This window comes from Miscanthus floridulus, chromosome 19, assembly GCF_019320115.1.
Source record: "Miscanthus floridulus cultivar M001 chromosome 19, ASM1932011v1, whole genome shotgun sequence".
Taxonomy (NCBI): domain Eukaryota; kingdom Viridiplantae; phylum Streptophyta; class Magnoliopsida; order Poales; family Poaceae; genus Miscanthus; species Miscanthus floridulus.
Genome location: NC_089598.1, coordinates 92,977,679 through 93,119,156, shown reverse-complemented (window position 1 = coordinate 93,119,156; position 141,478 = coordinate 92,977,679). Strand labels below are relative to the sequence as shown.

General features: G+C 43.6%; 11 protein-coding genes and 2 non-coding genes across 19 annotated transcripts; 8 read left to right on the top strand and 5 right to left on the bottom strand.

The window, feature by feature from the left end:
• The first annotated feature begins 38,223 nt into the window (after positions 1-38,223).
• Positions 38,224-38,362, top strand: LOC136530134 (small nucleolar RNA Z247). Its single transcript, XR_010777629.1, has one exon. It is a non-coding gene; the product is annotated as a small nucleolar RNA Z247 (small nucleolar RNA).
• Positions 38,363-38,416: 54 nt separating this feature from the next.
• LOC136530132 (small nucleolar RNA Z247) lies at positions 38,417-38,555 on the bottom strand. Its single transcript, XR_010777627.1, has one exon. It is a non-coding gene; the product is annotated as a small nucleolar RNA Z247 (small nucleolar RNA).
• Positions 38,556-40,873: 2,318 nt separating this feature from the next.
• Positions 40,874-41,521, top strand: LOC136528863 (probable histone H2A.5). Its single transcript, XM_066521864.1, has one exon. The coding sequence runs from the start codon at positions 40,874-40,876 to the stop codon at positions 41,288-41,290; it is 417 nt and encodes a 138-aa protein (XP_066377961.1). The 3' UTR covers positions 41,291-41,521.
• A 20,575-nt stretch (positions 41,522-62,096) lies between these two features.
• Positions 62,097-63,457, top strand: LOC136525259 (putative F-box protein At4g17565). The gene has a single exon (XM_066518261.1). It carries the CDS (start codon positions 62,129-62,131, stop codon positions 63,449-63,451), a length of 1,323 nt encoding a protein of 440 aa, XP_066374358.1. The 5' UTR covers positions 62,097-62,128; the 3' UTR covers positions 63,452-63,457.
• Positions 63,458-68,442: 4,985 nt separating this feature from the next.
• On the bottom strand, positions 68,443-79,427 carry LOC136526375 (mitogen-activated protein kinase kinase 3-like). The gene is made up of 8 exons (XM_066519063.1): positions 79,216-79,427; positions 70,999-71,217; positions 70,789-70,870; positions 70,377-70,444; positions 70,081-70,248; positions 69,027-69,140; positions 68,683-68,775; positions 68,443-68,478 (listed from the first exon to the last, which is right to left on the bottom strand). Exons 1-8 carry the CDS (start codon positions 79,324-79,326, stop codon positions 68,443-68,445), a joined length of 891 nt encoding a protein of 296 aa, XP_066375160.1. The 5' UTR covers positions 79,327-79,427.
• On the top strand, positions 74,976-78,240 carry LOC136529067 (uncharacterized). Of its 2 annotated transcripts, none has more exons than XM_066522120.1 (5): positions 74,976-75,489; positions 75,584-75,715; positions 76,291-76,401; positions 76,887-77,067; positions 77,465-78,240. In XM_066522120.1, exons 1-3 carry the CDS (start codon positions 75,318-75,320, stop codon positions 76,296-76,298), a joined length of 312 nt encoding a protein of 103 aa, XP_066378217.1. In that variant the 5' UTR covers positions 74,976-75,317; the 3' UTR covers positions 76,299-76,401; positions 76,887-77,067; positions 77,465-78,240. The 2 variants fall into 2 exon arrangements, with proteins under 2 accessions (XP_066378217.1, XP_066378216.1); XM_066522119.1 differs by having other exon boundaries at positions 76,036-76,401.
• Positions 79,428-89,697: 10,270 nt separating the features above from the next.
• On the top strand, positions 89,698-92,117 carry LOC136529425 (uncharacterized). The gene is made up of 2 exons (XM_066522498.1): positions 89,698-90,075; positions 91,745-92,117. Exons 1-2 carry the CDS (start codon positions 89,886-89,888, stop codon positions 91,864-91,866), a joined length of 312 nt encoding a protein of 103 aa, XP_066378595.1. The 5' UTR covers positions 89,698-89,885; the 3' UTR covers positions 91,867-92,117.
• Positions 92,118-93,751: 1,634 nt separating this feature from the next.
• On the bottom strand, positions 93,752-96,684 carry LOC136528845 (4-hydroxy-tetrahydrodipicolinate synthase, chloroplastic-like). The gene is made up of 3 exons (XM_066521842.1): positions 96,241-96,684; positions 95,698-95,778; positions 93,752-94,867 (listed from the first exon to the last, which is right to left on the bottom strand). The coding sequence occupies exons 1-3, from the start codon at positions 96,381-96,383 to the stop codon at positions 93,940-93,942; spliced, it is 1,152 nt and encodes a 383-aa protein (XP_066377939.1). The 5' UTR covers positions 96,384-96,684; the 3' UTR covers positions 93,752-93,939.
• Positions 96,685-97,864: 1,180 nt separating this feature from the next.
• LOC136528594 (glutaredoxin-C8-like) lies at positions 97,865-100,547 on the bottom strand. Its single transcript, XM_066521557.1, has 4 exons — positions 100,297-100,547; positions 99,270-99,349; positions 98,159-98,257; positions 97,865-98,056 (listed from the first exon to the last, which is right to left on the bottom strand). Exons 1-4 carry the CDS (start codon positions 100,449-100,451, stop codon positions 97,986-97,988), a joined length of 405 nt encoding a protein of 134 aa, XP_066377654.1. The 5' UTR covers positions 100,452-100,547; the 3' UTR covers positions 97,865-97,985.
• Positions 100,548-101,909: 1,362 nt separating this feature from the next.
• Positions 101,910-104,123, bottom strand: LOC136529697 (protein trichome birefringence-like 5). Its single transcript, XM_066522770.1, has 5 exons — positions 103,410-104,123; positions 103,138-103,330; positions 102,820-103,013; positions 102,553-102,711; positions 101,910-102,478 (listed from the first exon to the last, which is right to left on the bottom strand). The coding sequence occupies exons 1-5, from the start codon at positions 104,072-104,074 to the stop codon at positions 102,142-102,144; spliced, it is 1,548 nt and encodes a 515-aa protein (XP_066378867.1). The 5' UTR covers positions 104,075-104,123; the 3' UTR covers positions 101,910-102,141.
• A 5,028-nt stretch (positions 104,124-109,151) lies between these two features.
• Positions 109,152-122,087, top strand: LOC136529535 (villin-3-like). Of its 4 annotated transcripts, XR_010777349.1 has the most exons (25): positions 109,516-109,665; positions 110,941-111,062; positions 111,399-111,498; positions 111,853-111,921; positions 112,013-112,255; positions 112,342-112,519; positions 112,610-112,742; positions 112,857-113,019; positions 113,638-113,785; positions 113,951-114,051; positions 115,176-115,331; positions 115,768-115,836; positions 115,922-115,990; positions 116,099-116,236; positions 116,366-116,494; positions 117,139-117,286; positions 117,423-117,433; positions 117,514-117,654; positions 117,756-117,881; positions 117,972-118,037; positions 118,777-119,098; positions 119,184-119,413; positions 119,489-119,671; positions 121,637-121,826; positions 121,952-122,087. XR_010777349.1 is itself a non-coding variant. In XM_066522614.1 (23 exons), exons 2-23 carry the CDS (start codon positions 111,007-111,009, stop codon positions 119,600-119,602), a joined length of 2,910 nt encoding a protein of 969 aa, XP_066378711.1. In that variant the 5' UTR covers positions 109,152-109,481; positions 110,941-111,006; the 3' UTR covers positions 119,603-119,926. The 4 variants fall into 4 exon arrangements, 2 of the variants coding, with proteins under 2 accessions (XP_066378711.1, XP_066378710.1); XR_010777348.1 differs by lacking the exons at positions 121,637-121,826; positions 121,952-122,087 and adding an exon at positions 119,882-119,926; XM_066522614.1 differs by lacking the exons at positions 109,516-109,665; positions 121,637-121,826; positions 121,952-122,087 and adding an exon at positions 109,152-109,481 and having other exon boundaries at positions 119,489-119,926.
• Positions 122,088-122,277: 190 nt separating this feature from the next.
• On the top strand, positions 122,278-129,380 carry LOC136529536 (nuclear intron maturase 3, mitochondrial-like). 3 transcript variants are annotated; one of them, XM_066522616.1, is made up of 3 exons: positions 122,278-124,743; positions 128,016-128,445; positions 128,908-129,380. In XM_066522616.1, exon 1 carries the CDS (start codon positions 122,279-122,281, stop codon positions 124,505-124,507), a length of 2,229 nt encoding a protein of 742 aa, XP_066378713.1. In that variant the 5' UTR covers position 122,278; the 3' UTR covers positions 124,508-124,743; positions 128,016-128,445; positions 128,908-129,380. The 3 variants fall into 3 exon arrangements, with proteins under 3 accessions (XP_066378713.1, XP_066378714.1, XP_066378712.1); XM_066522617.1 differs by lacking the exon at positions 128,908-129,380 and having other exon boundaries at positions 122,278-124,564; positions 124,686-124,743; positions 128,016-128,767; XM_066522615.1 differs by lacking the exon at positions 128,908-129,380 and having other exon boundaries at positions 128,016-128,767.
• A 1,441-nt stretch (positions 129,381-130,821) lies between these two features.
• Positions 130,822-132,328, top strand: LOC136529350 (uncharacterized). The gene is made up of 2 exons (XM_066522424.1): positions 130,822-131,142; positions 131,814-132,328. The coding sequence occupies exons 1-2, from the start codon at positions 131,055-131,057 to the stop codon at positions 132,032-132,034; spliced, it is 309 nt and encodes a 102-aa protein (XP_066378521.1). The 5' UTR covers positions 130,822-131,054; the 3' UTR covers positions 132,035-132,328.
• The last annotated feature ends 9,150 nt before the right edge of the window (positions 132,329-141,478 follow it).

Below are 141,478 nucleotides of genomic sequence, written 5' to 3'. Positions count from 1 at the left end.
TCTCAAAAGGCCATTAATCCAACTGATCTAGCTAAACTACAGAATGATGTGGTTCAATGTCTCGTCAGCTTTGAGTTGGTGTTCCCTTCTTCCTTCTTTGATATCATGACACACCTCCTAGTTCACCTAGTCAAGGAGATTTTCATTCTCGGTCCTGTGTTCCTACACAACATGTTCCCCTTAGAGAGATTCATGGGAGTCCTGAAGAAATATGTTCACAACCGTGCTCGCCCAGAAGGAAGCATCGCCAAGGGCTATGGAACAAAAAAGGTCATTGAGTTCTATGTTGACTTTATTCCCGACCTTGACTTGATTGGTGTTCCTGAATCGAGACATGAGGGGAGACTAAGCAGAAAGGGGACACTAGGGAGGAAAACATATATTGGTATGGAGGATGATTATTTCAATAAGGCGCACTACACAGTTCTACAGAACTCCTCTTTGGTAGATCCATATATTGAGACACACAAGGATCTCTTATGATCCGAGTTTCTAGGGAAGACTGAAGCTTGGATTACCCGTAAGCACATGGAAACTTTCGGCGGTTGGTTGCGAAAAAAATGTCAAGGTGATGAGAGCATCCATGAGCAACTGTATTTATTGGCTATGCAACCATCATGGCATATCGTCACATACAAAGGGTACAAGATAAATGAGAACATATTCTACACAGTAGCCCAAGATAAAAGGAGTACCAACTAAAACAGTGGTGTCCGCATAGATGCCACGGACCTGAATGAGAATAAGCAAACATATTATGGCCGCATAGATAAAATATGGGAACTAGAATATGCACCTACTTTGAAGATCCCATTGTTCAAGTAACAATGGGTCAAGGTGACCGGAGGCGGGGTAACAGTAGACAACGAGTATGGAATGACAACAGTAGACCTTAGTAATATTGGGTACAAAGACGAACCATTCGTCCTTGCCAAGGATGTGAATCAGGTGTTCTATGTCAACGATATGTCTACCAAACCAAAAAAAGGGAAAAACGATAATGACTCAACCAAAGAGCCAAAGCGCCACATAGTTCTTTCAGAGAAAAGTGTCATCATGGGAATTGAGGACTAGTCGGACATGTCAGAAGATTATGAAAATGACCGAATTCCGCCCTTCAAAGTGAACAAAGACCCTAGCATCTTGGTAAATAATGAGGACACTCCATGGTTACAGCGCGAACATAACCAAGGGACATACGTAAAGAAGAAGTTCACTGCTGTGCCCACTTGATGATATAGTGATTTAATGTAGTGTGTGTTTGAGATATTATGTAATAATTGTGAATTCAGATGTTTATTATGTCGTGTTTCAAATTAAATCAATGTTTGATTTGGTGGGATTTCTCTCTTGAAAAGTTAAATTAGGATATTGAGTGATAAAAAATTAAAATATTAACGTTAAAATGATGTGAAAACAAATTTCCTATCCAAAACCAATAGTTTTAATAATTTTAATTAAACACTACATTTTTGCATTAACGAAATAATAAATATTAGTTACATTATGTTTTATAATTATAACAAAAAATAAAAAAGTTAGGCTATAGATTTTTCCTATGTGCCATAAAGAAAAAGAAAATCCATATTTTTAACAAAATAATTTTATGCCTTTTATTTAATTTACTATGTATTTAACAAGACTATTGCATTTCTATTAAAAAATTTACTCAAAACATGCAGGAAACGAAACTGCAGCTCACCTTTACTCCCGGGTGGGAAGCCCACCCGGGAGTAAAGGTGGGCTGCAGTTTCGTGGCCCGCCAAAAAAAAACCTTTGCTCCCGGTGCGTGTTACCACCTGGGAGTAAAGGTATACCTTGTTACCAACCGGCACGCACCGGGAGTAAAGGACCTTTACTCCCGGCTGGTGGCTGGCACCGGGAGTAAATCTCCCTAGTATATAAGCGCCAGTGCCTGGCGCAGATCGATCCCCTCCTCTTCTTCCTCGTCGAACAACCACCCTTTCTCTCTTCTTCCTCGCGCCGCCACCGGTCGCCACCCCACCTCGTGCCAACGACCTCGTGTGGCCCTCCACCGCGCGCGCCCGCGCGACCCCATCGATCTGCCTCCGCATTCATGAGGTGAGTTCTCTCGGCTTTCTCTCTCCTCCAGCGCGCGCCGCTGCTCGGGTCCCATGCTGATCCCCGCGTCGATGATCTGCTCCTCCTGGCCCACCCAGGTGTTGTAGAACGCCTCCATGTCGTCAGAGTAGTACATGCCACCGATGGGAGGGGGAGGACTTGGGCTCGTGCCTGACGGCCCTCAGTTGTGGGCGTCCGGCAGCATACCGCCCCTATCAGCCTCACCGAGTTCACGCTTGCCTCCGACCGGGATTTCAACAATGGCAGCCTGGTGGATGTCTTCAACAATTGATTGGTTTTATTTGCAGTGTTCCGCCCAATGATGTTTTTTCACGACGTTCATGGTGCTCGGTTGTTCATGGTAGTGGTGGTGGCGATGCTGGCGAGCTCACACACCATGGTTGTTGTTGGAATTGATCGAGAGCCTCAGCCTTTTCCAGTTGTCGATCGTTACAGAATGCATCATCGTCTCATCGATACCTACCCAGCTGGAAGTTTCGTCAGTAGCTACTTCGCCATTCTTGTGGCAGGCAGAGTCCATGGATGCAATAGGCATTGTCGCAGATCGAGAGGCGGCCGCCGGATTGGCTTTGGCTTTTTTCTCCTGCTGCGTTGAATCTTTGACAAATCATTGCTTGCGATTATTGAGCCATCCATCCATGTATACATAGCACATCATTGCCGTTGTCACTCGCTGGAGTAACAAGTCTAGGTACGTGTGGCAGTCAAGACATGAACTATCGCGGTAGGCGCTTTTCATTAGTTTTGGCATTAGCATCGCTTTATCCGCGTAGAAGCCAGCAAAGTCGCCGAAAGCGTAAAGCTCAGATGAGGCCTGCCTAGTTTGATCACGCACGTTCGTCCGCAGTTGCTTCACTTGCGACCTTGATCGTGACATGGCAGCGTTGCATTACCAACTCGCTTTGTCGCTTTGCTTCTTCGAGTCACCGGGTTTAGACGTGAGCACAAGGAAACACAAGAAACCTGCTGCTTCGATCGTATACGGCGGAGCACCGCCGCCCTCGTTCACCCTAGGGTTTAGGGTTTATACGGCGGAGTACCGCCGCCCTCGTTCGCCCTAGGGTTTAGGGTTTATACGGCGGAGCACCGCCGCCCTCGTTCACCCATGTGTACAAACATATATACGGCGGAGCAGAGCACTGCCACTCTTGTCACACCGCCCTCTCTCGTGGCCTAGTCGATCAACATTCGTATTATCGTTATCGTTAATGCTAAACAATCACACTAGGGCGAATTGCGTCGGTGACTAGGGCGAACCGCGTTGTTGATGTCACCGACGTGGTTCGCCCTAGTCATCGACGCAATTCACCCTCGGCCATTTATGTATAGCCCTAATTCGCCCTAGTACCGACGCAGTTCGCCCTAGTGTGGCGAATTGCGTCCGTGACCGAGGGGCAAGATTTAATAATGCATATTGTTCATAGATTTTACGCATGTAAGCAAAGATTTGACTGTACTATATATTGGTTTTGTTTTTTGAAGCTAGATGGCCGACCCGAGAAACATGGATGAGGAGGAGTTGATGATGAATTTGATCAACACTAGGCACTCAAGTTGCCGGCGATGATGGTGCTAAAAATAACGTGCAAGAGGATGCAGATGACGGGAGTCAGTACTTAGCTCTTGAACAAAATGAGCAACAACATATTGGCCAAGTATATATTTTTATTATTAGCTATATATATTATCATATGTCTTATGTGTGCTCATGACATTAAAAATAATGTTTATGTTTTGTAGCCCTCTGGATCGACATCAACAACTACAACGAAGAGTAAAAATGTTCGAGGTCCCAAAAAGCCATTGGAGGGCCGCTTCATCATCTCGGAGTTAAATGTGGATACAGGCGAACCGGGGGGGGCCAAATAAAACGAAATTCGTGCACCACTGTGGTTACCTTATACGGGACCGGCTCCCGATCAGTACCCGCGAATGGAAGAAGAAGACCAATGCTCCTCATATCAGTTTTGTCTCCGATCATGACAAGACGTTAATTTGGAATGATGTCTTGGAACATTTCACGCTCCAAACAGATGGTTATGATGATATAATAGATGGTGATGAATTGAAGGAGCGAGTTAGGGATTGGGCAATGAAGAAGATGGCCACCCAGTTTCAGACTTGGAAGAAACACCTATACACGACGTATGTCAAGAAGAACATAGCACCAGATTTCACTGTCCCAGGCTCGATCTCAAAGCAGAGGCCCTATTGGGATGAGTTTGTACAGTATAAGACGTCGGAAGAGGGTGTGAGTCAGGGTGATAAAGAACCAACGTAATGCCCAACAGAAGACATACCACCATAACTTGGGATTAGGTGGCTACCCGACTACCATTAAGAAGTGGAACAAAATGGAAGCAGACCTTCTTGCCAAGGGCATCACACCAGAATCACTCGAGTGGGGAGAGCGTGCAAAGAATTGGTTTTTCGCTCATGGGGGAACACTGGACCAGGAGACAGGGAAGTGCATTTATGGCGCAAGACTGCAAGAAGCAGCAGAAAGATTGTTTTATGCTCAGAGAGCTACTGCTAGTGGTGCGTTTAGGCCCAACAGAGGGAAGGATGAATTGACATACGCCATCGGGACTATTGAACATGGTGGCTGAACTAGAGGCAAAGGAAGTGTCTCGTGGGAGCATGGATTCTCTCAGGACAGACCTTCCTATAGAAGCCGCCAGAGAAAGAAGGAAGAAGAGGCACAATGGCTCTAGATGTTGGAGGAAGCGGTGCGTGAAGCACAGGAGAGGGAAAAAACCTTGAAGCGAGAATGCAGGAGGAAATTAGAAGGCAAGTGCAAATAGCAGTAAGTGCAAGCAAGCAGGCATCAGAGCCAGGAATCAACATTAGCCAATCTGTTCAGTTGAAAAGCAGCTGCGCTTCCACGGAGATACCAAATCAAGGGGACATAGGACTGCGCTTCCCTGTGGATGACGTCACTGAACCTTGTACATCGTATGAGCTACACATTCCGAAGGGGAATTCCACAATCAAGGTGGCTATCGGTCTTGTTAATCCTATTGACCGAACCAAGACACCAAGGATTCATAGGAATATAATCCAAGAAAGATATGCTACCATCTCGGTAGATAAAGCTAAAAAAGGTTTTATTGGTTTGCCTCTTGACATTCCTGGAGGTGATGGCGAGAAGACTCTAGGAGAAGCAGAGAAGACATTCATTCTATGGCGCAAGCGCTACATCATCATTCCCGGGATGTCGCCTCCACCTCCTAAACTACATCACCATAGGTGCGGATGAAAAGACTACATCATTAATTTATATTGGCTTAAATAATTAACAATCTGCTCATAATAATATGTCATTTCTTTTTTTGTAGCAGATCCTCCCCCAACCTAAGTCCAATTGTTCAATCGCCAGATCATCATAGTGCTCTGTACGATGACAATGTGTTGGAAGGCGAGGCTGCATCCACACCATCTCCAAGGAGGTCTCCAACGCCGCAGCCGCCACCTCCAAGGAGGTCTCCAACGCTGCTACCACCACCTCCAAGGAGGTCTCCAACGCCTCCCCCGCCCCCGCCTACCAAGAAGCCAAATACTAGCAAGAGGCCAGCCCCGCAAACGAAGAACCAGCCCCCGCCGGCAAAGAAAGCCACCGTAAAACCAAGGGCTATTCCCAAAATAATATCTGAAGAGAAGAAAGAAGTAACTGAAGCATATAAAAAAAGATATGTCCAGATTCTATGACAAACTTAAAAAGGATCAAGAAGCAAGGAGTAACCCGAAGAAACCATACTTCTTCGTAGCTCTAGATATTCTAAGAAAAAAAGTGGCTTCTTACCAGCAACAATAGCAGGAATCTCATAAGCCGTCCAAAGCAACGTTAACAGACTATGACCGCACTCTCACCAAGTCAATTGAGGCGGCACAGAAAAAGAAGCGGGCAGGGAAAGGAGTTGCACAACTCGGACAACAATCGCATCAATTAGTCCCCCCGCTAGTTGTTGGTAATGAATATGGTTCGAATTTAGGATTAATGCATCAGACAAACATACCTCCGGATGTCGATTTGGATCACCTTGGTGAATTTATTGAAGAGACTGGTCTCGACCTTTACCATATGTTTGGTGATGGAAACATTGAGAGTGCGGCGGAGGTTGATATTTGGAAGAAAAAATTTGTACTAGGCCAGAGTCTATACAACCCTCAAGCCTTAGGTGATCTGGGGACGCAAATGTACCTGCTAAATAAGTGGTACATGCAGGCGTCTACCGGTGGATACTTCTGTGTTGGTGTCAGAATTAGAGACGAACATTGGTTCCATGGTGATGATGTTATGTATGTTGACTTTGCAGAATTTCATCAACTATGCCACCTGACCTCTCTGGACAAAGTTATCATTAGCTGCTATTGCCTGTAAGTAATAATTCTTTCGATCTATTATTAAACTCATCATATGTGTGTATATGCATATAAATTATCCTAACAAGTACTATATATATGCAGATTTACAATGACAGAGTGCAGAAAGAAAGGCTGCAATGAAATTGGTTTTGTTGATCCCCATATAGTATTCAAAGACCTAGTTACTCCAAAGCCTAATTGGAAGTCTGAGTCAGAGAGTAACCTCATGAACTTCTTAGTGAACCAACACCACAAGAAGGATATACTCTTTCCCTACAACTTCAAGTGAGTGTTAATAATGTCGATCATCCTTAATGGCTCATATGTTGATTCTAGTTAATTAATGAGTGTTATGCGTTATATCCTATAAACACATGCAACAATCACTGGATATTGATGGACATCGATCTGGTGAAAAGTCACTTGATAATCTATGACTCGATGAGAAAACCACAACAAGATTACCAAGATATGATAGATATTATCCAGAGGTAATTTCGGTATCTCTAGCAACTATATATACACACAAACATGATGATTAACTATATCTGATGACGTGGCAAATTTTTTATTGGGCAGTGTTTGGAAAACCTTTATTGAGAAGCAACACATGGGAAAATGCAAAGCGCCACTGAATGTAATCCCTTTGAAAGTAAGTCCCCTAAATCACATCATCTTTATTAATTAAACATATAGGTTTCACCGGATCACCAGATTGGATGATAAATCTTTTTCTTGTAAAGTGGTGTCTGAGACAGAAACAGGAGAACAACTACTGTGGTTACTATGTTTGCAAGTTTATCAAGGAGGTCTCCCAAAAAACACCTACAGAGAGACTCAAAGTACGTTAAAAATACACTATATATTCATTTAATTATTATTATTGATTGTGTTACTATGTCTTTATATATATATATATATATATGTACATATATTAATTTATTTTCCTTTAATTCAAACCTGTAGGCTCGATGGTTGGAGGAAAAGGTCATACGACGAGACCAGATCAAAGTAATTTAAGAGTCTATAGCCGGATTTTTTAATGACCAGGTCATCGATTCCAAGGGCGAGTTCTACTTCGACCCAACACTGCCATGGAAGCCAAGCTAGAGGATAAGAGGAAAATTGTTATATCACAACAACTGTAAAATATAAATATGCATGCATGCATGTAAATATATATATATGATGCATGCATGTATATATATATATATATATATATATATATATATATATATATATATATATATATATATATATATATATATATATATATATAGTTCTATGCTTGAATTGTGTCATTTAATACGTTCATTGTGCTTGAACCGAAACATACTAATACGACTTCGAAACCTATTTTGAAAAGAAAACAAAAAAATGAAAAGAAAAAAAAAACCTTTTGTCCCGGTTGGTATTACCAACCGGGACTAAAGGGTGCCGGCCTCGTGGCATGTCATGAGACACTTTTAGTCCCGGTTGGTGTTACCCACCAGGACTAAAGGTCCCGGATGCTTGTTCCCGGGTGGGGAACCGGGACTAGAGGGGGTTCCCCACCGGAAGTAAAGGCCGTCTCTGTACCAGTGAACACTACCCAGGATAACAAAATGACAGGAGGATCTTATAGTGATAAGATATTGGTAAGATTTTCAAGTTCCTTTGGACAGGTCAGATAATGCATTGATGCCCACAGTCCTTGTGATTTTCAAGGAAAAGAATGTAAGATTGCTTGAACGCAGGAACTGCAGCACAATTTTGAGTTTAGAATATTACATTGATTCCAGAGCAACGGATTAACACACTTTAAAAAACTGTTGTCAAATGAAACTCATCTTGATGACTGAATTGTATTTTGTTCTATGCATTCAAATATTTCTATGCACAATTCGACAAACTCTTGAACATGTCGTCAATCTAATCTAACAATCATAATTTGTGCAAAACTAAATTGATGATCAATAGTGGAGCTATATCAAGAAACTCATATGTAAGCCCAAACAACCATATAAAACATAGCTACCCCAATGGTAAATTCTTCAAGAGGGAACGCTGATATCTGTTCTTGTAAGTTGTAAGTGACCCACCCACCCAAAACTACACACGGTCAGGAGAAACATACTTTAATAAAAGGAGGAAATAATGCTTTATGCTTATTACAATACCGCACAAAGTAAATCAAATTGAGACATGTCAGTTTCATTTCATTTTTCGAGTCACCATCAGTTGAGCCACATTTCTGTTTTAGTGGGTCAACACTCAATATAGAATACAAAAAAGGGAATTCATAGGTTGCCAACATTTTAAAATCTAGAATAGCATGATTTTTTTCAAAGTCATCGTGTAGCGTTAAACATATCACAATCTTTAGGATTCAAAAAATTGCAAACACTTACATTTAAAGATCTGAGCTTCCATTGCATCTGTTGGTACAAGCACTGAAAAAAGAAATAATTTCACCCTTAGACACCGAGTAAAAGTAACATAAAGAAGCTAGTAACAGGTTTGATTTTTAAAGACTAATGTAAGATTTAGCATACTACAGCAACCATACGAACTGAGCAAGCAACTAAGGGTTAGGGGAAAATGAGAAGAAAGAAAAGAGTAGCAGACAAACTAACAAAAAACACCGAAACAATTTTAATAGAGTTCCGAGGTACCTCCATCCTGCGAGCGACAACATCGGGGCCAGGGCGGGGCATCGCCATCGCTGCCGAAACTATCAATAATTAATTATTGTTTCCGGTGCAAATTACATATATGAAACTCTATGCATTTTTTCAGTGAAAACTACAGCCGCCATCACATTTGGAGAACTGAATCACCAATGATGATAAGCATAACAGGTTGAAATGTTTGGTTGAAGACAAAACTGGTAGTTGAAAACTAATATGCTGTACTGAATGCGCATGCATTCTAGGTATCAGAGACATGTGCTGCTTGTTGTATATCGCTGTGGCATATTTTCTCTAATGCATGGATACTCTGCAATAGCAGTAAGTTAATACAGGATTGTATGTCCACAATTTAATATGTGCATTTAAGCAGATTGAGATGGAAGAGGCGCAGCCTCGACCCTCGCCGCGGCGCCTCAGAGCCACGGACGGGTCGCCGTCGCCTCGCCGGTCGGATGGACGAAGCCGGCAGGCCAGCGTCGGCCCTCGATCGGCCTCTGCTTGGACCTCGCCTCCGCCGTCCGGCCTCCACCAGCGAATCATTGCTTCGACCTCGCCTCCACCAGCGAATCGTTGCTTGGACCTCGCTTGTGCCGTCCGGCTGCCTCCACTCGGACCTCCACTACGTAAAAAAACGTTTTTTCTAGCAACAGGAACAATTTTTTTAGGCGGCCGATGATAAAGCTGCCCCTACAAATGGTTGTCAAATGAGCCGTCCTTACAAATGAATTTATAGGAGCGACCGGTGTTATCAGCCGCCCCTACAAATAGCCCGATTTGTAGGGTATCCAGCCGCCCATACAAATTAATTTGTAGGGGCGACTCAATATCCAGCCACTCCTACAAATTGATTTGTAGGGGCGGCTCAATAATGAAGTGCCTCTACAAATAGACGCCAAATATTAAAAAGTAAGTACTAAAATTCAAATTTTGTAAATGACCTCGGATGAAGAAACAATCAAAATGAAAGTTGTAGATCACGAAAAGTTATGAAACTTTGTAGTTGACAACTTTTTCAGTTGAGATCATTTACTACTTAAAAATACTATTTAAAATTATTGTTCCCGTTTTGTCCTCTAATTCAGAGCCAATTCTTAAAACTGGTCTAGTTTTCGCATACGAACTCCGATTTCGACGTTCCATATATCAAAACCGATCAAAAAAAAATTTTCGGATCCGTCCATCCCTGCTTTTGCGGGGTCAGAGAATTTTAAATTGGTCAAAAAGTAGTCACAAGATCATCTTTTCGTGGTCACAAGCTTTTTGTCAATTTTAAGCACGTGTTCTGAAATTTTCACATGCCGCGTCTTTTACTTGTTTGAGCTCATATTTTCTGTGATTACTTCTTTTGTGCTCCTAAGTGAAGGAAAAATATCAAAAAAAAGAAAAAGAAAAAGTCAAAATTTCCAAAAAAAACAACAGCCCAAAAAATAGAAAAAAAGAGAGGGACAAAAGAGGAACAATATCTAGAGAAGCACATAGAGAAGGTCAAACGTTATTTTGTAACACTAATTGATTTCAGATGAAAAAATCATGAACATAGAAGTTGCAGAACTTATCAAGATCTACAAGTTTTATTTTGGTCATTTCTTCATCCGATAAAGTGGTAATAACATTGTTCAAAAAATTTACATATCTCTCTTATAGTTTTGTAAACAATAAGAGGGATATGTAACATTTGTGAACAATGTTACTACCACTATGTTGGATGAATAAATGATCAAAATAGAAGTTGTAGATCTCGGAAAGTTATGAAACTCTATAGCTGACAACTTTTTAATTTGAAATCATCTTGTCAAGGAAAATTACGTTTGAATTTCTAAAATTTGAAATTTAAATTTTGTAAATGATCTCGGATGGAGAAACAACCAAAATAAAAGTTATAGATCTCGATAAGTTATGAAACTTTGTAGTTGACAACTTTTTGATTTGAAATCATCTTGTCAAGAAAAACTATGTTTGAATTTCCAAAAAATTAAAATTTGAATTTTTTAAACGACCTCGGATGGACAAACAGTAAAAATGAAAGTTGTAGATCTTGAAAAGTTATGAAACTTTGTACTTGATAACTTTCTCATTTGAAACCATCTTATCATGGAAAACTACGTTCGAATTTTTATTATTTGAAATTTAAATTTTATAAGTGACCTCGGATGGAGAAACTAACAAAATGAAAGTTGTAGATCTCGAAAAGTTATAAAACTTTGTAGTTGACAACTTTTTCATTTGAATTAGTTTAGGGCCTCAAATAATCAATTTATGCTCAGTTTTGTATAATACATGGGGAATCAAAATGGATTGTGGACACAAGTGAATGTGAGGTGTAGTGGTAGAGGAGATGGCGCGCGAGAGAGGTCGCCGGTTCGAATCCCGGCCAACGCAAATTGTGAAAAAATGCTGCAACTTATTTTTTTGCCCCGGCCAACGCAAAGTGTGCAAAAATCGTGAAAAAATGCTGCAACCTATTTTTTTTTGCCCCTTTTTTCGTGGTTTCTGGAAATTGATTTGTAGGGGCGGCTCAATATCCAGCCGCCCCTACAAATCGGATTTGTATCGGCGGCTGATAACACCAGCCGTCCCTACACATCGATTTGTAGGGGCGGCTGATAACACCAGCCGCCCCTACAAATCGATTTGTAGAAACGACCTGAGAACTACCCCTATAAATCAGTAATTTTTAACCACCTTTTTATAGGAGCGGCTGACAAAAACCGCCCAAAATTACCAGCCGTCCCTATAAACTTTTTTTTTCTACGTAGTGCTCGCCTCCCGCCGTCCGGCTGTCTCCGCTTGGACCTCGCCTCCACTTGGACCGTCTGGCCTGCCGGCCTCCGCTGCGAATACAGAGGCTGAGCGACGCGGCGGTTATGGGCCGGTCTCGCTTCCTCACGCTTTCTGCCTCCGCCCTCCGGTCTCTGCCTTCGCCCAGACAAGCCGCGGGCAGTGCAACCAGCGGAACGACGTGACGGTTCGCAACGGAGGAATGGAAGGGAGGGTGGGTACGTGGGCGGGTATGTTCGTCGTTCGTCTCGCCTCTACGCTGCGCCTCCGAGCGGTCCGCGGGTACAGCGGCGGGTATGCTTCGGCGCGCATAAGAAAAAACGGATCGGAGGGGAGATCAGCAACAGGAAAGCGTGTTTCGTCACATAAGTATCGTCCTTCCTGTCTTTGGGTCCGACTGTCAGGTCTATATATCAAACGTTGGATGCAAAATCAAAACACATCCAACGGGAGGAGATCTAAGGTGGGTAGGAAGTTTTCGGGTAACAAGTATTTTCTAATTTCTTGGCTCCTTTTATAGTATAATAATAGTATAGATATAGATTTGTACAGCCAGTATCCATAAACTCGTGCTCCTTCACGTACGGGGCTCAATAGTCATTGTATATGTGACGGTAAGTTCTATTGGGTCATTGGACTAGTCATTAATTAGATCTGTGTCTTTATTGACAAAGACTTCGTACCGCGCCACCCTCAACGCACCATACACTAGTAGAGAATAGACCTTTAATCCTCGACCAAAATAGGCTCTAGTTCCGGCATTTTTTACGCTCAGGACTAGAGAGACATTTAGTCACGGTTGGTGGATCCAACCGGGACTAAAGATCCCTGCCCAACGGCTACTGCGCCAGACAAAGGTGGCAGGGACCTTTAGTCCTGGTTGAAGCCACCAATCGGGACTAAAGGTAGACTTTTACTCCCGGTTGGTGACTCCAACCGGGAGTAAAGGTCTACTCCCGGGCCGTGGCTGCGCCGGAGGTTGGAAAGTTACCTTTAGTCCCGGTTGGAACCACCAACCGGGACTAAAGGTCCCCCTTTATATCCCGACCATCTCCTTCTTTCTCCCCGAGCCCGAGGAGGCCCGAGCTCAGCACATTTTGAAGCTCACTGCACTAGTGTTCTTGCTTCCTCCCTCCATTGTTCCTCCATTCATTCTTCGATTCCTCCGTCGATTTCTTCGATTCCTCCGTCGATTCTTCAGTTGTAAATGTTACCAATCTCATACTCTCATTTTTCATCATTGGCTTATCTCATATTGTTCACTATGTATATATTGTTTTTATGGTGTGTTTTTTTATTTGTAAACAATTTGAGCTCAAAATAACTTATAGTTTGCATATTTGGATGAAGAAAGGTTAAAGTAGGTATTTAAAATTAGTATTCACTTTTTATTTCTAGCATGCATAGCACACTTCATTGTTTAGAGATATAGATAATTTTATAGTTTTTTAATTTTATTTGTTTATAAAATGAGAAATTTATAGTGTATTAAAAAATGAGTATAGAGAGTAGATGGCAACTGCTTCCGGGTCCTCGGCCTCTCATGGGTTTCCAAAGCGACTTAGGTCGGGCCTCCTTCTCATTCCATGCGGCAAGTGTCATGATGAGATGAAGATTGTGATGGAGTACCGAGTGAAGAAGGAGGGTCCCAGCAATGGTCGTATCTTCTACAAGTGTCCGAATCGTAATGTGAGTTATTTTATCGTATTTTATGATTACGATTAGTTTGTACCTATTTTCATGATGATTGTGATTAAAGTTCTAATTTTTTATTTTAATTTCAGTGGGATGGCAGTGGACGATGTTCAGACTTTTACTGGGAGGAAGAGTATGTTGAACTCGTGCAAAAATATCTTTCACAACAGGCAGATACGGCGGCTAATGAGGCAGTGATCCAGCCGAAGAAGCGCAAAGATGTTGCACAATCGGGAGATCTGTCTGTTTTAGTTGAGATTGGTCACGAAATCCTTGTGCTCCTGAAATGTATTTTAGCTTTAGTTCTTTTAGTGGTAGTTGGGATTGTCTACATTATAGCGATGCTTTCATAAATTTATACCTTTTGTGGTGGCACGCATGTTGTATAAATAATTAATTATGATCTAGGTTTTAATATGGTATTTATGTCATGTAATGCAGATGAGCCGGCATTGGATGTACAATGCTGATCGCCACTCCCAAGAGTTCATTGACGGCGTGCATTCTTTGTTACGTGCGGCCGAGGCAAACAAACGCGACGGTTTCATGTGCTGCCCATGTGCCATATGTAAGAATACGGTGGAATATCCTTGCTCAAGGACTCTTCATTCACACTTGTTCAAGTCGAGTTTCATGCCAAACTATATTTGTTGGACGAAGCACGGAGAAACCGGCGTTGTAATGGAAGAAGGTGAAGAAGAACAATGGGACGACAATGATATTATTCCCGATGGTGCGTGCTTCAATGATACTGCAATGGGAGAAGCTGAAGAAGAGGTAGCCTGCAGAAGATGAGCCTGCTGATGATCTTTGTTAGGTCATTCGTGACGCATAAAGAGAATGTGAAAGTGAAAAGGAGAAGATCAAGTTCGAGCGGATGCTAGAAGATCACAAGAAATTGATGTACCCAACTTGTGATGTAGGGCAGAAAAAGTTGGGAACCACACTAGAATTGCTGCAATAGAAGGCAAAGAATGGTGTATCTGACAAGAGATTTGGAGAGTTACTAAAAATCCAAAAGAAGATGCTTCCGAAGGACAATGAATTGCCCGCTACCTACGAAGCAAAACAAGTTGTCTGTCCTATAGGGCTAGAAATCGAGAAGATACATGCTTGTCCTAATGACTGCATCCTCTACCATGGCAAAGAGTATGAGAAATTGGATGCATGCCCGGTATGCCATGCATCGCGGTATAAGATTAGGCGAGATGACCCTGGTGATGTTGAGGGCGAACGTCCGCGGATGAAAATCCCTACCAAGGTTATGTGGTATGCTCCTATAATACCACGCTTGAAACGTCTGTTCAGAAACAAAGAACATGCAAAATTGTTGCGATGGCACAAAGAAGACCGTAAGGTAGACAATATGTTGAGACACCCTGCTGATGGGTCCCAATGGAGAGCAATCGACAGAGAATTCCCAGAGTTTGCAAATGACACAAGAAACTTAAGGTTTGCTTTAAGTACAGATGGTATCAATCCTTTTGGAGAGCAGAACAATAGTCATAGCACTTGGCCTGTTACTCTAAGTATCTACAACCTTCCTCCTTGGTTATGCATGAAGCGGAAGTTCATTATGATGCCTATGCTCATCCAAGGCTCGAAGCAACCTAGCAATGACATCGATATGTACCTGAGACCACTTATTGATGAACTTCTCATTTTGTGGAATAAAGAAGGTGTACGTGTGTGGGATGAGTACAAACAGGAACACTTTGATCTGTGAGCATTGTTGTTCGTAACAATCAATGATTGGCCTGCTCTAAGTAATCTTTCAGGACAGTCAAACAAGGGATATAATGCATGCACACACTGCTTCGGTGATATTAGAGGTGTATTCTTGAAGAAATGTCGAAAGGTCATGTACCTTGGCCATCGTCGATTTCTTCCTACAAATCACCCCGTAAGAAAGAAAGGCAAGCATTTTAAAGGGAAGGCAGACCACCTGACCAAGCCTCGCAACCGAACCGGTGAGGATGTACTCGATATGGTTAATGATGTGAAAGTCATCTTTGGAAAAGGACATGGCAGCCAACCTGTTCCGAACGACGCTAACGGTCACGCACCCATGTGAAAGAAGAAGTCCATATTTTGGGAGCTACCCTATTGGCAAGTCCTAGAGGTCCATAGCTCGATCGACGTGATGCACTTGATGAAGAATCTTTGTGTGAACCTGCTAGGCTTCATGGGTGTGTATGGAAAGCCTAAGGACATATTTGAAGCACGATAGGACCTGCGTTGTTTGAGAGAAAGAGACAACCTGCATCCAGAGAAGACAGATGATGGACGCCATTACTTACGTCCTGCCAGCTACACTCTAAGCAAAGAGGAGAAGGAAATCATATTTGAATGCTTAAACAACATCAAGGTACCATCTGGATTCTCCTCGAATATAAAGGGTATTATAAATGTGCTAGAGAAGAAATTCTGTAACTTAAAGTCCCATGACTGTCATGTTCTCATGACGCAATTACTTCTAGTTGCATTAAGAGGAATTCTACCTCCAAATGTACGTCTAGCCACAGTGAAGCTATGTGCATTCCTCAATGCAATTTCTCAGAAGGCAATTGATCCAACTGATCTAGCTAAACTATAGAATGATGTGGTTCAATGTCTCGTCAGCTTTGAGTTGGTGTTCCCTCCTTCCTTCTTTGATATCATGACACACCTCCTAGTTCACCTAGTCAAGGAGATTTTCATTCTCGATCCTGTGTTCCTACACAACATGTTCCCCTTAGAGAGATTCATGGGAGTCCTGAAGAAATATGTTCACAACCGTGCTCGCCTAGAAGGAAGCATCGCCAAGGGCTATGGAACAGAAGAGGTCATTGAGTTCTGTGTTGACTTTATTCCCGACCTTGACTCGATTGGTGTTCCTGAATCGAGACATGAGGGGAGACTAAGCGGAAAGGGGACACTAGGGAGGAAAACATATATTGGTACGGAGGATGATTATTTCAATAAAGCAGCACTACACAGTTCTACAGAACTCCTCTTTGGTAGATCCGTATATTGAGACACACAAGGATCTCTTACGATCCGAGTTTCCAGGGAAGACTGAAGCTTGGATTACGCGTAAGCACATGGAAACTTTTGGCGGTTGGTTGCGAAAAAAATGTCAAGGTGATGAGAGCATCCATGAGCAACTGTATTTATTGGCTATGCAACCATCATGGCATATCATCACATACAAAGGGTACGAGATAAATGGGAACATATTCTACACAGTAGCCCAAGATAAAAGGAGTACCAACCAAAACAGTGGTGTCCGCATAGATGCCACAGACCCGAATGGGAATAAGCAGACATATTATAGGCCGCATAGATGAAATATGGGAACTAGAATATGCACCTACTTTGAAGATCCCATTGTTCAAGTGCCAATAGGGTCAAGGTGACCGGAGGCGGGGTAACAGTAGACAACGAGTATGGAATGACAACAGTAGACCTTAGTAATATTGGGTACAAAGACGAACCATTCGTCCTTGCCAAGGATGTGAATCAGGTGTTCTATGTCAATGATATGTCTACCAAACCAAAAAGAGGGAAAAACGATAATGACTCAACCAAAGAGCCAAAGCGCCACATAGTTCTTTCAGGGAAAAGAGGCATCGTGGGAATTGAGGACAAGTCGGACATGTCAGAAGATTATGAAAAGGATGACCGAATTCCGCCCTTCAAAGTGAACAAAGACCCTAGCATCTTGGTAAATGATGAGAACACTCCATGGTTACGATGCGATCATAACCAAGGGACATACGTAAAGAAGAAGTTGACTGTTGTGCCCACTTGATGATATAGTGATTTAATGTAGTGTGTGTTTGAGATGTTATGTAATAATTGTGAATTCAGATGTTTATTATGTCATGTTTCAAATAAAATCAATGTTTCATTTGGTGGGATTTCTCTCTCGAAAAGTTAAATTAGGATATTGAGTGATGAAAAATTGAAATGTTAACGTTAAAATGATGTGAAAACAAATTTCCTGTCCAAAACCAATAGTTTTAATAATTTTAATTAAACACTATATTTTTGCATTAATGAAATAATAAATATTAGTTACATTATGTTTTATAATTATAACAAAAAATAAAAAAAGTTAGGTTATAGATTTTTCCTATGTGCAATAAAGAAAAAGAAAATCCATATTTTTAACAAAATAATTTTATGCCTTTTATTTAATTTACTATGTATTTAACAAGACTATTGCATTTTATTAAAAAAATTTGCTCAAAACATGCGAGAAACGAAACTGCAGCCCACCTTTACTCCCGGGTGGGCAGGTGTGTTGCAGTTTCGTGGCCCGCCAACAAAAAACCTTTGCTCCCGGTGCGTGTTACCTTTACTCCCGGTTGGTCACACGCACCGGGAGCAAAGGACCTTTACTCCCGGCTGGTGGCTGGCACCGGGAGTAAATCTCCCTGGTATATAAGTGCCAATGCCTGGCGTAGATCGATCCCCTCGTCTTCTTCCTCGTCGAACAGCCGCCCTTTCTCTCTTCTTCCTCGCGCCGCCGCCGGTCGCCACCCCACCTCGAACACCGATGCTACCGCACACCGGTCGCCACCCCGCCCGATGCCGATCGCCCAGCCCCCGCGCATTAGCCCGCCGCCGTGACACCGGAGCCCGCGCCTCGCCTCGTGCAGCCGCCGACGACCTCGCACCGACGACCTCATGCGGCCCTCCACCACGCGCGCATTCGTGAGGTGAGCTCTCTCGGCTTTCTCTCTCCTCCAGCACGCGCCATCAAAACGACACGACGCAAGGAAAGGTGTCGGCCACCCATTCGGCTGAACGCCGCAGGGGCACACGACATGACGCGGCGACTGGTGCGTGCGCTGGTGTGTACCTATGCTGCTCAGGGCTTGGCTAGGCTAGGCACGAGGGGTTTTCAAGGTCTCCAGTCGACAAGGTTTGGCCTTGCGGCCACGCACGTGAGTGCCGTGGTCGTGTGCTCACTACGAGTGTGCGCACTGCGCACGTACGCGTGACGACGTGCAGCGCTCGGACACCAATCGAGTGTAGGCGAGAGAGGCGGGCGCGCATCATGGTGCGCAGCGCCACGGCGCCAGTGGCGTGCAGGAGCATATCTCCAGCTGTCAGGCATGTGTGTACATGGTGGTGCAGCAGTGAGCGCGCCATAGCGAGCTGGATTGTGAGGATCAGTGTCAAAGGGCCGGAGGAGGAGAAGAAATAGGAAGGGAGAGATATATAGAGCTGGCCACTCTGTGCCGGCGCCGCTCCGGCCGTGAGTCCACCTGTAAGGCCTCGGCTTTTGGCTTCGAGATATGCTCCTATGTAGCAGGATTCGACCGATATGATCTTTGTGTGTAGCAGGATTCAATATGTACTGTGCGCTAGGTGCCGCTATTGAATAATAACTCGAAAATGGTTTCCGATTATGGCTATCTACACATCACATGAACCTAACGGGTAACATGGCTATCTTGAGGCGAGCGCGGCTGCGGTGGCATCTTTGTGAGGCTATCCAATTCGTAGTTGGTTGGTGCCGCGTGGCCTAGGGTTTAGGGTTTATACAGCGGAGCACCGCCGCCCTCGTTTGCCCTAGGGTTTAGGGTTTATACGGTGGAGCACTGCCGCCCTCGTTCGCCCTAGGGTTTAGGGTTTATACGGCGGAGCACTGCCGCCCTCGTTCACCCATGTGTACAAACATATATACGGTGGAGCGGAGCACCACCACTCTCGTCACACCGCCCTCTCTCACGGCCTAGTCGATCAACATTCGTATTATCGTTATCGTTAACGCTAAACAATCACACTAGGGCGAATTACGTCGGTGACTAGGGCGAACCGCGTTGTTGATGTCACCGACGTGGTTCGCCCTAGTCACCGATGCAATTTGCCCTCGGCCGTTTATGTATAGCCCTAATTCGCCCTAGTACCGACGCAGTTCACCCTAGTGTGGCGAATTGCGTCCGTGACCGAGGGGCAAGATTTAATAATGCATATTGTTCGTAGATTTTACGCATGTAAGCAAAGATTTGACGTACTATATATTGGTTTTGTTTTTTGAAGCTAGATGGCCGACCTGAGAAACATGGATGAGGAGGAGTTGATGATGAATTTGATCAACAATGGCACTCAAGTTGCCGGCGATGATGGTGCTAAAAATAACGTGCAAGAGGATGCAGATGACGGGAGTCAGTACTTTAGCTCTTGAACAAAATGAGCAACAACATATTGGCCAAGTATATATTTTTTATTATTAGCTATATATATTATCATATGTCTTATGTGTGCTCATGACATTAAAAATAATGTTTATGTTTTGTAGCCCTCTGGATCGACATCAACCAACTACAACGAAGAGTAAAAATGTTCGAGGTCCCAAAAAGCCATTGGAGGGCCGCTTCATCATCTCATGAGTTCAATGTGGATACAGGCGAACCGGGGGGGCCAAATAAAATGAAATTCGTGCACCACTGTGGTTACCTTGTACGGGACCGGCTCCCGATCAGTACCCGCGAATGGAAGAAGAAGACCAATGCTCCTCATATCAGTTTTGTCTCCGATCGTGACAAGACGTTAATTTGGAATGATGTCTTGGAACATTTCACGCTCCAAACAGATGGTTATGATGATATAATAGATGGTGATGAATTGAAGGAGCGAGTTAGGGATTGGGCAATGAAGAAGATGGCCATCCAGTTTCAGACTTGGAAGAAACACCTATACACGACGTATGTCAAGAAGAACATAGCACCAGATTTCACTGTCCTAGGCCCGATCTCAAAGCAGAGGCCCTATTGGGATGAGTTTGTATAGTACAAGATGTCGGAAGAGGGTGTGAGTCGGGTGATAAAGAACCAACGTAATGCCCAACAGAAGACATACCACCATAACTTGGGATCAGGTGGCTACCTGACTGCCATTAAGAAGTGGAACAAAATGGAAGCAGACCTTCTTGCCAAGGGTATCACACCAGAATCACTCGAGTGGGGAGAGCGTGCAAAGAATTGGTTTTTCGCTCATGGGGGAACACTGGACCAGGAGACAGGGAAGTGCGTTTATGGCACAAGACTGCAAGAAGCAGCAGAAAGATTGTTTTATGCTCAGAGAGCTACTGCTAGTGGTGCGTTCAGGCCCTAACAGAGAGAAGGATGAACTGACATACGCCATCGAGACTATTGAACACGGTGGCTGAACTAGAGGCAAAGGAAGTGTCTCGCGGGAGCATGGATTCCCTCAGGACAGACCTTCCTACAGAAGCCGCTAGAGAAAGAAGGAAGAAGAGGCATAGCGGCTCTAGAGGTTGGAGGAAGCGGTGCGTGAAGCACATGAGCGGGAAAAAAACCTTGAAGCGAGAATGCAGGAGGAAATCAGAAGGCAAGTGCAAATAGCAGTGAGTGCAAGCAAGCAGGCATCAGAGCCAGGTAATCAACATTAGCCAATCTATTTAGTTGAAAAGCAGCTACGCTTCCACGGAGATACCAAATCAAGGGGACACAGGACTGCGCTTCCCTGTGGATGACATCACTGAACCTTGTACATCGTGTGAGCTACACATTCCGAAGGGGAATTCCACAATCAAGGTGGCTAGCGGTCTTGTTAATCCTATCGACCGAACTAAGACACCAAGGATTCATGGGAATATAATCCAAGAAGGATATGGTACCATCTCAGTAGATAAAGCTGAAAAAGGTTTTAGTGATTTGCCTCTTGACATTCTTGGAGGTGATGGCGAGAAGACTCTAGGAGAAGCAGAGAAGACATTCATTCTATGGCGCAAGCGCTACATCATCATTCCTGGGATGTCACCTCCACCTCCTCCTGAACTACCTCACCATAGGTGCCGATGAAAACACTACATCATTAATTTATATTGGCTTAAATAATTAATAATCTGCTCATAATAATATGTCATTCCTTTTTTTGTAGCAGATCCTCCCCCAACCTAAGTCCAATTGTTCAATCGCCAGATCATCATAGTGCTCTATACGATGATAATGTGTTGGAAGGCGAGGCTGCATCCACACCATCTCCAAGGAGGTCTCCAACGCCGCAGCCGCCACCTCCAAGGAGGTCTCCAACGCCGCTGCCACCACCTCCAAGGAGGTCTCCAACGCCTCCCCCTGCCCCCGCCTACCAAGAAGCCAAGTACTAGCAAGAGGCCAGCCCCGCAAACGAAGAACCAGCTCCCACCGGCAAAGAAAACCACCGTGAAACCAAGGGCTATTCCCAAAATAATATCTGAAGAGAAGGAAGAAGTAACCGATGCGTATAAAAAAGATATGTCCAGATTCTATGACAAACTTAAAAAGGATCAAGAAGCAAGGAGTAACCCGGAGAAATCGTACTTCTTCGTAGCTCCAGATATTCTAAGAAAAAATGTGGCTTCTTACCAGCAACAACAGCGGGAATCTCGTAAGTCGTCCAAAGCAACGTTAACGGACTATGACCGCACTCTCACCAAGTCAATTGAGGCGGCACAGAAAAAGAAGCGGGCAGGGAAATGAGTTGCACAACTCGGACAACAATCGCACCAATCAGTCCCCCCGCTAGTTGTTGGTAATGAATATGGTTCGAATTTAGGATTAATGCATCAGACAAACATACCTCCAGGATGTCGATTTGGATCACCTTGGTGAATTTATTAAGAGACTGGTCTCGACCTTTACCATATGTTTGGTGATGGAAACATTGAGAGTGCGGCGGAGGTTGATATTTGGAAGAAAAAATTTGTACTAGGCCAGAGTCTATACAACCCTCAAGCCTTAGGTGATCTGGGGACGCAAATGTACCTGCTAAATAAGTGGTACATGCAGGCGTCTACTGGTGGATACTTCTGCGTTGGTGTCAGAATTAGAGATGAACATTGGTTCCGTGGCGATGATGTTATGTATGTTGACTTTGCAGAATTTCATCAACTATGCCACCTGACCTCTCTGGACAAAGTTATCATTAGCTGCTATTGTCTATAAGTAATAATTCTTTCGATCTATTATTAAACTCATCATATGTGTGTATATGCATATAAATTATCCTAACAAGTACTATATATATGCAGATTTACAATGACAGAGTGCAGAAAGAAAGACTATAATGAAATTGGTTTTGTTGATCCCCATATAGTATTCAAAGACCCAGTTACTCCAAAGCCTAATTGGAAGTCTGAGTCAGAGAGTAACCTCATGAACTTCTTAGTGAACCAATGCCACGAGAAGGATATACTCTTTCCCTACAACTTCAAGTGAGTGTTAATAATGTCGATCATCTTTAATGGCTCATATGTTGATTCTAGTTAATTAATGAGTGTTATGCGTTATATCCTATAAACACATGCAGCAATCACTGGATATTGATGGACATCGATCTGGTGAAAAGTCACTTGATAATCTATGACTCGATGAGAAAACCACAACAAGACTACCAAGATATGATAGATATTATCCAGAGGTAATTTTAGTATCTCTAGCAACTATATATACACACAAACATGATGATTAACTATATCTGATGACGTGGCAAATTTTTTATTGGGCAGTATTTGAAAAACCTTTATTGAGAAGCAACACATGGGAAAATGCAAAGCGCCACTGAATGTAATCCCTTTGAAAATAAGTCCCCTAAATCGCATCATCTTTATTAATTAAACATATAGCTTTCACCGGATCACCAGATTGGATGACAAATCTTTTTCTCGTAAAGTAGTGTCTAAGGCAGGAACAGGAGAACAACTACTGTGGTTACTATGTTTGCAAGTTTATCAAGGAGGTCTCCCAAAGAACTCCTACAGAGAGACTCAAAGTACGTTAAAAATACACTATATATTCATTTAATTATTATTATTGATTGTGTTACTATGTCTTTATATATATATATATATACATATATTAATTTATTTTCCTTTAATTCAAACCTGTAGGCCTCGATGGTGGGAGGAAAAGGTCATACGACAAGGCCAGATCAAAGCAATTCAAGAGTCTATAGCCGATTTTTTTAATGACCAGGTCATCGATTCCAAGGACGAGTTCTACTTCGACCCAACACTGCCATGGAAGCCAAGCTAGAGGATGAGAGGAAAATTGTTATATCACAACAACTGTAAAATACACATGCATGCATGCATGTATATATATATATATATATATATATATATATATATATATATAGTTCTATGCTTGAATTGTGTCATTTAATACGTTCATTGTGCTTGAACCGAAACAAACTAATACGACTTCGAAAACCTATTTTGAAAAGAAAACAAAAAATGAAAAGAAAAGAAAAAAGAAAAAAAAACCTTTAGTCCCGGTTGGTATTACCAACCGGGACTAAAGAGTGCCGGCCTCGTGGCATGTCAGGAGGCATCTTTAGTCCCGGTTGGTGTTACCCACCGGGACTAAAGGTCCCCTTTAGTCCCGGTTCCTGACCCGGGACTAAAGGACCCCCCCCCTTTAGTCCCGGATGCTTGCTCCCGGGTGGGGAACCGGAACTAGAGGGGGTTCCCCACTGGGAGTAAAGGTTGTCTCTGTACCAGTGACGGCCACCTCCCCTATCTCCCTCTCCGTGCCTGCGCTTGTCTTCCATCTCACGCATCTTCCTCAACTCCGGCGTCAGGTTCCGATTGGCGGCGGTGGGTTCAGCGCCGACAAGGTGTGTCCTTCTCCTCCTCCTCCCGCATTCAAGCACTCCCGAGTTAGGGTTTTGGCAGGCCCCTCTCTTCTTCCTACCTCTGGTGGGCTTAGAAGAGAAGGGGTTCGGGGGAGGCAGGGCGGCCAGATGGTGGGAGGGCGGCTTTAGGGTCCTGGCGGTGGTGGAGGCGGTCGGGCCAGGTAGGGGCGAGGGCGTCCATGGCCATGGCAGCGGCGGGAGAGGGAGGGGAAGAAGGAGGTCGCCGCAGGCGATAAGGTCTTGCTAGAGCTCCGTGGCCCCGCAGCGGGGCAGTTGGCGGATCAGTGGAGCTTCGGGCGCATCCGGCGTCGGTGGCCATGACGATGCTGCCTCAGGCGGATCCGGCGTCGGCAGCCATATGCGTCGCCGGCGAGGAGGAATAAGCGCAAGGCGGCCGTGTTGCTGGCCATAAATTAGGCATGTCCATCTTTATTCGGTCGATTTTGCAAGATTTCAATAGTTTTTGCAAGTTTGCATACATCCTAAAAGCCAAGGATCACATGTAGGTTTGTTACACATGTGCCTTCTTAAGCTAGCCACCTGGCCAACGTAAATTTCGGCCTCATCAACGAAAAAAGTATGAATTGCAAAAATATGAATCTAAAAAAGCCAAAACGAGTATTCCGCTTCTTTCCATACAAAGGGCCCAGGAGAAGAGATGACTTTTGTCCATTTGCTTTCTTGCTCACTTCCTCGCCTAAACTTCTCACCCTTGTTTGGGATAGAATCCCGACGACACCCTCCGTGGTTTTTTATTGAAGTCAGCAGAGGAGCTCCGACCTATTTTTTATATACATGGAAAAATATTTCAAATTATAAGGCCCTAGGCTTAAAGGGCTTTACCTAATGAATCAGTAGGGAAAACTCCTTGAACAAAATCTTCCATGGAGCTAAAGATATTGTACCTCCGCCAAAGATGATAGCATTTCGATGCTTCAGATGATCCAGCAGGCTACAGTAAGAAAATACAAGGCCCGAAAGCTCTCCTTGCTGAAGTGATCATCTCATAAGGCTACACTCTGCGGTGTAATATCTCAGTATCTTTATAATAGGAATCCTGCACAAAGAGCGGGCATCTGAAAAGGCCACGTCACCCGTTAACACGCTAGCCGTCCGATCTAACCGACCCGTGATATAGTCCGTTTGGTTTGAATCAATTCGGGCCTCTGCCCAAATCTGAAAACTTGTGAAACTTCTTGGGCTCAACCCGTTAAGCGAGTGGCAGCGCAGCAGCCACCAGCGAGGTGGCGTGGCCCGCGAGGGCGAGCCTAGCGCATCGTAGCACAAGTGTGCATGGTCCCAGGGGCAGCGGGCGTGGCCACCACCGCGGACGACAAGCTCGGGCGCGCCTAAGCCGACGAGGCGGCGCGGTGAACCGAGCACGACACAGGACGGCGTGGGCGTGGACCACCGACGAGGCGGTTCCGGCGAGCCGAGCGCAGCGTGTCACAGGTGTAGCTCTCCAGCGTCCTCGTCGATCCCTGCGAGTGTGCAAAAGCAACGAGGAGGTTCCTGTTACTGGTTCCATATTCTTGCTCCCCTTATCTGCTTACAGGCTTACTGCAGCCTGTAGTGAATCTGTGGTGTTCGATGAACCGTGCATGTGGCAGTTTCATTCCATTTTATTTGTAATACTGCGTTCATCACCAATAGGTGAAGTTGCTGCTAAAATGATAACAGATAAAATGCTCAGTTCTCAAGTTTGTGCAAATGCCCTTTTAATTCCACTGAACCTAAATTTCAAGTGGACACTATTTGCACTCTCCTGTGCAGATGAGAGCATGTCGCTTTGGACAATAAGCAATGGATTGGACAGCTAAGGAGCACTACTTATAGTTTCCCTATCATGATTTTTTTAATACGATAAGTCCTAGTACTCTGCTGAAACTTTATAATAATTTTTGAGCATCTAAACGATCTCTAATGAAAAAACTTAAAACTAGAAAGTTGTAGATCTCATCTATAGCTGCAAATTTTGTATAAAAGTCATCTCCGTCCAAGGTCGTATGAAAAAGATGTGTTTTTCCTAAGGTGGAGCCTTGCTGCTGACATGTGGGTCCCATCTGTTAGATCCATGACAAGTAGGAAAGTGGGTCAACTAAATGCCCGTTGGGTCCTGGATAAGACCCGTCACAACCTCAGGGAGCCGAAATGCGTTTTGAAACTTTGGAGATCTAGATGACAACTCCGGACAACTTTGATGGCCGTTGGTGAATTTTTTCTCTTTGGAGAAACTAAAATTTTCCACAATTCAAGACACAAATAGCCTTGAGGTTGGAGCAGGTGGTCAAAATGACATATGTGTTTAGTGTCTTTTTTTGGGTTTAGTTTAGTCACAACAACTTTGCCGCAGGCTTCAAAAGTGTGATTATCATTTTTCCAAGAACAGGAGAAGGACAGAACAATTTTCATGATCACCATACCCACCCCCGTCTTTGAAAGCCATAGCTTATAAGTTGAGTAATATCCTACGCAAATGTTGCAATAGTTGAGTCAATCTATCCCAATAATTCCTTCTTGCACAGTAGAGCCCTTAGCCATATATGATGAACTGCACGGAGCCTACAAGCTAGCCATGAGCAAAGTGACCGATGATGACAAAATCATTTGTTGGTTTTGTTTTACGAAATCGGCTGGTACTAATGTCAATGAAATAGAAAAATATAAATTAGGTAGCCACAACTCTACGAAGCACTCCAGATGTTAGAGCACTTGTAGAAAGTGTGGATGTGTTTTCCTTAGCGAGGGCGAGCTAGGCACCCATGACCGATTCATGCATACATAGGTATGTGTGACGTGTCGACTCATGTAACCGTTCTGATCCTATCTTTTAAATCGCTTCATGCAGTAACACATTTTATTTTCTCTACATCATTTGGAACTACGAGGAAGTGTTGGACTGCTGCTTAGTTGCATTAAATAATCACCACTATAGTTTTACAGCTTTAGTTTTTTTAGAAAAATATGTGATATGTGTCTTTCGCGGCCTCAACCCATAGGGTGTTAGCTAGTTGGCCTAAGATGATTGAGCTTCGGTCCTCAGCTCTAGCATGTGGTGTGTCTGTTTGTTTGGTCTCTAGCCTGGCCGGCTAGTTTCGTGTTGTGAGGTCAGTTGTCATTGTCTTAGCTTCTTTAAGAAGACCATCATGTATTTTACAAGTTATGGTAATATTTTTAATGAGTTTTGGAGGTCAATAGATCTAGTTTTGCATTTTCTTGAACTCTGCCAAAACTGGAAAATCATATTTTCGAAACCATAGGGCCTGGTTTCGTTAGAAACCAAAGATTTGGTTCTTTGAATGCGGCTGGAGTCATTTTTGTTGTTTTTCATTTGAAGTTGTTGAGACACTTTTTTTAAAAAATTGATATAAAAACGCATTTGATTTGCTGCTCAAACATTTTTTGAACATCTTAACGACCTCAAATGACCAAAATCAAATAAAGGAATTCTTATATCTTAATGAGAGCTACAATTTTCATATACAAAGGATCATTATCCGACATCACACAAGAAAGATATGACTTTTCTAACATGACAAGCCTTGGTACGCGATTAATATGTTGCCCAAATTTTATATTATCTTTTGAGCATCTTAACGATCTCGAATGACAAAACTGAAAACTTGGAATTTCTAGATCTCAGTGTTAGCTACAACTTCCGTAAACAAAGTATCTTTATCCGACACCATACAAGAAATATATAATTTTTCTAATACGATAACTCCTAGTACACGATAAGTACTATGGTGAAACTTTATAATAATTTTTGAGCATCTAAACAATCTCCAATGAAAAACTCAAAGCTAGAAAGTTGTAGATCTCATCTATAGCTGCAAATTTTGTATAAAAAACATCTCTGTCCGAGGTCGTATGAAAAAGATCGTTTTTCCTAAGGTGGAGCCTTGCTGCTGACATGTGGGTCCCATCTGTTAGATCCATGACAAGTAGGAAAGTGGGTCAACTAAATGCCCGTTGGGTGCTGGATGAGACCCGTCACAACCTCAGGGAGCCAAAATGCGTTTTGAAACTTTGGAGACCTAGATGACAACTCCGGACAACTTTGACAGCCGTTGGTGAATTTTTTCTCTTTAGAGAAACTAAAATTTTCCACAATTCAAGACACAAATAGCCTTGGGATTGGAGCAGGTTGTCAAAATGACATGTGTTTAGAGTCTTTTTTTGGGTTTAGTTTAGTCACAACAACTTTACCGCAGGCTTCAAAAGTGTGATTATCCTTTTTCCAAGAACAGGAGAAGGACAGAACAATTTTCATGATCACCATACCCACCCTCGTCTTCGAAAGCCATAGCTTATAAGTTGAGTAATATCCTACACAAATGTTGCACTAGTTGAGTCAGTCTATCCCTATAATTCCTTCTTGCACAGTAGAGCCCTTAGCCATGTATGATGAACTGCACGGCGCCTACAAGTTAGCCATGAGCAAAGTTACCGATGATGACAAAATCATTTGTTGGTTTTGTTTTATGAAATCGGCTGGTACTAATGTCAATGAAATAGAAAAATATAAATTAAGTAGCCACAACTCTACGAAGCACTCCAGATGCCAGAGCACTTGTAGAAAGTGTGGATGTGTTTTCCTTAGCGAGGGCGAGCTAGGCACCCATGACCGATTCATGCACACATAGGTATGTGTGACGTGTCGACTCATGTAACAGTTCTGATCCTATCTTTTAAATCGCTTCATGCAGTAACACATTTTATTTTGTCTCTTATCTACAGGTGGTACATCGTTTGGAACTACGAGGAAGTGTTGGACTGCTGCTTAGTTGCATTAAATAATCACCACTCTAGTTTTACAGCTTTAGTTTTTTTAGAAAAATATGTGAAATGTGGCTTTCGCGGCCTCAACCCATAGGATGTTAGCTAGTTGGCCTAAGATGATTGAGCTTCGGTCCTCAGCTCTAGCATGTGGTGTGTCTGTTTGTTTGGTCTCTAGCCTGGCTGGCTAGTTTCGTGTTGTGAGGTCAGTTGTCATTGTCTTAGCTTCTTTAAGAAGACCATCATGTATTTTACAAGTTATGGTAATATTTTTAATGAGTTTTGGAGGTCCATAGATCTAGTTTTGCATTTTCTTGAACTCTGCCAAAACTGGAAAATCATATTTTCGAAACCATAGGGCCTAGTTTCCGTTAGAAACCAAAGATTTGGTTCTTTGAATGCGGCTGGAGTCATTTTTGTTGTTTTTCATTTGAAGTTGTTGAGATACTTTTAAAAAAATTGATATAAAAACACATTTGATTTGCTGCTCAAACATTTTTTGAGCATCTTAACGACCTCAAATGACCAAAATCAAATAAAGCAATTCTTAAATCTTATTGAGAGCTACAATTTTCTTATACAAAGTACCATTATCCGACACCACACAAGAAAGATATGACTTTTCTAACACGATAAGCCTTGGTACGCGATTAATATGTTGCCCAAATTTTATATTATCTTTTGAGCATCTTAACGATCTCGAATGACAAAACTGAAAACTAGGAATTTCTAGATCTCAGTGTTAGCTACAACTTCCGTACACAAAGTATCTTGATCCAACACCATACAAGAAATATATGATTTTTCTTATACGATAAGTCCTAGTACACGATAAGTACTCTGCTGAAACTTTATAATAGTTTTTGAGCATCTAAACGATCTCTAATGAAAAAACTCAAAGCTAGAAAGTTGTAGATCTCATCTATAGCTGCAAATTTTGTATAAAAGTCATCTCCGTCCAAGGTCGTATGAAAAAGATGTGTTTTTCCTAAGGTGGAGCCTTGCTGCTGACATGTGGGTCCCATCTGTTAGATCCATGACAAGTAGGAAAGTGGGTCAACTAAATGCCCATTGGGTCCTGGATGAGACCCGTCACAACCTCAGGGAGCCAAAATGCGTTTTGAAACTTTGGAGACCTAGATGACAACTCTGGACAACTTTGACGGCCGTTGGTGAATTTTTTCTCTTTAGAGAAACTAAAATTTTCCACAATTCAAGACACAAATAGCCTTGAGATTGGAGCAGGTGGTCGAAATGACATATGTGTTTAGTGTCTTTTTTTGTTTAGTTTAGTCACAACAACTTTGCCGCAGGCTTCAAAAGTGTGATTATCATTTTTCCAAGAACAGGAGAACGACAAAACAATTTTCATGATCACCATACCCACCCTCGTCTTCAAAAGCCATAGCTTATAAGTTGAGTAATATCCTACGCAAATGTTGCACTAGTTGAGTCAGTCTATCCCTATAATTCCTTCTTGCACAGTAGAGCCCTAAGCCATGTATGATGAACTGCACGGCCCCTACAAGCTAGCCATGAGCAAAGTGACCGATGATGACAAAATCATTTGTTGGTTTTGTTTTATGAAATCGGCTAGTACTAATGTCAATGAAATAGAAAAAGATAAATTAAGTAGCCACAACTCTACGAAGCACTCCAGATGTCAGAGCACTTGTAGAAAGTGTGGATGTGTTTTCCTTAGCGAGGGCGAGCTAGGCACCCATGACCGATTCATGCACACATAGGTATGTGTGACGTGTCGACTCATGTAACAGTTCTAATCCTATCTTTTAAATCGCTTCATGCAGTAAAACATTTTATTTTGTCTCTTATCTACAGGTGGTACATCGTTTGGAAGTGTTGGACTGCTGCTTAGTTGCATTAAATAATCACCACTCTAGTTTTACAGCTTTATTTTTTTAGAAGAAGATGTGAAATGTGTCTTTCGCGGCCTCAACCCATATGGTGTTAGCTAGTTGGCCTAAGCGGATTGAGCTTCGGTCCTCAGTTCTAGCATGTGGTGTGTCTGTTTGTTTGGTCTCTAGCCTGGCCGGCTATTTTCGTGTTGTGACGCCAGTTGTCATTGTCTTAGCTTCTTTAAGAAGACCATCATGTATTTTACAAGTTATGGTAATATTTTTAATGAGTTTTGGAGGTCAATAGATCTAGTTTTGCATTTTCTTAACTCTGCCAAAACTGGAAAATCATATTTTCGAAACCATAGAGCCCGGTTTCCGTTAGAAACCAAAGATTTGGTTCTTTGAATGCGGCTGGAGTCATTTTTGTTGTTTTTCATTTGAAGTTGTTGAGATACTTTTAAAAAAAAATTGATATAAAAACACATTTGATTTGCTGCTCAAACATTTTTTGGGCATCTTAACAACCTCAGATGACCAAAATCAAATAAAGCAATTCTTATATCTTAATGAGAGCTACAATTTTCATATACAAAATATCATTGTCTGACACCACACAAGAAAGATATGACTTTTCTAACACGACAAGCCTTGGTACGCGATTAATATGTTGCCCAAATTTTATATTATCTTTTGAGCATCTTAACGATCTCGAATGACAAAACAGAAAACTAGGAATTTCTAGATCTCAGTGTTAGCTACAACTTCCATACACAAAGTATCTTTATCCGACACCATACAAGAAATATATGATTTTTCTAATACGATAAGTCCTAGTACACGATAAGTACTCTGCTGAAACTTTATAATAATTTTTGAGCATCTAAACGATCTCTAATGAAAAAACTCAAAGCTAGAAAGTTGTAGATCTCATCTATAGCTGCAAATTTTGTATAAAAGCCATCTCCGTCCGAGGTCGTATGAAAAAGGTGTGTTTTTCCTAAGGTGGAGCCTTGCTGCTAGCATGTGGGTCCCATCTGTTAGATCCATGACAAGTAGGAAAGTGGGTCAACTAAATGCCCATGGGTCCTGGATGAGACCCGTCACAACCCCCGGGAGCCAAAATGCATTTTGAAACTTTGGAGACCTAGATGACAACTCCGGACAACTTTGACGGTCGTTGGTGAATTTTTTTCTCTTTAGAGAAACTAAAATTTTCCACAATTCAAGACACAAATAGCCTTGAGATTGGAGCAGGTGGTAAAAATGACATATGTGTTTAGTGTCTTTTTTTTGGTTTAGTTTAGTCACAACAACTTTGCCGCAGGCTTCAAAAGTGTGATTATCATTTATCCAAGAACAGGAGAAGGACAGAACAATTTTCATGATCACCATACCCACCCTCGTCTTCGAAAGCCATAGCTAATAAGTTGAGTAATATCCTATGCAAATGTTGCACTAGTTGAGTCAGTCTATCCCTATAATTCCTTCTTGCACAGTAGAGCCCTTAGCCATGTATGATGAACTGTACGGCGCCTACATGCTAGCCATGAGCAAAGTGACCGATGATGACAAAATCATTTGTTGGTTTTGTTTTATGAAATCAGCTGGTACTAATGTCAATGAAATAGAAAAATATAAATTAAGTAGCCACAACTCTACAGAGCACTCCAGATGCCAGAGCACTTGTAGAAAGTGTGGATGTGTTTTCCTTAGCGAGGGCGAGCTAGGCACCCATGACCGATTCATGCACACATAGGTATGTGTGATGTGTCGACTCATGTAACCGTTCTGATCCTATCTTTTAAATCGCTTCACGGCAGTAACACATTTTATTTTGTCTCTTATCTACAGGTGGTACATCGTTTGGAACTACGAGGAAGTGTTGGACTGCTGCTTAGTTGCATTAAATAATCACCACTCTAGTTTTACAGCTTTAGTTTTTTTAGAAAAATATGTGAAATGTGTCTTTCACGGCCTCAACCCATAGGGTGTTAGCTAGTTGGCCTAAGCGGATTGAGCTTCGGTCCTCAGTTCTAGCATGTGGTGTGTCTGTTTGTTTGGTCTCTAGCCTGGCCGGCTAGTTTCGTGTTGTGAGGTCAGTTGTCATTGTCTTAGCTTCTTTAAGAAGACCATCATGTATTTTACAAGTTATGGTAATATTTTTAATGAGTTTTGGAGGTCAATAGATCTAGTTTTGCATTTTCTTGAACTCTGCCAAAACTGGAAAATCATATTTTCGAAACCATAGGGCCTGGTTTCCGTTAGAAACCAAAGATTTGGTTCTTTGAATGCGGCTGGAGTCATTTTTGTTGTTTTTCATTTGAAGTTGCTGAGATACATTTTAAAAAAATTGATATAAAAACACATTTGATTTGCTGCTCAAACATTTTTTGAGCATCTTAACGACCTCAAATGACCAAAATCAAATAAAGCAATTCTTATATCTTAATGAGAGCTACAATTTTCATATACAAAGTATCATTATCCGACACCACACAAGAAAGATATGACTTTTCTAACATGACAAGCCTTGGTACGCGATTAATATGTTGCCCAAATTTTATATTATCTTTTGAGCATCTTAACGATCTCGAATGTCAAAACTGAAAACTAGGAATTTCTAGATCTCAGTGTTAGCTACAACTTCCGTACACAAAGTATCTTTTTCCGACACCATACAAGAAATATAAGATTTTTCTAATACGATAAGTCCTAGTACACAATAAGTACTCTGCTGAAACTTTATAATAATTTTTGAGCATCTAAACGATCTCTAATAAAAAAACTCAAAGCTAAAAAGTTGTAGATCTCATCTATAGCTGCAAATTTTGTATAAAAGTCATCTCCGTCTGAGGTCGTATGAAAAAGATGCGTTTTTCCTAAGGTGGAGCCTTGCTGCTGACATGTGGGTCCCATCTGTTAGATCCATGACAAGTAGGAAAGTGGGTCAACTAAATGCCCGTTGGGTCCTGGATGAGACCCGTCACAACCTCAGGGAGCCAAAATGCGTTTTGAAACTTTGGAGACCTAGATGACAACTCTGGACAACTTTGACGGCCGTTGGTGAATTTTTTCTCTTTAGAGAAACTAAAATTTTCCACAATTCAAGACACAAATAGCCTTGAGATTGGAGCAGGTGGTCGAAATGACATATGTGTTTAGTGTCTTTTTTGTTTAGTTTAGTCACAACAACTTTGCCGCAGGCTTCAAAAGTGTGATTATCATTTTTCCAAGAACAGGAGAAGGACAGAACAATTTTCATGATCACCATACCCACCCTCGTCTTCAAAAGCCATAGCTTATAAGTTGAGTAATATCCTACGCAAATGTTGCACTAGTTGAGTCAGTCTATCCCTATAATTCCTTCTTGCACAGTAGAGCCCTTAGCCATGTATGATGAACTGCACGACACTTACAAGCTAGCCATGAGCAAAGTGACCGATGATGACAAAATCACTTGTTGGTTTTGTTTTATGAAATCGGCTGGTACTAATGTCAATGAAATAGAAAAATATAAATTAAGTAGCCACAACTCTACGAAGCACTCCAGATGCCAGTGCACGTGTAGGAGGAACAGGCGTGACCAAGGAGCCGCTGCCGACCACCCATAACGTAGAGCGCGGAGCCCGTAGCACGTGTAGGGAGGAGCCGGAGACAGGGCCATCTCTGGAGGCGTTCGAGCATCAACGCGACTGTTCGGGGGTTCGAAAAATCGTTTGGAGAGTAAACATGGAGAAAATAGTTCAGAAAAACTTTATGGCGATATATGGAGATTATAGAATATTTAGGAAAATATTAAAGCGTGACTTAGCTTTAGACAGAAAGTCTGATCGGCGACATATGACGCTATCTGGTCGGCGTTGACGGCGAGCACCTGGCGGGCGGTGAGTTGTTGGTGAAGACGACCTCGGAGGTGGTTCCGAGATCGTATCTGCTGTCGCGGGGGTTGGTGTAGCCAGCGATGAATCGTCGTCGTAGACCGGCATGGATCTCCACGAGATTGACGACGAGAACGCGCTGTTGATTTGAGGTCCATCTAGCTCGCCATGGATCAAGCGCACACCCCACCTGGCGCGCCAACTGTCGACAGAATATCGTCGGCAGTCCACCGAGGGGCATCCGACGATGGTAGATTTGTCGGTGGGGATGCGCGTAATCAGGAACCAGATGGTGACACAAGGCGCAGAGACAGCGATTTAGACAGGTTCGGGCCGTCTGATCGACGTAATACCCTATGTCCCGTGTCTTTGGTGTATTGTATTGAGATGTAGTAGATAGATCCTGATGTATCTTGTCCGCTAGGGGACCCCTACCTCTTCTTATATACTCTGGAGGAGGTAGGGTTACAAGGTAAGTATCCTATTTGGTACTATACAATAGCTTGCGGTGCACGCCGAGCAGCGCCATGCACACCTTGATCTTGTGGGCTGGGCCATCTCTGATGGTGCGACCCATGTCTTGGGGGCCATACCCCCACAGTTTTGTTTTATGAAATCGGCTGGTACTAATGTCAATGAAATAGAAAAATATAAATTAAGTAGCCACAACTCTACGAAGCACTCCAGATGCCAGAGCACTTGTAGAAAGTGTGGATGTGTTTTCCTTAGCGAGGGCGAGCTAGGCACCCATGACCGATTCATGCACACATAGGTATGTGTGACGTGTCGACTCATGTAACAGTTCTGATCCTATCTTTTAAATCGCTTCATGCAGTAACACGTTTTAGTTTGTCTCTTATCTACAGGTGGTACATCGTTTGGAACTATGAGGATGTGTTGGACTGCTGCTTAGTTTCATTAAATAATACAACTTTAGTTTTTTTAGCAAAAGTTGTGAAATGTGCCTTTCGCGGCCTCAACCCATAAGGTGTTAGCTTGTTGGCCCAAGTGGATTGAGCTTTGGTCCTCAGTTCTAGCATGTGGTGTGTTTGTTTGTTTGGTCTCTAGCCTGGCCGGCTAGTTTCGAGTTGTGAGGTCAGTTGTCATTGTCTTAGCTTGTTTAAGAAGACCATCATGTATTTTAAAAGTTATGATAACATTTTTAACGAGTTTTGGAGGTCAACAAATCTAGTTTTGCATTTTCTTGAACTCTGCCAAAATTGGAAATCGTATTTTCGAAACCAGAGGGTCTGGTTTCCGTTAGAAACCAAAGATTTGGTTCTTGAAATGCGGTTGGAGTCATTTCTGTTGTTTTTCATTTGAAGTCCTTTAGATATTTTTTTTAAAAAATGATAAAAACGCGTTTGATTTGCTGCTCAAATATTTTTGAGCATCTTAACGACCCCAAATGACCAAAATCAAGGAATTCTTAGATCTTAACGAGAGCTACAATTTTCGTATACAAAGTATCATTATCTAACACCATACAAGAAAGATATGATTTTTCTAACACAACCAGCCTTGTTACGTGATTAATATGTTACTCAAACTTTATGTTACCTTTTGAGCATCTTAACGATCTCAAATCACAAAACTGAAAACTAGGAATTTGTAGATCTCATCGAGAGCTACAACTTCCGTACACAAAGTATCTTTATCCGACACCATACAAGAAATATATAATTTTTCTAATATGATAAGTCCTAGTACGTGATAAATACTCTGCTGAAACTTTATAATAATTTTTTACAATCTTAACGATCTCAAATGAAAAAACTCAAAGCTAGAACGTTGTAGATCTCATCTAGAGCTTCAAATTTTGTATAAAAGTCATCTCTATCCGAGGTCGTATGAAAAAGATGTGTTTTTCCTAAGCTGGAGCCTTGCTACTGATACGTAGGTCGTCTGTTAGATCCATGCCACGTAGGAAAGTGGGTCAACTAAATGCCCGTTGGGTCACAGATGGGATCCGTTACAACTTCAGGGAGCTAAAAATGCATTTTGAAACTTTGGAGACCTAGATGACAACTCTGGACAACTTTGACGGCCGCTGGTGAATTTTTTCTCTTTGGAAAAATTTAAATTTCCCACAGTTCAAGATACAAATAGCTTTGAGGTTGGAGCAGGTGGTCAAAATTGCATATGTGTTTAGTGTCTTATTTTGGTTTAGTTTGGTCACAACAACTTTGCCGCAGGCTTCAAAAGTGTGATTGATTACATTTTTCGAAGAACAGGAGAAGGACAGAACAATTTTCATGATCACTATACCCACCTTCGTCTTCGAAAGCCATAGTTTTATAAGTTGAGTAATATCCTACGCAAATGTTGCACCAGTTGAATCAGCCTAGTTCCCTATAATTCCTTCTTGCACAGTAGAGCCTTTAGCCTTGTATGATGAACTGCACGACGCCTACAAGCTAGCCATGAGCAAAGTGACCGATGATGACAAAATCATTTGTTGGTTTTGTTTTATGAAATCGGCTGGTACTAATGTCAATGAAATAGAAAAAGATAAATTAAGTAGCCACAACTCTACCAAGCACTCCAGATGTCAGAGCACTTGTAGAAAGTGTGGATGCGTTTTCCTTAGCGAGGGTGAGCTAGGCACCCATGACCGATTCATGACGTGTCTACTCATATATTAGTTCTGATCCTCTTTTAACTCGCTTCATGTTGTAACATGTTATCGTATATGTAAACAAGCAAGTTATATTCGCCGTGATAGACTTGTACCAGTTAAAGATATGTTGTTGTGATTGTATTCTATAGTTTCCATGTAAATAGGATCTAGCTTTCCTAACCGGTTAAGCAAATCACGGTGAATCTTGTAAACCACGGCAGGGGTGTTTCCTGCTCTATATATTAACATGTAGGCGTGCACGGGAATGGTGCGACGCTTCCATCATGGTCTTCTCACATGGTACCAGAGCCTCCCCTCTAAAAAAACAGAGAGAGCGAGCGATCCCATCCACACCGAAGCCATGGCGAGCTCTTCGAGCAATCTCGCCGTAAATGCCATCGGACATCCTGTGACTGAACGGCTCACTAAGACAAACTATCCGCTATGGAAGATTCAAGTGCTTCCTACGATTCGTGGTGCCCAATTGATTGGGTACATCGACGGCTTGATCCAAGCTCCGGCCGCTGAGATCGACGACGAGAAGGAGAAGAAGAAAGTCCCTAATCCTGCGCATGTGCAGTGGTTGATACAAGATCAACAAGTCTTCAGCTACCTCTATTTCAATGCAAAATAGGCCTGTTACAAGACTACAACGACGTATTCGGCAACCAAAAATTAGAACAGACGGCACCATCAGGTATGGCTATTTTACTAGCACTGGTGAACCTCAGAGTCTAGAAGAAGCCTTGGGTAATACGAACTAGAGGGATGCTATGGAAGATGAATATCGCACACTTGTAAAGATGAAGGCACTCGGCGACGAGATGGCTTTTGTGGGCAAACTGATTGATGATGAAGAGCTTGTGGGGTATATACTCACAGGTCTTGACATGGAGTATAGCTCGATTGTGTCTGCAGTTCTTGCTCAGGTCGAACTAATCTCAGTCAACGAGCTGTACGCGTAACTGCTCAGTTTTGAGCAGCGCGTGGATTTCGCCGAGGAGTTTGACCCTCCTTGCCAGAAATCCACGCGCTGCTCAAAACTGAGCAGTTGCGCGTACAGCTCGTTGACCGAGATCGGTTTGACTCGAGCAAGAACTGCAGACACAATCGAGCTATACTCCATGTCAAGACCTGTGAGTATATACTCCACAAGCTCGTCATCATCAATCGGTTTGCCGGCAGAAGCCATCTCGTCGCCAAGTGCCTTCATCTTTCCCACATACTCAGCAATCGTCATGTTGCCTTTCTGAGTCGTGGCTAACGCAATCCGGGTATTGACAATCCGAGCACGCGTCTGGGAGGCATACATGTCCTCCAGTGCCTTCCATAGTTGTGCAGCATAGGTGCATGTCGCGACCTGGGTCCGCCCCTGGTGGACGTGGACATGGCGCGTACCAAGGGCGTGGTGATGGACGAAGCAACAATGGAGGTCATGGACGCGGACGTGGCCACGGCAACAACACATCCTCTGGTAATAATGATAAGCCTTTATGATGAAAGTTACACGCCCGATCCAAGACTTGTTAATGCTGCTACATCATCATATACTGTGGATACAAATTGGTATGCAGATACAGGGGCCACAGATCATATCACAGGCGAGTTGGAGAAACTAACAACTCATAACATATATACAGGAGGTGATCAGATTCATACAACCAGCGGTACAGGTATGGACATTAGTCATGTTGGTCATTCTATTGTTCACACCCCTTATCGCAATCTTCACTTAAATAATATTCTTCATGTTCCAAAGGCCAAGAAAAATTTAGTTTCCGTTCATCGTTTCACTACCGACAATCATGCCTTTATGTAATTTCATCCTGATTTCTTTCTTGTCAAGGATCAGGACACGAAGAAAACCCTTCTTCAAGGCAGATGTAAACGTGGGCTATATCCCCTTCATCATCTTCCATTGATGCCGAGAAACATGCTTTTGGAGTCAATAAAGTGTCGCAGTCCAGGTGGTATAGTCGTTTAGGCCATCCGTCATATTCTATTACTCAACATGTCATTAGTCAAAACAATTTGCCTTGTTCTAGTGAATCAAATAAGTAGTCTGTTTGTGATGCTTGTCAAAAGGCCAAGAGCCATCAACTTCCATATCCAAAGTCGACCAATATTTCTTCCAGCCCGTTGCAACCTATTTTTTCTGATGTTTGGCGTCCTGCTCCTGATTCCGTTGGTCGAAAAAAATTTATGTCAGCTTCATTGATGATTATAGAAAATTTACTTGGATTTATCTACTTAAATATAAATCCGAGGTGTTTCAAAAATTTCATGAATTTCAACAGCTTGTAGAAAGGCAATTTGATAAAAAAATTCTAGCTGTGCAAACAGACTGGGGTGGTGAATATGAGAAGCTAAGTTCTTTTTTTACCAAGATTGGTATTTCTCATCATGTTTCTTGCCCTCATGCACATCAACAAAACGGTTCGGTAGAGCGCAAACATCGCCATATAGTCGAAGTAGGCCTATCTCTCCTCGCTAATGCTTATATGCCTCTAAAATTTTGGGACGAGGCTTTTCTTGCCTCAACCTTTCTCATCAACAGAACTCCTAGCAAGGTTGTACGTTTTTCCACTCCTCTTCATCGTCTTTATGACCAGCAGCCTGACTATACATCTTTTCGGGTCTTTGACTGTGCATGCTGGCCTAATCTTCGACCTTATAATTCTAGAAAACTAGAGTTTCACTCACAACGCTGTGTTTTCCTTGGATTCAACAATCTTCATAAAGGGTATAAAGTGCCTTGATATTTCTACCAGCCGAGTTTATATTTTAAGGGATGTTGTCTTTGACGAAGAAAAGTTCCCTTTCAAAGATCTACACCCTAATGCTGGAGCACGTCTCCATTCTGAGATTCTTTTGTTACCCTCTTCATTGCGTAATGATCCTGGGGATGGACACTTAGATGACCACTTAACTAATGTTCCAATTTACTTGCCGCAAATTTTAGATAACAGAGATATTATGCCTGTTGCTTCTGACGATATTATGCAGCAATCAGGAGATTTCTCAGGTGCTGGAACTTCTGAGGAGGATCTGTCCATGTCAGCACCGAGCAACTCTAGCGTGCAGCCCGTGCCTGACACGTACATAGGGATGAAAGCGGGAACGGGAAATTCCCGTACCGACCGACACCGAACACCGGAATTCCCGACCAGATATCATTTTCTCGGGAAAAAATGGATTCGGGAAGAAATCCGGGAAAATTCGGCGAATTCAGGATCAAAATCGGTTAGAGTGATTTTCCGACCAAATTAGCGGATCCCGTATTTGATCGGGAAAACTCCCGCGGGAATTTCCCGTTTTTAAGGCCGTTGACGACTCGCGGGAGTCGCAGCCAGGAAATTAACATCGGCGGTGGCGCCTCACGCCTCGCTACTCGCGTCGGCGTCGCTTACAGTTCCCCGCGATGGCGTCGCAATTCCCACAACTCAAGTTCTCGCGCCCAGGCCCCCCAAATCGCAGCAGCAGCGAGCAGCCATGGACGCCAGCGGAGCCGGCAGCAAGGCGAAGAAAGGGGCGGCCAGGCGCAAGGCGGGCGGCCCCAGGAAGAAGTCAGTGTCGCGATCCGTCAAGGCTGGGCTGCAGTTCCCCATCAGCCGGATCGGGCGGTACCTCAAGAAGGGCCGGTACGTGCAGCGCGTGGGCACCGGCGCCCCCGTCTACCTCGCCGCCGTGCTGGAGTACCTCGCCGCCGAGGTGCTGGAGCTGGCCGGGAACGTGGCTAGGGACAACAAGAAGACGCGCATCATCCCGCGCCACGTGCTCCTGGCCATCCGCAACGACGAGGAGCTCGGGAAGCTGCTGGCCGGCGTCACCATCGCGCACGGCGGCGTCCTCCCCAACATCAACCCGGTGCTTATGGTATGTTCATTTTCATCGAGAAGATCTTCATAAATCAGAGCTCGTTGCATACTTATGTTCACCAAGTTCTGTTTCTCGTTCTGATTTTGCAATTCGTCAGTTTGTTGAAGTTGATGATTATGTGGAATCAGTAAATAGACATGGTAATTCATATCTGGAATGAGGCAAAACGTAGCAGAATGATTGTTTTGAAGTCAAAATGTTTCTAACCCAGACCCTGATATATGGTAGTACTGTATTTATGTTTGGTAAATGGTGATACGGTAGTTCATTGCTGAATGTAAGATCTATTCAGAATAACTGATCACAGAATAATACTACTACTAAGATTACAGGGAGAGAAATCCTAGTTAGATTATCCCTTCCTTGTGGGGTATCCCGTGGGTTCTGCACCGACAAGCCCCCGAGCACTTCATGGTTGAGCTCAGAAAACCTCATCTTGTTCCTTCAGGTCTTGCCGAGCAGGAACAAGCGTCGTCCGAGTACTTTCTTGAGTGAAACCATGTAGCGCTTCTTGGGATCTTTGAGTGTTATGCGCTTTTTTGAAGAAAAATTATATCCGTCTAGGTGTAGCCCCTGAGCCTCTTGCTATTTGGAACAAGGAGCTGGAGGGTCTTGTCTTGAAATTGCTCTGATTCTTCGTCGAAAGGCTTCCGAGCATACACCCGGGTTCTTTATCAAAAAGAACTCGGATATAGCTCGGTCCGGGTTCTTTTTGTCGTGAGTCCTCGAAGTGGTTTGTCTTGAAGAAGTCTTCTTGGTGACGTGCGCTTTTTCGAAGAAAAAAGTGCACTCACTGAGTGTAGCCCCCGAGCCTCTTGCTATTTGGAACAAAAAGTTGGAGGATCTTGAATCTGAGTTGTTCAAAAAACTAAAAATCTTTTCTGTTGCAGCCCCCGAGCATGTATCCGGGTTCTTTTGTTCTGAAAGAACTCGGGTGCAGGGTCTTGGCATATTCTCCGGTAGTCTGCTGTTGTCAGATGTAGTTGTACGGTGGTGGTTGAGTGTAAATGCAGAGTTGTATAGTGTTGGTATATCCTTTCGAATATACTCGTCCTCGAGTACTGTTCCTTCACGCCTGAGTCATCTTTTACTGAATCCTGTCTTTTTACTTTGTCTTTTTACTTTGTCCTTTGTTAGATTTGTTCCGTTGGTGCTCCCGGTCCATGTGCACCGCTCCTTTGGTCTATAAATACCCTCCTAGTGTGCTATTTTGATTCATCAGGCATTTTGCTGCGTGGTCTTGAAATCTTCGTAGTCATGAATATGGTAGTTTCTGAAGTAGAGCAGCCCCGGGCGTATCTTGTAGTTCTTGTATATCTTGTCGTAGCTGGAGGGAGTCTTGTGATAGAGATTAGAGGTAGACTAATCTCGCAGCGGTATTGTACCAGGAGGTACGTAATGGTAGTTGGAGGAAGTCTTATGATGTGGGATACGTTCCTTCATCCAATATTCTGGGCGGATCCCCCTTGCCTGTTCTGCGACTGTCCGGTGCAGATCAACACATAATCCGTTATCACATCGGACTTGGGTAGATAGATGCCTGCTGGGCTTCCCTGTTCCATGTTGTCCCGCCGTGCTGCTAACTTCCGCCTCGGATGTACTGTGTCCGTCCTTTGAAGAAAATAGTGTAGCCGAGTGCGGTTTGTTCTACCGAGTAGCCATTTGGAACACGTAGTCGTTCCAGAGCCTAGTTGTATCCGGGTTCCTTTTTGCTACCTTGTTCATCGTAGTACCAAGTTCGTTGGGTCTTGTAAGATGTGTAATCTTGTATTTTTTGAAGCCATTTATAATGGAACGAATCTTGTCTTCTGGGTTGTCATTCCTTTTTCTGCTGATGTCCTGGTTGTTTGCGAGATTTCCAAGTTCTTTCTACAGGAACCGAGTTCTTATGTTCCTTGTGAGGCAACGCTTTGTTGCTTCGTTGTTGATGAGTTTTTTTTGTAGCGATATGTTAACTCTGCCTTGGTGCTGGATGGACAAGTCTGAAATCTGCCCGTTGAACTATACCGTTGTGTAGAAGTGTGCCGCTCGTCATTTCAGCTTTGTCAGTTGTGTTGGGAAATGAACCGTTGTGTTCTCATGCCGTATCAAAATGGGCCTAATGGGCCGTAAAAAACTATTTAAAGGCCTTCTTTCTTCTTTTTCTTTACTTCCCTGCTTTTGCCTTAAAACCCTAGTTCTTACTCCGCCATCGCCATTATCGCCGTCATCTGAGCGCCGCCACCTGACCGTCGTCGTTCCTTAGTGCCTTATTGCCTTCGCTAGTATATGGGTAGGAAGAAGTCCGCGAGCAAGTCCTAGGCATCCTTTGTAGACGAGGAGGCATCACTTTCTGTGATCGAAAATCAAGAATTCATGGCCATGAGGGCTGCTCAGAAGGTTTGGTCGGCTCCGACTATGACTGAGGATCAGTTGTGCGAGCTGGTCAGTGATTGCCTGATCTAGGACAAGGAGATTGCTGAGTGGAGAGGTCCAGGCCAACATCGTGTTCCAACCCTAGGCTCTGGTGAGATTGTTCTTTTTGTCGCCTTTATCCGTGATGGTCTTTGCCTTCCTGCCTCCGCCTTTCTTCATCGCTTTCTTAATTATTTTGGGATTAGCCTGAACCATCTTACTCTCAATGTTGTCCTTCATCTCTCTGTTTTTGTTCATCTTTGTGAAACTTTTCTTGGAATTCCTCCTTCTCTTTCTCTTTTTCGTTACTTCTTCCGTCTTAAGCCCCAACCCCGCAGCGATGACACCCATGTTCTTGGTGGCTGTGGGATTTAGTTTTGTCAGGGTTGTAAGGGTAGATTCTTTGATTATGATTTGGTTGATTCTATGAGGGATTGGCGTGCCGACTGGTTTTATGCCGCTAATATGATCCCTCCCCTTGTTGTCCATTCTTCTTCTAGTCCCGTGGTTAATGACCGATGGGAGAAGAATCCCATGACGGCGGATGAGCTCTAGGCGATCAAGCCATTTTTGGAGAGGATATGTTCTCTGAAACAGCAAGGCTTGACTGGCTTTGGTATCGTCTCTAGTTTTCTTCGCCGCCGTGTTCAGCCTCTGAAGGAGCGAGAAAACTATGGTTTTGAATACTCTGGAGCGGAGGACCTTCTCGTATGGTCCCTGCCCTTGAGTTGACCGGTGAGGAGGTGCTCGAGCGCCTCTAGAAGATGTTGAAGGGAGTGAGCGTCGTCCCGCATACTGTCCCCGAGTACTGTGCTAACAACCTGCCTTCTGCTGTGAGTTGTTTTTTCTTATTCTGGTACTTTTTGTATTTCCTTTGTTGTCTCCTACTTTTCGCTTAATAGTTCTTGTCTGGTTGTTTTACTCTTTTATAGGAATTGGGGCGTAACTTCGTTGACCCGATCCCCCTTGATGACTGCCCTGCCATTGTGGAGCTTGGGGAGAATCTTGCTTGGGCATCTTTAACCAGTAAGTTTCAAACCACCATAATGTTTCCTGGTGTTTCTTCCGTAGTTCTTGGCACCCATGAAGAGTATGTTCCTCGTCCAGTTCCTCGAGCTCCCCACAGTGGTGGAAAAAGGGGGCGAGCGGATTGTTCTTCTTCTGGTTTGCCTTCCACCAAGAAGCCTCGCCAATCGAGTACTCGTCTAGGTACTCAAGTTATAGGTAGCATGCTTCTAGGTGAGCATATTAATATGTTTTGTCTTTTTGTTGTTTGCTTTTGCCTCTGGCCGAGTACTTTTCTTCTTTTTCAGATGGCGCTGTGGTTGCCATGCTTGAGAGTGAGGAAGAGGAGGATGATGATGCAGTCCTTGTTACGCGTCGATGAGTTGTTTTCCTATTTTTCCGCTGTTGAACACTCCTTTTTGTTCTGACCTTGACCTTGTTCTCTTGCAGTAAGCGGTCGTCGACCTCGAGTTCTTCTGGAGCTCTAGTACCGACCACGCCACTCCAGTTGCAAGGTGGTGGTGATATTTTTGCTGCCATAGTTCCCCCTCTAAGGTCTTCTATTGGTCTTGGGGGTTTCATGAAGAAGAAGATAGCTAAGTGAGTGAATCCTGGTTATGTTTCTCTGCTTCTGTTTTTCCTCTTCGCTGATTCATATTCTTATCGTCGATTTTCTTTATCATTTTGTAGGCCTTCGCCTTCCCTCAACCCTCAGTCGACTTCTTTTCAATCTTCTGATGCGCCCCTATGTTCTGAGTCTCTAGACTCAGAATGTGCGATCGGCGAGGTTGCTGTGAGGGCGACAGGGTTCTCTGGTGATCCTGATTTGCTTACTCCGGAGGTGACCATGGCCGCGGTGACGGGGCCATTTGGGGAGGTAGCTGGGGCTTCCCAAGGTATGGCTCTAGTCTTGTCTTCTTTGCCTCAGCCAGCTTCTCCCTTTGCTCCTCTTCCTAGTGGCGTTCAGCGTCTGGATGATGATGTGGTGCAATAATTCGATGCCACTCATCGGGTGTCAGAGCTGACCACTGCCTAGGGAACCTTCATGGCTTCTTTTGGTGAAAAACTCCAGGTAAGTCTTTTCTGAAGTTCTTTCTTTGGATGTTCATCTTTCTTCTTTTCTCATGTCTTGTTTTTTCTCTTTCTCTTTTTGCTCAGTCTTTTTCTCGGGATCATACCGGCTTCTTTTTCTCGTCTGAAACTGAGAAAAAGTTGTCTTCTGAGGTTAGCGCCCTAAAAACAGAGCTTGATCTCTGTCGGGACAAGATGGAGACTGAGCATCAAACGCACCAAAAGGAGGAGAAAGATCTCCGTGCTTAGGTGGTTGAGGTAGGAAAGCAGAGGGATGCAGCTATGGAGGCCATGAAGAATGAGTGCAATGGTATTGCGGGTTCTTTTGTTTCCTCTTGTATTCGAATTTTCCTTTCTGATGACTTGTTTTTGGTGCCTGGTTTTAGCTCTCTGAGTTGAAAAGCAAAAGCTTTCGGAGGGTATTGAGGAAATGAAGACGCTCGCTCGCAATAGTCACAACAGGACTGAAGAGGTAATTATTTGTGCTGAAGAAGATCTCGCGCTTGCTAAGTTGGTTAGGCGAGGAGCTGACAGGGATCTTGTGTAGGCCCAAAAAATAGTTGAAGTCTTGACTGGTAAGTTGGCGACGGCTACTAAGAACTAGAATGCTTTGTGGAAGTCATTTCGGTCAGTAGCCGATCTTCTCCGGACTCGATCAGATGATGGTCAATCTTGGGCTCAGTTTATTCCCCAAGTTCCGACCCGTTTATAGGAGTTCGTGAAGAGATGCGCCCGACTATGTACCAGGAATGTTCTTGCTCAGGTCCGGGTTCTTGCTCCGGAGATGCCCCTGTCCAAGATTACAGAGGAAGCCGAGAGTTAAGAATATCTTGATGCTGTTGAAAAGATGGAGCCTGAGGTCGAAGATTTGGCTAGTAGGATTGTAGATAATCTTGATATTGATATTTCTTCTCGTGATGGTGATGCTTGATGTATTTTGACTTTAGTACTCCAGCTTCTGTAATAAGGATATTATACTTCTTTTTAATGTGAAGATCCTTTATTTTTTGTTGATGTCTTCTTTGCTTGGATGTCTTTGATTTAGTCAAGTGTTTGTCATGCTTTTGACTGCGCTGTGTAAACAACTCGGTATTTGTAGACCTTTATCTTAACAAACTCTCTTGATTTGTCGAGTACTTGTCTGGCTTCCATATGAGTTGTGTAAACAACTCGGTTTTTGTAGATCGTTGTCTTGACAAACTTTCTTGATTTGTCGAGTGCTTGTCTGGCTTCCATATGCACCAAGTAAACAACTCGGTTTTTGTAGACCGTTGTCTTGATGAACTTTCTTGATTTGTCGAGTTCTTGTCTGGCTTTCATATGCACCAAGTAAACAACTCAGTTTTTGTAGACCGTTGTCTTAACGAACTTTCTTGATTTGTCGAGTTCTTGTTTGGCTTTCATATGCGTCGTGTAAACAACTCGGTTTGTGTAGATCGTTGTCTTAACAAACTTTCTTAATTTGTCGAGTGCTTGTCTAGCTTCCATATGCACCAAGTAAACAACTCAATTTTTGTAGACCGTTGTCTTAACAAACTTTCTTGATTTGTCGAGTTCTTATCTGGCTTTCATATGCGTCATGTAAATAACTCAGTTTGTGTAGATCGTTGTCTTGACAAACTTTCTTGATTTGTCGAGTGCTTGTCTGGATTTCATATGCGCCGTGTAAACAACTCGGAGCATCTTAGGATTGGTTCGGGTGTTAGCTTAGTAGCTACCCTCATCGGCGGGCTCAAGCATCATTTTAGCTCTTTTGCTCTCAGCCGGTATGCTTAGGCGTGATTTCAGCCGTTTTGCTTTTTGGATCAGGTGTTAGCCTATTAGCTACCCTCATCGGCGGGCTCAAGCATCTTTTCAGCTCTTTTGCTCTTAGCCGGTATGCTCAGGCATGATTTTAGCCGTTTTGCTTTTTGGATCGGGTGTTAGCCTATTAGCTACCCTAATCGGCGGGCTCAAGCATCTTTTCAGCTCTTTTGCTCTCAGCCGGTATGCTCAGGCGTGATTTTAGCCATTTTGCTTTTTTGGTTCGGGTGTTAGCTTATTAGCTACCCTCATCGGTGGGCTCAAGTATCTTTTCAGCTCTTTTGCTCAGCCGGTATGCTCAGGCATGATTTCAGCCATTTTGCTTTTTTGGTTCGGGTGTTAGCTTATTAGCTACCCTCATCGGTGAGCTCAAGCATCTTTTCAGCTCTTTTGCTCTCAGTCGATATGCTCAGGCATGATTTCAGCCGTTTTGCTTTTTGGATCGGGTGTTAGCTTATTAGCTACCCTCATCGGCGGGCTCAAGCATCTTTTCAGCTCTTTTGCTCTCAGCCGGTATGCTTAGTGAAAACAACTCAGGAAGATTCGTAATAAGACATCTGTTGTCGAGGAGAAACATCTTTATTGATCATGATCGTTTACATGGTTATTGAAAACAACTGGGGGAAATCCATAGTAATACACGTATTGTCACGGAACCCCATCTTTATTGATCATGACGTTGATCTCTTGTGGCGTGTATGTGTATTCTTCCTTGATTTGTTTTTCACGCGTAGAATCTTCTTAGTTGGCTGATGTGCCATGTATTGTTGACTTCTTTTCCATCTTCATTTATCAACTTGTACGTGCCTGGTCTGGTGACTTCTATGACAATGAAAGGACCTTCCCATGGACTGAGTAGTTTATGGCGTCCGTCAGTTTTTTGTATTCTTCTTAGTACCAGATCTCCGATTTGGAGTGATTGAGGCTGGGTATTCTTGTTGTAGTGGCGTCTTAAACCTTGGAGGTATCTTGCTGATTGGAGGGTAGCATTTACTCTGACTTCTTCTATACTGTCGAGTTCTAATCTTTGGGTGTGTTCTGCTTCTCCTTCGTCATACTGTTCTATTCTTGGCGACGTCTAGATCAGGTTGACGGGTAGTACGGCTTCTGATCCATAAACTAGGAAAAAAGGTGAGTATCCGGTGGCTCTGCTTATTTGAGTTCGTAGCCCCCATACTACTTATTTGAGTTTGTAGCCCCCATACTACTTTGGGTAATTCTTCGATCCACTTGGATCCATAGTCCACTAGTTCTTCATATAATCTTGGTTTTAATCCAACCAGTATGAGTCCATTAGCCCTTTCTACCTGTTCGTTGGCTTCTGGATGTGCAACCGATGCGTAATCTATGCCAAAGCCACAATCTTGTGCCCAACTCTAGAATTCTATAGCTATAAAGGGAGAACCCAAATCTGTGATGATTCGATTGGGCATGCCGAAGCGGTGCATAATGTCTTGGATGAACTCTACTGCTTTGGCTGTGCTGTATTTTGCGAGTGGTTTGTATTCAATCCACTTGGTGAACTTGTCAATTGCTACGAAGATGTACTCGAATCTGCCCTTTGCTTTCTTGAGAGGTCCAACTTGATCCAGCCCCCAGCAGGAGAAAGGCCAAGCGGGAGGGATGCAGATAAGATTGTGAGCTGGTACATGAGCTTGTCTTGCGAACATTTGACAACATTTGCATTTTCTGACGAGTTCTTTTATGTCTTTCAAAGCAGTTGGCCAGTAGAATCCAGTGCGGAATGCTTTGCCGACTAGTGTTCTTTAAGCGGCATGATTCCCACAGCATCCTAAGTGTATTTCGACTAAGATCTCTTTGCCTTCTTCAAACGAGACACGTTTTAGGAGTACTCCTGAGGATGCGGCTCTTCTGTACAGCTTGTCCCCTACTAGGACATAGTTCTTGCATCTACGAACAACTCAGGTAGCTTTTGCTTTATCTGCTGGCAACTTATTCTCTTTGATATAATCGATGAAAACCTAGGTCCATGAGGTGTTGATTACCAAGATTTGGGTGTCTTTTGCTGGGAGTTCAGGGGTTATCTCACTGGGTTGTTTGATAGAGGGAGCTGATAACTCCTCTATGAATACGCCGGGTGGGACCTTTGCTCTGTCCGATCCGAGCTTAGCGAGGACATCTGCTGCAATATTAGAATCGCGCAGGACATGTAGAATTTCCAATCCTTGAAAATGTTTTTTGAGTTTTCATATCTCAGCGCAGTAAGCGCCCATATTTTCTTTTGTGCAGTCCCAATCTTTGTTGACTTGGTTGATGACTACTGCCGAATCGCCGTATACAAGTAATCGCTTGATTCCGAGGGTAATTGCTATTCGTAGTCCATGGATGAGGGCTTCGCATTCTGCTTCATTGTTTGTAGCTTGCCATAGTATCTGAAGGACATACTTGAGTTGTTTTCTGTTTGGAGAAATGAAGAGAACGCCTGCACTGGCTTCACCTAGTTTGAGCGATCCATCAAAGTACATCTTCTAATGGTCAAGGATGGTATCTGGCATGGGTTGTTGAATCTCTATCCACTCAGCCACAAAATCGGCAAGGGCTTGAGATTTACTTGCCTTCCGTGGGGTGAAATCGATATTGAGAGCACCAAGTTCAACTACCCACTTAGATGTGCGTCCTGTTGCGTCTTTATTGTATAGGATGTCTCTGAGTGGGAAATCTATCACCACGGTAATCTTGTGGCTTTCAAAGTAGTGGCGAAGCTTGCGTGAAGTGATCAGGAGGGCTTAGAGTAGTTTTTGCACATGCGGGTACCGGATTTTTGATTCTGATAGTACCTCGCTGATGTAGTATATGGGTCGTTGTACTTTATATATGCGCCCTTCTTCTTCTCTTTCTACGGCTATCGCTGTGCTGATCACAGCAGAAGTTACCGCAATGTACAACATCATGTCTTCGTATTTCTTTGGATGTGTGAGAACGGGTGAGGTTGTGAGGTACGTCTTGAGTCTTTTGAAAGCTTCGTTGGCTTCTTCTATCCATTCGAACTTGTCTGTCTTCTTTAGTAGTTTAAAGAAAGGTAACCCTTTTTCGCTGAGTCTTGATATGAAGTGATTGAGGGACGCCATGTAGCCTATTAGTTTCTGCACATCCTTGACACTTCAAGGAGGGCCCATCTCTGTTATGGCTCGAATTTGCTTGGCACTGGCTTCGATTCCACGATGACTGACCAAGAAACCTAGTAGTTGTCCTGATGGAACTCCGAATACACACTTGCTTGGGTTCAATTTCCACCTCCACCTCTTCAGGTTTTCGAAGGTTTGCCTTAAGTCTTCAATTAGTGTGTCCGGGTTCTTTGTTTTTACTACTACGTCATCCACATATGCTTCTACATTTTCACCAATCTAATCACCAAGGCACGTTTGGATAGCTCTTTGGTATGTGGCACCAGCATTCTTGAGTCCAAACAACATGGTCTTGTAGCAGTAGGCGCCGAACGGAGTGATGAAAGATGTCTTGCTCTGGTCCTGTTCTTTTAATGCAATCTGGTGATATCCTGAATAGCAATCAAGAAAGGATAATAGGGTAGATTCTGCTGTCGAATCAACTATGTGGTCGATGCGTGGTAGCCCAAATGGATCTTTCAGGCAGTATTTGTTGAGATCTGTGTAGTTGACGCACATGCGCCACTCGTCCGTGTTCTTCTTTTGTACTAGAACTGGATTTGCTAGCCAATCTGGATGAATGATTTCTCTAATGAATCCGGCTGCCATTAGCTTTGTGATTTCCTTTTTAATTACTGCCTTCTTGTCGGGTGAGAATCATCGTAACCGTTGCTTCATAGGCTTTGCTCCTTCATTGACATTGATTCTATGCTCAGCCAACTCTCTTGGGACACCTGGCATGTCGGCCGGCTTCCAAGCGAATATATCTTTGTTGTCCCGAAGAAAGTTGGTGAGCGTGAGTTCCTATTTTGCCGAGAGGTGGGCGCTGATGGTTGCCGTTTTCGAGGGATCATCGGTGCCCAGGTCGATTTGCTTGACGCCGGCTTCTTTTGGTGGTGCGAGGATGCTAGGCTTTTTAGCCGGTATCTCTAGTTCTTCTGGGCTCATTTCTGCGGCAATAGTGGCTATTTCTTTTTTTCCATTGTTGGCTTGTGCCTTGGCTGCAATTGAATTGCCTGAACATCGCAGTCAAAAGCGCGCTTCAAATCACTTCGAAGGGAAAGGACACCGTTAGGCCCTGGCATCTTAAGCAATAGGTACGGGTAATGTGATATTGCCATAAATTTTGCTAGTGCTGGGCGCCCGAGGATTGCATGATATGATGAATCGAAGTCTACAACTTCAAATTTGATGAACTCTATTTGGTAGTTTGAGGGAGTGCCAAAAGTAACCGGTAGAGTGATTTGTCCAAGTGGCATAGGCGCCTTGCCGGGTACTATTCCATAAAAGGGGTGCTCGTTGGAGTAATCATCCCAGCGAGTTGTAGTCCCATCTTCCTTAGCGTCTCTGAAAAGATGATGTTGAGTCCGGCTCCCCTATCGATTAGTACTTTAGTGACAGTCATGCCAGCAATAGTTGGATCTAGAACGAGTGGGTAATGGTCTACGTTTCCTACGCTAGTCCATTGGTCTTCTCTTGAAAATTGGATTGGATACTGTGACCAATTGAGATATCTTGGAGTAGCCGGTTCTGCTGCCATGATGGTTCATAGAGCTAGCTTTTCTTGATGTTTGCTTCTGGAACTTGAGGTCCTAGCGAAGATCACTGCTACTGTCCCCCTGGATTTTTGGAATCCCTTGTCTTCGTGGTTGTCTTCATCTTTTTTCTGATTGTCTTCTTTGGTGTTTACCTTATTATCTTTTCTCGTGTATTGCTCGTTGAATGTGTAGCAATTTCTAGTGGTGTGATTTCCTTTAGGATGCAAAATACAACGCATGTTTTCAATGTCATCATACCCTCTGGGTTTGGAAAACTTTCTTGATTTATCAGTCATTGCCACGGTGTTATCTGGTCCACGTTTTCTTTCCTGATGCCTGAAGTTTTGATGATTTCGCTTGTTCGGGTTGTCTTGGTTGTTTTTATCCGAGAACCTTTCTCGTGTCTTTTCCTCTGCAATAATTATCTTTTCCACCGTGCGTCTGAATTCTTCATTGCTTCTCGAGTTTTCTTTGCAGAAGTCTTGAAATTGCCACCTAGCCATAATTTCGTGAGAGAAAGCTTCGATTACTTCCCGCTCTGTGATGTCATGTACTTGAGCACATAGTTCGCCAAATTGTCGATAGTAATTTCTGAGAGTTTCACCTCCTTTCTGCTTGAGTCCTTTTAATTCTGCGTGGGTGATGGGGTGCGTGATGATACCCACGAAATTTCCATAGAAAACTCTTTGCAAGTCTTCCCAATTTCTGATTGACCCTGGATTTAATTTGTCGAACCATTGAAGGGGCATGGTTTCTAGTGCCATGGGAAAGAATAAGGTCTTGATATTGTCGTCTCCTCCAGCTAGTTTAATCGACTACGAGTAAATTCTGAGCCACTGCTTTGGTTCGGTCTTGCCATCATATTTAGAGTGGTTGGATGGCTTGAACTTGTGAGGTAGTCGTATTGAAGCAAGTCTGTTTACAAAACAGGGGAATCTATTGTGTGTTCCACCTTCTTTGTATTCCGATTCAGCACCTCCTTCCTACCAACTATCGTCTTGGTGAGAGTAGTCCTATGGGGATGTCTAAATAGGTGCTTCGCTTCTGATCTTCCTTAGTTGTTCGATTCGGTAATTTTGACTATGGTCCCTTCTACTTTCTCTGTTGTGACTTCCGCCTGGCCCAAGTCTCTCGAAAGCGGACTTCTTTTGGTTTTGATCTTCCTTCCTATGAGATGTTGACCTAGCAGGTAGTCTTGAGTGGGTTCTTCCGTCGTGCGTCCTTAGGGCTGCTGACTGGAGGAGGTCTCGGAGCTGTTCCCGTTTTTCACTGGGAAGTGATGTCGCTCCGAGTTCTTCTAGTGCTTCTCGGATTCTACTGTAGGGTGTATTCACCGTGCATCTTTCTTCAACTTCTTGTTCTGATTTTCTTCTATCATGCTCAGCCAGGTCTGACTCATATTTAATCCAAGCTTCCTTGCGCTACCTAGCACAGCGTTGGCGTCCTTGTTTCAATTTGTTTCTTCTTTCTCTAGCTTGCCGCTGACTCTCGGTCTCGCCATTGTGCCCCTGGATAAAGGGTGATATGTTGTACTCAGATTCGTCCAATGATTTGATGTCGGGTGCTTCTGGGGGGATCAGAGGTGATCAAGGATGGCGAACCATGAATACTTCTCGTGTGTGAATTGTTCTGTTATTGGTATTGGTTTCCACACTGTCGGAGTTGTTGATGATTTTAGTAGAGGCTTCAAGGTCGCAGATCGAGTCTCCTTCTTGGTAGGGTAGAATTGTTGTAGTCGTCGTGCCGACTGGTTGGGTACCGCTGTCTTCAGGAATGGAACCTGGCCAGTGAATGATGCAGTCTTGAGATGTTATAGTTAGTACGAGACCTTCCTAAGCTCCTTTTAGTGGCATTCCCAGCACCAAATCGAGGGATCCTTCGGGCCATACCTAATAAGATTTTGCCATATTGTGGAGTCTGAACGGAAAGGGTTTTGGCTTCTTGAGAGAACTTTGAGAATACTCCGAGTTGTATTCTTGATAGGCTGAGACCGCGTTCTGGAGCCCCGCCGGAAAAGAACTCGGTTTCTCGAAAGAACTCGGGTAAGACTCTCTCTCGGATGCGGAGCCTAAGTTTGAGTCGGATGCGCAAAGCTACAAAATCTGAGTTGGATCGAACATCACGAGCCACACGAATCTTCCAGTGAGTTGATCTGTCGTAGTCACCAAAATAGAAAGGTCTTCATGGTGATCCGAATCTTCGAGGAGACGGTTTTGGAGCTTGCCATCGTCGCCTGCCTTGCAGATCCATGAACCAAAGATGAAGGTTGATCCCGTCGAGAAGATCATGTTGTCGAGGTCCATCGAGCTCTCAGATGTAGTTTCACCAAAAGCCCCTACCTAGCACGCTAGCTGTCGATGTTTCACCACCGATAGCCTGCCACGGGGGTACCCGGGGCAGTCTGTTTGGGCTTTGGCGTATGCAGAACTCGACGGTAAATGCAAGAGACAGTCAATTTATCCTAGTTCGGGCCCTCGACCTTGATCGAGTAATAGCCCTACGTCCAGTCGGCGTTAGCCTTTGTGTTGGATTGATTGTGAAGTGTTGTCTCCCTTTGTCCAGGAACTCCGCTCACCTTTATATAGTCAGGAGGCCAGAGTCCTAGTCGGTTTACAATGAGGTTCCTAGTAGGATCACAGAATAATACTACTACTAAGATTATAGGAAGAGAAATCCTAGTTAGATTAGATCTTCTCCCTTCCTTGTGGGGTATCCCGTGGGTTCTGCACCGACACCTCCCACCCCACTGATCGCCCGCCCACCGCGCCATGAACGCCGGTGCGCCACGGCCGCCGGCCGTTCGCTGCGCCCGTCAGCCACGCACCACTACTGGAATCCTTAAATTTGTCGAGTGTTTTTATGTTTGCCGAGTGTATTCCCCCGGGCACTCGGTGAACAAGTTCTTTGCCGAGTACTACGATAAAAACACTCAGCAAAAAAAACACTCGGCAAATAAGGGGTTTGTCGAGTGTAAAAAAAACACTCGGCAGAGATGAGGTTTGCCGAGTGTCAAAAAAAACACTCGGCAAAGAAATAAAATATTTTTTCCAGAAAAGGAGAAGAAAAAAAATGAAAAAAAAACTTTGCTGAGTGCTCAGATCTAGAACACTCGGCAAAGTAATAAAATATTTTTTCTGAAAAAAATGAGAAGAAAAAAAATAAAAAAAACTTTGCCAAGTGCCAGATCTAGGACACTCGGCAAATAAAAAATATCTTCAACACCCAGCGCCCCACTCTCCTTCCTCCGCACATACCCAGCCCCCAGTGCCCCCTCCCTTTTCTTCCCCGGCACCCAGCCCCCTCCCCTCCTCTCCCTCTCTTCCCACCGCCGACGCCCCTCCCCCTCCTCTCCCTGTCTTCCCCAGCGGCGGATCCGGCGTGGCCACCCCCTCCTCTCTCTTCCCCAGCGGCGGATCTGGCGTGGCCGCCCCCTCCTCTCTCTTTCCTGGCAGCGGATCCGGCGCGGCCACCCCCTCCTCTCACTCTCTTCCCACCATCGGCGCCCCTCCCCATTCTCTCCCTCCTCTCTCTTCCCCAGCGGTGGATCTAGTGTGGCCGCCCCCACCTCTCTCTTCCCCGGTGGCAGATCCAGCGCAGCCGCCCCCTCCTCTCCCTCTCTTCCCACCGCCGGCGCCCCTCCCCCTCCTCTCCCTCTCTCCCCTGGTGGTGGAAACGGCGCGGCCGCCCCCTCCTCTCCCTCTCTTCCCCGGATCCGGCGGCCACCCCCTCCTCTCCCTCTCTTCCCACCGTCGGTGCCCCTCCCCCTCCTCTCCCTCTCTTCCCCGGTGGTGGAAATGGCGTGGCCGCCCCCTCCTCTCCCTCTCTTCCCTAGATCCGATGGCCATGCCATCCTCTCCCTCTCTTCCCCGGTGGTGGATCCAGCGCGGCCGCGCCCTCCTCTCCCTCTCTTCCCCGGCGTGGCGGGTGGTGGTGTGGTGGTGGTGGTGGCGGCCGGTCGTGGCTCGTGGCGGCGGCCGTGAAGCCGGGGAGTGGAGACTAGACGCAGGGGAAGGGCGCCACCGAGGAGACCGATGGCGGCCGGCGGAGACCAGCCGGTGGTGGGTTTTTTTGAAAAAATGTTTGTGATGGCTTTTTTTTATTTTTCAAAAAAATATTTGCCGAGTGTATTTTGGGCACTCGACAAAGTCTTTGCCGAGTGTCCGACAAAAAACACTCGGCAAACTAGCGTTTGCCGATAACCAGTTTACCGAGTGTCGTTTGTCGAGTGTAACACTCGGCAAACCGTTTGCCGAGTGTTTTTGTGGCTTCGCCGAGTGGCCCTGGCACTCGGTAAAGCTCCTGAATCCGGTAGTGCACATATGTATTTATAAAATTCAGCTAGCTTTTGTAAAATTCATATAGGTATTTGTTAGGGATATCGATAGTCACGTGTGTAATGAATGCTGCGTGTATGGTTTGTTAAATTTCTTTTGTAAAATATATTCATCACCTTTCGTTTTAGAGTTGGCAAAGAAGCTTCTAGTATATATATTATTATCGTGGGGCTATGGTTATCTTTCTATATTATTTGTATCTATTTTTATTTTAAAGTCAGCAAAGAAGCTTTTAGCATACTCAGCGGCACGAAACCATGGTTTTGTTTTCCTAAATTATCCATAGATACGTTCACCCGCCCATAGATACATTCATCCGTTTTCGTATAGCAGTTAGTAACAGAACCCCTAGCATACTCATGAGCGCGGTGCCGTGAATAGCTTTCTGTATTATTTGTATTTGTTTTCATTCTAAAGTTGGCAAAGAAGCTTTTAGCCTACTCGCTAGCGCGAAGCCATGGCTTTAATTTGTCTTTTCAAGTTGGGCGTAAATGCTTAAATATGGGGAGCGAGTGGGGAAAAGGCCGTCGCTTCTGGTGGATGGAAACGGGCTATCACGAGAGGAAAGAAAGGAAAGCTATATAGCAAATGCAGTTATGGCATCTCCTCAATTATAGATTGTGTAAATTATATACTTTAAATCAACGGTGCAATGAAAAAGAAAGGAAAGCTATATAGCAAATGCAGTTATGGCATCTTCTAGTTGTCTTGTGTCTGAACAGCTATACATAGAAGTTGCTTATTTTCCTAGTGAAGTTGTTTAATATGTCTGTTAATGTTACTTTGAATATATATATGTGCTTTCATATTGTGTTTGCATTGCAAACAATTAGTTCAAATTTTGCAACGCTACGTAATGTTAATTTGAATATTGTTAATTTGAATACTCTAACCCTTTGTTTATCAATTTGTAACAGGATGGCCCCTCCCACGCAGCACCCATTGTACCCCCTTCTTGAAGTGGAGTACGACGATCTGCACCGAGCACACTTCTTGATTGACACCGACGTAGAGGTGCCCTTGCCTCCTTTGAGGCCCCACACGCACACCAGGGCGCACCAGTGGGACGAGCGTTACGCGCCGTACATATGGCGTGCCGGCTTCCTCGAGCGTGTTCGTGTTGTCAACTACGGTCTTCTGCCCCTTGTCCCAGCACTACTTACTCCAGCTGTAGATAGGTGTGAGTGCCTTCATTGTACGTAAACATTCTTATAACAAATTTGAGGTAACTAACAGTTATTCTATTCTTATAACAGGTGGAGGCCTGAGACCCACACGTTCCACCTACCTTACGGCGAGTGTCTGTCCCACTTATTTTCTTCCACGTGGTCGAGATTCACTTGCCCATCAGGGTTTGTAGGTAGTTTGGAAGAATGACGGGCTACCCACCACCGCTTTACTCCACCAACCAAGAATTGCATGGGTGCGTTATCGTTTAATAACAAAGCTATAATTCAGAGGTGCGTATGGTACAACTAACAATCGTTTTGTTGCAGGTATGACCGCAGAAAGAGCTACAAGACCAAGGATTGGCGCATGACACACAACACGTACATCCAGTTGTGGCAGACCAGGGACCGACAGCCGGTCCATGCGGGTCACCCACACGACCAGCACACCTTCGACGAGTACCTGCGGTGGCTTCACAGGTCTACGAGGACACATATCAAGCCCCCGTACACTGAGGAGGCGATTGACGAGGACGACGAGGAATATGTGATCGAAGATATGTACGACGTTGCCACTAGGGACGACACACAACTACAGAGAGCCTCACTTCAAAGATACGTGGTAACATACTCGAATGGTATAATTTGTTATCCATTTGGTATTAAGTATGTGTACTAAAACTGTCAAACCGCGTTTCTGTACCCAGGCGACACAATTGTCAAGGCTGTCCAACGAAGCAGCGTTTCGGCTTCACGAGTCTAGAGGGCAGGGGCCAGACATTGTCGAGGCTTTTGTGGAGGTAAACATAAACTTGTTCGTTCCGAAAATGTTTCTTTAGTGTATATGCGTTTGAAAAATGTACTAACTTTAACGTCTATTTATGTAGAAGGTGAAGTGGAGCTGCAGGAAGCTAGCTCGGAAGTTGAGCTGCATGAACACTCCTTGGGTGGAACCTGATTACCCGACGCGGTCGGGTGGCACGTCTTCTGGCTCTTTGAGGACATCAATCGGCTCTTCTCAGCTGGTGACAGGTGCCGCTTCCGCAGTGTGTACACCACCACATCATAGCGCTCCCTACAAATGAGGACGACGAGGACGACGATGACGACGACGACGACCCCCGGGCTTCCTCATACAGCACCACCAGTGGGACGATTGGCAGCAGGACGAGATCGGCATGTCTCAGCTAGGTGGTTCCCCACTTGGTACCCAAAGAGCCTCACAGGTAGTAACAAAGGTAGTTTCTTTAAATACATAGCCTCCATGAACTAACGATCATAAAGATTATAAGTAATCGTGCATATCATATACTTGCAGGGTACGAGCCATTCGCACCGGCAACGCGACCACACCGACATTGGCTACGCTCCCAATGTGTTGCCTACAAATCCGAGGAGACAGAGGCGTCCGAGGGATCCTTACACTCCTGGGACTTAGTTGGTTATATCGAACTTATGTCGAACGAATATTGTCGTCCGAAACTTACAGACTTAGTTGGTTATGTCGAACTTATGTCAAACCAATGAAAATGTTATGTGGCAACTTGTCAACTTGTGCACAGACTCCATTTATTTGCTTCATATTCATTTCAATGCGTCGCGGCACTTGTAGTTGTTCAGCTTCCGTTCAATTGCAATTAAGGCTGGTCGGCTTCTATCTGCGTCCAGATCCTGCCGCGCCGTGGGCTATGGCGCGTCAGTGTCGCGCCAAGATCGGTGGCGCGGCAGAACCTACCACGTCACCGGTCAGCGCCCCGGTCGTCGCCACATCATCCCCCTAGCCGCACCACCATGCATGACGCGGCACAGGTGTTTCGCCGCGCCAGGAAAATAGGCGCGGCCAAAAGTGTTAGTTTTGAAAATAAATAAATAAAACAGTGTTAGATTTAAAATTAGTTTAAAAAAGTGTTAAAAATAAAAAAAATTCTTCCGATGCAAAATAGGCCTGTTACAAGACTACAACGAGGTATTCGGCAACCAAAAATTAGAACAGACGGCACCATCAGGTATGGCTGTTTTACTAGCACCGGTGAACCTCAGAGTCTACAAGAAGCCTTGGGTAATACGAACTGGAGGGATGCTATGCAAGATGAATATCGTGCACTTATAAAAAATAATACTTGACACAATTAGTTCCTCCGGAAAAAGGTAGAAATATAATCGACTGTAAATGGGTCTATAAAATTAAAAGGAAAGCTGATGGTACAATAGACAGATATAAAGCTCGGTTAGTTGCAAAAGGTTTTAATCAGAGATATGGGATTGACTACGAGGACACTTTTAGTCCAGTAGTCAAGGCTGCCACTGTCAGGACAGTTTTATCTAATGCGGTTTCTAATAGTTGGCATCTTCATCAATTAGATGTTCATAATGCGTTTCTTCATGGCATTCTGGAGGAGGATGTATATACGAGACAACCACCAGGGTATGAGAAGATGTCTATGCCAGATTATGTATGCAAGTTAGATAAAGCTCTATATGGTCTTAAACAAGCACCTAGAGCTTGGTACTCACGACTTAGTCAGAAATTGCATGCTATTGGCTTTCAAGCATCAAAAGCTGACACTTCACTATTCTTCTATAAGAAAGGGCCAATTACTATACTTTTGTTAATATATGTCAATGATATTATAGTTGCAAGTTCATCACAAGATGCCGTCAGTGCTCTTCTTCGGGACTTGAAGGCGGACTTTGCATTAAAAGATCTTGGTGATTTACATTACTTTTTGGGAATTGAGGTAAAAAAGGTGCCCGGAGGTATTTTACTATCACAAGAAAAATATGCAAATGATATAATTCAACGTGTGGGCATGCAACACTGTAAATCAGTTAGTACTCCGTTACCTGTATCTGAGAAGCTCTCTATCCAAGATGGCGATTCACTTGAGCCTGATGATGGCACACGGTATTGTAGTATTGTTGGAGCTCTACAATACCTTACTCTGACTCGGCCTGATATATCTTTTTCAGTTAATAAGGTATGTCAGTTTTTGCATGCGCCTACTAGTTCTCATTGGTTAGTAGTTAAAAGAATTTTGAGATATCTCAAGTTAACAACAAATATTGGCCTCAAGATAAGAAGGTCAACATCTATGCTTGTTAGTGCCTTTTTTGATGCAGATTGGGCAAGATGTGTAGTTGATCGTCGCTCCACTAGTGGCTTTGCAGTATTTCTTGGGTCTAATCTAATATCTTGGAGTTCAAGGAAGCAAGCCACAGTATCACGATCTAGTATAGAGGCTGAATATAAAGCTATGGCAAATGCAACATCTGAATTTATCTGGATTCAATGCCTTCTACAAGAGTTGGGTATTAAAAGTCCACCTGTAGCATGGCTTTGGTGTGATAATATTGGAGCAACATATCTCTCAGCAAATCATGTATTTCACGCTAGAACAAAACACATTGAGGTGGACTATCATTTTGTTCGAGAACGAGTCACTCAAAAGCTATTGGATATTCGGCTCATATCTACACATGATCAAGTAGCAGATGGTTTCACCAAGCCCCTCACTATTCAAAAGCTTCAAGATTTTCGGCACAATCTTAACTTATGTAAGTTATGATTGAGGGGGGCTGTTAACGTATATGTAAACAAGCAAGTTATATTCACCGTGATAGACTTGTACCGGTTAACGATATGTTGTTGTGATTGTATTCCATAGTTTCCATGTAAATAGGATCTAGCTTTCCTAACCGGTTAAGCAAATCACGGTGAATCTCGTAAACCAAGGCAGGGGTGTTTCATGCTCTATATATTAACACGTAGGTCTTCTCACATAACACATTTTATTTTGTCTATTAACTACATGTAGTACATCGTTTGGAACTTAGATGAAATGTTGGACCGCTGCTTAGTTGCATTCAATAATCGCTGCTCTTGTTTTACCGCTTTAGTTTTTTTAAGTAAAAGTTGTGATATATGCCTTTCGCGGCCTCAACCCTACCGCGCTGTGGTGGGGCGGTGGGCGGCGGCGGGGGTGAGGAGCGCTGGTGTGCTGTCGCGATGTGGAAGATGAACCGCGCCTGAAAAGAGGACAGCCGTTGGATTAGAAATCAACGGTGTTCGTCACCGGAACGAACCCCTAATTTCATGTGCCTGAAAATTAGCAACGCCCATACTTATTTGAGCAGTTTAAGTCGTGGATCAATTTACAGCCACATGTGAAGTTCTATATAGTGGACGTTATTTAGTCAAAAAAAAAATCAAAAAAAAATCCCCCGGGAAGCCGGGACCCCGGGACCGGCAAGTAGTAACGTGGTCGGATCGGAATCGCTTTCATGACTCAACAACCACCATACAGCCATACAGGCCTCTCAGAGTGGCGGAGTCCATAAAACGAACGTGATGCTAGTCTGTTAGTCTGCGATCGCTTCCAAAATCCAACGAAAACCGCTGGCATCGTGGACGGTCGATTAAACTGTCGCGATGGGAAGCAGCAACGAGCGCGGCTCCGCCAGCTGGTCGGAGTTGCCGGGCGACGTCCTGGTCACGGTCCTCGAGGGGCTCGCGATCCGTGACCTCTGCCGCGCCGGCGCCGTGTGCCGCTGGTGGAACGCAGCGTCGTCGTGCGTCCGGGCCCAGCACCGCGCGTTGTCGCGCCGCCGCACGCCCTGCCTGCTCTACGCGGCGGCCGCTGGCCCATCGTCGCCGTCCGACCCGCCGGCCGCTTCCGCCACGCTCTTCAGCGTCACGGACGGCAGATCCTACTCCATGCCGCTCACCGCCGGCGCCTCCATCGCCGAGGGCTTCTGGCTGGGCGCCTCACACGGCTGGCTCGTCACGGTGGACGACCACGCGGAGGCTCACCTCGTGAACCCGGTCACCGGGCAGCGGATCGACACCCTCCCCTCGGTGGCCACCGTGGAGCAGGTGCGGCGCGTGCACGACGACGGCGGCGCCGTCGTCGCCGACATGTACATGGTGTATCAGTACGACTCGTCGCTGTGGGTGTACGATCCCGCCAACGCGGCCACCACGCTGGACGCGCGTGAGCTCATCGACTACCTCTACGTCCGGGCGATCATCTCGTCGGACCCATCGGACGGCGACTGCGTCGTCGTGCTCGTGTACTGGCCAGATTACCAGCTGTGCTTCGCGAGGCCGGGAGACGCGCACTGGACATGGATACGGCCTCCGACGGAGAACACCCAGTACTGCGACTGCGCCCTCGACGGCGACGGCAGGACGCTCTACGCGATGCGCCACGACGGCGCGATCCACGCGTTCGACCTCCTCGGCCGGCCGGCGCTCGAGAGGGAGGTCGTGCTCCGTTCTCAGGTCCAGGGCGGGAGGACAGCGACCAACTACCTCGTCCACGCGCCATGGCTACGCGGTGGCGCCGGCGGCTGGCTTCAGGTGTGGAGGAGGATGGGGGCCACGGAGCATGTGACGCCTGCAGCTGCGGTGGCACAAGAATCTGCGTGGCGGACAGAATCGATCACGGTTTATCAGGTGGATCTCGCCGCGCAGACGCTGGTTGAGATCCAGAACCTAGGCGATCACGCCTTGTTCGTGGGGTGCAACTACTCCTTCGCGCTCGCTGCAACGGACTGTCCAGGGATACTGCCCAACCACGTCTACTACACGGACAATGAGGAGCATTATGCGCTCTACTCGCCACAGTGCCCAAGGGACATTGGTATCTACAATGTGGGTGATGGCAGCTTTCGTCAAGTCCAACCTCCTTGCCCATGGTTGAATTGGCCCCTTCCCACCTGGATTATGCCAAGTCTTCACTACAAAGGATAGCACATCCTTCTACTGCCTACATAATTTGTACAACTAGTATCCATAAACTCTGCCCCTTCACGTACGGGCTCTATAGTCGTTGTATATGTGATAATAAGTTTTATTGCGTCGTCCTTGGACTAGTCATTAGATCTGTGTCTTTGTTTCGTCGATTTTGCAAGATTCAATAGTTCTTGCAAGTTTGCATACATCCTCAAAAGGCAAGGACCACATCTAAGACCTAGGGACCAAGATGTTATTTTCGGCCTCACCAACAAAAAAAAGTATGAATTATTCCGTTTCTTCCATACAAATAGGGCCTAAGAGCAAGGAGGAGAGATGACTTTTGTCCATTTGCTTTCTTGCTCACTTCCTCTCCTAAACTTCTCACCTCTTGTTTGCGATAGAATCCCGACGACTCCCACCGTGGTTTTTTATTGAAGTCAGCAAAGGAGTCTCCGACCTATTTTTTATATATACCTGGATTTTTTTTTCAAATTATAAGGCCCTAGGCTTAAAGGGCTTTACCTGATGAATCAGTAGGGAAAACTCCTCCTTGAACATAAATCTTCCGTGGAGCTAAAGGTATTGTTCCTCCGCCAAAGATGATAGCATTTCAATGCTTCCGGATGATCCAGCAGCTACAGTAACAGAAAATACAAGACCCGAAACAAGCCAACACCACGCATCATGATCAATGGATATGCTAGGGTAAGTGCGTCCGATCGTCCAAACGCCCCCGTTGCCATGGGCCGCGACGGTACGAACGGCCCAACTATCCCAGATGCCTCCTTCGATCGGCGGTTTAATAAAAAAACGTTCGTCTGTCTTCTTCACTCGCGGGTCTCTAGAAACATCATTCCCCAATCCCCACTCGCCGCCGAATTCCAGTTCCGCGCTCCACCATGACCGTGCTCCTGTAGTGCTCTCGACCGCGGCTGGTCGGCCCCCTCCATCTCCACCTCACCTGAGCGCCGCCGGCCGCCTTCCTCCCTCTCCATCGCAGTTCATTGACCATCGCAAGGCTTCAGTTCGTCGCGCCCGCCTGACCGCTTCCATTCCTCTTCGACGGCACCTCGGGTCAGGTGCGGCAACTAATTGCCCTCCGCCTCTCTTCCTCTTCACAGAGCTCGGGCCGCATCCTCCCTCGGCAATGGCATCCAGCGATGCGGACAAGATCGGACAAGGACAGCGCCGCCCGCCTCTGCTGGCGTTGGTGGTGCCGTCGCATGCCTCAGGTCGGTCCCCATCGAGCCAACAGCACCCACGAAGCGTGACCCATGCTGGTGGTGCTCACATGCTGCCGCTCGGCACTGGCTCCCACTCTAAGACCGGAATCAACCAGCCCTGGTCTCACCCTCCCCCAATGTTGCAAATGTATGTTTCAGATGTTATCAGAGGTATGTTGCAAGTGTTTCATATTTATGTTGCAAAAGTAGTTCAGGATGTTGCATATGTTGAAAGTGTTTCAGAGGCATATGGCAAGTGTTTCAGAGGTATGTTGCAAGTGATTCCAGAGCCATGTTGCAAGCGTTTTTAAAAAAATATTTCATCTGTTTCAGACGTATGTTGCAAGCGTTTTTATCAGGATGTTGCACATGTTTCACACATATGTTGCAAGAGTATGCTTGTAATGTTTTAGATATTTCAGTGTTATGTTGCAATAAGTGTTTTCATGTTGCAAGTTGCAAGTGTTTTATCAAGACGATGCATATGTTTCACACATATGTTGTAAGTGTATGTTCTAAATGTTTCATTTGCTTTCAGACTTATGTTGTATTTAAGTGTTTCATGTTGCAAGTGTTTTGTGTTTCAGAGATATATTCAAAGAGTCATGAGGGCACGAGCCGGGCGCTTGGGAAGGGGCGCGGTAAGCCAAGGGCTGGCGGATGGGGCCTGTTTACTTCCCGAATATAAGGCGCGATTTGACTTAGTGCAGTCATCAAAAATATATTTTGACCTATAATTTCTCTTGTAATATATACTTTATAGGAATACAAGTTCATTCATTAGAAAGTATTTCTAAATACAAATCTAATGTAACTAGTTTTATTATACAAACTTTTCATATAATTAGACTAATTATTAGTTAAAGATAACAAAGTTTGAATTTTGAAATACGTGCATGCCTTATATTCGGGGACGGAGGGAGTAAAGGTGAAAATTTTCGCTCCCTCGAATAAAATCCCAAGAATAAGTAGATCTTATAACAAAATTTATTCAAGCCAAAAGCTTGCCACACCTAACCTTCAGCAAACTGTGGCTGCCACAGAAAGTGTGGCGAGCAAAATCGAAGCCACACTTGAGGCAAGGTTTGGAACGAAAATGAGTCTATGACATGTGGGGCAGGGTGCTAAAAAAGTTTGGCTTGCCATAGCTGTGGCAGTGAACCAAACAGCTGCCGAAGAAACTATGGCATGACTGACCTTTGGCATGGCAAGCTTTGGTCTCCAACCAAACACGCCCCCATGAAATTGTACAGAAGCAGTAGTAAACAAAGGCATCAGAAAAGTGGCTTCAATCTCAGAGGAGAGGAAATTATTCACTAGCTCTATCGTATGGCCTGTTCGGATGGTATTAAAGTCGGCTGATAAGCCAGCCTTAGCTGATTTGTTATGAGAAAAATATTGTAGATTCTAGCTGATAAGGTCAAGCGAACAGGCCTAATGATGTTTGCTTGCCTACCTTAATCACCAAACTAGTAAACATATTTCTTTAATATTATCTATTGTAGCTATTTAATAACGGCACGCTATATACACAAACTCTATGCGAAAAAATCCTTACAAGTAAATCATGCCATGTTGGTACACACTAATACAGAATCGATCTGTATCAACAGGTCCTTTTTTTGTAGGAGCGGTTCCATTAGCAGCCGCCCCTACAGTGGTCATGCTCGGGATCTGTTGGGCCAGCCGCCCCTACAAATCGAACAGTAGAGGCGGCTAGTGATACGAGCCGCCCCTACAAATGGGTCGATTTGCAGGGGCGGCTCATTCACTAGCCGTACTATTGTTCGATTTGTAGAGGCGGTTCAATGACCAGCCGCCCATACAAAGCCCTAGTACAAAGGCCCGACGCCCCCCTTCTTCCTCCTCGAACCAGTTACGGTAGCCCAAGAGAGGAAGAAAGGGGGCCTTGGACACCTCCTAAAAATTGCTCTTTCAAGGGGGAGGTTTTGATCTCATTTTCTTTGGTGGAGAGCTTGTAGAAGGTAAGAAAATGCTATTCCAAACATTTTTGAAAGTTTTAATGGTTGGTTAGTGAGTAATTAGGGTTTTACTTTTCTCTCTCTTCTATGGTGCTTGAGCCATTTATGAAGCAAATTAGACCAAAGTTTTGAAGGTTCTAGGGTAAATTAGTTAGTGGAATAAGATTAAACCCTTATTTAGTGGGTCTTGCTTAATTTTAGTGGTTTATTAGTTAGTTTAATGGATGTGTCATGTAGATCTAGATCTAGAGCTAGGGTTTGGTTTTATTATTATTATTATTAATTAATTTTTTGCATGAAGGATAGTGTGTAAAATATTAATTATTGCTAATTATTGTCTTTGAAATTGTTTGTTATTGTAACCAAGATATTAAATTGGAGAATTAAATATATATATTTTTAATTAGGTCATTAATTGTTCTCTAGAATGGTTTTTCATGAAACTGCTAGTTATATATCTATGAATAATTAGTCCTTTATTTTTTTTCTTTGATAGCTGTCATATAAGATGGAGTACAGGCAGTCTTGGATGTATGGTGCATTAAGGTACAAGCCAGGTTTCCGTGAGGAAGTGGGTAAATTTCTTGAAGCCATAGAGAACCATGCAAAGACATTGAAAGAGAATAAAGATTCAATTATTTGTCCGTGTAGAGATTGCAAGAATCATAAAGCATTCAAAGATGTGACGATCATCAGATCACACTTGATTATGCGAGGATTTGTTAAGGGCTACATAGTGTGGATTCATCATGGTGAAACAGTTATTGACGTCGATGATCTAAAAGAAGATGACGTTGAAACCCTAGGTTACCTGGACCAATATGTAAGCAGAGCTTGGTGCACAAATGGCTAATGATTACCTTGAGTAAGGTGGCGATACTGGTGGTTGGGATGGTAATGCCGAAGTTGGTACCAATAATGATAGCGGAGCACGTGTCGGTGATGAAGAAGATGATGATGATTTAGAGGACATGCTTCGGTCCATTGGACCAGAGATTTTACTAAAGAGCCCGAAAGGTCTAGAAAATTTGGAAAGGGTAAAAAAGGCATCGAAAGAGACTGTGTATGGTGTTGAAAAGGGTTGTCCGAAACACTGGACAGTGCTACGATTTCTGCTTGAGCTACTCATCCTGAAGGCTAAGTACGGCTGGTCAGACTGTAGTTTCAGTGATCTATTACGTCTCTTGTCATGGTTGCTGCCACAGCCAAACTCAGTTCCCGCCAACACATACCAAGCAAAAAAGGTTATAAATCCATTGACAATGGGGGTTGAAAAAATTCATGCATGCCCCAACCACTGTATTCTTTTTTCGTGGCGATATGTAAGTCATTAGATAAATGTCCCAGGTGTGGGGCCAGTAGGTACAAGAACAATGACCTTTACGATGGGGAAGAAGCCTCCACGGGGAAGAAGAGGAAGAAGGGTGGGAAAAATGTGGTACAAGATACTCAACCCCCAGAGGACACTCCATTACGCAACGATGCAAAGCAGAGAAGAATTTCGGCCTTGGTTATGTGGTACCTGCCAGTGGTTGACCGCTTGATTCTCCAACCACAGCATACATGACGCAACGACCGTTTAGACTATAGGGGAATGTTAGATCATCGACTTCAACCTTCGACTTCTTCCCTAGTCTCGCCATCTGTGGTGTGACTGCAGGAGGATGTTGAGTATATCACAACTAGGATAGAGTTAGTTGGGATTACGACCACGTATGCCGGCTTGACCACCAAGTCATGTAAACTCTATATTACCACCAAGAGGCTCAATGTAAATAATCCAATTTCATCCAATCCTACTCTAGTTGCTACAGTACCAGCACACCAGCGAACCCATCTGAATGCATTGTGCATCTATACATCATGCCAAATCAGCTAAGGGACTATTTTCAGCCAAATGTTTAACTTGAGGGATCGAATTGATCCTTAAGAATAAATGAATCTGACTATGTGAGCCCAATGGGCTGACAAAAAATGTTGCCAAACCTAAATTAAACTACAGTATGAAAGGGTAAAGTTGTAATATGCTACAATGACTCACCTCAGCTATTTGCTTTAATCTTTCTGTTGGATCATATGCTGCCAAGTCCACCTCGGTTCCTGCATACCTCTTGATGAATGGGTGTGACAGAAGCTACAAATAGTATTCAATGTAATCAAAGTAATAATAATGGAATAAAACATAATCTACTTGAGTTCACAGACATGCTGAAGTTATTGGGAAAATCACACTTCAACATTCTATGATCAAATCAAACTGAATAATAACCACTTCTCTGCATAAAAACAGTATGAGGCCATGAGAATTATGACAAATGTATATATTGAAACCCTACCTACAGTACTCAAATTATATGAAAATCATCTTATACTAAGTATCTTTACCTGCTCACACATGGGCCTTGCATCAGCATCTTTCTGCACGCAATCATTGATGAAGGAGCAGAATTCTGATGAATAAGCATCTACTGGTGGTGTTGGTGATGGATCATCAAGTATCTGAATTACAAGATATCAAGTTAAGAAAGAAGATAGGGAAGTGCAAATAACTATACAAAGATAATTACAAAAATGGTCACAGCGTCATATGACAAATTGCAATATGATAAGCATGCGTTGTTATAGCTAAGAGCAGGCAGCAGAGGGTAGGGGCGGCTACAACTAAGGTCAGTTGCGGTTGTTGCATTGTGTTGGACGTGCTTTTTTTAAGCTGCTACAGAAAAGCAATTAAGAAAAAATAACAGAGAAAATGAAGTCAAATTAAGTTGTGTAATTTCAAATAACCTGCTATAACTAAAAAGGAATCTGATCACATCAACCAGCAATTCGAAACAGAAACATGATACCAATTGGTATTAGAAGTGAACATTAAAAAAAGCAGCCTATGTGGGTAAGACAGCCCCCAGGCATTTTGCTAAGAAGACCTTCTCACACAGGTCAAGAAAACCCCTGAACCTGCACCACCCAAATGCAGTGTTGCCCATACGAGAATGACCACAACCTTGGGCCAGACCCCTTAGACCTGTGCTTTGGCATGGGACAGACAAGGAGAATTTTTTTAACCTCAGCCTAAAATTCGCTCCCACAGGAAGTCTACCCCAGGACCGAAGGAGTGCTACTAGAGCCGCCTAACCAACTCACACCTGTTCGCAGTGAACATTTACTACACTCAGATGATTTATACATTGCAAATTCAAAGGGAAAGTGGAGAACCCATCCATGCATTCAACTAGCAAAATCTAAGTCAAAAGACAAGTATATCATAAAAAACTAATATAACCTAGAGGACATGTACAAGTGGGTCATTTATCCCAGAGTACTCAGAGTACTAGCATTTGAAGTCAGTCCATGGAAAGGACAACATTTCATCCAAACATCAATCAATAATTACAGGTCTATAGTAAGAAACAAACAAGTAACCACCCAATAACCAACTCACCTGCAACATGAGATTTGCAAGGCCGTCATTTACGTCATATGGGAATTTTCCAGTAGCACATTCCAATATTGCTAGTCCAAGACTCCAAATATCAGCAACATAAGAATAGTTCTCATTATGAATTCTCTCAGGTGACATATATGTGACCGTGCCTACAAAGGTAGCACACTGGAACATATTTATTTAGCAGGAAAATATATTGCTAAGTCAGTCTATATTATTTCATTTTCACTACTATTCAGAAAAGAAATATCACAGAAGAACATTGCGATGACTGTCGCCAAGAAGTAGCATACCATAGCCATTGTATTGTCCAAACCAGCACTCACACCAAAATCTGTAATTTTCGCCTCGCCCTTAAGGCCTTGTTTGGTTGGGCTTTTGGCTTTGGCTTTTGGCTCCAAAAGTCAAAAGCCCAACCAAAGGGGCTGCTTTTGGAGGGTGCTTTTTCAGAAGCAGCTGCTTTTCCGTAGTTCATTTTTGAAAGCTGGTTTAACCCTGCTTTTGGCTTTTGGCTTTCTGCTTTTCGAAATTGGTGGAATAAAAAGCTCTTCCATAGTTGTTTCAAGAGAGATAAAGATAAAAGATATATTTTATACTTGTTTAACCAAACAACTTTCAGCTTTTCTACAGCTCACAGCCCACAGCAGCTTTTCCACAGCTCACAGCCCACAGCAGCTTTTTCCCACAGCCACAGCTCAACCAAACAGGGCCTAAGATTTACCAGCAAATTTGCTGGCTTTATATCTCTATGCACTAGATGCCTTACTTCAGGCAAGTATCGCAGACCCTTTTGAATTATACACAGAAGAATGTACCAAGTTAAATTTACAGAAAGTCATATCTTGGCTTTTACTAATGTCTAATGCTAACATAGAAACTACAGATATGGATTAAAAAGAAATGGAAGATCCATACAAGCAACACTTTCTGTAGCATATGTGAAAGAACTGGTTCTGGTATAGACTTCTTGACCCTTATAACATCTGCCAAGGAACCACCATCCATGTATTCAAGAGCAATGCTTATTTGTCCAGAATCAGGCATGTAAAATGCACCCTGGAATTCAACTAAACCAGGATAACAACATGCTTCACATAATGTTCTCATCTCATTGAGAATTTGTTGCCTCTTCTCCTGCAAAGGTATCAAGAAACATGAGTACATAAAAACTGTGAAAAAAAAAACTCTCAATGGCTTAAGTTTACCAACTGCAACTGTAGAATGAATATGAATTAGATAGGTAGTGACAACATAAAGTACCTGGATTACTCTATGTAATAATAAACATGGTTCACTGCCACAGTATTCAAATTGAATTTAGAACAAACGAGAGCATGTTTATCCTTTGACGTACACTACGGGATACAGTAGCTTTGTCGAGTGCCAGGGGCACTCGGCAAAGGCCCAAAAACACTCAGCAAATGCTTTTGCCGAGTGTAACACTCGGCATACAGCACACGGCATTGATTTGTCGGCAAACAGTAGTTTGCCGAGTGTTTTTTATCGCGCACTCGGCAACTAGTTTGCCGAGTGTCAATAAACACTCGGCAAAAATAAACTCTCAGCAAAAAAAATGTTAACGGGATGGCACGGTGACGTCGATTTTACCGAGTGCACGACGGAAAAACACTCTGCAAAGTTTCTCAAGTTTGCTGAGTGTCAAGCCAAAAACACTCGGCAAAGTTTCTCAACTTTGCCGAGTGTCAAGCCAAAAACACTCGGCAAAGTTTCTCAAGTTTACCGAGTGTCAAGACCAAAACACTCAGCAAAGTTTAGACACTTTGCCGAGTGTCACGCTCAAAACACTCGGCAAACAAGCGCGCAACGATCAGATTTTATGGTCACTTTGCCGAGTGTCCATTAGAATACACTCGGCAAAACCAAAACCACTCGGCAAAGAAGGTTCTCAGAATAACAGAAAATGGTCTCTTCGCCGAGTGTTTTGCCTTGACACTCGGCAACTCCTCTCTTTGCCGAGTGTTACACTATGGAATACAAATGATACTGGTGCTCGTTTTTCACAATAGATATAGGACAACACTATGGAATCTAAATGGAACTAAGAATAATATCAACATGTTTAAATTCAGAATAAAGCAGAAATCATTGAAAATGTGGAGACACTATCTAGCAGAGAGAGGGAGACAGAGCTGCTGCCGCCGCATCATGCTTCTCTTTATTATGCATCAGCAATTAGCATGGACCAAATCGAAGAGGAACCCAAGGCGCGAGAAGCGATCAGCATGGACCAAATCGGAGAGGAAGGGCTCACCGGTTGCTGGGAGGCAGGGGCGCCGGGTGGCCGTGCGGCGGCGGGAGGGGCTTCGTACCGGGGGCCGGGCCGGGAGTCACGCTGGGGGCCGGAAGTCGCGTCAGGGGGCCAGGAGTCGAGCTGGGGGCCGGGAGTCACGCCGGGAAGGCGGGGGCCGCCGGCGGCGACACGGGAAGGCGGGGGCCTGGCAGCAGGGGGCGGCCGTCCGGCGGCGGAGGGTGGCGGCCCGGCTGCGGGGGGTGGCGGTTCGGCGGCCGAGGGTGGTCCGGCGACGCGGGGTGGTGGGTGGCGCTCCAGCAGCGCGGAGGGCGGTCCGGCGGTGCGGAGGGCGGAGGGTGCGTGTGCGGGTGAGTGTGTGTGTAAGTGTGCTGCAGGATCGGGTAAAAACCAAAGGGCTTTGTCGAGTGCCCGCGATTTGGCACTCGGCAAAGTAAAGGTATGCCGAGTGCCAGATCCAAAACACTCGGCATTGTTTTTTGAATTTCCCAACTGGTACGATATTGTTAAGTGGGGCCGGCTTTGGTATTTTGTCGAGTATCCACTATATGACACTCGGCAACTATATTGTTTGCCAAGTGTCGTACAGTTAACACTCGGCAAAATAAATTGATATTTCATGCCCACCCATCCTCCTTCTTCATAACTTATTTTACTAATTTTGTTACGATGTAATTTAAAAATACCTTGTCAAATTCACTCAACAATGCATATTTGATTTTTCTACGAATATTAATCCATTATTTCATGCAGTTTTAGCTCAAATTCAATATATATCAATTAAAATTCTATAATTGCAGTTAATAAATTAAAATTATCAAACGGATCCGAAAAATTACTAAAATTTGACGTAAACCAATCTATATTGTCTATTGCCTATACAAAAAGTTTTGAAGTCAAACCATAGTTCGACCGTCACATTGACTCCAAATCTTACCGAAACCTTCTCAATGCTATGATTCTTCTTCGGAGATGCTTCGGTTTATAAAGGTCATACATGACAAATTATGCGAAACCTTCTCAATTTTTTCGATAGTCTCCACATATGATATCACGAGATTTTGACAAATCTCGTCATTTTCAGACTTCGTTTGCTTTTTTTAGAATTTAAAAATCATTCGGCCACAAGTTCGTGGTCGTGTTTCGTGAACAAAATGTTCAAAAATTCTTTTCATTTCCTGAGTAAGGCCCCAAAATGGACTCAATAACATGAATATGATTTCTCCACTCAATTTATTCCATTATTTGAATCAATTGCAGCTCAAATTTGACTTAAACCAAAAAATTCCTCTAAATGCAATAAATTAATTAAATATAGCAAACAGATCGAGAAATATGCCAAATTTTAACATGTAGTACCACATGTTGTATGTGGAGAGTAGAAAAAGTTTAGAGGGCAGGAGAGGGAAAAATTATTATTTTGCCGTGTGCCCATAAAAACACTCGGCAAAACATCATTTTGCCGAGTGTCAAAAAAAAAATACTCGGCAAAAATATGAGTTTGCCGAGTGTCAATAAAAAACACTCGGCAAACCTTATCTTTGCCGAGTGTCTCTAACGGACACTCGGTAAAGTTATAACGGCAGGGCGGCGCACCCAACGGCCGTCACATGGACGCCGCACGCCCAGCGCACGTGCCTCTACTTTGCCGAGTGTCCGTGTTTGCCGAGTGTTTTGTTGTAGTTTGCCGAGTGTTTTTTATTAGACACTCGGCAAAGCTGGGTTTTGGCGAGTGCTATATGTTTGCCGAGTGTTTAATTAAAAGCACTCGGTAAATAGGATGTTTGCCGAGTGCCCAATGAAATGCACTCGGCAAACCCTCAGGCTCTCGACAATTCTACTGTTTCCAGTAGTGGTATCTAATTGCTCTCATTCTGCAATAAAACCAAGCCAACACTGCTCTCACTGCAACTATACTACTGCACTCCATTAAACAAGTGTTGTGGAAAGCACTATAAACAAACATTAAGCCAGCTGCTTAAATGGATGCAGCAACCATCCCATCATGTATACATGACTTATATACCTGCTGGAGACCACAAATGCTAAATCGTATTAACAATCTGATTCTTAAAGGGCAGGATAATCATGTTTTTCTTTTTGTATGAGCATAATCACATGTAATTAGCAATACTCTGATCCCAAGTTACAGCTGATTGGCCCATCCGTGTAAATAGCCCATCACATTCATGCACTAGTATACTTAAGAGATTTCTGCACAAGATTAACTCAAAGAAAAATGATTCAGCAAAGAACAAAGACTCGTACGTGTGACAAAATGACACTTCTAAATTCTAATGCACAAGATTGGCTTCAAGATGAATCTGCATGTTCATAAAGTGAGCTAAACTAGTTAGAAACTTGTACCTAGCTTGATAGTACATTGGGATAAATTCACTACGTGAAAAACAGTCTGTAGCAATGGGACTTTTTTTTAGGGACAGCTGGCATTGGAGCCACCTCTACAGTGACGTGCTTAGGCTCCAACATAGCAGCCGTCCCTAAAAAAGCACAGTAGAGACGGCTGATAATACGAGCTGCCCGTGCAAATGCGTCGATCTGAATCCACGTCGAGCTGACCGACGACTCGAGTCCACGTCCGTCTCGAGCCCCCAGTCGCCCACACGCGCCCCCCTCCACCCCAAATCACTCTCTCGTCTCCTCCCTCTATCTTCTCGTCTTCCCCATCTCTCGTCTCCGCCGCCGGCCTGCCAGCCCACCACCGCCGCCGCCTCCGTCTCTGCTTAGTCCACATCTCTTTCTCGTCTCTCCCGCCACTCTCTCTCCATCATCCCTCCACCTTCTCTACTCCACCCTCGATTGCGCCTTTCCTCTCCCTCTCGCCAAAACCCTAAACCCTAGCGTTCGCGGTAGACGACAGTGGCGGCGGCCGAAGACCAGGAGATGGGCACATGGCGGGGAGGCGCTACTGGTGCACGCTGTAGCGGCGGCCGAAGAAAATGAGATGGGCGGCGCCTCCTCCACATCCCTCCACCCAGATATGGTTGGTGCCTCTCACTCCCTCGTTCCCTTCTCATCTTCTGACCCGGGGCGGCGGACGAGGCTGAGGCCACCGACGGCGACAATGGGCGGCGGCGAAGGCAGGTCCAAGAAGCGACGTTCTTCTCCCTCCTTAGGTACCCAGGGATTCCATTCGTACCCGCTCTCGCGGTTGAGCCCATCGGTTCGTTTTTCTGTGGAGCGTTGATTTCTTTTTCTTGCTTGGTTCAGGGGAGGAAGAGGGGAGGGAGTGGAAGAGGCGGGACAAGAAGGAGAGCAGGAGGATCTGCCGAGATGACAGGGAGGATGATGACGACAGGCACAAGAAGAGGAAGAAGGGGAAACACAGCGACAGGGGCAAAGGTTGGGCTCCTAAATCGTTACAGCTTCCGGATCTTTGGTTTCATCAGTATTTCAAGGATGCTAAAATCATTACAGCTTCAGTTCTCATTTTCTGAACATTATATGCTTATTTTTGCTGATATAAGTGATTCTGAGCCGCAGCATATTAACTGAATTTCTGCTAGCTCCATGTACCTATCCAGTCCTTATCCTGAGTTCCTGAGTAGTCCTATTATTTGTAATTGTATTGTTTTTCCTAAAATTTGCTTCTTAATTACACCGCAACTAATGGCAAAGTAAATCATTGTAGACCCTAACCACTTAGTTGTTTTATCTGGCAGAAATTTGTTGATAGCTCCAAGTTGAAGAGATAAAAGGATGTTGTCTGTCATGCTTGGTTTCCTGCCCTGTTGAGGAACAGGGTTTCTTTTTTTTTGTAATGCTAACAGAATTGGCTAGCATTTGTCTTGCTTCCAAAAATTGGCATGACTCTAAAAATTTTGGCTGCGCCAATGTATTGGCACGACTGATTTGATATTATTGTCTAGACAAATTTGGGGATTGGGGTGAGTTCAAGTTTCTCTTTGTCTGTGTAGGACAATGATTTGCTGCATGATATCTTTGACATCAAAATTGATCATACTGCTGTGCGGACCAACCCAGACCATGAATAGCGCCCATCATCTGGTTGTCTTCAAGAAATCTAAGTAAGAACTTCCCCTTACCAAGACCTAGATTTTGGAGACATTTTTTTTGTTTGGATTCCTGGTGGAGACATTTCTTCAAGAACTCTGCCAATGTTAAAGTTGTCTGTCTAAAAATGCAGTTCTGATACTGAGTCAAAATTCAGAGGTATTTAGGGGACCTTACCTTTGAACTAAAAAATAATCCTATAATTAAAGTTTTGTCTTTCAACATGCAGTATTTATATATGAATATTAGTTATATTGTCGTTCATGGATTAGTGGCACGTTTGCAATTTGTCTACGACTTTTAAGAATTCAAACTGCAGTTCATATATATGACAGGGCCTGCTCTTATTCATCTAACATTGGTTCCACACTCTTTGAGACATGCTACAGTCTGCTCATGTACTATTTAATTTGTGACGGAATTCCACCTTGTTTTGTATTCTGACATTATTCATAAGTAAGCTTCCAAAGCATGCTCATTTTTCTGTGTGATTTTACAGGAGCTTTAGATATAACCTAGCTGAGTTGGGTAGTTCTTGTCTAAAGACTTTCTGGTTGCGGGTTCTTGCTCAGTGTACGTGGAGCCATAAGAACAACGATTTAGGATGTTCTCAAGAAGCTGGAGGCCTCTGCGCTGGTGTTCAGCCAGTGCATGCCATCTCCCTGTTGCTGGCTAAGCTGGTAAGGCACTCAGCACCATATCCTTTTGTATCTTGGAAATGCGAAGGCCTGTCAACTATTGATAATTAAATTGTGATGATATATTATAAAATTAGTGCTTGGAAAGTAATGATATTTTTTTGTCAATGATTCATATTGTTCCATTCTATCCTTTGTTTATTATCTTTCCTGTTGTTTTACATATTGGTTAGGGAGTAGTGTTAACTTAAGTGCCAAGATGGATTAGTTAAAATGATGTAGGGGCTTTGATGCCTTTTGCTTCTACAGCTCATGGACATTTTGTGTTTTCGGCAACAATGCCATAACTGTCCCGCAAACGAAAAAAGTTACGAGCCCAGTTACTTTGGAGGTGTGCTTACTAACGAGTAAAGTTAATCAGTTAATTATATTTTTGCAGGTGTGCATGAGCTATCCAGTGTGCATGAGCCCAGTTACTTCATATCGATTCTCAAGACGTATACATATCGACAATCATCATTAGCTTATATGTTTGTATACATACTTGTAACGTTCACTTAGGTAGAAATCCTCAGTACCAACACCTTGTGCTCTTGTGCTTGTGGTCATATTTGAATTATATATGTTCTAGTGTGTGTGTGTTTTCTGGTCGAATTTGAATTGTAAATTTGAATTTTTTTTATGGGAAGATGTACGGTAGGGGTGGTTCTGGACTGAACTACCCCTACAAACAGCTATTATAAGGGCGGCTGGTACTACAGCTGCTCCTGTAAATTGATTTGTAGGGACGGCTGATAACACCAGCCGCCTCTACAAATCGATTTGTAAGGGCGGTCTGGGAACCGTCTCTACAAATGCATGATTTGTAGATACGGTATGGTAGGGGCGGCTGACCGAGCCGCTTCTACAAAGCCTCACCAGCTGTCCCTACAAATGATATGTGTAGTAGTGATTATTTAATTTTAACAATGGTATGCAATCGAATATGACAAAGAATATCATCAAATATGTACATATATAAGCACGAAACGCCAAACAATTGCATAATTCCAATCAGTCTTCCATTCTCCAATTAATCGTGTAGCACATAGCAGTACCCTTTCTGTCCAACAACTGTACAAGTACAAGTCTTGGCAGGATGTTTTCAGCTCCAATTTGTTTTGCTCCAGCTTTTGAACAGCAAGAATGTTACCGGTATTTACAAGGCATCTGAATAATCACAATTAATCGGTCCATGGAGGTTGACCAGGGGCACCGAGGCAACTAGCTCGACCAGAAACTTAGTCGTCCAACTATTCGTCGCTTAATCACGATTAATCGTACGACTAGGATAGGAATGACCAGGTTGGTTGCTCTGCTTTTCGTGGGCCTGCTTAACTGGGCTTACATGTGGGCTAATGGGCTGCCAATTTGGCATGTTAGGGTTAGCATAAGAGTTCACCAAAATGCACAGCAGGGAGGCACGCTGGAATCCTCCCCCACGCTGCTGCAATTCCTCTTCTGCCTGTGCGCGGTTCCTCTTCGTGATGAACTACTCCTCAGACGGTGTGTGCCCTTTCCCTCCATCTTCTTCCGTCCTTCATCTTCTCCCCTTGTGCAGTGATCATGCTTGCTTTATTGTGTATACTATATAGTATATAGAGGCATATAGTATGTATATGTCCTGAAATATATAGGACAACTAGGACTGATTAATCAATCTGGTCAATGACTAATCACGATTAGTCACCTCGTCGGTCCCATTGCGACCAGGTTTGACTATACGATTTGTAAACGTTGGTTTAATCGCATTGCATGGTACACAAAGAAAAAGAAATACGACCTACAATGCGAAAAGTATGATCCATGACGCAAACTAAACAAGGAACTACGAATGTAGGGCTCATTTTAAAATTAGTTTTTCCCTTTAAATAAATATTATACAGTTGGGGGAAATTTAGACATTGGTTAGAACAGATAGGATTTAGTGTTTTAAACTAGATATCTTGAATTATGCAGTTGGGGGCAAAACGAATATAGCTATTGCAATCAACTAGAGGTGCATAATAAGTCCTTCACACAAGCTCCCCAAGAATGTAGGTCTTCATTGCAAAGAAATATTGTGAATGGTGGTTAAGCAATTGTGGGAAAAGAGTGCACAAAAACATGGTTTCTATTTGCATCTTTGACCATAAGGAATAAGATACGAACCTTCTCGAATATGTTTATCTTCTTCGAGGCCAAGATTAGATGAACTGGAATAAATATAGCTCTCTCCACTACACTACTTGCACCATTACCGATGGGACCAAATATGTGCATCTCATGAGAGGCACAACGGTAACCCTTCTCATCAGAATCTGACTCGTCCGGCCCAGCACTTCGTTTATGAAAGCCATGCTCATTGATGTTATACTCACCCAAGGATCTACTAAGTAAATTAACAGTCCCACCATCAGAAATCTACAAACAGAAAAACAATATGTATAATCCATTAAATAATGTTCAGTTTATGAGATTAAGAGTTTAAGCACTGTGCATGATATAACACCAGTCTGAATAAAATTGGTTATCACAAATTATCCCAACCATCCACAATTGATCCTCCACATCATTTCCTACTTTTGTATTCAGTTGCATCAAAGGTGTAGCAGTGATGAACTGGAGAAGGTTTTTCCTTCTTCTTTTTTTGAAGAAATCCATTTTACAACCAAAACAATCCACTTCGTCCACTTAACCCACTAAGCAAAAGTTAGGTTGGATTTATTCTCTCAAACTATTTAGATTGGTCCAATCTACACCCCCACTCCACCCCCAAAAACAAGATTTGTCTTTTTTCTCACCACACAAGATGAGTTTTAAGTTCAGGTTTTTGTCAGGTGACTGAGGATATGATGTCCTATGTTAGAAAAATACATTGAGAATTTTATATGATTACTTCCATGCAAATTTGTATCTCAAGGGTTAAATAAGTATGATGCTCCTAGCCTACAAAAATAACCATGAAAAGTTCATGTATTTTTCTAACATAGGACATCATATCCTTTCATAACCCACAAAATTTTAACTAAAAACTCAACTTGTACATGTGGAAACAAAACGACAAATCTCAATGGGGGTAGAATGGACCAATTTAAATAGTTTGAGGTAGTAAATTAAACCTAAATTTTATTCATGGGTTCAAGTGGACAAAGTGGATTGTTTGGAAAAGCAAAAAGGACTTCTTTTCCTTTTTCTTTTTCTTGCATAACTTGGGAAGGAACCGTGACTTGGGGCTCTTGGTGGGTTTCAACTCTAGCCTACCCCAACTTGCTTGGGACTGAAAGGCTATGTTGTTGTTGTTGTTGTTGTTGTTGTTGTTGTTGTTGTTGTTGTTGTGCATAACTTGGGAAGGCTGGCAACATCCTTATTTAGCATAGTTCATGCATTACTGGGAGCAGTGGCGGAGCTCATGAATTTGCATGCCTAGGGCCAATATTTAAGCACCTAAAGCACCAGCGTGGTCACATCTATGTAGTACAGATACGTGGATGCTATTTCTTCGAGAATCCAAACACCCAATATGCAGGAATATTTTATTATTTTGTTTGAAAAACAATAACAATGTTCATATAATAGCAAGAACAACAAATCATCTTATGATTACGTCGTTTTGCATTTTTGTTGTTGCATTTTGGTTGCAAACAAACAACAACAACAATTCAATTGTTAGATAGACAAGATAACAGGATCCTCAAATCCCTGACTCAAAAAAAGAAGTGGTTGGTCAGGAAATATAACTATGAATAAGCAAGGACTCTGCATAAAAGAGTGCCAAAGGAGATATAACCTTTTTTAGAGACTGTGATTATGGAAAGAGTGGCAAGGGATGTTTTCTTCAAAAAGGAACTGCCATAGGAAACTGAAGTGGCTTAAATAACAAATTGACCTGCAATGCTAGTTTCCATGCAGTTGAGTGAATCGTCATGTTTCTCATGCAGTGAGGATTTGCCTATTGCCAGCGGCGGTGCCAAGCGTGCTACACTCCCGCACAGGGGCACATGAGGAGACAACAGTGTGCCACCAACGCCAGTCGCCCAGCCAGTTGGTCATACAACAGTGTGCCACCAATGCCTTGGTGGGATGCGGTCGGCATGATCGTGGAGGCCCATGCGCAGGTGCTAGCAAACAGGCATGAAGATCAATCTTTGAAAATACCTTGGCACCAGCCAACTGATCGAACAAAGTATCAATATGAGGTAAAGGATACTTGTTCTTAATGGTTACCTCATTGAGAGGACGATAATCCACACACATCCGAAGAGTGCATCCTTCTTCTTCACAAAAATAGCTGGACAACCCCATGGTGAAGAACTAAGACGAATGAATCCCTTCTCCAACAATTCTTCTAACTATTTCTTTATCTCAGCTAGTTCCTTTGGAGCCATGCGGTAGGGACGCCGCGAAATAGGAGCAGTACCAGGTTCTAACTCAATGGAAAACTCCACATCACTATCCGGTGGTAACCCAAGTAGATCTTCAGGAAAGACATCCGGAAACTCATAAACCATAGGAATAGAGACAAGATTAGAAGAGGCTTCAGTATGAGCAATGACTGGTAGGGTGGAAACTAAAGACATAAGGAGAGACATTCTATCCTCAGAAGAAGGAAGCTTCAACTCAACAATTCTTTGCCTCAGGTTTAGGACTACTCCAAAACTTCTCAACCAGTTCATTCCCAGAATTGCATCTATGCCTTATCCAGGCAATAACATGAACTAGAGACAATAAGAGTGAGTTGCTAGCACTAGTCTCATTGTGTCTATCCGAGTGTTAATGCACAACTGCGCACCCGGAGTTCTGATTCTATAGGCAATAGAAATAGCCATAGTAGATATATTGTGCCTTTGTGCAAACCACATACTCATGAATGAATGTGATGCACCAGAATCAAATAATACATATGCTGGGTGGGAATCAATGGTGAACATACCAGCAATCACGGGCTCTCCCTGCGGGATCTCCTCGGCCTTGGTGAAGTTAACCTGTCCCGAGCGGCTCATGGGCACCTTCTTCCTGATGATAGTCCTCTTAACCAAATGAGAGTTGGCTGAAGGCTAAGAAGACTGAGTAAGCTGATTCTAGGGCACTCACGAGCATAGTGGCCTTCCTTGCCACACTTAAAACAAGCACCCAGCTTGTTCCCCCGTCCCTGACGAGGCAGAACCTGCTGTCCCTGAGGCTGTTGTACGTGCTGAGTAGGTGCACGGTACTGAGTGGGAGATGCCTAGTGAGTCTGTTGAGTCTGGCAAGATGACTGTCCACCCAGAGAGTGATAGGACACCCTCCTCATAACCTATACCTTTTGCGACTGTGGGTGACTAGAAGACCCAGTGATCACCCTCTTGCACTTCCACTCAACCTGAGAGTCACGCTGAAGTCCCTCCATAGCAATGGCAGCATTCATCAAAGCACCAAAGGTCTGATAGCCCCATGTATATAGCTTCTCTTGCAAGATGCAAGAGAGACCACGATTAAAACGTTCCATCTTCTTCTCATCAGAATCCACATGAGTCCCAGCATACTGTGCAAGATGGTTGAACTTGTTCACATACTCTATCATAGTCATGTTTCCTTGCTTTAGCTCTAGAAACTCGGATAGCTTCCTATTCAGCAAACCGGTAGGAATATAGTACTAACGGAAAGCAGTGGTAAACTCCCGCCAAGTCACATGGTGGTCCACAGGCTGCATGGCATTGAAAATATCCCACCAAGCACTAGCAGATCCCAGAAGCTGATGTGCGGTAAAGCGCACCTTCTGCTCATCAGTCACATTGAGCAGCTGAAACTTTTGCTTTAGAATACGAAGCCAATACTCCATGTCCAGAGGCTCAGTAGTCGGTGGGAACATGGGCGGGTGTGTCCCCAAGAAGTTCTGATAGGAACAGGACCTCTTGGGACCGCGGGCATCGCCCCCGTTCCCGCCATTACCACCAGGGCCTCCATGGGCGAAGCCACCAAAGCCAATACTCACAATAAGCAGCCAACATTTTAGCCATCATCTCGGCATAGGTCATCGGAGGCGGTGGTGGTGGTGGAGGAGGAGGACCAAGGAATGGGGCCTCGTGGCTCTCCCCGTTGGCATCGCCACGACCATTTTCGCCCTAGTCTTCACCAACACCACGGCCCGTCCCAACACTAGGGCTCCCACGCCTAGACCTCAGGTTCATCTGTGAACAGATAGGAACCCACCATTAGGGACAAGGCCTCCCTATTTAGAAAAAAAGGCTAAAAAGATGATAAGGCCCAATAAATGGTTACTAGCGAGGCTTTTCCTTAAGAGTTAAAGCATTTATCTTTATTTATTATCCTATCAATTTACTACCCAAAAATTATACATGTGGGGGAGTTTAGTTTAAGCAAGATTCTCTTTTCATGATGCATGGATCGACCTATTCGTTCGCTCAAGCCAGAATATAGAAGCATTCGTATAAAATTTTTGGCACAACGCACACTCACTTCCCATACGCTAAACGATTCTTATGCAGCGTAAGTTAGTGTACCTATAGAAGATTGATTAGATAAAACTAGTGCCACTATCCTAGATAGACCATATTACTAGGGTTTATAATTATTTACGTAATTTATCATATTCTACTTATCGCAAAGCTTTTGTTGGTCAAATTTTAGGTTTTGAAAATAGTTTTTAAACTCGTAGATTCATTATTGGGCTCTGATACCACCTGTGGCAGAACCGCCCAAAATAACACGCTTTTGGAGCACGTTCGTCTTCCACTAGACACTAAGCACCTCGAAAGAGAGCTATATCGGACAGTTCCGCCGTGCACACCCCAGGGGAGAACTCGAAACAATCCACGTTTTGCGTCCAGAATCCAATAATGAGATCAAGCTTACAATACTTAGTCTATTTTATACAACCAGAATTCTTGGAAATCATTTATTATAATACCAAAGTTTAGAGTGCGATAATTAAGAAGCGGAATAAAAATAAACATTTAGCGGAATCAATACAAGGATCCATCTATGCCCACCAGAAGAATCCTCCACACAAGAGCTACTCCTCAAGCTGCACCTACAACAGGGGTAAAATAAACCCCGAGTACACAATGTGCTTACCAAGGAGTATGATAGGCAATATGGGTTTGTTGTTTTCTTTTTGTTTACGAAAAGTGTTACTAATAGTTCATCCTTACAGTCAAGTTTTATTAGCAGACATGATTACTTTATTAGCTAACCATTCTAGGTAAGCACATATTCTACTTTCAAGCAAGGGTTGAGCCATCAGAACCATTTCACCATCTTTCATCTTTTAGTTCTTACTACGGTGCTAGACCATAGCCAAGTCGTACCATCTCACAGAAAATGGCGATTCGTGAACCAATGTATCCCACCTGGGTAACCCAAAACACACGCCCCGTTTATGCCCCAGGCACAAACAAGACCAACCCATTCCACTCTTGTTACGAGGTTCAGGTCCCCATCCAAACTTGGACTTCAAGCCCCCACACTTGAGACCCGGTCTCGGTATGGTGCTTAGACCTTCACCTTTCTCCGCCTCTAATCAGTCGGTCCGAAAAGAGCCGAAACCCATGACAAGAGCGTAACGAGCCTTCCTGCTCCCATAAGTAAGTATGTGCTCAGGATAATAAGTATGTGACCTGACTACCATCCACAGCAATGGACGGTCCTTAATCGACACAAATAGGGAAAACAGTGCAACCAAGCTAAGCCCCGTTGGCCATGGGACACAACCTGTTACACCCACCAATACCTATACCATATCCCTACCATATCTCCATTTTTCCTTTCATTGTTTTATCACGAGAGTAACTATAATAATCACCTATTGTGAGTAACGGTAGGTTACTCACGCTACCGAAAACCTAAGTATAGCAGCTACTCGAACATGTACTAGTAGAACTCATAGGACAGTTATATCTATGCATGTGGTTTTCATAAAATTCCTGTAACGTAAATGCACATCACACGCATATATATATAGTGATTATCAAAAATAAGGGTTATGCACCGGGGCTTGTCTTGGGTAGGCGTGGTGTTAGCTAAGTCAGTCAGTGGCGGCTCTAGGACCTCCTCCTCATACTCCTTGATGATCTCCTCGAACTCGTGATCGTCGATGGTCACGATCTCCACCAACTCGTTCTCTATATGCATGCGATGATGATACAACACTTAGCATTTATGCAACAACAACTCTTAAAATAAGAATACGCATACTAAGCTACTAAGCTAGCTCTAATGACTAAGGTACTAAGCTAACTATCATCTTCATCAAGCAATGTGTTGGATTCAACTAACAAACCCTTAGCTTGGCAAATTAAGGATATATCTTTATTTCTACTAATGATTTAATGCATATTGAAACAAAGAGCATTTAACTATCCTAATGTTTAGTCTATTCTAAAGCTACAAAAATTACAGTGTGCACATAATAATACCATGACGCTACTATAAAATTTTCATGACTAAATCTATCACTAATTTGCCACAAAAATTCCTACAATAATTAACTTAATAATATTGAGCACTTTCAAATGATTTAATAGCTCCTGGTATCAACATGTATATATGAACTAAATACACTAACAGATAGAGCACAATTTTAGGAACCTAACAAAATTTGTTTCATGATTTTTGGACATAAACATGATTTTTATATGATTTACCAAAGATCAGCTCAAAAATTAAATTAGAAAACTATTTCTATTTCCTTAGGAAAAGAAAAACGAAACCTCCCGCACGGCCCACACGTGCAGCCTGCATGACACAGCGCCCGCGTGCGAAGTGGCCCATAGGCGCGGCCCACCCGAGGCCGACCCGCACGCGAAATAGTCCACGGCGGGAGGAAATCTCGCGCGCGTTGGCGTTTTTGCAAAATAGACCTCGCACTTCTCTCGAATTACAACTAAGTCCTAATGCTATTTCCCCCTCTCTCTCAAACCTTCTCACTTAACCCCCTGGCTTCCCTAGAATTCCCTCGCGCGCATCCCCGGCAACTCAGTGCACGGTGACGCGGCGAGCGGCGGCACTGAGCGCCTACGCCGGCCACCTGGGACCGACGGGAGGCCACCTAACGGGTCGATCACCATCTCCGATCTTGGTGGCTATGCTAAGCGGCGGCGAGGGGTGACGGGACGCGCTGGAGCGAGTTGCAGCGATGCATGATAGTCTGCGATGGCGGCGTAGCTGCCCCGATGATCTAGAGCACCTAAGAACCTAATTGGCTAGCGAGGGAGCATAAGTATACTACCGTGGACCTAGACGAGGTGACGGTTGGGATGGAGGATGGCAGAAGAGGGCTGGTCATGTGCGGTCGAGCCGTGCGACAGCGCACCATGGTGGCACGGTCGTGTCAGCGACGACGGGGAGGCGGTAGCGGTTTTGTTGACGTGCGCAAGGTGGAGAGGGAGGCATGGTGAAGCTAGTGGTGCAGGTTAATTGGTTCATGAGGGATGATAGGAGGGCAACCCACATCCACGACCAGATGCGGCCTTATCGTCCCGGCGGTGGGGAAACTCCAAAATTGGAGCTTGGCCATGCGCGCTTCAAGGCTGGGTGGGGTCAGGCAGTGGGAGAACAAGATGGTGAAGCCGTGGATGCGATGAATTGAATGGAGGTGGTCGCTCGCTAGGTAATTTGATGGCGCGGCTCGATGATGGCAACTGAGGGAGAAAGAGAGAAAGAGAGAGACAGGGCGCGGCAGGTGGGCTCGGCTCTGCCTCGCCTTGGTGGGATGCGGTCGGCGTGATCATGGAGGCCCACACATAGGCGCTAGCAAACAGGCACGTGCATTTGTGACCGGCATGGCCCACGCGTCGTAGTGCCATTAATGATAAGGTGACGGCGAGCCCAACCATGTGCGCGCGACAGAGGCGGCATCGCACTGGGCCGGCAGTGGCGTAGAGATGCAGAGTGAGGCACAGACATGACGGTGAGGCGACGGCACCGACAGCAGCTGCGGCACGGCGTGGGGCGAGTCGCAGTGCGACAGCACGGCGGGACCGGCGGCAGCACCGCCTGACTGCGCAAGCAGTAGCGGCGGCTCCGCGCGCTAGGAGCCAGTGACGGACAGACCACAGCTAGGCCCGAGCAACCGTGGCCATCCACGCATGGCAGCGTACGTGCACGCGGGACAGACAGCATGGCGACATCGAATGCCCGAGCGTGGTGACCGCGCCCACGCGGCCAACCAACCCGAAACTGTGTCGTGCACGAATTTTAAAGCGCATATAAAAAACTAAACGATTGCTTCTGGACATTAACCATCTTCACCATACTCAAGATGGCATATGAGACTACCAAATCGAACTATAACAATACACCATCCCTTAACCCAATCTCTCAAAATAATTTGCTAAACATAGCAATGTCTAGCAGTTGATAAACTTGAAAATTTTCTAAGTTTTTTAGCTGAACTTGATTTCAATTTGCAATTTCTAGGCTAGTAGAAATATTAGTTAGTAATATCATTTTTCAACATCAAGTATTTCACTGTCATCTACAAAGTTTGTACTTTAAACTTTATTTAAGTATCACACACATGTTCTATAGTATTTTTGCTTAATAAAAATTGGTTTTCAACCCTACTTGATATACATGAGATATTGAATCAACTTTCATTTAACATTTTTATTGATCATTTTAAGTTACAAGAAATTTATCTATACATTCTATCACATGCATTAACACATAAACATCATGTTCATGACATGTTTTAGTAAATGATTTAAGGTGTAACACCGAGGATGTTATAGGTATGTTGCAAGTGTTTCATATGGATGTTGCAAAAGTAGGCCGGGATGTAGCATATGTTGCAAGTGTTTTAGAGGCATGTTGCAAGTGTTTGTTAAAAATGTTTCATCTATTTCAAACATATGTTGCAAGCTTTTTTTATATGGATGTTGCATATGTTTTACACATATGTTGTAAGAGTATGTTCGAAATATTTCAGTTGTTTCATTCTTATGTTGCAATAAGTGTTTTTATGTTGCAAGTTGCAAGTGTTTTATCTAGATATTGCATATGTTTCACACATATGTTGCAAGTGTATATTCTAAATGTTTCATCTGCTTTCAGACTTATGTTGCATTTAAGTATTTTATGTTGCAAGTGTTTCGTGTTTCAAAGGTATGTTCAAAGAGTCATGGGGCACGGGCCGGGCACCACAGGAAGGGGCACGGTGAGCCAGGGGCCGGTGATCAGGCCTATTTACTCCCCGAATATAAGGCGTGATTTGACTTGGTGCGGTCTTCAAAAATATAGTTTGACTTATGACTCCTCTTATAATACATACTTTATAGGAATACAAGTTTAATCATTAGAAAGTATTTCTAAATACAAATATAATGTAACTACTTTTATAAAATAAACTTTTGATATAATTAGACTAATTATTAGTCAAAGATAACAAAGTTTGAATTTTGAAATACGTGCATGCCTTATATTCGAGAACGGAGGGAGTAAAGGTGAAAAATTTCGCTCCCTCAAATAAAAGTCCAAGAATCAGTAGATCTTATAACAAAATTTATTCAAGCCAAAAGCATTCTGAGTCCATGAAATTGTACATAAGCAGTAGTAAACAAAGGCATCACAAAAGTGGCTTCAATCTCATAGGAGAGGAATTATTCACTTGCTCTATCGTCTATGATGTTTGCTTGCCTGCCTTAATCACCAAACTAGTCAACATATTTCTTTAACATTATCTACTGTAACTATTTAATAATGGACACTATATACACAAACTCTATGCGAAAAAATCCTCACAAGTAAATCATGCCATGTTTGCCTAGTGCGATTTTCTTTTTAGTTATCTATTGATTATTTTTGGCCACTTAAGAAACAATGAAAAAGGATAGTTATGAAAATATTCATACTTTTCATTAGATTATGTGAAGATTTTTACATTAAGGGTCTGTTTGGCAGGGCTCCTCTCTAGCTCCGGCTCTGGCTCCTGCGGAGGAGCCCTGCCAAACGTTTTATTTCTGGAGGAGTCGTTTTCAGCAAAAAGCAGAGGAGCCGGAGCCATGTTGGAGGAGCTACAAATTGTGGTTCCTACAAAACGGCTTTGGCTCCTCTCGAGGAGCCCCTCGAGAGGAGCCATGCCAAACACCCCCTAAATATATGTATGCGAGAAATTTTCTATTCAATATGGAGTAGATGGAGTAGATTTGCTTATCTTTTAACATACATATTTCATAAGAAATTTTCTATTTAACATGGATAAAAAAAATTATTTCCATTTTATTAACTAAAAATAATAGTACTAACCTAAATCGTTTATTTTTTAGTCAACTTATAGAAGTATAGGTTAATTATAATCATCTTTACTTTTTAGCATTATTAGGCACACAACTCAAATCAAACAACTCTATTATAAACTTGCCTAAACAGGCAAAAAAGCATCAACTTTCTAAGTAAATCTACAAGCCTTCAACCAAATATGCCCTTTATAATATATTTAAACGTAAAACATTATTGGCTAACTAAAATCAGACTTATTTGTAGTTCAAGGGCTTGAGATGACCTTGTCTTACACTATAATTAAACTGTAAAATAATATTGTAACTTAACTTTAAATTGGCACATCCTGTGATCAATCAATAAGGGGGGGGGGGGGGGGGGGGGGGGGGATTGATGAACAAAAAAAACTGTCAGATTCCAGAGCTAAGACCCCGCAACGACCGCGAGAATCGACAGCGCCCATCTGACTCTTCATCGTCGCCTTTGCCCGCCTCCCAAGCTTCCGCCTCCTCCCCTCCCGCGCTTTCCCCGATTCTTCCACGAGTTTCCAGATCGCGAAACCACCGTACCCGCAGCCAGGCGAGGCGAGTGCCCACCTTACCCGCGCCGCGGGATTCATCGGAATGGCGTACGTGGACCACGCCTTCTCCATCACCGACGACGACGACCTGGTCGGCGGCGCGGTGGGAGGCCCGCGTGGCGCGCCAGTCAAGGAAATCGCCTTTGCCGCCGCGCTCCTCGCGTTCGGCGTCCTCGGTGTCGTCGCGGGATCCTTCATGGCCGCGCACCAGGTCGGCGGTGACCGCGCCCACGGTGAGGCAAAACTAGTACCTGATTGGATTTCAATTCATTGTCGTACGATTTGGGTGCTGACTTTGGAACTTGGGATTGGCTAGGCTTAGCACTAATACGAAGGGGACGATTAATAATTATTTAAGTTTTCTCTAGGGCCCTGGATCATTAGTCGATCTACCTATCTGTAATATGTTCTTTTAGATCCTTTTACTAGAAAGAATGTTTCACGTTCATGCTTTCTGAAGACAACCAAAAGGCTTCCTTGTAGATCATAAAAGTTTAAACAATCATGTCGAATGTATATAACTGTAAACCTCTGGTAGGTTTTCTGCTAATAAAGATATAGGAAAAAGTATGTTGTTTGGATGACCTATCTGAAACTTTAGTTTTTTGTTATGCTGTTTGGATCATATTTAGATCATGCCAAACAATTATTGCAGATCATATAAGTAGGATTCAAACAACCATGGGGATTGTGTAAAACTGGACCCTCTGGTGAGAGTGTTCTTCTAATAAAGATAGGAAATCCTGGAGCATTGCCCGTGTGCTCTGTTTGCTTTCTTAGTTTTCGGAGACTAAGATCCTTGAGTTTGTTTGAGACTTATACAACTCTGAGCCAAGGCTAACTACTTCAATGAAGCCATAAAAATCCCATTTGTTTGATTACAATTATATAGGCAACGAACCGTGGCTTTGTGTGCAAATTGGATCAATTTAATGATTTTTAGCTATGGTTACTGACGTCAAGCCCATCAATGTGCCAAAGGACACATGTTCCTGCAGAAAGAAAAAAATGTTTGTGGCCCATTTGGAACGTAGGAATTTCACATGAACCGTATAGAAAATTCATAGGATTTAGTTCATTTTCACATGAAAAACACAGGAAACGGGGAAAACCCGCATTCCAAAGGGGTCTTAGTTCAGTCGAGGGATACAAAATCCTTTGCATTGCGATGCATGTTATTTATTTCTAAGAATGGTTTGATAACATACAGAATTGTGTTTTTTTTTTTTTTTTTTGCCTTCTCCAAATACAATTGTTTGAGAGTGTGCACGAGTGTTTAACTCTTCAAAAGTTCTCATCCAGTATATAATGCTCAGTAGTCAGGACTACCTCCGTCCTGGAAAGTTTGTCGTTTCAGACATGGCTGTTGTACTATTAGGGCAGTCCCAATGAAAGAAACTAGTAGTTTCTATAACATAGGATATCGCACCAAAAAAGTACTGCTTTCCAACCCATGGTTTCTATGAGTAATAACTATTTTCTCTTTCTCTCTCCCAACTCTATCTTTTCCTCCAATGGGAGTGCGACACGAGCTCCCTAGAAACTGGTGGTTTCTCCCCAATAGCGATTTCATGGTTTCTTGGTGCATTGGGTCAAGAGTAGACCTGGTTTCTTCATGAAGAAATCATTTCTATGATTTTTGCTCTCTTTCTTCATTAATTACGTTGTCATGCCAGCATTTTGCCTACGTGGCAAGTCATTTAATGAGGATAGAAACCATCATCAATGCACCATTGGGACTGCCCTAAACAGGCTAAACTATTTGGTCCGAACCTCGTTCAAAGAACAGAGGAAGTAGCATTTATGTAAAAAGAATTACAATAAATATACAAATTATCAATATAAAATATACTTTTAGCATTCTTGACCTGATCTCTAGCCCCATTTTTTTTTTGGATACAGGCATTTTCTTTGCAGTTCTGGGTGTGGTAATGTTCATCCCAGGGTTCTACTACACAAGAATAGCATATTATGCTTACAAAGGGTACAAGGGTTTCTCCTTTTCCAACATACCTCCTATTTGAAGAAGCAATGATGCCCACGTGGTTCGATTGGCTCATCCAACTATCCAAGGACATAATGCGGGCAAACATGTTTTTACCTGTCTCATTCTTTGTTTCTTTTAACCTTTGTCTAAAGTCGACAGCGTGGCAAGTAATCTGTACATATAAACACCACCGTAATGTGTCATCACAACATTATGTTACCACGTGAAGTTGTTCATTATGAGATAACGTTGACCTATCAGCCTATCATGCTTTGGTACTGAATGTGGTCCTGTTTGTCTGATTTCTGAATTACCAGTTGCTGCTGAAGCATTTTGTGACTGCTGTTCATAAGCATAAAATGCACGAGTGAAGTGGTGTGGATGAGTATGAATGTAAAATTTTTGCTACCTAACAGTTTCAAATGTTTCCGGCAGTGATTTTTTTTAAAACGAACAAGCAGGAGGGCTACCTATTATAGTTTGATAAATAAGAACTTAGAACCACATTGGGCAGTACATAACCAACAACTACATGGCCGGCAGGGTGGTGACCCTGTGGTGAATAAACGCTCCGTAATATTGGAATGCGAATTATTGGAAGGAATTATTATTAGTTTTTTTTCTGTAACAATCCAGGTATAGGATGTATTGAGGAGGTACCAGGGCCAGTGTGTGTAATGTGTCTAGGCTTTCGACCTTTCGTCATTCACACAACTTAAGCCAGCCCCAACGCAGACAGTTGGCCCTGTTCGGCTGATGGTTTTTGTGGCTGATAAACCAGCTGATGCTGTTTTGTTGAGAGAAAAATATTGTACCATAACTATCAAGGCATGTTTAGCTGGTATTAAAGCCGGCTGAAACTGTTTTGTTGTGAGAGAAAAATACTGTAGATTCTAGATGATAAGCCGGCTGATAAGTTCAAGCGAACAGGGAAAAGTGAAATGCACCTTCTAGTTTTTGCAGGATGCTATTTTTCTCATGCTCTCTCAATCTCTGGAAAGGCGTGAAGGGCATACCCTCTCTATAACACTTGTTTGAACGGGTTCCCGAAACTTTTGTCTGACAGGGTGTTCGTAGCTTCTGCAAGTGACTATGGATTACTATGAAGCCACCAACAAGAGTGACATGGACCTAACATGCAGATATGGAAGATGGGGCTACTAGCCACCTCGGCCACCAACAAGAGTGACAAGGAGGTAAGGCCTTCCACAATGGCGTAGTGATGCCCCCAAAAAAATTTAGGTCCCACTCTCTTTACTGGCATCACTCCTCGTATACCGTAATGGTGGGCATCGGTAGCATCATTGCATGGATCCACTGGCCACCGAGCCACAAAAAAGAGAGCATGCGCAGGCAAGGACAGGTATGAGTGTGAGGAGGGATATGGGTGGCTGAGCAACTAATTCATTTTTTATTGAATGGGTGTCGGTTCCTCTTCTTACGCCGTTTCAACTTTTTTCTGGCTTCACTAGAACTTGGCACCGTATGCTGCAATGTGAGAAGTAGTGCCTAAATCTTCTCTCTTTTTCTGGCATCACTCCAGGAGCACATTATGGAGGGCCTAACGTGCAGATAAGATGGAGCTACTACCCGCCTCGGCGCATTGGCATCACTCCGAGTTTTGGAGCATACTCTATGACCCCAGCACGAGGGAACGAGAAGATTTGATGATCGAGCATCAGTTTATTCAATTCGGTGGCACGATTACCCTCCATACTGGCAGCCTTTTGTCTTGATCCAACCGTGGACAATTCTTGGCATCCGTATCCCTGTTGCCCAACATATATAATTGATGTTTTCGTGTAGCAAGGTCGCTAAAAATCTATATTAATTTTGTATAACTGTCAACAGGTTTTGGCATGTGACAGGGATAGGAAAAAGTGATTATTTTTTTCATGTAACTAGTAGTCAATTCAATGTAATAAACTACAATGCAGCCAAGGTAGGGCCAATAATAAATTGATACATACATTGTACAATGCAGCCAAAGTAGAGCCATTAATAAATTGATAGATAAAACCAACGACTGATGAACAGAACGAAGTCTGTAAACCCAAGGTACAAACTAGAGTTTTATTCATCAAATTTCAGAGACTACCAAACTCACTTCCTAGTACCTACTGATCAACACGAAATCATCATCATCAAGAACCCGGACCTCTTTTTGTCCCACAAAATTCCCCCGTCCAATAGCCTCAACAATCCAGACGAACTCGGTCCTCTTTTCAAGAGGAAGCGGAACATATGGCAGTCTGAAGACGGGCCTTGCCACGCCGAGCTGAGCCAGAGCAGTGTTGAGAGCAATCGGATTTGGTTGGCAGAACAACCATTTCATCAGGGGTAATAGCTTCTCATTCAGCATCGCATTCTCGCCTTTGTACATGAGGCTATGCATGAGCCCAGGAACAAGGTTGCTAGTAACAGAAATGACTCCAGTAGCACCATATTTCCACCTAGACTCATGGCACTCGTCGTCGTTACCGTTCCAAATTGTTATACCTTTGTCAGCATAGTGCTTGATCCTCTCATGCCCAACGCATTCCTTGACACCTGCCATGTTTGGATAGCCTGAAATTGCCACAATAACTTCAGGGGGGATATCCTGGGCACTCCGGGATGGCACGTTGTAGATAATGGTCGGGCCCATTAGGAGGACAGCCTCAAAATGAGAAATCATTCCTTCAGTTGAGGTCTTCCCATAATAAGGATTGATGTGGAGAGCTGCATGCATGCCAACAGCAAATCCCTGCTCTGTTGCGTGAACAGCTTCTCTGGTTGAGTTACTTCCTGTGTTGCCTATCACTTTAATTCTAGAGCCAAAGCAGTTCACTGTATGCCCAATGAGCATGATATGTTCATCCCAACTCATGAGGTGACCCTCTCCTGTTGTTCCCCCAACTATTACACCTTCAGCACCACCCTCTATCTGCATGTTTATGAGAGAATCATATGCTTCCAGATCGAATCTTCCATCAGGCAAATAGGGGGTTTTGACTGCTGTGATTAGTCTCAGACTTGTGATGTCATCTGTTGATGTCCTGCATCTCAGAAAGAGGAAGATCAGACCAAAGTAGAAGATAACTCTGAATCAAATCCTTCAACTACTTGTGAGCAAACAGTAGTATCCACTTGACTACTGAGCTATAAAACCCTGAACAGAAAAATACTAACTGCAGTTACCAAAGAATGTACAGGATCGTTCATTCATTAAGAAGAACAAACTTCAAATAGCACTACAAGTACCATTTAATAACCAAGCATATATTTATTGATATTCTTTTCTTCCAGACAAAGCAATTCACATTTTACTTTCTGACTAGATTTTTCTAGCTGCAGCATTTTTAATCTTGCAGAGACAATTGCTGATTCAACATAATTAGGACAATTTCACATATTAGCTTAATGAAAATAACAACATATCATGTTACTCTATTGAGTAAATGATTCTTCTAGCTCAAGACTTTGAACTTATCATACACCTATCATGTCTGTAGAATCTAAAGCTCAAACAAGGCCATGAAATGATTTCAAGCTAGCTATATCTTGAACCTGACTTATCTAAGCAACAAGGAACAATTACAACTGTTCTACAAAAAATTTGGATATGGGAAAAGCTGGCATCAAGCTCCAACTGGTGGCTATATAAAATGGATTTTTTTTCCAGCATGTATTAATTTTCAATAACAGTTCAGAATATGAGGGCTAAGATAAGCAAAAAAGATTGATCAGGACAATCAAAGGCGAAGAAGCGATTTTATTCTCATCAGATTGATGTATATGGCAAATTTCACCAAAAACTAACATCCTGTCAGCTACCAAAAATACAGATGAATTATTGTCAGCATTCTTTTAGAAATAAACAAGTTACCGGTTCTTCACTTCAGTACTTCGCATTGGAAGATAATCATCTAGAGTGATGGCTGCCAAGGGAAACTTCCCTCTGCCAGTCCTGCACAAGTACCCACCTGTATTAGCGTGTTGTGTTTGGAAGCAAGGATGAATGCAGAATGGTAAGTAAAATAAAAATTCATGGCAACTCCTTGTGAATTGTATGGGAAGTACAGAGATACTGAAGAAGAGATGGACACGATGAATTCTCCCCATAGTGTTAGATTCATGCATCCTTGGACATGAATTCAAACTTTCAAAAATATACTACCAATTTCGTTTTTTTTCGCTCATTTTGTTTTTCATAATCATCTCTTAGTATATCCTTTCAAAGGAAATGTACTATTGCCATCGGTTTGACCATATTTGACTGAACAAAAGCACGCCAAATTTGATACGACTAAGATATCATCCTCCATGGTGAGATGAAATCCAATCGATATTTGCAAGAAACAAGAACACGAAACAAGAAGAAGTCGCATTCAGCAAAAGAGTAGATTGGGACGAGACCCGTGATACATACACAGATTGAAGACCTGAAGAGGGTCGCCGTGGCCGTGCAGCCACCGAGGGCGAAGAGGGGCTCGCCGTCGCTGCGCAGCCATTTGAGACAGGGGAGATCGTCCGCGCCGGGAGGAGATTCGTCGGCATCCGCGGCAAAATCATGGGGAATGGCCGGAGCACGGAGTGGGCGTGGTGGCTGGCTGGTGAGACTGGAGTTCCAGTAGACGATGCCTCTGCGGCCGTGTAGCGGCGGCTAGGGTTCGTTCGAGACTTTGAGGTAACGTTACTGTCGGGCCTTGGGCTTCGAGGCGTCAGTTTAAGCCTTTCTCTCTTGGGCCTTAGGTCATCAGGCAGGTTTTCCTTCCAGCCCAATCGAGAATTTGAGCCCGACCAATATTGTTAAACTACTGGTTCCGGCGATATTAGATCCAGCAGATTCCTCTCAAAAAATATTCCAGCAGATAAACTAGGATTATTTACATATTTACCATCATTTATGATGTGAGTGGTATAAAAAATACCATGTCAGTGATTTATGTGTCAGTGACACAGTGTAAGATACCATCCATAATAATGGTAAATATGTAAATACCCCGATAAACTACTGGTTGACCTCCCCAGTCCAGTGTGACTTCCACGGTGTGTATTTTGGTATGAATTTTCCTACTTTGAGTTTGCATCTTAACTTTTACATATGTGAGTATATTATATGAATGAATTGTGGATGTAACAAGTTTCAAAAAAAAGAATGACTGAAGTATGTTTTTTGAAATAGTTTGAACCATTTCTTACTGCTGACTGTCGTAAGAACCATGTGTGGTCTAGCCTAAATCCATTCAGTTCCCGTACTGTTACGGGTACCCTGTTACATCCTCCATCTTACTTGATTTTAATCCTAGGTTCCTGACAGAGTCACATGTTAAGATTGGTTATTGTTTTTTTTTATTCTTTGTCATCCACGGTTGCTTATGAAACATTGGATACCCATCACGGCAAGTTGGACTAGACCACTGAAGGAATGAACAAATCAGAGATCAGTAAGGAGATCAACGATGTTATGACAGTAAAATCATGGCCACTCGTGACCATGGAGTTTTCAAAGGACTTGCCTTGCGGTCCTGACGAGGAAGTGCATGCCCCATCTGCCATTGAGGTTGGCTAAAACAAAAAAGCTGAAAGACCTCAATTGAGGTCTGAGACTGCCAACTAAAATGATACAGATCTTTCCATTGAGGTTCTCTAAAACAGTAAAACTCCTATTAACAGTAGTCCACACAGTTGTATGGATACCTGGCAGTGCGGGATAAGTCGAAACTTTGAGGTATCCAACAAATGGGCTCTCACAGACTTTATCACCTAACGTAGATACAGTCAACGGAGTTAACGGTTAACTCAATCAACATTAGCAATCTGCAAACAATATCGCAAAAGGGTGTAGACGGACAGTTCCTATTTAGAGTTTTGGACATGTACATGCTATAAAAGATATAGAACAAAATGTTTCAATGATTGGAATGCTACGAGTAAATCAAACTATCTAGGTATGTGCATGTCCAATGGGAAGAATGATTGTGCAATCACCGATAGCCCAATCTAATGATAAAATTAACACGAGATAATGCTTAATGGGCGAACAATCAAAATACGGTTCAAAGGGTATAAACTATAATAAAACATTCAGATACATATCCTTTATATGTTAATCAGTCGCATAAAAATCCACTGATCACTCAAAACAAGAGACCACTGATGCTAGCATGTCACTCAAAGATCGTCCTTGACTCCGATGTTCAGAAGTTTAGCCAGTTTTCCACTTTCATAAGCGTCAACAGTATCTGCAATTCAAGTAAACGTGCAAAAATAATAGGCATGAGCATTCAAAGGATGTTACAAAGCATCCGTTTTATTTTATCTGATTTGTGTACAGAAAAAGGTACCGTCAGAGCCCCCCAAGTGCTTTCCATGGACAAAAACTTGAGGAACAGTACGCCTGCCAACTATGTCACGTAAGGCATCCTGAATCTCCGAACCATCCTCTGCACCACAAAGGGAAAACATTGTTCCATTGTGGCATCATCACAAACTGTCCTAGAATATGCTCAAGGGCTAAAATCAGCATAAAGGATTCACACGTATGATTGTTGGATTTGATATAATTGACCATTCTGCTTTATATTAGATAAAAAGGGAATAAACAGATAGGAAGAATAAGGGTGCATCCTAAAGGCCTTTACTTCGCATTTTCCGGTCCTATTGCTGATGTCTCATGTCCTGTTTTCTCACTGACTTTGGTAATTATATTGTGGCTTTACTGCTTTACTATATGAACCACGTCTTTCATTTATCATGAAACGTCTCTTATATCATTGGCTAACTTGAATAGGGCACATGAAACTTGAATGAGATGGGTCCAAAGAAACAACAATACAGTAGTGCAATCTTATCAGTTAAACTGCCATCCTCTGCCCATTATGTGCATACTGTCCACTGTCTTCATGGACACATCTGTCATTGTGGCAGCAGGGAATGTGTAGAACAATTGTGAAATGGAAGGTGTCAAGAGGTATTTGCATTTGCTTATGGTTCAATGTAACTCACGTTATGACGTAAGAGACACTTGAAGACATTTGTGCATGCTTCATCAAGAAGTATTTGTGTTTGTTTATGGTTCTATGTAATTCACATTATGATGTGAAAGACATTTGTGCTTACCTACGATACGAACCTATAGGACATCTCTATGCAGAATGCAGAATGTCAATTAAGAATACTCCCGCATGGATACTTTACCTTTTCTTTTGGGGTTCAATATATTTCTTTATATTTTATAGTATCGTTGACTATGCAAAATCTAACTGTGCAATTGCAAAGACTTGCTGACTGAAAACACTATGAAAGATGTATTTCATAACTCTACCCTCGTTATTTCAACGAAACTGTGACACTTCCACTAGACCAACAAAACATGACTGGATTAGGGAGCATAGAGCAAGGCAGCAGGCACTCTAAAACAGTAATTAGTGATACAAAAATGAACGTAAAGCAAACCTCGCTGATCAAGCTCCACGACATATGGCTCTTTCTTCAACTCAAGCTCCTTAAACACGGCCTTTGCTCTTTTGCAGTACCTGGGAAATTTAGTGCTCTCATAAGATAAAAGAGTTTCTTACACCAGACATGTAAAATGCTGATAAGTGTATGTACTTTGGTACAGGAGCTACAACCACAAAGCGTCATCTCCATACATTCATTGTTCAAACGTTATCATTGTGCATTTGCTGCTCAAGTCACCTGATTATCTGACTATATCACTTATCAGTGCATTTTCTTAATGTTATGTACTCCCCACAAGTGTGTGTATTAAACTTGATAAACATTTGAGTTTAGCTTTTTGAACTGCACCGCAAGAGACCTAGTGAGCTAATCAGGTGGACACAAGAGCCACCACCTCAAGAGAATTGTTGTAATTTCTGCCAAGAACATTTCTCTTACACTTACACAGTGACATCAGAGTAAATAAAATTGTTAAACAGAACAAGCAGTGAATCATTTTTACATCATACAAGCACTCAAGAAGAGTAAAAGCACTTTCACAGAATGTGCCAAGAAATGCAAAGCAGACAACAATTTGGTCACGGCATAAAGGGCAGTAACTCATGGTTGCTACTTTGCTAGGACAGAACTGTGCTGGGCTTTTCCTAATTTGGTATAGGATCCAAGTTGTGGATTTCTGTACTACAGAAACCGGAATTCTACAGCTGGGCATGCCAAAAAAAAGGGCGAAACAACCCCTCAGCTCCACCAGTAATTAGGGTCAGACTTGCAGTATATATTTTTTTTCGAGCAATCAGCTTACAAAATAATAGACCGCCTGTGCGCTAAAAAACCACAACAACAGACAATTTTGAGCAAGCGAAAGGATGAAAATCAGTGACAACTAACAGCTATATACCATATTTTCTATAGCTACGAGTTAGGTTGGATATCACAGCAATCGCACCCAGAATCCAGGCTTAGAATCTGGATCTCCGTAAGGAAAAAGACGAGAAGGGATTAAGGGCGAGAGGGGTCGTACGGGCAGTATGACTTGGAGAAGATGACAACGTCGTGGGCGGAGACGGTGGACTTCACGAAGGATTTGGGCGAGGACGAGGCGGATCCGAACGCCGCGAGGGCGATGAACGCGGCAGCTGCCGCCGCCACCCCGATCCGCCGGCCCAGCAACGCCATACCCACCACCGGTGAGGCTGAGATGCAGGAGTACGGAGACAAGGAGATTTTTGAGAGAACCGAAGAACGCCCTGGTTGGGACCAGTTTTCTTTCTATATAAGCGTACTAGGCCTCAGTAGCTTGGGCCGCCCACGAAGCTACGCCATTTATGTTTGGATCGCGTAAACCGACCGAGTACGTCTTCATTGGCTTTTCTCGTGGTTGAAAAGTACCACCGGTACTTTTTAGGTGCTTTCTATTTTTATTTTTACAGAACATTAATTTGAGAAATAAAATTAGAAAATTAAATTCATAGAGAGATATATATTGGTAATTGCTTAATATTTGACTGTATACTTTTATGGAGTCAAGTCGATCTGTTCAATGCCGGCGGCCCCCGCTCACTGCTGACGCCTTCCGTTGTAGATGCAGCCGCCCCCGTTCCATTCATCGACTGCCGGAGAGCAGGCACCCCACTCGGTTCGTGAGCTTCGACAACAAACAGTAGGCTTCCACGACAACTCAGTTGCACCGTTTTATCAAAACCAACACATATGGCTTGCTCAAATCATCACAAAAGCAATCATTAATCATTTCACATCTATCAAATTCATGGTTCATAGTTTATTAACTATTTTTGTTGTGATGATTCCATGCAGTGACTTTGTGGTCGGAACTCACCAGCTCAACCCTAAGAACTAGCCCACCAGCCCTACCTACGATGGTGTCCAGGACGAGGGCGACGGTGACAATGTATGGCTAGGAGGAGGGTGTTTTTGAGATGCATAGGATCTGCCCTATCCGGTTGTGGCGCTCCACGCACGACGTGGAGAAAGGGTTGAGGCTAGGTTGCACAGGCGCACAAATCATCTCCACCTCAAGCAAACTGTCGGCGGTGAGGGTGCGCCTGGACCCGCATTCCGGAGGTGGAACTCAAGTTGCACGTGATCCATTGGCGGTCGTGCACGAGGATTGTCGCCCAACTCGATCTAGACTGGAGCAGCGAAGGTGGCAGCCGACTGTGGGCCAGACGCATGGGAAAGGCAGGATGAGGGGATCCACCCTTCACCTTTTGTTGACTATGCTGCCCTAAAGGAGCTCACCATGGACAATTCTCATGTCCGTGATGATGCTCGGGGATGGAGGAGAGATGAGGATATTGGCACCGGGGCGCGATGGATTTGATGGTCGGTGACATCAAACCGAGTTAAATTACCTAGGTGCCCTTTATTTTCTGAAAAAAAATACAGAAAAACAACTAGAAAATATAGGTATCTACTCTCTATGCGTTTGGTACCAATCCCACGTATTTTGGTACTTCCTAGTACCTTTGCATGAGTACTTTCTGTTTTCCACTGTTCGATCTCATGTTTTTCCAACTATTATAAAACTCATAAATTCTGAAACATACGTAGACTATATCATGTGTGCTGATCTTTGTTGAAAATTTATTTTACAATGCATTTATTAGTGGTGAAGTCGCATCTTGAAGATCCTAAAGCTCGACAGAACGCAAATAGTTTTGCGAAGGCTGGGGATTTGAATGATACTATACCAAATTTTTGAAGTGGCGTGCACACGTATAAAAGTCCGTTAATCAATTGCACAGTGCTGCGTCTGACCGCGATAGCAACAGCACCACACTTGCTAATAGCTGATAGCAGCAACACGAGCCATCAAGGCTGTTCACAGCCTTGCTAATAAGCTCTCTCATCTGGTTTCCCATGCGACAGGATTGGGTTCCAAGACAAGAGAGGCATAGATGAGCTCGTTCCAGGCGTCCGGCACGCCGGGGAGGCACCAATGGCTGCAGTCCTGCTTCCTCTTGGACACCTTCCTGTCCCCGGCCTTGCCGTACACCGACGGGTGGGCGTCCCTGCGGAAGTTGGTCAGCTTCGTGACGTTCAGCAGCCGCACCGGGAACCGCATCCGGCCGATGGCCTCCTGCACGATCCTCATCTTCAGAGGGTAGCTGTCGATGATGGCGCCTCTGAACGTCGGCTCCGTCTCGCCGTTGCACGAGCCGCCGGAGTCCCAGTCGCCTCCCCTGCAACAAAAAAGGATCATGACATCACGCCACAGCTTCACACTACTTCTGTTGGTTGCTCGATCTATCGTCACCTGAAATGCGCAGTGGAGTATCCTCGGTAGAAGACGACGCTTCTCGCCGGGTCCATGTTCCTGTCGATCCAGCGAGCCCATGTCTTCAGAGCTCTTCTGTAAGCTTCAGTCGAGTCGAATCGAGGGTACAACGTGTCGCCTTCCTTGTAGTAGTTCTGTCTGTGCACACCGTTCAAAATTCGAGACTGATCAGTAACTATGACCAGAGGAGGCTGATTATTGGAGCTGCAGAAACAGCACAAATCTACCAGCGAAAGCCGTGCGTACCCTCTCGCCGTCTTGCCGTGCGTCCACCAGTGGCCGGTGTTGAAGACGAGCACGTCGGCCTTCTTCCACCGGTTCGCCGTCTTGTCGATGCGGTCGATCTGGAGGACCGGGTTAGAGTTCCCCTGCCTGTTGAAGCGCACCCCTTCGCGGACCAGGAAATGCGACCGCACGAACTCCACGGTGCAGCCGTAGTCCTACGTTCGTTCGTCACACACACACACATGCTGAACGAGTTCATCATCCTCCTCTACCTCCATTCCAGGCTAGCTAGCTACAGTAGTTTGCAGGCTGCCACTACACTTGATTGATTTCATTTACCGCGAACTTGAAGACGAAGTAGCCTCGGCCCTTGCTGATCCTGTACCCGTGCGTCTCGAACATCCTGGCCTTATCCGGCAGGGCCTCGCGCAGGACGCAGAGCATGGACTCGAACTGGTTCCGGTTCATCGAGTCGCCCACCAGCAGCAGCCGCTTGCCGCGCAGCCTCTCCAGGAAGTCCGTCGCGTTGAACCTACGGACCTAGCGCGCGAATCAGCAACATTTTTGGGGACGCAACACAAACGTGTCGGTGGGTGGGTTGGTAGTGATACCTGGGGAAGCTGCAGTGGCGCGGCGCCCAGCGCCACCGCGTGTACCTGAAGTCCGGCCGGCCGTTCGCCGCGCACGCGTACGCCTCGTCCACGTAGGGGCACGTCCCCGGCGGGTAAAGCGGCCGCGCCTCCTCGTTCTGCACCCACTCCCCGTCGTACAAGTCGCACCTTCCGGTTTCAGTTCCACCCGCCTTCTCTTCCGCCGCCGTGGACTCGGGCGGTGGCGGAGAGGGAGAATGCGGTGGTGGTGTTGGATGCGGCGCCTGTATCGACGAAGGCGGCGGCGGTGGAGAATGCGGCGCTTGTATCGCCGGCGGCGGAGGAGAATGCGGCGCCTGTATCATCAGTGTCGATGGGGGCGCGGACGGTGGAGAGGGAGACGGCGGTGGTGGTGGGGGAGGTGAAGGTAACATCTGTATCACTGGCGGCGAGGGCGCTGATGGTGGTGACGGTGACGGAGCAAGTGGCGGCGAAACCGTCGGAGCTGTCCGTATCGTTGGGGATGGGAGCCAGGTGAGGCGGTTTAGGGAGAGCGCCCGTGTGGAGGCGTTGGAGCGGAGGAGGAGAGGGAGCGTGAGTGGGAGGATGAACGGGACGGAGGCGAAGGCGGCGGCGAGCGGGACGGCGAGGCGCCAGGGGAGCCGCGGCGCGGACGGCATCGGCATCGGGGAAGCCGGCAACCGGTGCGGTGGGAGCTGTCCCTGCCCCGCGGCGGGTGATGCGAACGGGGCGTGGATCCGGCGAGGGCGAAGCGAGAGCCGAGAAGAGTGGCGGGAGTCGCGCCTGGCAGTTGACTGACTCTGGGCTTCCGGTGACAAGTGACATGTTATGTGGGCCCCAGAGATCGTGGCCCGTTACAGAATACAGAGTGGTGCAAGCCTGCAATTGTGTCGGTGTCGACGAGCCAAGCTGTGGCCTGTGAAGTCGTTTGGGCCGTCCAGTTTTGAGTCTGTCTAAAACAAGGGAACTTTTTAAACCCAATTTGAGGATTTCTAAATAGGAAAAAGTCCACGTTACTTCCCTCAACTTTCACGAAAGTCTACTTTTTCTCCCCAAACTCTTAAACCGGGCAAAACACCTCCCTCAACTTTTAAAACCATTCACCTTACCTCCCTGGCCCTGTTATAAGCGGTTTTGAAGACGGTTTGTTTTTTTTCCTTTTTTATTTATTTCTGTTGAATCTTTGAAAAATTATAGTAAATCACAGAAAAATTATAAAATATAAAATCTAATTTTTTTAGACTCCACATGATTAGATCTACACAATGAATATATAATATGGTACTATACTTTAGTACAAAGTTTTTGCTATGGCTTTAGATATATGCTTTTTTATAATTAAATGGAATAATTCATAGCTGCAGTTTCTATGGTCCAATTATGGTGAAATTTTTATGGTGGGTTAATTATTATATGATTAAACTGTAGTAAAAATTTCATACTCATTGGATCATGTATAACTTAGTTATAGATTTTATTTAGGTTTATGCTTGTTAAATATAAATAAATCTATAACTAAGTTATACATGATCAAATGAGTATGAAATTTTTACTACAATTCAATCATATAATAAATATCCCACCATAAAAATTTCATCACAATTGGACCAAACAAATTGCATCTATGAATTATTCCATTAATTACATAAAAGCATAGATCTAAAGCTACAACAAAAAATTTGTACTAAAGTATACCATATTATATGTTCACTGTGTATATCTACTCGTGTGGAGTCCAACAAAATTGAAATTTCCATTTTATGATTTTTCTGTGATTTACTATGATTTTCAAATATTCAACCAAAATAAATAAAAAAGAAAAAGACAAAACCGCCTTCAAAACTGCTTATAACAGGGCCAGGGAGGTAAGATGAACAGTTTTAAAAGTTGAGGGAGGTGTTTTGCCCGGTTTTGGAGTTTGGGGAGAAAAAACGGACTTTCGTAAAAGTTGAGGGGGGTAATGTGGATTTTTTCCTTCTAAATACCTCCAAGGCTCCAAACTATTATTGACCATGTTCTCCTAAAAAAAGATTATTGACCATGTTTTTATTCCCAAATCCAAATTAGAGAACATTCGTCATAATAAAAAACAGCAAACTAAGACAACCCGGTGACTTTCTTTTTGTTTGGAAAAAATGTTTTCATAATTTTTCATTTTTAGAAAGTTACAAAGTTATAATATTCAAAATTGTTGCACGTAATATTTTGTGGGGCATAACTTATCACAACAACTTCTAATCATAATTATTTTCAATATTTTTTGATAAAAATTTGTAGACAACTTATCTTAATAATTTTCCTACATGACATTTGAAACCTAACTTTCTTACAACGATTTTGCAATCATGACGTGATATCCGATACTACGCCCTATTATCTCACTCTCTTTTCTTCTTCTTAATATTAACTTATCTATTTTTTTATATACTATGAACAAATTTTTAGGTTGAGAAAAGTTAACAAATTGTGTAAAAATGTGAAGTTGTATCTTTTTTTGAAATATGCTGAACAACAAAAGCTTATGTGTATAAGTTACGTCATTTGTAATATTTATTATATGAAAGTATACCTACAAAATTGATGTTGAGAAATTGTTATAAGTTTGTCGGATTGTAGATGTCATGTTGAAAAGTTGTCTACGAGCCCTTTTAAATACAAAAAAATCGAATTATATATGAATTTCAAATGAAAATACGGAATTTATGAAAAAAAAACGTATTCAAAAGACGATGTACATGTACTACATGATACATTGGCACATGGCCATCTTCTTTGTGATCCCGAGGTGAGCAGGAACAGAAAAATCATACTCCGCCGCCTATGAACTGGGGAAGCCGACGCCGTCTCCTGACATCCGGTCGTCGTCGCAGCTTCCTCGTGGCTCGTGCCATACGAATACTCACGGCCTCAGAGCAAGTATAACAAGGGGCTGCAAGCAGTCTAAATGCTGAGGTGAAGGAGAAATGGAAGGAGAGGAGAAGCGGGCTGTAAATTTACAGCCGGCTTAGACACAAGAGCAAAAAAAAAACTCTGTAAGAGAGATAAATGAGTCATATATTAATAGTGAAGATGTAACTATTATATGAGTGGGCTGAAAAGTAGACCGTAAGAATTTATATAGCCAACAGCTGGCTGTATTATTAACCTTGCTCTCGTGCAAGTCACGACGCGTTGACGCTCCTCCGCCGCCTGTCGACGTCATCTCCCAGCACGAGCACCGCCACCCCGCACGGGCCAATCCACTCCCGCGCACCGGGACGAACCCGTGCTGTCTCCGCGAAGCAAGCACACGGGCCACACCCACACGACTCCGCGCGAAAAAAACAGCAGGAAGAGAGCAATATCAAACGATCCGTCGGTTCAGACTTCAGACGTCGGTCCGGCTCACCACGCCGCACCGGCACCGCACCAGCAGGCACACAGGGTAGCGCTGGCGCCGCGCGGGCCGCGTACGACTGGGCGGCACCGGGAATTGGACTTTGTCCGCTCTCCCATCCGGTACGCACCTCTCGTCGCCCTGTCGCTCTCCGTTTCTCCCTTTCGCCTCCCAGACAGACAGACTTGTTTTTGAGCTGCCGGCTGCCGGTGTGCGTATTCCGTCTGGGCGGTGGCCGACCTCTATGAATGGCTACGTGGACTATCCTAATCCTCGTCACCCTTTCGGCGCAATAACACTTTTTTTTTCCTGTTGGACTAGATGGATTATGGATGCACCGATGGCTTCGAGCCGCTAGACAGCTCAACAGAAGTGCCAAAGAGGAGCAGCTTACTGGACCAGCTTTGTGTGTGTGGTATGAAAGCCTCTTGACCTTTGTTTGCTCGCTTGGTACTTTTGGTTAGAACATCTGTGTGGGCAAGGCCGGCCAGCTAGCATGCAATCGAGTGAAAACTCTCTCTAACAATCTGATTGTAATTCTTCCTGGAATGAAACAACCAATGGTGTTCATACGAGGGTAAATTAGGAGCTAATGAAGATTCTCTTAGCATGGTGGTGGGGTCGTACAAAAATGCAATTTAAGTATGATTAATATTCAAATCCTGCTAATGAATGCATAGGTTTTGCGCTTGTGTGATTGTCACCTCTTTGCTATTCCAAGTTGCTACAACGGTTGGTATCATACATATAGGTCCTGTTTGGAACAATGACCAACAAAATCGTGACCGTGGTAAGGCTGTGTTTAGTTCGCGAAATGAAAATTTTTGGATGTCACATCGGATGTTTCGGGAATATCGGAAGGGGTTTTCGGATACTAATAAAAAAACTAATTACATAGCTCGCCTGGAAACTGCGAGATAAATTTATTAAGCCTAATTAATCCATCATTAGAGCATGTTAGTTATTGTAGCACTTATGGCTAATCATGGACTAATTAGTCATTCGTCTCGTGATTTCCAACCAAACTGTGCAATTAGTTTTTTTCGTCTATATTTAATACTCCATGTATGTGCCGCAAGATTCGATGTGATAGTTTGGGTTAAAAAATTTTGGAAACTAAACCCGGCCTAAGCCGAACACGAATCTTGCGATTTACGATTTCGGCCTCCATAGTTCATTTTCCAGCTTATTCAGTTACGCGAAAATCTCAAGGCGTTCGACGAGATTTTCTCCGGCGTCTCGCGTATAAGCGCCTCAAACACGGAAACAACACATGACCATAGCATATTAGCATCCTTGTCCCCTCGTACTTCCCAAGTATGCGGTATACCCGAGTATGCTTCCATCAACCAATGCACGCGATGAGTATCCTTGTAGCCACCTAGTGTGCGTGTAATTTTGCTTTGTTTTAGTTTTTTTTTTCTTTCAGAAGTAGAGTCACTCACAGCTAAACTTCCTTGTGAATTTGTATTTTTCCTAATAACCATTAGTCTAACGGTCAAAATAATCCAAACCACTTCACGGTGAATTTTTTTCTTCTTTGTAGCCGGAGTCCAAGCTTCCTCATAATTTTGTATTTTTCTCCACAACTCTGCTCCAACACTTAGACTAACTCGTATATATACCCGATAATCTTTATAGTACTCTATCTAAGTTGGCATTAAAATGCATAAGTTGAACCATTCTTGTCCCCGAGTTCAAATATGGCATGAATTTCAAACGGTGTGTGAATTTTCATTTCCTTGAAGGCGACATTATCCATCATTTCTTGTTTTGTTTATCATATGAAGCAGGCTGCTGGAACCTTCAAAGTTTGACGAGCATTTTGCTCCTATCGTTTTCAACAACCTTTCAGTCTCTCGCTTTATCGAGCTCCCTTTCTCCTTCTTTTTCTCCCTAATTATGCAGATCTAGTTGGCCCATGTTGTCCTCTACGCCGTTAGCATCAGGGCCCAGGGGGTTTGGTTGGACCTCCTAAACTTTAGTTGCTATCGCATCAGATATTTAGACACATACATGAAGTATTAAATATAGACTAATTACGAAACTAAATATATAGATTGAGACTAATTTGCGAGACGAATTTTTTAAAACTATTATTCTATGATTTGACAATGTGGTGTTACTGTAAATATGTGCTAATGATGGATTAGTTAGGTCTAATAAATTTGTCTTACGGAATACTCTCTACTTCTGTAATTTATTTTATTTTTTACACCAACACCCCGCGTGACGTGTCTCTCCGAACACCCGCCTGCAGACGGCCGTTTTCCCCAGCTCGGCAGCTCGTCAGAACGAGGAGCCACGACAGAATAACGGCGCAGCGAAGAATTCCATCCAAAATATAAATGGCGCAAACTCCCAAACACCTGCTCCACCTCCACCACCACCTCGCCTGTCCTGTCTTCCTCTCCCTCCTCCTCCTCGTCCTCGTCCTCCTCCGCCATAGTGGCGAGCACGCCACCCGCCACGCCTCGCCTTCGCCTCCAATCATTCGCCTCCCCAACACAACCTCTCTCCGCTCCGTCCCGTTTAACCGGGTGATTAACGGATTATTAGTTACTCCGGAGGCTTCACCTCGTTCGTTCGCCCCCGCAAAAGGCTAACGCCAGCCCGCGCTAACGGCAGCAGCGACAGCAACCCGTTGGCTAGCTAGTCCTCCCCACGATTCGACTCCGCCACCGCCCCCGGCCCAGGTGCGTGGCGACCGAATCCTCCATTTCAGCAATTTTTTTTAGGGAATGATGTGGGGAGGGAAGGGCCGGGGATTTGTTTAATGGTGCCCGCGGCGGGGGTGGTTAAGTTGGTCCTCTGATCGGGGCTTCGGCTTCTGGCGATCTGGGAGGTCTGACCATGGCCGCGCCGGGGCCAGCGATCAAGGTACGCGGGGGTCTCTGCTTGGCTGCCCGGCTTGGGTGCGTTGGATCTGGGCTGTGGGAATTCTGTGAGTTTTTGGGATTTGTTAGTGGGTCGTGGATGAATTATGGGGTTTAGCATGTTGTAGTGGTGGGGAAATTTTGCTTGGTTGATTTCTGGATGGCGGATTGGGATCTGGCCGTTTGGCATTTGGAATGGGAATGCCCATTTTGTGCGATTTAGATCAGACGTTGCATCACTGTAATGGTTTAAGCCGCTGTCTGGAGACTAGTCTTATGAGGGGAGCGATTTTGTTTTTTCTTTTTGGGCGTGAGGTGGATCTGGGTTGGCCGGAATTTGGTCCGATTTGTGCCTGTTCATCTGCCACTTGATGGCTCTGTTTGCTGATTCGTGCTCCAGAAGTCATTGGTTTTGGCTACCCAGTTGGATTGTTTTGGAAGCAAGGTTCGGTTAGTTTTGTGTGTTGGAGCATGAGTCATGCAAGTTCCCACACATCCATTTTGTTTTGGATTGAGTGAGCTGGACATGGATGTTTTGTTGGACCTAGGATGCCATGTCTTCTCAATTGGACTTTGGCCGGGAGTTGCACAAAGAAACATCGCATTTCTCAGGTTAGCTTTCAACCTTCTGTTACATGGGCTGATCAAATTCGGCAGCTGGTACTTCATCGGAATGGAAGGTGGGAGCTCACTGAGCAGTTCCATAACATCCTGGAAACATGTCAAGCACCTGTCTATTCTGTGGGTATAGGAGTTTGAGCACACAAAAGATGTGATGTTCTATCTGGAATTTAGTGAATTAGCTGGTATTTGCAAATCTTATGCTCAGTACTTTCTGCATCATAGTTGGATGCAAGCAATTTCTGTCACATTGTTGAAGCCGGATGATACTGTGATCAGGATGCTAGCTTGCTCTATGTCATGCCAACTCCTTTAGTTTGTGGATGTTTCTTGGGTGTTGTTCGAGCTGCAATCATTATACAGGAGCAGACCAGAGGTCTTGGGAATTGCTAGACATTTTAATGACATAGAAGGAAGTCCTCAGCCTTTATGAAGGGCAAACTCACAAGCGACATTGTGTTTCTATCAGTGGGCACTTTGAATAGGAAACTTTTGCATGCAGTGTTGTCCAAAAATCCGCATGTGATTCATCTCACTTTGGACTTTAACTATCCATGTCAAAATATTTTTAAAGGATCTGTATTTATGTTCTTGTTTAAGAATGCTTTTATACAGGCTTGCTTTGAGGATTCATCTTTTCTTTTCCTCCCTGTTTCAGCACACCTTTTCTTCTCTCCTGAAGCAAAAACCACCAAAGACTAGTCCGACAAAATCTAGGGGTCCTATGGCTGTTTCAATGAGGGAGGTGGATCCTGTTTTTCAAGGTGCAGGTCAAAAAGAGTATCCTTCAGTTTCTAGTCTGTACTGGTCACAATATCTATATTTATCGCTGCCAGTCGTTTCGTTCCAAGAATGTCATGTGCCATCATTTTTCTCATTACAGTCGTATTATTATTTCGAATTAGTCCCTGCTGCCATAGTATCCAGTAGAAAATCCTTAAAAAACTTGTGGGTTGACCACAAACTATATTTCATGAACCGCGAGTCCACGGTAAACCTTTGTGATAATAAGTGGGGACATTAGGTTAGCATGGTGCTGCAGTGCTAACATTCAATTCTGTTTGTCTATGATTCTTATTAATTCATCTCTGTAGTACTATCCTTAACAACGATCAGTGGATTGGAAATATGGCGGATTGAAAAGTTACAGGCTGTTCCTATTCCCAAGGAGTTGTATGGGAAATTTTTCACAGGAGATTCCTATATAGTACTGAAGGTACTCAGCTTTGCTCATATAGTAAATGTGTCAATTCCTATATTTAGTTCTATGGGAGAAAATGTTGTGAGCTGCCTGATGTCAGGAGTGCAACTGTTTCCATTGCTTACATCTTTACTCCAAAGATCACTACATCTTTACTTCCCCAGTTCACATGCTTATCAAATCATGCATCCTTCATACTAGAAGGGATTAGTTGTTTCTGATGCTACTGATCATTTCAGTATATTGTTTATGCTACAATAAAATGTTTATATTGTGCAGTTACTCAGATTACAGTTATATGCTCATATTCATATCGATCAGGAGTGAAATCCTGATTGTTATTAATTAGTTATTTTGTTCTTTGAACAGACAACTGCCCTTAAGAATGGTTCTTTTCGGCATGATATCCATTATTGGCTCGGCAAAGATACCAGTCAGGTTTGCTTTCACATTTTAAGTTCATTTCATTTGCTTGCAATGTAGCTAATGAACAAGAAGATTTACAAATTGCATTGTTATTAATGAATAGGATGAAGCTGGTACAGCTGCAATCAAGACTGTGGGACTCGATGCTGCTCTTGGTGGAAGAGCTGTCCAATACCGTGAAATACAGGGAAATGAGACTGAGAAATTTCTTTCGTACTTTAAGCCGTGTATTATACCAGAGGAAGGTGGTGTTGCATCTGGCTTCAGGCATGCTGAAGTAAATGAGCGGGAGCATAAAACACGATTATTTGTCTGCAGAGGAAAGCATACTGTTCATGTTAAAGAGGTGAATTTCGTTGTCAATTGGTCCCTGTACATTCATAGCTTCCTAGTACGGATACCACATTCCAATTTTTTCCCCCTCTTCAACAGGTTCCTTTTGCACGAGCATCACTCAACCATGATGACATATTTATTTTAGATACAAAATCTAAGATATTCCAATTCAATGGATCAAATTCAAGTATTCAGGAGAGGGCTAAAGCACTTGAGGTTGTGCAACATCTTAAAGATACCAACCATGATGGGAAATGTGAAGTAGCGGCAGTTGGTAAGTTAATTTTGGCCAAAAGGGTTTATACAAGCTTAAATGGACAAGGTCCAGTATTCTTTCAGAATTATAATTGAGTCTTTCAAACAGAGGATGGAAAGTTGATGGCAGACGCTGATGCTGGTGAATTCTGGGGTCTCTTTGGCGGATTTGCTCCTTTACCAAGAAAGACATTTTCTGAAATCAACGGGAAAGATTCTACTTCCACTACAAAATTGCTTTGGTAATATATCACAAGGGACAAAACATTGCGATTCTTTTTGAATGAATTATATCTTTCATGGTTATGCTATAGCATGTCTATTGCTGAAATGTTTTTTTCAATTTTTTTTACCAGTGTCAATAAGGGCCAATCAGCTCCTATTGATTGCGAAATTCTGAAAAGAGAGCTATTAGATTCAACAAAATGTTACCTACTAGACTGTGGTTCTGAAATTTATGTCTGGATGGGTAGAGAAACAACTCTTGAAGAAAGGAAACGAGGAGGCTCGGCTGCTGAGGTAACATTGTCTTGCTTCTGCAATCTTGATTTAGTGGCTATGATAATGCTCCACTTTATGTGAACCAGCCACTACAAAGTTCACAAGTTAGGCAGATATAGGGAAAAAAGGAGGCCTATGAGAGGTCAACCACAGATGTAATAGAGCTAAGGTCCATCACCAATGTGGCAACCACAGATGTATATTTGCTAAGAAATTTTGCAGCCAATGTTGACAAGCATGGGAAGCTTAGGCATAAAACTAGAAATTGCCTATAAAAGAGTTTGGGCCCACCCGCATCAATAATAAAGAGTTCCTATAGCGAGTATTGACTATATTATAGTAGTGCCATGTTTGACGTAAGTTAAAGTTTATGTGCAAGAGAAGGCCTTTTGACCAATTCAACTTTACTTGGCGGGTAGTTCAGCAAATCAGCATGATCCACAATATGGGTTTTCATCAAGTTTAAGATATCCCTGGTGTTGCAGACTACTAACCCCAATATTAGTTAAATTCCATTATCTGAGAAGATGCCTTGGCGTTCCAGTTTTTCTCATTTTCCAATTTGCCACATATTTTAGACAATATTTGGCCTATTTCTTTCTCTAAACATACAGAAACACATTCTTACTTCTGCAGGAATTACTACGTGAAGGAAACCGGCCAAAATGTCATATTATTCGTCTCATGGAAGGATTTGAGACTATTACATTCAAATCAAAGTTTGATAAATGGCCCAAGAAAGCTGATGCAGTTGTGTCGGATGAAAGCAGAGGAAAAGTGGCAGGTTATCATCTGAGCCACAATTTTTATTTTCATTTTATTTGACTTGGGGCTCTTGGTGGGTTTCAACTCTAGCCTACCCCAACTTGCTTGGGATTGAAAGGCATGTTGTTGTTGTTGTATTTTATTTGCCACAACTAATTCTTTATAACTAAATTTCCTACTGTAGCTCTTCTTAAGCGACAAGGATTTAATTTTAAGGGTCCAGCAAAAGCTGCTCCTGTAAAGCAAGAGCCTGAACCTCAGATTGATTGCACTGGCAATTTACAGGTCAGTGAACTTCCTTTCTTAGAAAAGATATTGCAACCAGACCACAATCAGTTGTAGCTATTGATTTATCATTTATTGAGCTTGTGACATAATACAACTGATAGTAGGATTGTACTGCTATATAACAGCCTGTTACATTTGTGTTTTTTTTTTTTGGCGTGGGTGGGCGTGTTGGGGGAGGGTGGGGGGGGGGGGGTGCAGTGTTGCTCTTACCATTCATGCACTCATTCTGTTAGAGTACGTCATAAGCCTATTGGGCCTGGGCTGGTATAAGTATAACCCGCTAGTGTTAGGGTTAATTAGAGATAAGGGTCGCTTGCTTAAGGGTCAAGTAAGCCTTGCTTGGGAGTCAAGGAAACCTCTCTATATAAGGAGAGAAGATGTATTAATCTAATCAAGCAAGAATTAAGAAGGAAATCCCTTCTCTCTTGCTCGGGCGTGGGCAAGGCCCCCGGCCTCCCTCGCAGCCCCAGCCGCCACAATCACGGGCGTGAACAGTACCCTGTTACTGTAGCACCGCGGGTACTGTAGCCCACCCGACGCCGCCTCTCCCTCTCAATCCTAGCAGCCACATAACACATTCACTTAAGACTTTCCTACCATAACACTAAAGTGCCATTTTTCTGGAGCTTTGCTGCTCACCTTTGAGGAAATGTTTTACTGGAGCTTAGCAGGGGCCCAGTGCATTTCTTTCCTTCTTGCCCTAGGGCTGGCAGTGAACCAGTAGGTATTCTAATTGTGTCATGGTCGTGTTCGTTGTAACAGAAGGGCAGATATGTAATCTCAGAAACAAGGGTGTGTGTTGTAAGGGTCTTGCCCCTTTTTCTTCTTAATATAAATAATAGATCATAAACATGCTTCTATATTTCTCTTGATAATATGAAGAGGAGTTCGGTTACATATATATATAGAGAGAGGCTAAGCTAGAGAGTTAAGAGGGGGGAAGTCCCAGGCAACATGCCTGGAGTCCCTAGGCAGCACACTGGGTAGAAACCCAAGAGGCAGCCGATACAAAGTAATATGCAGCACACTGGGAAGATATGCAGTTCTCCTGCGTGTTCGAGAAAAAAGAAACTAAAGTGTCATTTAGATCTACATAATCTCAGGTAGCCGATATCTTACAGGTTTGGCGCGTGAATGGCAGTGATAAGACTTTCCTTTCGTTCTCTGAGCAATGCAAGTTTTACAGTGGAGACTGCTATATCTTTCAATACACCTACCCTGGAGACAATGGAGATGAATGCCTTATTGGTACCTGGTTTGGGAAGAAGAGTGTCCAGGTAACTGTTTAATGCATTTTCCATTTGCTGTATTGCACATATGATTGATACATTGCCATGAAACTTACGCAACGTCTCATTATTTAGTGCATGTCTTTTATTAACAATGTGCTTTGTGTTCTGTGAGAAAGTGGAAATGCATATGCTGTTCTAAGCTGAATCATTAAAAGAAAGATTGAGCCTTGCATATTCTTAAAAATCAAAATTAGTGAGACCATACCACTTTGTATTATAGAAGATGATCTTACGAGTATCAAAGCATCCAACTTCTAGTCTAGGAACTGATTCTATGTTGCTTACACTACCAACATTTCTAGATTAATCACTATTTCCGAGGAGCATTCAGTTATGGCCTTCTGAACACTTTTGTTTCTTTGTTAAATGCTATCGAGTTGGATTACTTAACCATGTTGTTGCTTTTTCCATATATAAACAGGAGGAAAGAAGTGCAGCCATTTCACTAGCTGACAAGATGATTGAGTCTTTAAAATTCCAGGCTGTTCTGGTTAATATTCTTCCAGTCTTATCTTAAAAGATTTTTTGTAAATCTTGGTTAACTATCCTAACCTCATTTTCTTTGGTCATCACAGGTTCGCGTCTATGAAGGAAAGGAACCCATTGAATTTTTCCCAATATTTCAAAACTTGGTTATATACAAGGTTGTTCTTTAACCAAATTCATGTGAATAAGCTTCTGTGAATTCTTTCTCCTTACAGCGGTAATATGATTGTTGCATATGTGTATTTTACTTTGTTCACTAAATACAGGGAGGTACAAGTACTGGGTATAAGAAATTTGTCTCGGAAAATGGCATTGAAGATGATACCTATTCAGAAAACGGGGTTGCACTTTTTCGAGTTCAGGGCTCAGGGCCAGAGAATATGCAAGCTATTCAAGTTGACACGGTACTTTATTTTTTATTATTGTCTTCTCCAAACAAGGCATTATGGTTGTGTTATGGCCTTGTTATCTTAGTGGGTTATGTTTCTACCACATTGCAAAAGTTATGACAATGCTATGATTCTTATTACCAGGCAGCATCATCGCTGAACTCTTCTTATTGTTATATACTGCATGATGGAGATACAGTATTTACATGGATCGGTAATCTAAGCTCATCAATGGACCAAGAGCTTGCTGAGAGGCAGCTAGATGTGATCAAGGTTTGAGGAGTGTTTTTTAGTGATTATTTCATGTTGGCATGGTTGACCATTCAAATGAACATTCTGCTATGTTGCCGCTGCACTTCAATGAACTCATTATCCACATGATAATTTAGGCCTTAGTTGTGTTTCTTTTTTCTGTTATTTCTAGATTGATGGCAACCAGTGTGTAATGACTAGTCAAGCATCTAAGCTAAAGATTTTCTCAAAATTAGTTATGTAGTAGATTGCTAGTTACTGCATTTATGATGACTTAATAATCACTACAGCCATTTATATATTTTCTACTAATATGTTGTACAACGTTATCTTCGAAACTTATTTGCACACCATCAACATCATACAATATTATTTACTTATTCTAATTTCCTGTCATGTGTACATCATGTTATTACTAAATCAACATAGTCATTGTATGGCAGTAAATCAGTTCATTGCTTGTCTAGTTGTATTATGACAACATATATGCTTCCTGATCATATCTTCCCAACTTGCATGTTGGCTTGTTGATTGCTTCTGTGTAACTTTATATTTATACTTTACCTGAGCATGTTTCTGTCCTGGTTGCGCTGCTCACTGCTCTATCATCATATAAACTACTACAACACTGAACCTTTCCATTCTTCTATCCACTATATATGCAGCCAAATTTGCAATCCAGAATGCTCAAAGAAGGATCTGAATATGATCAGTTTTGGAAGTTACTTGGAGTCAAGTCTGAGTATGGCAGCCAGAAGATTGTGAGGGATCAAGAAAGTGACCCTCATTTATTTGCTTGTACATTTATAAAGGGTAAGACAAATTTGAAAGTTTCCCACTGCATTTATTCATTATCTTAATATCTTAATTGGTCTTTATAATTCATTGTGCACCTTATCTGATTTCCTCTTTTTTATTTTTTTCCCGTGGGCATACTTTGGGTGAGAAGGGGTGCTTAAGGTGCGTATGCTGAAGTTTATATATTGTTTGTCATGAAAATAGTGTGCTGAATAATTAATGCTGGTGAACTGGTTTTGTAGGTCAGAGAAATATTCAACTTCACTCAAGATGATTTGATGACGGAGGATATATTTATTTTGGATTGTCACTCATGTGTCTTTGTATGGGTTGGACAACGTGTGGACACAAAAATACGAGCACAAGCTTTGAACATTGGAGAGGTATATGATACATTCATATTTTCTTTGTATAGAGTGCTATAAACGAGAAGCTTTTTTTTTTCAAAATTTAAAGTGGATTGTGAAACCATGCTTTGTGGCAGAAATTTCTAGAACTTGACATTCTAATGGAGAATGTATCACGAGAAACACCACTTTATGTCATCACTGAAGGAAGTGAACCCCAATATTTCACCAGGTTCTTCAGTTGGGATTCAGCAAAATCAGCAGTAAGCACTCCCTTCTGGATTATAGTGGCTTTGGAGTTTGTGCAAATATCACGTGCTAAACTCATGTTTTTGCCTTGTGAGTTGTTTCAGATGCATGGTAACTCATTTGAAAGGAGGCTATCTATAGTGAAGGATGGAGTAAAACCAAGAGCAGATGTAAGATTTCTGTATCCAATAATGACAATTACTACCTCCGTCCCAGGAAGGATGCAATCATAGGTTTTACCCTGACTTAAATTTGATTGAGTTTATGGAACAATAGTAACAACATTTAAGACTCCAAATAGGTATATTATGAAAATATATTCCATGACAAATCAAATGATACCTATTTAGTATGCTAAGCATTAATACCTTTTTGTATAAATTTAGTCAAACTTAAGACAGTTTGACTGAGCACTATTCTAGAATTGCATCCTTTTGGGATTGAGGGAGTATCTTGTCAGGCAGTTGGGACCATACGCGTGGCTGACTGGATCAACATGTCCTAAGTCAACTAAAAATGAAGTGAAATAAAGAAAAATAAAATTTGTTACAAAATGCAGTACTGTATATGTGTGAGTTATGGTAGCATTGTATTTTGGCACATTCATTTATTGGTGTTTACCACATGACTCTATGCAACCAATGGTGCATTTTCACCAGATACTTTTGGCTAGTTATTTACGTTGTTGTTGAACTCATAATAATGAAAGGCTAAGTATCACTAGTCAGATCTCAAATTTTAGCATTTCTTGATATCTTGTGTTTTGCAACTTGCAAGAACATACATGCAAGAACGTACAAAACAACAAATTGGAAGTAGCTGGTAGCACATGCATTCACTGTGTTTAGCTCAGTTTCCTAATGCTGTTTTTCCTAGAATTAGGCTAATCCATGATTATAATATTTGTAGAAACCAAAAAGAAGGCCAACAACATCAACACACACTGGAAGGTCTAGTGTACCTGATAAATCTCAACGTTCCAGAAGTATGTCATTCAGTCCTGATCGTGTAAGAGTCAGAGGAAGGTCGCCTGCTTTCAATGCATTGGCTGCTAACTTCGAGAACCCAAATGCCCGAAACCTATCAACTCCTCCACCAGTTGTTAGGAAACAACTTCCGAAGCCTGTATCTCCTGATTCTTCGAAGCCACCTCCAAGGACAGCTTCAATCGCTGCAATTTCTTCTACTTTTGAGCGACCTAAAGCAACTCTAATACCAAAGTCAATAAAAGGTATGCTAGCATCCCTAAAAAGGATAGTGGCATTTTACATTTCAAGCTTGGTTTCTCTTACCTTCTATCTTCTTTTGGTGTCAAGCGAGCCCTGATGCAAGCAAGCCCCAAATTGAAGCGAGCAAACCTAAACTAGAGACGAACGCCAAGGAAATTAACCCTACAAAGGACAGTCAAATTGCAACTCCTACAGTAGAGGAAGATGTAAAAGAGAGTCAGGCAGAGGGTCAAGCAGGGCTTCCTATATACCCATATGACCGCTTGAGGACATCTTCCACCAATCCCCCCACAGACATTGATGTTACCAAGCGAGAGGTAAATCTTTCTGCCCTTACAGCACCATTGCCTAACTGACTCAAGCCCTAAAACTACAATACTGGCACATTGTAGACATATCTGTCTTCGTCGGAGTTCAGAGAAAAGTTTGGGATGACAAAGGAGGCATTTGGGAAGCTACCAAAGTGGAAGCAGAACAGGCTCAAGATTGCCCTCCAGCTGTTCTGAAACCTGCTACTGTCAAACAGACTGCGCTTAGCTTTGCTAAGTCAAAACACAATGACACTGTTTTCAAAGGTAAAACCATTTTTTCAGGCACAGGCACTCGCAATCTCTCATAGTTAATTCAGAAGTGGTAAGAGTCATAATGTCATTGTAAGTGTAGCCTACCAGGGTCAAGGGACCCTCGGTGGGTTTTGGAGGAGCAAGTCCAGTGAGTTTTTAGCTGCTCATGCTCCAGATTTGTGTTCTTCACTGACAATTTGCATGTGCGATGACTTGTGCCAGATCACTGCATTGGTGATCCGGTCACTCCGATTCTTTCCTACCCAAGATCACAGGTTTGTTTGTGAGCTTGCGAACCCTTTTTTCCCCTGTGAAGCCATATTTGTTCTATTTTTTTAAAAAAGTAGAGTCCCGGGATAATAAGGGATATATATATATATATATATATATATATATATATATATATATATATATATATATATATATATATATGATGTAATTTAGACAACAGATCATGCTGTACAAAAGAGTTTGTAAAATGTTATTTCTGGGGGCTGTTGTTTTGTACTTCCTGTTTGTTTCCGTGATAACAGATCATGCTTGTAATTTTTTCCAGATACTTATTGTCTCTCATGATTACCTTGCTTATTTTGATGTTCAAGCTGTACTTGGTTGTTGCGTTGGTTGCCATCCTGGAGAGTTTACTTGGCATGCTGGAATTTCCAGGCTTAAAACCGAGTTGATTTCTCTAGCAAATGCCAGCAAACTCACAGTTAATTGCACTAAAATATGTCGCCAAGAACGCGTGCTCTGGCCCTGTTCGCTTGTCTTATAATTCGTACTTTTCAGCTTGTTTTTTTTTCAGCCGGAACAGTGTTTCGGTTTTTTCAGCGAACAAGGCCAGAGCACACGTTCTTGGCGACATATTTTAGTGCAATTAACTGTGAGTCGAAATGAAAAAAGTTGACAGGTCTCAATGGTGTCTAAAGAGATGGCACCGCAGATTGGATGGTTACATGATTACATCGTTCATCTTCTGCTCCTCCCCCTCAGCCGGGAGATGGGCGATGGGAGTAAGTTTTCATTTGAAGCGCCGGAAGCTAGCTGTTTCGTTTACGTACCCGGTGGCCCCGCAGCCATAGGGAGATGGGCGATGGGCGTGGACATGTGGTTAACGTCTAAACGACAGTAATAGCCGCAAGGTTCATCAGGTTCCCGTGCCTAACTAGAAAACTGTGCGAGGCGTTGCCGCGCTTCTCCATGATTTTCCCTGTATATACCGACATTCGTGTTTTTTTTAAATATATGGCTTTACCAAGAAAATTATGGTATTTCTCAAAAAAAAAAAAACCAAGAAAATTATGGTAGTGCTAATACATGTAAGGTCCAGCTTATGTAATATGTTTGTTTCAATAAAAAATAATTTTAACAGGTACAAAACTTGTATTGTTCATTTGGTTTGAGGCTCCCTATATTTGCTGTAGAATTAGGACGTCTATTTGTTAATGTTTTTTAGAGGATCCTATTGATTTTGAGTCAAGAGCTATACTTGCTCATGTCAAGTGGGAGAAGCTAATGAAAAAATCTGTTGATTCGATGTTATATCGTTATCCTGTTGATGTTGTTCATCGAAATGACATCAAGATGAAGATGATGAATTATTGACATTTTGAGCAGAGCAGATTGACATTTTGAGCAGAGCAGAGCATACCCGTAGTCGTAGAGGCAAAGCAAACCTTTTTTTTTGGAAAATGGAAAATATATATTGTCATCTTTGAATTGTATTGACTAATCAGTAATAATATTACTATACTAGTTTCATCATTTTTCGGTTAGTTCTACTCTTTATAGAAATATAAGTCACAAAAAAATACTCTTTATAGAAATAAATTATTTTTTTGCACTCTCGTATAATATAAGCTATTTTAGGTGACACTTTTAGCCAGCGTACCATACCACAGATCTGGTGATGACTTGCGAGGTTTATTGCTAGTATATGTGTATTTCTAATGTATTATTAAATTTATTTTCCTGAAGGAAAACGGCCGTATTGTAAGCTTACCATCAGATGACGTCATTCAAGCTAATAAGGAAAGGAACAAAGGCAGAGCAGGCTCCCTCCCGGCCTTTGCGTGCGCCTTGGAGTGGCGCCTTGTGAACGTGGCCTTGTAATAGCTGAACACGTGGCAAGATAAAATGCTAGATCTCATGGTGCAACTTTCGTCTTGTAAGAGATAACATTTCTCTTATATTTCTGGTGCCTAATTTTTTGTTGCAGTTTTTTTTATTTTTTTAACTATAAAAAATATGAACTATATCTTATGAGTTATTCTTTTTAATTGTATCGATTAGTTGTCTAAGATTAAAAATGAAGAAGCTAGAGTTAAGAATCAGATGGTGAAAACTCAACCAAACAGGAAAAAAAAAAATCAACCAAACAGGCCCTTGGTTTGTTGAAGATGCTATAAGGTCATGGGCTTCCGTCTGTCAGCTCGTCTCGCCGGCTTAAGCAAATGGACACGCGCGTCGGCCCGTTCTCACTGCTCAGCCCAAATCGCGCGCCACGGCCCCTCCTCTCCTCCCCGTCGAGCGGCGATCGGCGACTGAAACATCTGCCTTCCTCCCGCCCGGCCGCCGCAGCCGAGCAGCCCGTCCACCTTCTCCATCTCCCCGCCGCTCATGCTCCACCGCCTCGCCCACACCCGCGTGTGCCGATGCTTCATCCTCCCCACATCCCGCGCGCTCTCCAACGCTCCCGTTCCCGCTCCTACTCCACCCGATGCGCCGCCGCTCTCGGCCGCGGACCTCGAGCTACTCCTCCGCCGCTGTCACTACTCTGCCTCCACCCACCGCTTCCATTCCCTCCTCCCCCTCCTTTCGCACCCCTCCGTCCTCCTCTCCTCCGCGCTCCACCTAAGCCGCCGCGCGCACCCATCCCTCCCCACCCCGCCCCAACCCCCACCAATCACCATTGCCGCCGCTGCCGCCGCGTTCTCCTCCCCATCATCCCACCTCCGCCTCCTCCTCCCGTCCCGTCTCAAGGGCCAGCCGCTCCCCGTCCCCACGCTCCCGCTCCGCCTCGCTTTCCGCTGCGCCGCCTCCGTCCTCGACGCCGTGTTCGCCCCGCGTGCGGCCACCTTCGCTTACCGCGGCCGCCACGCAGCCGTCCGATACCTCAAGTCCATTCCCAGCGCGTCCTGGTTCTTCCGCGTCGCCATCCCGCGCCAGCCCTTCGCCCCTCGCCACGTTCGCCGTTTGCTCGGTGCCATCTCCAGTAAGGTCGATGATCCTGGGTTCCTGGAGTTCCTGAACGAGCTGTTCCTCTCTGATGCTGTCGCGTTTGAGCTTGGTGGCTGCGAGCTCGGACGCGGGCTGCCACAGGAATCAGAGCTCACTGGCACGCTAGTGAACATATTCTTCAATATTGTGGATGGAGAGATAATGGCCATCCGTGAGGAAGTACACAAAAAGCATCCTAGAATGAAGGATGACAGGGTTCGGCATACACCTGTGAGAGTGTATGCGGTTCGGTATCTAGATGATATTCTGGTTGTGACGTCTGGGTCGAAGATGCTCACAATTGAGATCAGGGACAGGATAATTGCAGCCTTGGAGAGGGATTTGGAGGTGAAGGTGGACAGGTTGGGGAGCTCAATCCACAGTGCTGTATCAGAAAAGATTGAGTTCCTGGGGATAGAATTCCAAGCTGTGCCACCGTCAGTCTTGCACCCACCCATGTCAGAGAAAGCGAAGAGGGCAAGGAAGAAGTATCTGAAGATGAAGGCTGAAAAGGCACAGGAGCTGAAAAATGCACGGGAGACGAGGCGGAAAAAGCTCGGCTTGAAGATACTGAACCACTTGTTCAAGAGGATGAGGAGGGGTGAGGAGTTTGAATTTGATTTCCGGATTGAGAAAGAGGTGCAGCAAGTTTTCAGGGACTGGGCAGAGGAGACAGTAGCACAATACTTCGAATCACGTGAGCATTGCCAATATTGGCACCGATTGCTTACGTCAGGTGACTTCTTGTCATTGAATAGGGTGAGAGATCAATTGCCACCTGCCTTGGTGGACTCATATGATAAATTTCAAGAGACAGTTGACAGTTTTTTGATGCCGATGAGAAGTCATGACATGACAGAAGAAGAGGAGAGGCTAGCTGAGGAGGAAGAAGAGAAACAATATGAGAAGAGGACTGTTGAGGACTTGACAGAGCTTAAGATGAGGGCCAATGTGCCGATAGATCTTGTAAGGAAGGCGGTAAAGCTTACTGGATTCACAAATTCCATGGGCCGGCCACGGCCAATTAAGCTACTTCTCTGTTTGGATGATGTGGATATCATCAAATGGTATGCTGGCGTCGGGAGGAGGTGGTTAGATTTCTTCTGCTGTTGCCGTAACTTCAAGATGGTCAAGACTGTTGTCACTTACCACTTGAGGTTCTCCTGCTTCTTGACACTAGCAGAGAAGCATGAGTGCACAAAGAGGCAAGCAATTAGCCATTTCACAAAGGATTTAAAGGTAGCAAATGATGATGGAATGGCAGAAGTGTACTTCCCAACAGAACGTGAGATCAAAATGATGGGTGATAAAAACTTGTCTGACCCAAAGCCTGTGGATGGTGCCTTGACGATGATATTGGTGAGATTAGCAGTTGATGGCACCTCCTATCCATGCCTAGCCCATTTTTGTGCAAAAACAGAAACTGTGCTGTACAGAATACGTTTGCTGCAAAATCGCCTAAATATTGATCCGTTGAATGAAAAGAAATGGGTCCACGGATTAGGTGCTATTCATGAGAGTCTGAACAAGAAATGTCTCCCCTTGTGCTCTATGCATGCAAATGATCTCTTTCTTGGCAAGATCACTCTTCAAGATATTGACTGTACTCAATTTGTTGATGTGGAATGAGAAAAAGGTGTATTTGCGCAATATTTCTTGCAGATCATAGGTCATGCAGTATTGCAGGTCGTGATTGGATATTACTTCTTTTTACTTAATTCTTCATCGTGCGTGTAGAAGAAGCACACATAGGGTTCTGAAAAGCCTTCTAGGCATCAGATCATTACTAATTGAAGACTTCATGCAGTGTGTGGGACTTGAAGCAAACTATGTACATATCATGGTATCAATAATACTCAGCTCAGGTAATTCTTCCATTTGACTGCGTACATATATTCCAAATGGGTGACTTAAATTCCTCTGTTCGTTCTTAAATTATTTATATATGTTTCAAAAGCAAATGAAATTTAGTGATATACCAAGTATCCTATTCTTCCTTTGTTGTTTCGTCTTCGCTTCTAAATCATTTCGTTTAGTATTAGTATTAGTCAATTCTGTTGCTTACTTATGAATCAAATACTTGTTAACTGTAAAAAACCGGATGCCTTCTGAATCTCTTTATGCGCTAAAATGTAGGTCGTTTTAGTTTTGTCTTAAGTCAAACCTCTCTAACTTTGACCAGTTGTGTAGGAAAATATATCAGCATCTACAATACAAAGTAAATGAGCATCTTGTGCTGTAATGTGTGCTGGTAACACCAGCATTCTTGTAACACACTCTTACTAGCTTCCTATGAAGCTGGGACCATCTTTCTCTAAGAAAAATAAATGCACTGTCAAGACATATTCATGGTAGATTTGATGAAACTAATCTGATGTTATAGAGTGTATTTTTGTATAAACTTGGTCAATATTACAGAAGTTTGACTTAGGACAAACCAAAGTCTAAAGCGGCCTACATTTTGGAATGGATGGAGTAGTTGGTAAAGTCATGTTTCCTTAATTGGTTTCCCATGAAGTTTTAAAATTCAGTTTTTAACCCTGCTTTGAGGAAACACGTCAAAACTTCATTAGGCACTCTCCGTTATTTTTTATTTGATGTTTCTTACTCCCTCAGTCTGCAAATGTAATGTATAGTTTGTATTGTTAGGATAACACTTTGACCAACAAGTACTCTACTACTACTGACTACCCCTGTCTGGATAAGGATGCAATTATACTTCTGTCTCTAGTTAAACTATCTAAACTTTGATCAGGTTTATAGAAAAGATTAGCAATATATATGTAGGTGTATTATGAAAATATATTCCATGATGAATCTAATGGTACTTATTTGATATTACAAGTATTAACATCTTTTTGTATAAACTTGGTCAAACTCAAGATGGTTTGACTTAGTACTATACTAGAATTGCGTTCTTTTCCGAACAGAGGGAGTAATCTATTACTCTTTTTATACAAAATTGTTGTCATTAGATTCGTATTCAGAAGTACTTATTTATGATTAAAAGTTTGTATTTCGAAAATTACATTATTGGAGTAATCGCCGATATCTTGTCCTAACGAAACAAAATGTGCCTTACATTTCACAGACAAAGGAAGTATTTCACAAGGTTGCAACAATGATTTTTTTTACCATTAGTTTTGTAGCTTCGTTTTAATGTCTATTAGTAAAATTACAATAGGACTGATATGATGAAAGTGTTTTGAATATCAGAACTAGTAATGTAGTTTCCATTGTGCCAATCTATGTACTTTTGGACATAGTAATGGTCAAGCATTAGAAGGTTAGTTCTATACTTTTATTAGTTGGTGTCTTTACTTTCCATTATTGCTCTTGGCATTACAGTCACTGTAGGAAAAAGATTTACAGTAACATAGCTCGATGCAAGAATATTATATTTTTAAGAAAAAATGTTGTAGCAGCATTTGGTGTCCCTCATGTTTGGCGACTCCCCGCCTTAGAGAGGGTAATTTGAAATCAGAAATCCATTTAGGTACTGTTTGGTTGAAAAAAGGTAACGGTAACGTAAATGGAACCTTTCACTGCTGGAATGGGAAGGGAATAGTTTATTACGTGAAATGTTTGGTTCGGCAATGGTAATAGCACGGACGGGAATGGAATGGTTGGCCGATCAATTCGACGTAATCGGCGCACTGAAGCGTGGATCGATTACCCTACTACCAGATCCCGTTGGTTGTGAAACAAACATAAAGTACCGCGATCAGCTTACATTGTAATCGGTTCACGTCCATAAATGTTCGAACCAAACAGCACCTTAGTCTTCTAAGAATTTTTTGTTCAGCTTTCCTATAATACGGCAATATGCATTTTTTCATTTTAATGAGATTGTTGATGCATTTAAAATTCTGGTAACCTATATTATTGTAGATATTTCTTTTGCTTCTACTGTTAGCAATAGGGCTCTGAAGTTTATTATTGCAATGGACTTGCTTCCCAGACAACTTCAATCGTCTAGAAATATCTTATTCGCAACTGCATGGTCTATCTCTATATGCCTGGTTGACTTACCAATTGCTAAGTATCATAGCAGCGAGTATGATGGGCAGCTAGGTACTTTTTGTTTCTGTTATCTGTATAATGGATCACCTTTGAAATTGATACCTACTCCCTCCGTTCCAAATTATAAGTCGCTTTGACTTTTTTGGTACATCCATTTTGCTATGTATCAAGATATAATAATATGTATAGATACATAGCAAAATGGATGAACCAAAAAAGTCAAAGCGATTTTGAACGGAGGGAGTACATCAGCACCAAGCAGTTTGATCTTAGCAGTATGAAGATCACACTAGTATGTAGTTCGAAAGAAACTTGCCATCTTCACTTTTGGATTGAATGTTCCCATTATCAACTTTTCAATCATGTTGAAATTATTCATGCAGCAGGGCCTGCCTGCTTGTCTCCTTGACTGATTATGTAGCCTAGAACTTCTTGACATTGTCATTTTCTGAATTTTGGATAAGCATTGAATGGAATTTTTCAATAGAAATACTGCATATAAAAGGCATCCAAATTATGGTTGAATAGTGTATCTGGTATTCTAGGTGGTGAGCAGGTTTTAGTTAGTGCATGAGATTGCCGTACAGCTCATGCATAGGATAAATATGAGCCAATAATCACTTGTGCACTTGTTAGTTTTGAACTTTTAATATCATAAGGAATCCTATGATACCAACTGAGCTTATTTTTATAGTGAAGATGCATCATGCCCAACTGCCGTAATCCATAGTCAAGTGGCTCCTGCTTCTCTCACATGGCCGTGGGTTTGTATGCTGAACTGAAGTTATTGCGATGATTTCTCTTGTCTACACTATCATGTGCTCTTCTTGTAGCTTTCCAAGTGCACTCCATTATCACGTGGCAGAAGTTGCTAACTGCCATATGCTCATATGCAATGTGCCGTGTCCTGCATGTGGCACCTAAACGGACTGTTTTTGTTCGTAGTGCTGTATCATCGATCAGCAACAGGATATACTGCCCCTCTAAGAGACTTCTGATACTCCTCTTTTTAGACACATGAGAAAGATGATCGGGTCCATGGAATTCAGAACAGCATATTCATTTGTGCCTCTAGGCAGCAGCCAAGATTACATGATTGCTATCTTATGTGCAGGGCACCTTGGTGGTCCACCAGGGTGACAGTTCCCCGTGCCGTCCACGAGGACAGCGGGGAAATCTGGTGGTTGCCGTAGTGCGCGTCGTCACTTCAAATCCACAGCAACTCTGAGCCGCCGTATGTATGCACGTTCTGACTACAAGGTGGAGACCACTTCATCAGCAGCAAAGATTGCTAATTTGGACAATTACCAGTTACCAATAATATGGGCAATAATTGATGGCCCCAATTCTGGCATGCCATCTTCACATCGGATACGCTAAGCTTTGCTTCGTGGGTCGTCCGCCTGTGCATGCTGCCAGTGGCAGCATCGGTATGGGCATGAACAGCAGCACCCCAGTTCCAGAAACGGAGAAACCCCATCCATTCTTCAACTGTAGTACTGTACTATGGAAGTCAACTGTTCACAGGCAGTGTGAAAAAAAAGGTACATTTGCATACACTCCCGCAATAATTGAGTTCTAAATTTACATATTTTCACATTGCCATTGCAGCACATATACTATGGCATGTTCGCTGGTATTAAAGTTAGTTGATAAGTCGGCTGAAGCTGATTTGTTGTAAAAGAAAAATACCGTAGATTTTAGCTAATAAGCTAGCTGATAAGTTCAAGCGAAAAATACTGTAGATTCTAGTACGTGGCATATCGAATCTTTATCCTTGTCCGGTTTGCCTTGTTCTTTCCACAGCCAGTCGCTGACTGTACACGCTGGTCTGTCTATCGGCCCTGCACGGCACGCATCTGCAGTTTTCAGGCTGTTCGGCCGGGGCTGAAACGATAGATTATTTCTGCTGATTGGTTTAGTGTGAGAAAAAAATATATTTAGAATTATTTACGACCAAGTGAACAGGTCTCTTTTGATTTTGACACTTCTGCTGCTGATGAAAGGCTGCGAGCCCAGAGAAACTGTGGGGGCGCGCGACGTTTCACACCGTGGGCTTCGGAAGACGAATAAAAGAAAGCCCCCACTTGCCAAAGGCGGCTTCGAACGAAGGGCATCCCATGAACACCCGGGACGATCCGGGTGGAGCACGTGAAGCTCGTCGCATGCCCCCACGCGCGGTACAGCCTGACTGCCTGAGCTCATCCATCCATCCGAAGCCCCCGGAAGACCTCCCAACAACCAAGAAACATGTCACGCCTTTCCACTTTCCTGTTGCCAAATCACAACTGGAGCTACGAAATGGCAGGACGAAAACGTCGCTGTTGCCGCGGTTTCTTATCGGTTGAGTTTTGTAGACGGGCCTTTCCTTTTCTTTTGAACTGGATGTGAAACTGAATCCACAGTCCTCTAGTCTTGCATGGACACATGGGTTTGACGTTTCGTATACACGCGTAGAGCACTTTTGCAACATTTTACGCCAAAAGAGTGGGCTTCGGTTTGTGCTATATCGTGTTTTGGCAGCTACAGGTCACGTGGAAACTAGCCTTAGTCGTAACGCCTGCCAGCCACCTAGAGGATCCTTGCCAGAATGAAATACGAAACTTTTTATCACCCAATAACAAAAATACAGTGTGAACATAAACAACAGGGAGTCAAGAAAACTTGCAGATTGCTTTGGAAAGAGTCATGTGAAACACACTGCTACAAAATAGAGTAGGTCCAGTTATACACTCAACAATGTGCCAAACCCGAAGGCCACAAATGGTTAGAGGAAACTTGTAAATTCCAAGCCATACAAGGGTTTTTTGGTTACCCGGCTAACCTCTAGCCAGGTTCTAGTAGGCCAGTCACGAGATGTTTGGTTGTCTGGTTTGGGCACGTAGCCAGGCTTAGCTAAGTCAAGGAGGACCACTTAGCCAGACTTCCTGAAAACGGATCGCCAAGTCGTTTCCCACTAGCCACCTTGGCTAGCGCATCCCGTCCTCCGCTCACCTCCCTCCTCGGTCTTGTGCTGCGCCGTCGTCCCTGCCCTTGCCCCTGCGCCGGGGACTCCCTTCCTCTGCTCTCTTCCCTCCTCGCTCTCGTGCTGCGCCGCTGTCCCTGCTCACGTCTCCCCATGCCTCCGTTGAATTCGGCTGGACCCACGCCTTCACCGCATCCCATCGGCCCCGCCTCCGTCGGTTCCCGCGTACCCTGCCTCCGCTGCACTTGTGTGCGAGCTTCTCCCGTAGGCCCTAGAGTCGGTTGATGAGGGCGCGCACCTAGAGCCGGTCGATGTGCGCCGCCTGGTCGGCGAGGATGCGCACCTCACCCCTCTCGCTCGGCGCGCGCCCTGGAGGCGGCGACGGAAACAACCCCAACCAACGATGAGGGCGAAGGCGGGGTGCGCAGCGGAGGCGCTCGAGGGGGCAGCGCGCAGGTGCTTCATGAGGAGGCCCTCATCGCGCAAGGGCGCAGGGACAGCCCCCGGCGCGGCCCCCGGCCGAGGAGGGGTGGGTTGGAACCGTGAAGCTTGATGATGTGAGGCTCGCGCCGGACGGCCATCGGAGGCGACTGGCATGGTCGCGGTGGAGATTGTGTGGATTCATTGCTCGTCGGACATGGTGCTGCTGCTGGTGAATGGTGGCAAGTTCACCTCCATTCTTATGCAAGGTGAGTCTATCATCATAGCCAAGACCAACCAAACAACCTAAAGTTGCATTGCTGAGCATGTCTTAGGGCCTGTTTGGTTCGCCTAGTAGCTACTAAATTTAGTAGCTTTTAGTCATTTTAATAATTTTTAACCAAACACTATAATTAAAAACTACTAAAAGGACTTTCGTCCTTTCTAATAACTCTAGAGTTACTAAAAATAACTAAACCAAAGACTCCTTATGCTGCCCTGACTTAAAATGTAAGCCAGGCTTTAGGAAGACGAACCCATAAAACGCTCTACTGGCAGGCGGGGCAAGGGAGTACTCTCTCTCTCTGGGAGAGATCGGTTAGCGGCAGGCTCCTCGCGAGCCTGCGACGGCAGGCCTCAACCACGGCAAGGCTGGGCGGTCGGCCCCGGCGGCCAGCCGAGCCGTGCGTCGGCGGGTCCGGCGGCAGCGGTGACGCGCGGCAGCCGGCAGGCAGGCGGCGACAGCAGCAGCAGATCGGGACTCGCGTCATGGCGTGGTGGCGCGCGAGGGTGGTCGCGCCCGTGTGCCGCGCCTGGCTCGCCGTCGCCGCCGCGCGCGCGCGCGTCCGCAAGGGCGGTAAGTAAGCAGACCGTGCTCTCTACTTCTAGCTCCTCCTCAGTACCTCTGCTCTGCACGGCAGTCGGCAGCGTAATCGTGTTCGTTCGAGAGCAAAAGCTTAGAGCAGGAGCGGCAGTCAAGGAGTAGTTCATGGCATGAATCTCCTGCGCGAACGCCAGCTACTAACCACGCACATTTAGGATTCGCACAATGCCATAAAAAATTGGAGCTCGTTTCGTCGAATTGCTGTATGTTGAAGTGACGATTCTTTTTGACGAGGAACACAAAACTGTTTGCAATGTCGGCAGATCTAGGCATATTGCTAGCATTGTTTCACTGCAGTAGAACACAGGCTTTACCTCCTTTCTTGAAACGACAAAGGAGAAAAAGAAAAGATCACAAGAAACAAACAAATCATTTAGCGATGGGTAATGGTCCCTGCACACCAAGATTCATGACACGCTATCTTTCTTGCTTGCAACCGCCCGTTGGGAGTGGGGATATGCAGACAATTAGGCCTTGGACCACCCAATCTCCTTTGCGATCCTTGTGATTCTCGTGGTTCATCATTTGATCTTTATCTTCACTCACCGGAATCTGCTGCTTTAACTGAAATTTTAATTGAGTAGTAAAAAAGTAAGCAGTAATTAATCTTTTCCTCCCCATGTTTCCGAATTGGACCAATGCAGAGTGTGGCATCCTGAGCCTTCACCAGGACGTGCAGACCTGCGGGTACCAGGACGTGCAGGTGATGTGGAACATGCTGAGCTCGGAGAAGGAGGCCGTTGCCGCCGCGGAAGCGGCCGTTCTGGCCAGTCCGGTCGCCCCGCGCCACCGCCACCGCGCGGTGAGATGGCACACGACAGCAGCATCACACGGAATGTTATTACCAGAGCCTGGTTTCCCATGAGCGAGTAGGACATCGTCCTAATCATGATGTCACGTCGTTATCCACCTCTGACCTCCCCCAGCGAAGCCTACCAAGATTGCGAGACTCAAAGCTTGAACTGAAAGGGTTGTGTGTAGTATAAGGGCCTGCCTGTTGTACAGTTGGGGACAACGCGTTCTTGCAAGCTACTCCTATATCCTATAAGCATATATGGTTTGTGCCATCTGGTGCTTCATTCTGATATGAAGTTCTGAACTTGAGATTGTAAGAGTTTGGTGCGCTGCTTAACAGTCTGAATTATTCATCTTTCGTGTGTCTTTGTTCTTCGTATGAAGGGCTGGTGCATTCGTTGCTCTTCCTGGTAGGAGCTGTAGCGTTATTTGGATGCATTGCTTTCTGAAGAGCGATCAGATTGCGTCAGTGATCTGAATTCTGTGCTGCGCTCCATCTCCAAACATGTTTTTTTTATATCTCCAAACATGGCTGAGTGTGGAAGTGGCCAGTGCCCACGGCCTGATTCTGCGAAGGCCACAAACCCAGGCACAAGCCGCGGCGCAGCGGCGGGCCCAGGATTTGAGGGCTGGGTATTCAAACTATATAGGGGTACTAAAATTTTTTTTGACAACCAAATGGCTAATATTTGGCATGTATAATGCCATATACTCCTAGTTAAAACTGCATAATATATAGTTCAAGAATTGCTATCCCAAAAACTTTGTGAGTGAATCTGAACTTACAGATCGCTGCCTGGTGCCTAGTGCCGGCCTGCTTGCTGCCTGCTACTGGCCCGCTGCCGCCTGCCGCGTCGCGCGGCCGCGCCCCCTGCCCCCTGCCCGCAGTCGCACGAACGGAGGCCCGAAGGGTTTCTTTTGCCAGACGCCGGACGCCGCGCGAAGCCGTTCGACTTTCTCCGTACGATTGCGGGAGCGGCGCTACAGGAGGGCGACTTGGGAGCGCCGAGCATGCATCCTTGGGCCTCAGCTAGAGAAAATGGGCCACGGGGCAGCACTGGGCCTTGGATGGGAAGGGAAAACGAGTAGAAATTGGGCTGAATGGTATGTACAGGTATGCAGTTCACTGTATTTTTCTTTTTCTTTTTCATATATAGACTTGTATATACACTATATATATGAAATTTTTTGCCAAAAAATTTGGGTATTCAATTGAATACCATTGAATACAGGTGGGCTCGCCCCTACCGCAGCCCAGAAAAAACTGGTCTACGGTCGGAGTCAGTTTGTGATGTGTTGTGCAGAGTGTGTGAGTCATGCACGTGCTTAAGTTGTACTCTCTAAAAAGTTCGATCGGTAACGGGTTTTCCCGCTTTTGGTGGAAGAGATTACTAATAAAGAGAGCCTATTACCATTTTCGCAATTTCCATAACGGCTCTCTGTCTGCGACGCTCCCGGCCCGTGGTTGCGTGCCCCCCCCCAGAGCAATCGGTAGAGAGCGGTCGGCGGCCCTAGGTCACATCAAGACCATGTTCCCTGCCAGCCGGCTTGCACCACACCTGCTCCATGTGGCGCCTGGCTCGCCGTTCACGCGCGAGGTAATCCCGTGGCGCCTGTGTCGTCGTTCACACGAGGTAATCAACCTCCCTTTTTGGGTTTGGGGGTTTGCTATGCCTACGATTTTTTCGGGGTTTGACGCTTCTTTGTCGTGTGACGCCAAGGTGGTGAGGCTTCTCAAGGCCTAGCGTCGGTAGGTCGGTGGTGCGCGTGAGATTGGCAGACGACCGAACAATGCCGTCGACCACGGCCGCAGTGTCAGGCCCAAGGGTGGACACCACGGTGGCGGCGACGGGGCCACGGCGGGGACCACTTTGGTGACCGCGGCGAGGAACACGTGAAAGGTCCTAATGGCTAGAGGGGGGTGAATAGCCTAATAAAAATTCTACAACAACACTTAACAAAACGGTTAGACGATTATGAGGCGAAGCGAGTGTTGCGCTAGCCTACTCAAAATGCAAGCCACCTACCACAATTCTAGTATAGATAGTGTTTATCCACACAATAGCAAAGACACTACCCTATGTTAGTGTGCTCTCAAAGACTAACTAAAGAGCCACACCAACCAAGCAAACAAGCTCTCATAACTAGTTACACTAAAGAGCTTGACAACTAGTTTGCGGTAATGTAAAAAGAGTGATCAAGAAGGTTATACCGTCGTGTAGAGGAAGGAACCAATCAATCACAAGGATGAATAACAATGAAGACCAATCACCTCAGAATCAATGATGAACACAATGATTTTTTACCGAGGTTCACTTGCTTGTCGGCAAGCTAGTCCTCGTTGTGGCGATTCACTCACTTGGAGGTTCACGCGCTAATTAGCTTCACACGCCAAACCCTCAATAGGGTGCCGCACAACCAACACAAGATGAGGATCACACAAGCCACGGGTAATCCACTAGAGTACCTTTTGGCGCTCCGCCGGGGAAAGTTCAAGAACCCCTCACAATCACCACGATCGGAGCCGGAGACAATCACCACCTTCGCTCAACGATCCTCGTTGCTCCAAGCCGTCTTGGCGGCGGCAACCACCAAGAGTAACAAGCGAAATCCGCAGCGAAACACGAACACCAAGTGCCTCTAGATGCAAACACTCAAGCAATGCACTTGGATCACTCCCAATCTCACTATGATGATGAATCAATGATGGAGATGAGTGGGAGGGCTTTGGCTAAGCTCACAAGGTTGCTATGTCAATGCAAATGGACAAGAGAGTGAGCTTGAACCGACCATAGGGCTTAAATAGAAGCCCCCACGAAATAGAGCCGTTGTACCCCTTCACTGGGCACTGATCGGGGTGACCGGACGCTGCTCCTCAGCGTCCGGTCGCCCGATGGCGACCACGTGTCTCCTGTGTTCAACAGTGAACGTTTGATCTCAACGGTCGAAATGTTGACCGGACGCTCCGACAGAACTGACCGGACGCTGATCGTTTACAGTAAGGGTCCAAAACCAGTTTTTGCTGACCGGACGCGTCCGGTCATGCTTGACCAGACACAGCCCAGCGTCCAGTGCTTAACCCTAATCACTGTGCCGACCGACCACTCGACCGGACACATCCCTTCAGCGTCCGGTCACAGAGCGACCTAGCGTCCGGTCAGTTGATCGACGCCAGCATCATTGCGACGAACTCCCTTTCACTTCTAACTTCTCTACCCTTGCTCAAATATGCCAACCACCAAGTGTATCACCTTGTGCATATGTGTTAGCATATTTTCACAAACATTTTCAAGGGTGTTAGTTCTCCACTAGATCCTAAATGCATATGCAATGAGTTAGAGCATCTAGTGGCACTTTGATAACCGCATTCCGATACGAGTTTCACTCCTCTTAATAGTACGGCTATCAATCCTAAATGTGATCACACTCTCTAAGTGTCTTGATCACCAAAACAAAACAGCTCCTACAAATTATACCTTTGCCTTGAGCTTTTTGTTTTCTCTTTCTTCTTTTCAAGTTTAAGCCCTTGATCATCACCATGCCATCACCATTGTCATGCTATGATCTTCATTGGCTTCTCCACTTGAAGTGTGCTACCTATCTCATGATCACTTGATAAACTAGGTTAGCACTTAGGGTTTCATCAATTCACCAAAACCAAACTAGAGCTTTCAATCTCCCCCTTTTTGGTAATTGATGTACAAATATATGAATTAAAATTTAATTGAATCCATGTTGCTTGTCCAAGCATATTTACCATGTGTAAAAGGATATGGACAAGTTTCATGAACCCCAAATGGTAGCAATTGCTCCCCCTACATATGTGCTAAGAGTTTGGATTGAAGCTTGCACATTTGCTTTGATAGGAAATATAGGAGTCAATGTCTACCACATGATGCTAAGGTATAAAAGATGGACCTTTGAAGCGTGATACCAATCAGAGTACACCATTATACCATCCTTAGCACCATGGTTAGATATCCTATGCATGCTAGCTTTTCATTTCATCATTCAAACCGACACCTAGCATACACCACACAAGCATAGATATGGAATTTTAAGACTTGTGCCATGCAAGCAAACATATGAAATGCACATTCAAATGCACCATACAAGTTCATGAGCTTGCTCCCCCTACTTGTGTGCTCAAAATTTTAGTTGATCTCTTTCCATATATCAAGTCATATATCAAGATATCTTTATGTTTCTCTCCATTTATGATATTTCTTCCCCTTTTTTCACTATCTTTACTACTATCTTTGTTTCTCTCCCCCTTTGTCATCAATGACCACAAAAGTTCAAAAATATAGATAGTATTACATGTAGGGTCAAGATTATCAATGTCAATCAATGGAGTAAGGATCATTTTCCCAAATTTGGTCTAGTCTAGATCATTTACCAAAGATGTTTAACTCGGTTTGATCCAAGGACAAGCTTCTTCACACCTCCAAATAAGGGTTATCTTGTACCATGTTGAGTTAAACACTTATAGCTCATTTTCTATATTAAACACTAGGTTTACAAGCCCATAAACATGTCATACGCTATCACTAGATCAAATCAAGCATAGAAGAAATAGTGATACCATATAAACATCAAATTCATTTGATTTTCATGAATGAGCCTAATAAAATAGAACCACTTGAAAGGTTCTAATAAAATTGAGAATGTGATTAGATGCACTAATCATGTCCTTAGCAAAGATGTATATCATGCCAATCAACTTTTACCTTGGATTGCTCGAAGGAGAGGCATGTCATATGAGTGGGGGGTGCATCAACACATATTTGAGAAATCTAATATGTTCAACTCATTCCTTAGCTTGCAAAACCTTTTCTCATCCAATGGCTTGGTGAATATATTGGCAAGTTAATCTTTGGTGCCTACACTCTCAATGCAAATGTCCCCTTTTTGTTGGTGATCTCTTATGAAATGGCGGCGGACATCAATGTGCTTTGTTCTTGCATGTTGCACCAGATTGTTGGTTAGCTTGATTGCACTCTCATTGTCATATAGCAATGGCACTTTCTTGAACTTAATTCCAAAGTCACTCAAAGTGGCCTTCATCCAAAGTATTTGTGCACAACAACTACTGGCGGATATGTATTCGGCTTCGGCGGTTGATAATGCAACACTATTTTGCTTCTTTGATGACCATGAAACAAGTGATCTTTCCAATAATTGACATGTGCCCGAGGTGCTCTTCCTTTCAACCTTGCATCCCGTATAGTCCGAGTCAGAGTAACCAACTAGCTCAAACTTTGCTCCTTTGGGATACCACAAACCAACATTTGGTGTATGCTTCAAGTACCTCAATATCCTCTTTGTAGCCTTCAAATGACTTTCTCTTGGTGAGGCTTAAAATCTTGCACACATGCATACACTAAACATGACATCCGGCCTTGATGCGATCACATAGAGTAGGCTTCCAATCATAGACCGATACAATTTTTGATCCACCATGTTTCCACTTGCATCACTATCCAAGTTGCCATTGGTTCCCATTGGTGTGCTAATGACTTTGATATCAATCATGCCAAACTTCTTGATCATGTCCTTGATGTACTTGCCTTGACTCACAAATGTACCATTCTTTAATTGCTTGATTTGAAGACCAAGGAAGTAACTCAACTCTCTAATCATGAACATCTCAAACTCATTAGCCATTATCTTTCCAAACTCATCACAAAAGTCTTGATTGGTTGATCCAAATATAATGTCATCAATATAGATTTGCAATACAAATAGATCTTTTCCTATCTTCTTGATGAAAAGAGTGGTGTCAACCTTGCCTATTGTGAACCCTTTAGAGAGTAGGAAATCCCTCAATCTCTCATACCGTGCTCTAGGCGCTTGCTTCAAGCCATACAATGCCTTCTTCAACTTGTACACATGGTTAGGCTTCTTGTCATCTTCAAAACAGGGAGGTTGCTCAACATATACTTTTTCATTGATGTAGCCATTGAGAATGCACTCTTAACATCCATTTGATAGAGCTTGATGTTGTGGGCACAAGCATAGGCTAGCAAAATTCTTATTGCTTCCAATCTAGCAACTGGGGCATATGTTTCTCCAAAGTTAAGACCTTCAACTTGAGTATGGCCTTGTGCTACTAATCTTACTTTGTTCCTTACTACTATCTCATCTTGATCTTGCTTGTTTCTAAAGACCCATTTGGTTCCAATCACATTGTGTCCCTTTGGTCTCTCTACTAATTCCCATACTTGATTTCTTGTGAAGTTATTCAATTCTTCATGCATAGCATTCACCCAATCAACATCCTTCAAAGCTTCATCTATCTTCTTTGGTTCAATGGATAACACAAATGAGAAGTATTCATAAAATGATGTCAATCTTGATCTTGTTTGTACACCTCTTGAAATATCACCAATGATAGTGTCCAATGGATGATCTCTTGTAATATTGGTTGGTTGGAGGATTGGAACTTGATTGCTTGCACTTGCTTGATCATTGGGTTAAGATGATGTACTAGCCACTTGATCTTGTTCATTGTCATGAGATCCACTTGTACTAGCTTGATTTGTATCATCTTGCACATTTGAGTTGGAGAGCACTTGTACTTGATCATCTTCATCATCATTCACTTGCCTAGGCCTCAATTTACCAATATCCATGTTCTTCATGGCATTTGAAAGTTGAATGCCACTAACATCTTCCAAGTTCTCATTCTCTACTTGTGAACCCTTGGTTTCATCAAATTCAACATCATGAACTTCCTCAAGAGTACCACTATCCAAATTCCAAACTCTATATGCTTTGCTTGTAGTGGAATAGCCAAGTAGGAATCATTCATCACATTTCTTATCAAACTTGCCCAATCTAGTGCCTTTCTTCAAGATATAACATTTGCAACCAAAGACCCAAAAATATGCAATGTTGGGCTTTCTACCATTCAAGAGCTCATATGGTGTCTTCTCTTTCAATCGGTGACAATAGAGGCGGTTGCTACAATAGCAAGCCGTGTTGATAGCTTTGGCCCAAAAAGATTGACTCACATTGTACTCACTAAGCATAGACCTTGCCATATCGATGAGTGTTCTATTCTTTCTCTCAACAAGGCTATTTGATTGAGGTGTGTACTTGGCCGAGAATTGATGTCTAATTCCAAATTCATCACACAACTCATCAATTCTAGTGTTCTTAAACTCACTACCATTATCACTTCTAACTCTCTTGATGGTTGTTTTAAACTCATTGTGAATGCCCTTGACAAATGATTTGAATGTTGCAAATACATCACTTTTATCCACTAAAAAGAATACCCATGTATATCTAGTGTAGTCATCCACTATCATAAAGCCATACTTGGTTTCCACCGATACTAGTGTATTGTGTTGGCCCGAACAAATTCATGTGTAATAACTCAAATGCTTTACTAGTGCTCATTATGCTTTTCTTAGGATGGGTGTTTCCAACTTGTTTTTTGGCTTCACAAGAGCTACAAATCTTATCCTTTTTAAACACAACATCTTTCAAGCCTTTAACTAAGTCATGCTTAACCAATCTATTCAATTGTTTCATTCCAACATGACCAAGCCTTCTATGCCATAACCAACCCATGCTAGATTTAGTGAACAAGCATGTAGATAATCTAGCTTCACTAGCATTGAAATCAACCAAGTATAGATTCTCATATCTAAAGCCTTTGAAGATCAAATTAGAGCCATCTACACTTATGATCTCTACATCATCTGTCTCAAATATGTATTTTAATCCAAGATCACACAATTGAGCCACGTATAGCAAATTGAAGTTCAAGCTCTCTACTAGCAACACATTGGATATGCTCATGTCACTGGATATTGCAATCTTACCAAGCCCTTTGACCTTGCCTTTGCCATTATCACCAAATGTGATACTATCATAACCATCATTGCCATTGGTGTTGATTGAGTTGAACATTCTTGCATCACTGGTCATGTGTTGAGTGCACCCACTATCAAGAACCCAATGCCTTCCCTCGGCTTTATAATTAACCTACAAAAGAAGATCAATTCTTTTTAGGTACCCAAACTTGCTTGGGTCCTTGAAGGTTAGTTACTAGGCTCTTTGGTACCCAAATGGCTTTCTTCTTTGAGCTCATCCATGGTTTACCAATGAACTTAGCCTTCACACCATTTGTACTTTTAGTAAGCATATAGCATGAATCAAGCTTTATGAAGGATACATTAGCATTTTTGCTCTTGTTTTTGTATTCTTGCTCTTTGTGACCCACTTGCTTGCAACTAGTGCAAAACCGACCATTGTTCTTCATAAAACTAGTTTTGTGAGGAGCAAAGGCCGCCTTGCCTTTCTTGGGGGCATAGCCCAATCCCTCTTTGTAGAGATAAGCTCTTTGGCTACCCAAGCACATAAGCAAGCGGTCCTCACCACCATAAGCCTTAGCTAAGGTGTGAGTAAGCTTAGTGACCTCCTTCTTGAGGTTCTTATTCTCAACCACTAGTGAGGCATCACAAGTGAGACCATCACTACTAGATGAGGAGGAAGTGGAAGTACTACAAGAAGGGTTAGTGGGAGCAACAATGATAGGCATAGATAGTGATTCATCAATTATATCACAAGTTAAACCTACATCACAAGTTTCAACATGCTTCTTTTTATCTTGTTCATTAAGCAAAGTGGAATGAGCCTTTTCAAGTTTTTTGTGAGCCTTGCCAAGCTTCTCATGGGCTTCCTCTAGCTTCTCATGAGTTGCTTTGAGCTCATCAAGGACTTGCTTAAGGGCTTTTACCTCCTTATTCAAGCTCTTGTATTCCATTCTCTTAATGTCAAAGTGTTCTTTAGCATCTTCTAGCATGTCAAATAATTCATCCTTAGTAGGTTCATCATCATCACTATCACTATCATTTTCATTTTCATGTTCATTATCATCATCATGTTCTTCATCGCTTTCATTATCACTAGTTTGTACCTTAGTGGCCTTAGCCATGAAGCATGATGAAGATTCGAAGAGAGAAGGCTTCTCATTGATAGCAATGCTTGCAAATGTCTTCTTCTTGGTGGTCTTGTCATCATCACTATCATCATCATCACTTGAGGAAGCATCACTATCCCAAGTGACTACATATGAACCATCCTTCTTCTTCTTGAAGGCCATCTTGTCCTTCTTCTCTTTCTTTTCCTTCTTGTCCTTCTTCTTATTCTTCTTGTTGTCATCATCATTGTCACTGTTGTATAGGCATTAATCAACAAGATGATCTTTGCTTCCACACTTGAAGCACCTTCTTGACTCTTCTTTGTTCTTGGATGAAGACTTATTTCTTCTAGCACGGTAGCCCTTCTTCACCATAAACTTGCCAAATCTCTTGACAAATAGAGCCATCTTCTCATCATCATCATCATCATCCCATGAATCATCATCTTCACTTGATGTTTCTTGCTTGGCTTTTCCCTTGGATGATGTGGCTTTGAATGCCACGCTCTTCTTCTTGTCATCCTTCTTTTCTTCTTTCTTCTCCCTCTTTTCTTCCTTCTCATCATCATCTCTATAAGC

Bases quoted from the DNA above. Each gene is read 5' to 3' on its own strand.
- LOC136528845 (XM_066521842.1), bottom strand. From the start codon at position 96,383: ATGATTTTGCCGCGGATGCCGACGAATCTCCTCCCGGCGCGGACGATC. The intron at 95,779-96,240 runs GTATGTATCACG...GTACTTGTGCAG, and splicing joins TCTTCAGGTCTTCAATCTGT to GACTGGCAGAGGGAAGTTTC. The intron at 94,868-95,697 runs GTAACTTGTTTA...TCTGAGATGCAG, and splicing joins AGTACTGAAGTGAAGAACCG to GACATCAACAGATGACATCA.
- LOC136529697 (XM_066522770.1), bottom strand. From the start codon at position 104,074: ATGCCGATGCCGTCCGCGCCGCGGCTCCCCTGGCGCCTCGCCGTCCCG. The intron at 103,014-103,137 runs GTAAATGAAATC...GAACGAACGTAG, and splicing joins ACTTCGTCTTCAAGTTCGCG to GACTACGGCTGCACCGTGGA. The intron at 102,479-102,552 runs GTGACGATAGAT...TTTTTGTTGCAG, and splicing joins TACTCCACTGCGCATTTCAG to GGGAGGCGACTGGGACTCCG.
- LOC136525259 (XM_066518261.1), top strand. From the start codon at position 62,129: ATGGGAAGCAGCAACGAGCGCGGCTCCGCCAGCTGGTCGGAGTTGCCG.
- LOC136526375 (XM_066519063.1), bottom strand. From the start codon at position 79,326: ATGCACATATTTGGTCCCATCGGTAATGGTGCAAGTAGTGTAGTGGAG. The intron at 70,445-70,788 runs GTTTGGTTGAGC...CAACCAAACAAG, and splicing joins GCTGGTAAATCTTAGGCCCT to GCCTTAAGGGCGAGGCGAAA. The intron at 70,249-70,376 runs GTATGCTACTTC...AATATGTTCCAG, and splicing joins TGGACAATACAATGGCTATG to TGTGCTACCTTTGTAGGCAC.
- LOC136528594 (XM_066521557.1), bottom strand. From the start codon at position 100,451: ATGGCGTTGCTGGGCCGGCGGATCGGGGTGGCGGCGGCAGCTGCCGCG. The intron at 99,350-100,296 runs GTACGACCCCTC...TAAATTTCCCAG, and splicing joins TTCTCCAAGTCATACTGCCC to GTACTGCAAAAGAGCAAAGG. The intron at 98,057-98,158 runs GTACCTTTTTCT...CTTGAATTGCAG, and splicing joins GCACTTGGGGGGCTCTGACG to ATACTGTTGACGCTTATGAA.
- LOC136528863 (XM_066521864.1), top strand. From the start codon at position 40,874: ATGGACGCCAGCGGAGCCGGCAGCAAGGCGAAGAAAGGGGCGGCCAGG.
- LOC136529067 (XM_066522119.1), top strand. From the start codon at position 75,318: ATGGGCGGCGCCTCCTCCACATCCCTCCACCCAGATATGGTTGGTGCC. The intron at 75,490-75,583 runs GTACCCAGGGAT...TGCTTGGTTCAG, and splicing joins ACGTTCTTCTCCCTCCTTAG to GGGAGGAAGAGGGGAGGGAG.
- LOC136529535 (XM_066522613.1), top strand. From the start codon at position 109,639: ATGGCCGCGCCGGGGCCAGCGATCAAG. The intron at 111,063-111,398 runs GTATCCTTCAGT...AACAACGATCAG, and splicing joins CAAGGTGCAGGTCAAAAAGA to TGGATTGGAAATATGGCGGA. The intron at 111,922-112,012 runs GTTTGCTTTCAC...ATTAATGAATAG, and splicing joins TCGGCAAAGATACCAGTCAG to GATGAAGCTGGTACAGCTGC.
- LOC136529425 (XM_066522498.1), top strand. From the start codon at position 89,886: ATGGCGTACGTGGACCACGCCTTCTCCATCACCGACGACGACGACCTG. The intron at 90,076-91,744 runs GTGAGGCAAAAC...TTTTGGATACAG, and splicing joins CGGCGGTGACCGCGCCCACG to GCATTTTCTTTGCAGTTCTG.
- LOC136529536 (XM_066522616.1), top strand. From the start codon at position 122,279: ATGCTCCACCGCCTCGCCCACACCCGCGTGTGCCGATGCTTCATCCTC.
- LOC136529350 (XM_066522424.1), top strand. From the start codon at position 131,055: ATGGCGTGGTGGCGCGCGAGGGTGGTCGCGCCCGTGTGCCGCGCCTGG. The intron at 131,143-131,813 runs GTAAGTAAGCAG...GGACCAATGCAG, and splicing joins CGCGCGCGTCCGCAAGGGCG to AGTGTGGCATCCTGAGCCTT.